Source organism: Suillus discolor (assembly GCF_016758755.1).
Source record: "Suillus discolor strain FC423 chromosome Unknown F5147scaffold_123, whole genome shotgun sequence".
Taxonomy (NCBI): domain Eukaryota; kingdom Fungi; phylum Basidiomycota; class Agaricomycetes; order Boletales; family Suillaceae; genus Suillus; species Suillus discolor.
In genome coordinates, this window is record NW_024541370.1 from 1 (window position 1) to 102330 (window position 102330).

At 44.7% G+C, this 102330-nt stretch overlaps 19 protein-coding genes and 2 pseudogenes across 21 annotated transcripts; 13 read left to right on the forward strand and 8 right to left on the reverse strand.

Moving 5' to 3' along the window:
• Positions 1–2372: 2372 nt before the first annotated feature.
• F5147DRAFT_559989 (uncharacterized protein) lies at positions 2373–2699 on the forward strand (the record flags this gene model as incomplete). Its single annotated transcript, XM_041430574.1, has 1 exon — positions 2373–2699. A coding segment is annotated over one exon (327 nt), but the record flags the coding sequence as incomplete, so codon positions are not given.
• A 291-nt stretch (positions 2700–2990) lies between these two features.
• On the forward strand, positions 2991–3809 carry F5147DRAFT_587724 (uncharacterized protein; the record flags this gene model as incomplete). The annotated part of the gene is made up of 1 exon (XM_041432030.1): positions 2991–3809. A coding segment is annotated over one exon (819 nt), but the record flags the coding sequence as incomplete, so codon positions are not given.
• Positions 3810–4914: 1105 nt separating this feature from the next.
• Positions 4915–5592, forward strand: F5147DRAFT_748446 (uncharacterized protein; the record flags this gene model as incomplete). The annotated part of the gene is made up of 1 exon (XM_041440066.1): positions 4915–5592. One exon carries the CDS (start codon positions 4915–4917, stop codon positions 5590–5592), a length of 678 nt encoding a protein of 225 aa, XP_041285483.1.
• A 1147-nt stretch (positions 5593–6739) lies between these two features.
• F5147DRAFT_781040 (uncharacterized protein) lies at positions 6740–8287 on the reverse strand (the record flags this gene model as incomplete). Its single annotated transcript, XM_041442560.1, has 9 exons — positions 6740–6980; positions 7036–7170; positions 7225–7313; positions 7370–7485; positions 7546–7565; positions 7608–7794; positions 7850–8044; positions 8100–8194; positions 8250–8287. The coding sequence occupies 9 exons, from the start codon at positions 8285–8287 to the stop codon at positions 6740–6742; spliced, it is 1116 nt and encodes a 371-aa protein (XP_041285484.1).
• A 24-nt stretch (positions 8288–8311) lies between these two features.
• F5147DRAFT_587736 (uncharacterized protein) lies at positions 8312–8635 on the reverse strand (the record flags this gene model as incomplete). Its single annotated transcript, XM_041432032.1, has 3 exons — positions 8312–8443; positions 8495–8548; positions 8600–8635. Coding segments are annotated over 3 exons (222 nt in total), but the record flags the coding sequence as incomplete, so codon positions are not given.
• Positions 8636–11656: 3021 nt separating this feature from the next.
• On the forward strand, positions 11657–12102 carry F5147DRAFT_587713 (uncharacterized protein; the record flags this gene model as incomplete). Its single annotated transcript, XM_041432029.1, has 3 exons — positions 11657–11794; positions 11845–11877; positions 11926–12102. Coding segments are annotated over 3 exons (348 nt in total), but the record flags the coding sequence as incomplete, so codon positions are not given.
• A 2671-nt stretch (positions 12103–14773) lies between these two features.
• Positions 14774–16031, reverse strand: F5147DRAFT_658738 (uncharacterized protein; the record flags this gene model as incomplete). The annotated part of the gene is made up of 5 exons (XM_041434488.1): positions 14774–14913; positions 14994–15118; positions 15289–15310; positions 15619–15874; positions 15924–16031. The coding sequence occupies 5 exons, from the start codon at positions 16029–16031 to the stop codon at positions 14774–14776; spliced, it is 651 nt and encodes a 216-aa protein (XP_041285487.1).
• Positions 16032–16188: 157 nt separating this feature from the next.
• Positions 16189–19341, forward strand: F5147DRAFT_781044 (uncharacterized protein; the record flags this gene model as incomplete). The annotated part of the gene is made up of 4 exons (XM_041442561.1): positions 16189–16671; positions 16727–17017; positions 17070–18924; positions 18977–19341. 4 exons carry the CDS (start codon positions 16189–16191, stop codon positions 19339–19341), a joined length of 2994 nt encoding a protein of 997 aa, XP_041285488.1.
• A 180-nt stretch (positions 19342–19521) lies between these two features.
• F5147DRAFT_781045 (uncharacterized protein) lies at positions 19522–25190 on the forward strand (the record flags this gene model as incomplete). The annotated part of the gene is made up of 12 exons (XM_041442562.1): positions 19522–19731; positions 19792–21115; positions 21400–21488; positions 21541–21718; positions 21899–22228; positions 23087–23481; positions 23527–24223; positions 24273–24397; positions 24451–24468; positions 24520–24573; positions 24619–25068; positions 25140–25190. The coding sequence occupies 12 exons, from the start codon at positions 19522–19524 to the stop codon at positions 25188–25190; spliced, it is 3921 nt and encodes a 1306-aa protein (XP_041285489.1).
• Positions 25191–33573: 8383 nt separating this feature from the next.
• On the forward strand, positions 33574–34650 carry F5147DRAFT_54056 (uncharacterized protein). Its single transcript, XM_041430224.1, has 2 exons — positions 33574–34040; positions 34099–34650. Exons 1-2 carry the CDS (start codon positions 33622–33624, stop codon positions 34442–34444), a joined length of 765 nt encoding a protein of 254 aa, XP_041285490.1. The 5' UTR covers positions 33574–33621; the 3' UTR covers positions 34445–34650.
• Positions 34651–35657: 1007 nt separating this feature from the next.
• On the forward strand, positions 35658–37383 carry F5147DRAFT_726979 (glyceraldehyde-3-phosphate dehydrogenase). The gene is made up of 8 exons (XM_041439221.1): positions 35658–35825; positions 35883–35912; positions 36036–36106; positions 36156–36180; positions 36238–36405; positions 36465–36487; positions 36538–36903; positions 36959–37383. Exons 1-8 carry the CDS (start codon positions 35823–35825, stop codon positions 37287–37289), a joined length of 1017 nt encoding a protein of 338 aa, XP_041285491.1. The 5' UTR covers positions 35658–35822; the 3' UTR covers positions 37290–37383.
• Positions 37384–38381: 998 nt separating this feature from the next.
• Positions 38382–39253, reverse strand: F5147DRAFT_726982 (uncharacterized protein; the record flags this gene model as incomplete). The annotated part of the gene is made up of 2 exons (XM_041439222.1): positions 38382–39047; positions 39097–39253. Coding segments are annotated over 2 exons (706 nt in total), but the record flags the coding sequence as incomplete, so codon positions are not given.
• Positions 39254–43459: 4206 nt separating this feature from the next.
• On the forward strand, positions 43460–46325 carry F5147DRAFT_54123 (amino acid transporter). Its single transcript, XM_041430237.1, has 18 exons — positions 43460–43719; positions 43779–43806; positions 43861–43869; positions 43930–43944; positions 43995–44061; positions 44112–44308; positions 44367–44438; positions 44499–44575; positions 44624–44660; positions 44719–44846; positions 44907–44910; positions 44966–44992; positions 45049–45195; positions 45247–45317; positions 45380–45389; positions 45450–45878; positions 45933–45992; positions 46044–46325. The coding sequence occupies exons 1-18, from the start codon at positions 43636–43638 to the stop codon at positions 46124–46126; spliced, it is 1545 nt and encodes a 514-aa protein (XP_041285493.1). The 5' UTR covers positions 43460–43635; the 3' UTR covers positions 46127–46325.
• A 2337-nt stretch (positions 46326–48662) lies between these two features.
• On the reverse strand, positions 48663–48815 carry F5147DRAFT_556761 (uncharacterized protein; the record flags this gene model as incomplete). The annotated part of the gene is made up of 1 exon (XM_041430518.1): positions 48663–48815. A coding segment is annotated over one exon (153 nt), but the record flags the coding sequence as incomplete, so codon positions are not given.
• A 4651-nt stretch (positions 48816–53466) lies between these two features.
• On the forward strand, positions 53467–55139 carry F5147DRAFT_748452 (uncharacterized protein; the record flags this gene model as incomplete). Its single annotated transcript, XM_041440067.1, has 6 exons — positions 53467–53482; positions 54191–54456; positions 54505–54632; positions 54660–54781; positions 54843–55050; positions 55088–55139. 6 exons carry the CDS (start codon positions 53467–53469, stop codon positions 55137–55139), a joined length of 792 nt encoding a protein of 263 aa, XP_041285495.1.
• Positions 55140–55893: 754 nt separating this feature from the next.
• On the forward strand, positions 55894–56265 carry F5147DRAFT_555390 (uncharacterized protein; the record flags this gene model as incomplete). Its single annotated transcript, XM_041430495.1, has 1 exon — positions 55894–56265. A coding segment is annotated over one exon (372 nt), but the record flags the coding sequence as incomplete, so codon positions are not given.
• Positions 56266–67158: 10893 nt separating this feature from the next.
• On the reverse strand, positions 67159–67227 carry F5147DRAFT_t129 (annotated as a pseudogene). Its single transcript has one exon. The product of its transcript is annotated as a tRNA-OTHER (tRNA).
• A 536-nt stretch (positions 67228–67763) lies between these two features.
• F5147DRAFT_587734 (uncharacterized protein) lies at positions 67764–69042 on the forward strand (the record flags this gene model as incomplete). Its single annotated transcript, XM_041432031.1, has 4 exons — positions 67764–68054; positions 68151–68244; positions 68313–68479; positions 68536–69042. The coding sequence occupies 4 exons, from the start codon at positions 67764–67766 to the stop codon at positions 69040–69042; spliced, it is 1059 nt and encodes a 352-aa protein (XP_041285497.1).
• Positions 69043–70979: 1937 nt separating this feature from the next.
• F5147DRAFT_658748 (uncharacterized protein) lies at positions 70980–72010 on the reverse strand (the record flags this gene model as incomplete). Its single annotated transcript, XM_041434489.1, has 6 exons — positions 70980–71092; positions 71225–71303; positions 71402–71496; positions 71608–71618; positions 71885–71918; positions 72004–72010. The coding sequence occupies 6 exons, from the start codon at positions 72008–72010 to the stop codon at positions 70980–70982; spliced, it is 339 nt and encodes a 112-aa protein (XP_041285498.1).
• Positions 72011–84167: 12157 nt separating this feature from the next.
• On the reverse strand, positions 84168–84388 carry F5147DRAFT_781057 (uncharacterized protein; the record flags this gene model as incomplete). Its single annotated transcript, XM_041442563.1, has 2 exons — positions 84168–84321; positions 84375–84388. 2 exons carry the CDS (start codon positions 84386–84388, stop codon positions 84168–84170), a joined length of 168 nt encoding a protein of 55 aa, XP_041285499.1.
• A 15477-nt stretch (positions 84389–99865) lies between these two features.
• On the forward strand, positions 99866–99934 carry F5147DRAFT_t128 (annotated as a pseudogene). The gene has a single exon. The product of its transcript is annotated as a tRNA-OTHER (tRNA).
• The last annotated feature ends 2396 nt before the right edge of the window (positions 99935–102330 follow it).

Genomic DNA, 102330 nt, shown 5'->3' on the forward strand with positions numbered 1-102330 from the left:
ACTTGAGCCTCTGATGCGGTAGAAGGCTCCTCTATAGGCGCGCTAAGGTGCAATAGATGTTTAGGGTCATCCCTGACCTCTGGCGATGTGAATGGCGATAGCGGTGACAGTGAAGGCGTGATTGGCAAGATTTCTTCCTTAAGCGATGCAATAGCGATAGGCGAGTGTGTTTCAAGCGATGGCGTAATAACTTCCACAATGGGCGCGTTATTGTGCAATAGATGTTTAGAGTCATCCCTGACTATAGGCGATGCGATAGCGATAGGCAAGCGTGATTTGAGTGGTGCATTGGTGTGCAATAGATGTTTAGAGTCATCCCTGACTACTGACAATGCGATTGATGCTGACATGGGCAGCAAATAAGAATTGTCAGCATGCAAAACAGGTGAAGAAAGAGATGATGATGGGGGCAAAGAGGCGCCTGCAGTGCGCTTCTGGTTGCGCTTCGCAGGCGCGCGCTCGAGTTCGTGATCTAAAGCGATGCAGTCTGGTATAGCTTTGTGTGCTGGCGCAGTTGATGGTTCAGGCGAGCGTGAATCGCGCGAAGGCGTGGGAAAATCGTGCGCAAGAGGCGCAAGGATAGGAACTGGTGGCCTTTTGTCAAGTACAACATCTGAGGATGCGCGATAGAAGAGTCCAGCTGTCACACTAGCGCTAGTGGACGTATCCTGCGTTGCGCGGCTCGTGTAGTATTGATCTTTGCGCTTAGTTACCATGGCTTGCACCGGTGCTTGCGCTGGCGCGGTCGCTGGGACTAAGTTCGCAAATGGCACTACTACAGGCGCATTAACTGGTGCGCTTGGCGCGGGAAAAGTGCGCGCAGGTAATAGGAACTGTGCAGCTGCAAAGATGTCCATGAACGGATATGGGTCGTGTGGATAGTGGTTAGGGAACTTGATCATAAGGCGCAAGCGAATTTGCGGCTGAACATCTCTAGGGATTCCTTCCATGAATAAGCGGTCGCGTTCGGCCTTTCCAATACAGTCTTCATCCATAAGTGGCTGCATAACCTTCCTGAATGCGCGCAAGTAATTGCTTAGTTTGGTGCAAGAAGGCATAGGTTTGTTAGCGTATTCTCGCGCGATGGCGCGTAAGTCCGCGAGTGCGTAGCATCTCTTGCCATCCCATCCTGGATACATTACCTTCACCTCATCTAAGAAGGCGTCGTAATCGCTTACTGCCGCTTCAGGCATGCCTCCCCATAGTTCTCGATCATCGTGTTCAAGGTAGCGAATAATACCTTTGATGCGGTCGAGCCCTTGGAGTCCTGCTTCATCAGCGAGCTGCTCATATGCGCCAATGAAATCGGTGAGGTTGTCTGTAGTGCCATCGAATTTGGGCGCGTTTGTTGTGCCACGGATGGGCATTCTATAAGGCATTGAAGCGCGAGAAAGGCGCGTGCGCGAGGCGCGAGAATGCGTGACTAAGGATGGTTAGCTTGTGAAAATGCAAAGAGATTGACCTATATGTGCTAAATGGCGCTAAGTGCAAAGGTGCACGGAACTAGATCTTGCTGACTGTTCCCCTCGCGGTGGGCTCCAGTTGAAGGTACAACAATTCAGATGGTGAGTCTGAACAATGTTGGGTCTTGCAGAACCTAGCTGCTATTCGACCCTAAAGGGTTTCTGGACCAGGCTCAAGGCTCAGAGAAGAGGAAATATGATAGAAACTTGCTGAATACTCAGACTCATAGTAGAACTGGTGAAAAGGTAACTTGATTATGTAAGCTACAAAAGTGCAAACATAACACTAAGGTAAAAACAGTCTCTGCAAGCCCAGCCAGAAATGAATCCCTACACTGCCTCACGCAAATGATCATAGAATACACAGAGGCAGAAGAAGAAAATGGCATCATAGTGGCGCTAGACCAAGAAAAGGCCTATGACAAGATTACCCATGAATACCTATGGAAAGTCCTAGACAAATTTAATGTACCCGGTAACTTCATAAACACCGTTAAATCCCTCTATGAGGACACAGAAACAGCTGTGATGATAAACAGAGACATCAGTTCAAAATTCCAAGTATCACAGGGAGTCTACCAGGGAGACCCACTATCATGTCTTCTGTTCGACATCGCAATCGAACCCCTAGCAGAAATGCTTTGTAAGTCAGAATTAACGGGCTTCAAAGACAAAAAGATAGCTCACCATATAGTGGTGACCATGTTCACAGACGATACCACGGTCTACTTAACAGAAAAAGATAACTTCAATGCCCTAAATAAAATCCTGTCATGCTGGTGTAAAGCATCAGGCGCCAGATTTAACACATCAAAGACTGAAATCATTCCAATAGGTACTAAAGAATACCGGAACAAAGTTTTAACCTTGAGAAAGATCAACAAATCACAGGACACTCTACCAGAAAACATTGAGATCGCCCCAGACGGAAAGGCGACGAGAATCTTGGGAGCATGGATAGGCAATGGTGTTGACGAGCAAGCAGTCTGGTCCCCGATCTTAGAAAAGATTGAAAAAGTGCTCCAATGCTGGGAGAAATGGCACCCTAGTATCGAAGGGAGGAAAATCATCATAGAGAGAACAATAGGCAGTATGACTCAATATCTTACTATCGCACAAGGTATGCCGAAAGATGTCGAAAACATCCTCACTACTAGAACTCGTAAGTTCATATGGGATGGCAAAGGAAACAACGCAATAAGTATGAACATTCTGTGCGCTCCCATAGAGAAAGGAGGTAAAAGTGTCCTGCATCTCAAAAGCAGGAATGAAGCAATTGAATTAAAATGGCTAAAAGGCATGCTCACCCTCCAAGCTGAACACCCACAATGGGCCTTTTTTGCCCTCGCCTTACTGGCAAAGGCAGCTCAAAGCTCCCCTGTAGTTAAACCTAAAGCAAGAATTAACCTGTTCCTACAAACATGGTCCCCATCACAAGAAACTCTCAACTTACCTGAATCGTATCGTTAAAATGGCAAAAAATACAATGTCCGTTGGGAGGTTATAAGCGTCAACCCAAACATTGCAAGACTATTGCCGATATGGTTTCATATAGGCGCCTCCAAAGAACTTAAAAAATTTAACAATCACTTACATGCATCGTGCCTAAGAGATAATCATAACATCACCTCTGTCAGTCAGCTAGAAACAACCATGAAGAGATATTCACCCCACCACAGGCAGAATAAAGATTGCCCATGCGAACACTGCCTAGTGGACAGAACCTCCTATAAGTGCAACAAACCATTCAAATGTGTGAAACTAGCAAAAGAGATAATGAACTGCTTACTCCTGAAGTGGCACCCAAACAACTGCTCCCCCTCCTATGCTCTAAACATCGCACCCGAACAGAGCACAGAGAATGACGACCAAGGAGAGGCAAACATCAAAATCTTCGATCCCATCTTCCCCTCCCCAGACACATTAGAGACTGGCTTCAGAGCCTTCGTCAAGACACAACCGCAAAGCACCTTGCCAGCCAGCCAAACCACCAAACCACCTGGGAACCCTCCACAGTTAATCAACATTGTCATTGCAGGCACTCACCAAGTCAATAAGGACAGAGAATACATGTCAGGAGGAGGAGCATGGATCAGCCATGATAACCCCCAAAACGTCTCCATCAAAATTCCAGAGCCTCTAGCAGGACCAGGAGCAGGCGAAATCGGAGCTCTCCTGACTGTTGTTACAAACCTTCCTAAAGACGCCCCTATACATTGCCTAATCAGATCCCAGAAACTACGGAAAGACCTAACAATCAACTTACCTAGACAAGAAGACGCCTACTGGCTCGAACACCCCCATAAGCTGCTTATGACAGCACTAGTCGTGAGTTTAAGAACTTGATGTGCCCTAACGACGCTGGCAAACTGGGAGAAGTCAACACCCAAACCAAACATGGACGGCGCGCTTACCCTTGCCAAAACTGGTGTAGCACTCGAGCTCATGCTAGGCTCATATCCAGCTATTTCCTGATACATGTCAAACATCTGAATCACTTCCCAATGTTATCTGACACTCATCCACTCAATCTGACGCTAACCTGCTCAATCCGATGTTTATCTGCTAAACCCGATGCTAATCCAATGGACCCGATGTTTTCCATGCATCAGACCTGATATTTTCCCGCACATTTGTTTTCCCTATGTCCTGTCCTGTCGTATCTATCCCCACTAGGTGCGCAGTTATTCATTTTCACGTCGCTAACATTGTAGAATGTGTTATTACATGTCCGCAGTACATCGTGTCTTATTACATAGGACATCGGATTCGAAAATCAGCGCTACTACTTTCGCCTATAGCACCCCGGAATTCTACATAGATACTATATATTTCGCATACCTCCTACCTATTTACTTTACCTTTCTACCTCCGAGTAGGAGGAGGTCATCCAATATTCATAGTTCTTAGTTGGATTCCGCAATATCATCCATTCTTTATCCGAAACATCTGACAGTAACCTGCCATTCACTATCCCCGACATTTGCTATATTTCCGACGTAAACCCGACGCTAACCCGATGCAACCCGAGGCAAACCCGCTAACCCGAAACCTGAAAACATCGGACCCGATGTTTTTGACATCGGACTCGTAATTATACCTTCGGACTTTGTTTCCCGCGCTTCGGACTATCTTCCTTTTGTTATAACTGATTATTCTAATACCATACAGCAAACCCCTCAGGTCGAACACACTTGTCTTGCAAGTATAAGCAGACTAGGCTGTGCACGACCACACATTTTTATATTGCTGGCTACTTACTTCGTGTAGTGACCAGCAATTGTTGTATCTCTACACCGGGATGAACAAGAATGAGCACGACAAGATCAAAACATCAATAATCCCTCAACTAGATCTGACCGGCGTTAAACTAAGTGCGGGCACACAGAGAACACTCTATAAGAATATAAGAAACTCCTAAGAGACTCCAAAACCAAGAAGATGAACCAATATGAACCTAGTGCTAACAATGTATGCAGTATACAATATTAACGGCGAGACACCAACAAATGACCAAGTCTGGCGGTCGCTCAGAAGCCTCGACACCCCGAAAAACATATGGGGATTCCTATGGAAGAGTTTGCACGGTGCCTACAAGATTGGAGAATTCTGGGACAAAATCCCCAACTGTGAAATGAGAGGAAGGTGCGGGCTATGTGACTTACCTGAGTCTATGGAACATATCCTCCTCGATTGTGACAAGTCCACAGCTTCCAAAACAATCTGGAAAGCCGCCAAAGAGTTATGGCAGAAACATGAATCAAATTGGCCAGGCGTATGCTTTGGCACAATCCTTGGATGTAACTTGATAACCTTTCGTGATCCGCAAAAGAAGTTGAAACTGGAAACGACCAGACTATTCAAAACCTTAATTTTAGAGTCAGCACACCTCATTTGGAAACTTAGGTGCAAAAGAACCATCAAATTTGGTGGGAACAGAGAAAAATACCATTCTGAGGCCGAAATCCTCAACAGATGGCTCCACACCATCAACATGAGACTAAAATTCAACAGGCTACTCACAGACTCTATGAGATATGGGAAAAAAGCCATTAAGGTAGACATGGTTCTAAAAACCTGGAGTGGCCTTTTAAAAGACAAAGATAACCTTCCAGATAACTGGATCTGACAATCAGGGGTTTTAGTGGGTACGACGCCTCGCCGTCCTCCAGGACGGAATAGGTGATTCTGAACAAGACGTTGAGTCCCACACTGCTTACATGTACATAAAGTATTTCCTCTGGGTGACCATTCTAACAAACACAGGTGAAACTCCTGCCCCCAAACGTATCCTCTAGGATTGACTTTGTCAGTTGCTAGTTGATAACATCGTTCCACCAAAAAAGAAAAAAATTTACATTAATAGAACATTGTATCATAGGCTACAGTATTGTGATCGGTCATAAATCCAGTTACATAGTACAAATAAGCACTGTCTGCAATTGCGTCAGTACTCAGACACCGCCCACGTGCAAAACTATCCAGGAAAGAAACAACTATGACTTCTCGATTTGCCATGGTTCATCCAACAACAAATCCACAGGAGGAACTTTTGCCTGAAGTTCAGATACTTGTGCTGCATTGATCTCGTAAAACTGCATCACATCAACAATTTTATCCAAGGTATCGTGATCCACACGCTCCAGGATGGTCAATTGTTACGCTGACCTTGGGGTCGGCATAGGAACTTGGATAGGTCTTCTTAGCGATGGCTCGAATGAGCCCACCGAGGCTAAGGGTGTTCGGCAACTTGACGGAACATCAAGGGTTCTTCCGGTTATCTCGGTAAGATGGTGCTCATCGAGATACAGGGCTAGCGGATACGGCTAAGGCGCGGGGAGCGACTTAGAAGTGCAGTCTAGACAACTAAGCTGGGAGGCTTAGTTGAACAGGTTTCAAGGGGAAACCAAGTAGATTAAAGTAAAGATCTCAGTACAATAATCTGTCTACTTATATGTCTACATATAAGTGTTCAAGCTCAGTCTGTATCTACTAGTATATCTATGGATCTATGTTATCAGAGATAACAAGGCATGAGGACGGTCATGAGGATGGATAAGATACATGAGGTATAACCTCTGATCAAGCATGAGGTGCCAAGGGCACTCCGGATCTTCATGAGGCTTCATGAGGCGGCAACAATCAACATGTGCCGATCTAGGGTGACCATGAGGCATACAGCCTCCATGGGTCAGGTACATGGCCTTCTAGGCCAGGGGCAGTGTCACAGCAGTCCAGACCGCTGTCTTTCTAAGTGCTGGCAGTGTGCCGCCATGTCAGGAGTCTAGCAGAGCGGGGGCTCTTGTAGGTGTTGCAGATGACTGTAACATCAATTGCCTATCATAATCTTGAATCCAAGTAAGAACTTCTTCACTTGTTGGAGATGCGAGGTAGGAAGCAACCACGAGCTTGATAGCCCTACAAGTGAGTTCCTGGCTTTCTGACACAATAAAAAGTGTCTGCAACACAAGCGTCAAGTGAATGATGTAGGCCATGAAGCGCTGAAGCACTGGGTGGCTGACAAGGAAGTGTTAGTATCCTTTCGTACACAAGAAAAAATAGTGATGCATACAATATCTGGTATACATCATAAGCCCATACGGCGAGTACGGCACCTGCTGCGATTGGTACTACGATAGGAGCCGCAGGTCCCGCCAGGGCCGACACGATGCCCGCAATAGCGGCCACCATGGATAACCCAAAAGCCCTGTAAACATTCAATGAGATAAAAATCCATTTGTCACGTAAAAGACCAGCTTACACGTTTTTGTTGGGATTAGCTGTCGGGCCAACTTCTATCTTATCGACTATGTTCATCATCATCGTCCTAAACTCTTGACTGTGCAAGTACTATGCGCAAATCGTGTTAGGGTGGATGCGACAACGGCAAATAACCTGCCCATTACATGATGAGGGTCATGGAAGTTCCACACATTGACGATGTCAGTGTGAAGCACATGTAGACAATCCCACATCTTGCGGTTCTTGAACGTTGGGCATGACGCAAGCGCTTTCCAGTATCCTGCAAGACATCAAGATTTAGACCGTGCTCAGTAATCATGAACGCGAAACTGGGACAGACTTTTCTTCCCAACTCTGATGCTGCATAAATCATGAGATAAGAATGAAGTAAGTAAGACTCACTCGATTGATGCCTTTATTTTGAGTCCAGGATGCACTCGCTGAGCGATAGAGGTCATCACCACGGCCTCAGATGCAAAGTGCTGAGCAATGGAGGCCGTCGCCGAGGCCTCAGATGCAGAGTGCTGACTGACACACTTTTCAGTTATTTGGATCAGGTGGGTGAGCATCTCTTCATAGTCTTCATCGGCTGTAATATTACGCGTCAGAGGTACGCATAAACTTGTCAAAGTATTGATACACACTAGAGACAGTAGCGTGGGGAATATTAGGCCCTGAAAATTGCTCTAGAGGTCCAATGCAAGTATCCTGCAGCTCGGCTTCTGCGTTTTTCTTGGTGAGTTCCTCGTAGGCTTCGTCACTCAAAGAGCTTCCACCCAGTGTTCGCTGTATGCGTTCGATTAGCATATTGTACTTAGTAAGAACGACGACAATGGGAACTTTGACAAAGTGTGAGCTCCAATGTAGCATAGAGATAGTTATTGATTCACTTACCATTTCCTAGCATTCCACTATTTTTCGATTTCAAGAATTCTTCCGTCCCCATCTCTAGTAAATGTCCGCCTGCACGGGTTATCTCAAAGCAAAGCCTTCCATGTGTTTGGTCAGTCCACCATAACGGAATGGTTGAGATAGAATCCCTACCAAATGGCATGCAACTCAGGCTGATGTTCCGGAGACATTTTTCTCCGATGGTCAATGAAATCTCAGACTATTTCGAGGTTGTCTTCATCTCCTGGTTCAAAGCCTTTGCTATCATGGAGAACAAACCTTTTGTTCTGAGATGAGATGAGCTCCTTGTCAATGTGGGCCTCGCCTGGCTTATTGTGCGCAACGATCTATTGACAGTATGAGTAGCTGTGCTCGTTGAAGGGTCATGTTTGGCCTACCTCTTTTTCCACTCCAAATGCATGGCTGATCAGCGATGACTTGCCGACACCAGACTATTAAAAGCACATCTTCAACACTGGCCTGGGATTGGAAAGAACCAGTACCTTTCCTACCACCAGAATTTGGAACCTTGGGAGTATCAACCTCAAGAACGGCACTTTATGATCATCATCACTTACTGAAGACAGCGCTGGAATATTCCGGAAGTAGTGGGCTCAGGGCTTTGACCAGAAGAGACAGGATGTTCAGCCTGCTAATCTACGATTTAAGACAGGCTCAATGTCAGATGTGGATCCTTACTTCAGTTGAAGTGTTCCCAACAAGGTCAACAACAATACTGAACTTTTCATGTAGCTTGACGTATTCTACACATGTGAAGTTGAGCTCATGAGTGATTAAGATAAGAATGCAACAATTCATGTTTCACCCTGTCTGGCATTATACGCGTGGGACATGTCATCTGGGTTGAAAGCAATGTCTTTGTGCTTGGTTCTGAAATGTTTCTTGTAATGCATACACAAGGTGAATGAATCTCTGTGAAAAAGCACCCTAAGGCAAAAAAAAACACAGAAGTGACTTAGGTGAGAACATGTGTTAGGGTTGAGTACTTACATGGGTGGAAAAAACGTACATCGCAAGCTCTTTCCTACTTCGCGTTCGAGTTCAATTGACAAATGCTTGTTGATCCGTACTTCAGCAGACTTCACATTCGTTTTTGACTTGCTGAAATCAACGGTGATACCTATTGGATATATTCAGCGGGGTTGATAATACCACTTGAGGGTAAAAAATGAGTACCATGGATGCGGAGAGCTGTTGAGGCGTGAAGAGCATTGGCCATGTTGAGGGAAAAGTTCTTCTCTGAGCTAGAACGCAAAAGAGGGGGCCAACACTTGCAGTCGTCATTATAACAAACACGTGGATCACAAGAATGGTATAGCTCGTGATCAGAGGGCTATACTACTTCCATACCACAGAAATTGTGAAGACATGGTGGTCTACTTAATTACATACAGCTGTCTACAAAACTTCATCCTACCAGCAGTACTTGCCCCTGCGCCGGTATACCGCACCAGTGCACCACTACCAGCCATCATCATATGTACACTCAATATTTGGTGACTCGGATATGTTATCCGTTCTGAACTTTAAGAGAGTAATGCACACACATTGTTTTCAGGAGGCGAAAGGGTAATACACAATTTCAACGTGTATTTAATACTAATTTCAAATATGGACTCATGCATTGCTAGATAGGCTGGCTCCGGGTTGGGTATTTGCTGGCTGCAATGATTATAAGGCCACACCAACACTAGTACTCCTCCATTACATTTACTAGTACCTCCCCCCATGGATCCTTCAGAGATAAGACAGAAAATCGGTCGCTTTCGAATCCTCATCAGTAAATTCACACATTGCTTGAACATCCTTTTTTGCAACTTGCCGCTGGGTAATTCCAAAAAAGGAGCAGAAAAGTCATTCATAAGAATGGTGACACCAACTTGCCATCAACTTGCCACAAGGCAATTTAAGTCGAAAAAGTAGATGCCTCCTCTTGACTTCGACTTTTTTCAAGCTTTTTGTTGGCTTTTTTGGCACTTATTTGTAAAATAGCCCACATTGCAAGTAGTGCAAGTTGGGGCTACTTATTTCACTTATTGTCTACCTATTTCACACTTGTTTCAACAAAAATGACAAAATATTGCATTCAAGGATAATTACATGATAGGACTACTAAGTACTAGTGGGGAAAACAATACAACTACTTGTGGCGGCGGCAACTAGATGCAGAAACAAACTCAAAGAATGGGGAGCCAGCAGCAGCAAATTTTGAAGAGGGTGAAAGGCGGGATGTGAGGAATGAAAGGCGGCATACAAGGCAGATGGCACACGAGGCAAGCAGCAGACTGCAATGAAGCAGACACTATTAGTAAAAGGAAGTAAAACAAATGAAAAAAACTTACTTGGAGGTATGTGAAAGGACAGGCGAAGTTTGGACACTGAGGCAAGCAGACATTATTAGTAAAGGGAAATTTAAAAAAATGAAAAAAAAACTTACTTGGAGGTACATGAAAGGATGGGCGAAGTTTCAGACACTGAGGCAAGCAGACATTATTAGTAAAAGAAAATACAACAAATACATAAAAACTTACTTGGAGGCTATGCGAAAGGACAGGCGAAGTTTCAGACACTGAGACAAACAGACATTTTTAGTAAAATGGAAAAAAAAACAAATAAAAAAACTTACTGGGAGGTGTGTGAAAGGGTGCGAGACCATGAGAGCAAAGTTTCAGACACTGAGGTATGGAGGTATGTGAGATGATGCATGGAAGTTAGATTGAGAGTCAGACAAGGTTGAACGTTAACGTTGAGAGTGAACTTCGTGTGAAAAACTGATGTGGTTCAAATATGACATGTGACACATGATGGTTCACAGCACTCGTTTTTGACAAGTCCTGAAACTGCCTGTGCCCGTCTTTGTCATACTGACTTTAGCTTCATGCAGATTGAAGGAATCTGTTTGTATAGTTTGGGTTTGGGTACTGTACGTGCATCTATCAATTGTTCTTTCAATTTTTGCTAACTGCAGCCCTCCGCACACCCCCCGGCACATCTCTCGCATCCTCCCAATCCAACCATGCCCAACTGCGCCCTCCAGCACCCTCCTTGTTCGAGTCCGAGCCATGCTGATCCAAGTCATTGCCACCATTCGCAGGAAGTGAGTGTGTCGATCCTCGTTCAAGCAAGACCCATGCTGATCCAAGTCGTTTCCTGCCGTTCGCAGTTCATGAGTCTGTTGACCCCCCTTTGAGCTCAAGCCATGCTGATCCAAGTCGTTTCCCGCCGTTCGCAGTTCATGAGTCTGTCGATCTCGTTATTGTGTTACTACTACTGATATGCATTGTACCTACACCCATATGTCTAGTACATGAATACATGGGTCACGAGTTACTACCTGCCGCGGGTTACATACCAAGTTGAACTACTTATTTACTTGCTGTACTTATTTCTGTTTTGAATACTTGAACTGACTTTTTTGATCTTATGCTACTTTTCGGCACTTGTGTGTCATACACTTCCTTTTTTGACTTGTGAAAACAAACAGCCAAGTGAATAAAGGTGAATAAGTGTCAATAAGTTAAAAATAAGTTTTAATTTTCGAAAAAAGGTCTGCCAAGAAATGTGTGAATTTACTGATGCTCGTGATAGGAAGAGCGAATGCAGGAAAAACTACCATCCTCCAAAGAGTGTGCAAGACACGGGACAACCCAGAAATATACAACAGCGCAGGGAAAAAGGTGGGCATCACAATGCTAGCAGGAGGATGGTAATGACCCATCATCATCAGATTGATCTGGCAGTTTTAGCAGCATCCAGAGAGGTATGAAGGTGTGCTCTTACTTGAGAACATGAACTGACGTACTCTCAGCGTGGAGAGCATGACATGGAGAATGAAATGATGTTTAAAAGCAACCTGGGATTTATCTTCCACGACTCATGTGGTTTCGAGGCAGGCGGCGAATCAGAATTCAACAAGATCAAGGCATTTATCACCTGCTGTTCCAAGGAAACCAAAATAAGAAACAAGCTCCATGTCATCTGGTAATTGCAGCTTGTCATTCATGACATGCGCTAACTCAAGGTGTCAACATAGGTACTGTATCCCAATGGATGAGGCCAGCAGGTCGTTCACCGCAGCTGAAAATAAATTTTTCTCTGAGTGCGACACAGGAACCAGTAAGCTTTCGCATCCGACTGGCACTGATGCTTGACTGATGCACAGAATCCCAATCATCAGTTCCAGTGATCATATTGTTCACAAAGTTTGATGCCCTCTATGACGTTGCATTCAAACAGCTCAAAAAGAATGGAACACCGCTGAAAGAGGCTACAACACTGGCCCCAAAAAGACGACAAGTGTGTTCGACCCTAAAGGGGAAGCAAGTGCAGCAAGGATCTAGAGGTATGCGCTGAAAGCGCTACTGGTTGGCCAATGCGAAGCGCGAGAAAGCGCAGGTGCGCGCAAGGCGCGGGAATGCGCGCGTGTATGGCGCGAAGCATGGGAAAGTGTGCGCGTGTATACAGATACGAGAGAGAGTAAGAGTGAGTTTGCTTAAGTGATGATATGATGTAAGACAAGAGAAGAGAGATGCGAGGTGTAAACAAATAGATTTCTACTATGTTCTGCTAGGTAAATAGTGGGTAGTAACCAGTAAGTCCTCTGTCGTTCTGGTGGGAGAGTAAGTGAGTAAGTCATAGTATGTACTGCTGGCGCTTAAGTATGGCGCCTAAGTGCTGTCATGCGGAGCCGAAGCGCTACCGAGTAAGGTATGTAAAGATATATGTAAGTAAGGGTCCATGATAAAAATAAAGATGGAACGATAAGCAAATGTGAGAAATGGAAATATACGCACTAGGGAACTTGGTGGACAGTGGATGGATGCTTCCGGATGGCTGGCGCTATAGGGCGCTCAAGCGCGGGAAAGCGCGCGCGCATATACATCGTGAAGCGCGGGAAAGGTACGCGCGCATGGCGCGCGTTGCGTGGGAAAGCTGCGCCTCATATAGAGATAGCTGCGGGTAGCACACAGAGTGATGCTACAAGTTCGTGCCATGTACTCCCCAGTGAAAACTGCCATATTGCACAATGAGAGGCATGAGTCTCTACACCGCCATTCACAGCGTGTGAGTGTCTCGATCCTGCTTCGAGCTCAACCCATGCTCATTCAAGTCATTTCCCACTGTTCGCAGGATGTGAGTGTCTTGATCTTGCTTGGAGCTCTACCCATACTGATCCAAGTCGTTTCCTGCCGTTTGCAGCTTGTGAGTGTCTCAATCCTGCTTGGAGCCCGAGCCATGCTGAGCCAAGTCGTTTCCCACCGTTCGCAGGGTGTGAGTGTCTCGATCCTGCTTCCAGCTCGACCAATGTTGATTCCAGTTGTTTCCCGCTGTTCACAGCTTGTGAGTGTCTTGATCCTGCTTCGAGCTCAAGCATGCTGATTCCAGTCGTTTCCTGCTGTTTGCAGGGTGTGAGTCTCGATCCTGCTTTGAACTCGACCCATGCTGACCCAAGTCATTTCCTGCCGTTCACAGCTTGTGAGTGTCTCAATCCTGCTTCGACCTTGAGCCATGCTGATCCAAGTCGTTTCCCACCGTTCGCAGCTTGTGAGTGTCTCGATTCTGCTTTGTGCTCGACCAATGCTAATTACAGTCATTTCTCGCTGTTCATAGGGTGTGAATGTCTTGATTCTGCTTCGAGCTCGACCCATACTGATCCAAGTCGTTTCCTGCTGTTCGTAGCCCATGAGTGTCTCGATCCTGCTTTGAGCTCGAGCCATGCTGATCAAAGACATCATCCATCCCATTGATAGCTTGTGAGTGTGATCATGCTTTGTCCATATCATGCCTTGCTCACCGATGTAATCATGAATTTGTTGTTAGGATGTGGGTGTGTTTCTTCTACGTCGCCCTCACTGACTGAACACATTTCTCATCCATCAACAGATCGTGAGTTGGGCGATCCACCATTGAACTTGAGCCATACTGACTGACAACACCACTGATCTGTTGACAGTGGGTTAGTTTCTCCAACCTCATTTTCGTTCTTATTCGAGCTCTAGCTTTGCTCACCGATGGCACTGCTCATTCACTGACAGCAAGTCAGTATGCTCATCCCTGTCAAGTTCGAGATTTACTTACCACTAAAATCGCAAATCCCTCACAATAGAGTGTAAGTCTAGAGCCTTGCTCACGAGCGACATCATTGATACATCAATAGGATGTGCTTCGTGACAATCACTACAATCACTGTGTTGAGATACAGTCTAGGTTGCTCTCTGTGGTATGTCCAATTGGTCACAGATTGCAGACACATTTCTCATGTTGTGAATGTGCCAGGCCTCTGGTTCATTACCCTTGGAGAACATTGTTCAGCTTGGTTCTGGTTAATTTTGATGCTACGTTGCAATGAATCTGCTTATTATTGATCATTCAGCTGCTGTCATTATCTTCGAACACTCCTTCTACATTTTCAACAGGCGGCACCATCTTCAAGACAAGCAAATGTATGCTCCCTCTTTTTCTGTCATTCAGCGCCATCTTCAAGACAAGCAAACATATGCTCCCTCTTTTTCTGTCGTTCTCGAGCAATACATTGCGTCTCTGCATGCAGCTGCTGTGAAGGAAGCTGTGAGCGCTGCCATCCAGGCATATCAAGAAGCTGTAGCTACTGCTTCCCATGCATATGAAGAAGCTGTGAGGACTGCTGTCTATTCATATCAAGGAAATTCGCCTACTTGGATAGCGAAGTTACCGTTTGCACCCTTGAAGAGGAAGGCAAAAACAGCTTCTGAACGTTTTAAAGGGAAGAAGGAAAAAGAATCTTCATGCTCTCGGGCAAAGGCGGAGTTAATACAGGCTGTTGTTGAGATCACTTTAAATCATCACCTGCGTACTATGTTTCACTGTCATATTGTGGCAGCCATCCCACTGATGTACTTGTCTTCAGCGAGACCTTAATGTTGGGCGATGCGACGGTTCGGAGTGGTGCTGAGGTGTATTGTCTGGACTCTGTGAATGCAGGTTGCTCGCAAGGTTTCTTGAGGTAGTTGTAGGAGTTTGAACTGTACGAAATGGTTGTACATCGGTAAACTACAAATTTCTCCACAGACATCAACATTTTCGACAGTTCTCACAGTAACCCACAGAGGCACAGTGCTCACAGCAAATTTCTCCCAGGTATCAACACTTTTCTGCAGTTCCCCACAGTTCCCCACAGAGGCACAGCGCTCACAGGACGTACAGCCTCACAGCGTCTGTCAGTAAGATAGTACTATTATAGTTACTACGAGGCCTAAGTATTACTTCAACTCATAATCCTAAAAGTACTTAGAATTTAAATTTAAAGTCACACAATTTGAAGCATCCACCAAGTCAAGCGTATGAAGCAGAATTTTATATCCATATTTACTATACTACCAGTACTGCTAAATACAAGCTATTTGATACAACTTAAGATACTCAACATTAGTCCAACTGTATGGTTAGATGGCACTGGGATGCGGTGAATGAGTCTATGATACAGCGTTAGTCGGTAGTGCTGTGTACATGAAGGCGGACTTACCATGGAAATCGGGTGGCATTGAGCAGTGAGAAAGTCCATGTTTTTTGAATGTGATGTGCATATGACCTAGTCCTACATCTGCCTTGTCAAGCTTCCACTTAGAAATGGCAGACTTATATTTCGAAAGATTGGTCATGACCTCGTGTTCTCGGACAACACAATTAGCAAGTGTTTTCTCTGCATTAAATACATCGTGTCGGGCCCTTGTGAGGTCCATGATGAGGTTGGCTTCAAGGTTGTCAACATCATCAATGGTCTGTATGCACATTAACAAGCATTGTAAGACTCGCATATCAGTTACTTACCATTAACCCAATAGCGTCAACAACATCATACAACTCAGTGATACCACCACTGCCAGGATCACCCAGAGTTCGGCTTGATTGCCTCTCATTGGAGTATCGCAGGCACATACATGACGCTGATGGTACATCACTAGAGATATTTAGATGAATTGGTGTGTGGCTTGACTCGGACATGAGTGTTTTGGAGAAACTAATATGGCTTATTGATTCCGGATATCACAGCTTACTTCTGAACTCAGAATCTCACACGCACGTCAATACTACTATGTCATTACTTCAAGAATGTCCTTCGTGCAGCAAGGGTGGTTTCAAGGACCATGTCGCTGTTGCTCGACACATGAGCCAACCTCGCTCTGGCTGCAATACTTGGCTGCAGAATCTGATATGCTTGGATAAACCAAATAATCCCATGAATATGGACGACAGAGTAAATAATCCCGACATGGAGTCCGGTGGTTTTGAAGATTGGGATGAGGTGTTCCATGGGAGTAGTAGTGAGGACCAGGTTCATGATGAGCAAACACCAACTCGCGATTTGGAAGTTATGGACTCATATCCTGACTGTGCTCAATCATACGGCAGGGGCTACACGTTCCTGGACTTATTCAATGCGGACGAGAACAGCAAACACCGTGTTACGAATCCATATTATCCATTCAGTGGCCAGAGAGACTGGGAGGTTGGGTCATGGTTGCTTCGCTCAGGGTTAAGCATGGGGAAGATAGATAGTTTCCTTTCGCTTGAGATGGTGAGTAGTAATAAATTCTTCAATAATATATAGTTTTTGAAAGTGTCTCTTTCAGATAAAGACCCTTCCATTGTCGTTTAGTTCAGCCAAGGAACTATGCAGCAGAGCGGAAATGTTACCCAGCAGTCCATGCTGGATGTCTCAAACAATACCTACAATGCATCCCACGAAATTGCCTGTTGTCTTGTATTGGTGTGATCCCTTAGATTGTGTATCAAGTCTTCTCAACCACCCTGCCTTTCATGATCAGCTAGACTTTACACCTCGCAGGGTGTATACCACTGTGCAGCAGCTGTGCCATGTATATTCCGAATGGATGACCGGCGATGACGCATGGAATATGCAGGTACATATAGTTTCGTTTGTGCGAGTCATTATACTTATCTGTTTTTGGACAGTCAGCCCTACCAAGAGGTGCAACACTCCTCGGGACCATTTTATCTTCTGACAAGACAAATATATCGACCATGATGGGCGACAGAGTTGCACACCCCCTTCTAGTTAGTCTTGCTAACATATGCATGTCCACGCGACTCAAGTCGTCTTTGAATGCATTTGTACTTACCGCTCTACTTCCTGTCCCAAAATTCATCCATAAGAAAAAATGCATGCAAGGTGTACTTGAAGATCGCCTCATTCACAAATGCTTGGATATCGTTCTACGTCCACTCAAGTTAGCCGCTCGCGAAGGGATCATGCTTTCAGATCCTGTTGGGCACAGTCGCTATTGCTTTACACCGCTCGCGAGCTATATTGTTGACACCCCAGAGGCCATGATGCTGGCCGCTGTTGGAGGGAAAACCTCCCTAGTCACTACAGCCATGTACAAACAGTTTGGAGACCCCTTTTGTCATCAGCCTCGCACAGGAGCAACTACACTCTCCCAGCTGGACATTGCATGGAGTAAAGCTGATCCCAACGACATTGAGACATTTTTTCGCAAAGCACAGAAGTTTCGTTTGAATGGCATGAATGCACCATTCTGGCTGGACTGGCTCCTCAGTGATCCATCACATTTTCTCACTCCCAAATTTCTTCACCTCATTCATTGCGAGTTCTACGACCACGATGTGAAGTGGCTCATTTGCGCAGTCGGGCATACAGAGATTGATTTTCGGTTTTCTGTGCTGCAGGCGATCACTGGGTTCCATCATTTTCATGGCGGAATTTCAAAGCTTAAACAGGTTACAGGACGCACTCAACATGACATCCAGCACTCAATCATTGCAGTCAGCACAGACACAGTTCCTAACACCGTGATGACTGCCATACGAGCTCTGATAAATTTTTGGTACCTTGTACAATCACCCGTAATTGACAACACCCTACTCACCCATATTTCCATGGCCCTTGAAGAATTTCACAACAACAAAGATGCAATTATCGAGGGTGGATTTCGTCGTGGTCAGTGTGGCAGAGTCATTGAGAACTGGTATATACCGAAGCTAGAGCTCATGCAGTTAATAGTTCCGAGCATAAGGAACACTGGAGTTCCTCTGCAATGGACTGCCGACACCACGGAGCATGCGCACATAACGGAAATCAAAGATCCTGCTCGCTCAAGCAACAACAACAACTATGATCCCCAAATATGTCCCCATCTTGATCGTGCTGATAAATGCCGCCACTTTGACCTTGCTATGAGTCTGCTCAACAATATGCCAGACTCAAAGCAGCAGGGTTCAGATGTTGATGTCGATGAAAATGTCAATTTCGATGCGGACGATGATCATGATATCCCAACAGACCTTCTGGCAATGATTAAATACCCTGGACATTCACATCCAATCACCAATTACTTCGGAATGGCTAAGGTCCTCCAGCACAGGGAAATCGGGACGGTCCCTATGCCATTGCATTTGTTTGTTGTCGAACGCACAGGATTTCACTTCGCTTATGACCCCTCCATTAGAAAGATATCTGTTGATGATGCTGCCATCAAGTTTGACCTTGCTGACTTACGACCAGCCATTGCCGATTTTCTTCATTGTGAGGATACTCACAGGAGAGATCATGTCCATACTATTGGGGGAGCTAGAAGAGCTGGACCCACTGCTTCACTTCCCTTTGACACACTACAGGTCTGGTTTAAACTTCGGCTGCAGGACACCGAATTCCACAATATTAGCATCATACGGCCTGTGCAAACCCTCAACTGTGCGCCCCCTTCTGATCCCTGGACCTCTGGCCGGTATGATACAGTTATCATTAACAACGATGCGGGATGCTTATGGCCCACAAGTGGTCTTCATGGTACATTATGCTCTCACGTCGCACTGAATATTTACTTATTGTCAAGTCACAGGTCATACTATCGGTCAAATCAGGCTTATCATGCGTCCTATTGGAAAGAGTGGCATGAATTGGTCATGGAAGGACTGTTTTCTGGTATATGTGCATCGCTTTGACATTGTTCCTCAAAGCTCTGGCACCAATGAGCGTGAGCCAAGTATGCAGCTCCACTTGCTCAAACGAGCGAAATGCTCAAATGGTACTCAGGTGGGTGACATCATACCCGTTACGCAGCTTAGAGCACCTGTGAACCTTATCCCTCGCTTCGGTGCAAGTGCGGACAACCATCTCACCCCATATAACAGCATGGAGCATGCTTCACAATTTTGGCTTAACAAGTATTGGGACAAGAACATGTATCTTCCTCTTTCTATGTAGTTTTTGACGTAGGGTTACCTTGTTTCTTACTATGCAACGAACGTGTTGGTTGAGCGGTCTAGCCTTTGGTTATTCTCATCTGTTTTACTATTCTTAGATACGCTGGCTGAGAATTCTGGCGCTATGTGGCGATAAGCTCAAGCGCTCATCGTTTGTCTCCATTGTTCAACGTACGAAAAAATGGCATTCTTTTTCAGGACCATTGACAACAGAATCAAATTATCATCATTGCTGTCTATCCCCAAAGTCACCGATGTTCACACTATGAACAAGATCACGTCTGATGAGCTTAATCGTCTAGTCACTCACGAGGGTCCACCAGAGGCCTCACGACCACTAGGACACCTACTTTCTGAAATATTCCAGCCTTTCACAGAACCTCTTCCCAATGTATGTGACCTTAAAATACCTTTTGGAAAAATCATTCATCACAACCATCGCATCAATCAGAAATTCAGCGAGACATCACCAGATACCCTAGTGCCACTGTACAACACTGAAGTGAAGACTTGGAATTGGGCTCTCCCAGTTGACTCACCTGGAAATGATGATAGTAGCCTTCCGAGTCAGGTCGAGTCAGAGAGCAATAGTACACAGGAAGCAACCCATGAAGAAATTGTTGCAGCATTTCTCAATGCTCTGGCTGGCTGCTTGGCGGCGTCACAGCCCAAACAAGTAGCCATGCGCTTTGCAACTAGTTCATGGAGTGCGGCCAATGCACATGAGGCATTGCCCGGCAGTGACATCAAGTGCAAGCCAGATATTGTTCTATCTGACGACATTTTAGCAAAGTGGGGAAATATCAGAGTCTCAGCTGAACTCACACACAGTCACTACCGGCCTGCGATGCGACTTGGGAAGGCTGCAGATACCCATGCCTATCTTATGATGAGTGAGCAGCCCTGGAGGCGCTTTGCTCTCATATTATCATTCACAGATGAATATCGCCACCTTAGAGTCTTGATGTATGATCACTCTGGTGGTGCTGTGTCCCCTCACTTCAATATCTACACACAACCTGACATATTCTCACATATCATCGCTGCTATTACTTTTGGGAGTCTGGAGTGTGTCGGCTATGATCCCACTGTTTCCTTCTCAAGGATTGTTTCACCACCTCGATCCAAAGATATCTGCATCTATCATCCCATCAAAAATGCTTCTGCCCGACGTAGTACGACAGATTATGCTATTGCTGCATCCACCTCCAATTCTCTTCCATTTCCCGAGGATCCCGATGGAGTGTTGTCTAGTGATGCTCTTAAATCGGCAGTCTCTGATAACTATGAGTCTTCTAATGACTCTACTCATGATGCAATGCCGAGCGGCTCTCCCACACATGACTCGATGGACGAGGAGTACTTCCCTCCCCCCTCGCCCCCAGTGCACCCCACTGCAACCCACAGTGCTCCCCTTCTTAGCCTTGCATCCCAAGCACCCCAGGCTGAGATGACCGAGAGCATCTATTCTGTTACCCCTCTCCCTTCCCAATTCCCCTATTCTACTCAATCACCTGAACCCTGCGGCAAGATCTGCGTAGGGCAGACAATCTACACCATAAAGAGAATTCTTTTTGGGAGCCGGGGCCTCGTTGGTCATGGCACCGTTTGCTACTTGGTCACCTTAGACGATGAAGACTATATCATCAAAGACCATTGGGTTGTGGGTAAGGACGATCAGGTAGTCCTGAACGAGATCAAGATGCTGGAGTTGATGGATGGTGTCCCTGGTGTTCCAAAGCTGGTGGATTATTGGGTCGTTGAACGGTCAGATGGTAAGCCTGACGTTACCAAAAAATATCGGCAAAAGGAACACCGGAGCACCCAGGGGACTAGTCGTACTCATGTGCGTCTTGTCTTGAAGCCATGTGGTCGCCCCCTTCACATGTTCCGAACACTTGAGTTTGTGCGAGCACTAAGAGATATTGTTAAGAGTAAGTATCTAGTAATTCGTGGGGCGTCTTGAACTGATGCTCTCTAATGTTAGTTTAACAAACTGCGGTGGAGGAATGTCAGATTTTGCATCGGGATTGTAGTCTTAACAATGCGATGATCCTAGATGACGTTAACGCTAGTGAAGGCTTTCTTATTGACTGGGAGTTTGCGGTTTGCATCGCTGCAGATCACAAATATCCCATTGGTGGTACAGTAAGTACACTTAGTATTGATTAGATATTCAGTTTATTGATTCATTTGCCAGGGCACTGTCCCTTTCATGTCACACACACTTCTTAACCAACTCTCAGTCATCCAGCAGGAAGCCAACTTGGAATCTCAGAAGAAAAAAGCGACTCGGGGACGCAAATCAGTCGAAAAACCGAAAACCCCGAAGTCGTCCTCCGATTCTAAGGTGCTACCTATAACATACGTCATTCAAGGTTTTTTGGATGACCTGGAGTCCCTTTTTTTTGTGTTCGCGTGGGTTTGCATCAAGTTCTGTGGTCCCAACGGCATGGTGCACAAGGAACGCTTGCCCAATTCGTTACTAGATTGATGGACCAACCTTGACCTGGCGTCATGCGCCGCCTTCAAGATCACTTTTTTTGTGAATCCAACAGATGGAAAGCGTCTTCTGGACGAATTTCACCCATACTTCAACACCCTGATCCCCCTCGCAATAGAGTGGCGTAGAGTTCTGGTGGACAACATGATCCACCCTGTCACCTTCGACACCATTCTTGGTGTACTCAACTCTCATCTCGACAAGCTTCCTGACGACGAGGAGCTCGTATCTACTGTAAACATGCTCAGGAATGATGCTGTCATTCTCACACATCGTGTCAAGGGCAAACAGATTGCTTCAGAGTCTTTATCTGTGGTAGCCACAACACCCAAGCGGCAAAAGTCTCATCATGGTGATACCGAGTCCGACTCCTCACCATCAGGCAGTGATGCATGACCAGACATGGAGCTTGTATGTATGAAAGATCATTTAATTTGGGCACCCACTCATTATGCATATTCAGCTGTTTTTATTCTCTATCAACTCGGTGTATGGATAGCATGCCACTTGACTTTAGTATTTTTAGAACCTCACTGATCGTGTACTACTGCCAGTGACTCGGAGATTGGGGCAAGATGTGCTTACAATACTTACTTACCAGCACCTCATTTATTCCTACTAGTATTTCAAGCTTTTATTTGAGTTTTCACAATGATCGATCCTACTCGCCTGGGATCATGTGATGCTGACTCCGGATATGATTATATAAGATTTTGACTTATATGTCAGCAATCTTCTGGTATACTTACTACAGTAACTGACGTGTGTTTCTAGTACATTTCCTAGTGGAGCTCAGGCCGGACTCGGAGATATTTACAGATTAAAAATGTGCAGTACTCACAGCGATGACGATAAACCCTGGGTCAGGGAATTTTTCTCCTTCTTCAAGTCCAATGCCTGACTAGTATCTTCTCTACCAAATTTCTAGCTCTCTCTAGCTCGCATCTTACTTTCTCCTCCCCCAATGATGACCCGACCCTTATAGAAAGACATACGGCTGCACATCGGCTCAGGTCATGGTGTGTTTCTTTAGTACTGTTACTGTTACTAATGATGAAGTTTTTCTCGCTAGTCATGCGAATATTGAGCACAAGACATGATATTAAATCCTCGTGATGACTTAGGCGTGTTTCCTTATTACTATTGGCCTTATGAATGATGAAGTTTTCGCTTGCTAGCCATGTGAATATTGAGCAGTACGTGCATGATATAAAACCCTCGTGAGTCTGATATAATTTGTTAGAGTCGCCTTCTCCTGCATTCTTTCTTGCAGTCATGCCTCCTCGTACCATCACCAGTCCCAAGAAGAAAAGGTCCAAGTGCAAAGTATCTGATGCTTCAAAGGCTGGCTTGCCCAAGAAGACACGGGCTGCAGACGTTGCTGAAGTACCCGGTGCGGTACCTCTTGTATCCCTTGGCCTCACTGCAGCAGAAGTGACAGACAATGCACCCCAGCGTTCTGGCCGCCCTAACACGGGAACTGGAGGTAGGAACGCACAGCTGGAGAAGATTGGATCAGTACTACAATCTAAGCCTCAAACCTATGGACGTAAGGGCATGACGTCTCTTGGCCCTGACATTCCAGTCAATCCTCAAGCCCCAGAACCGCATCGTAAAGGTCGAAATAAGTCTTCAAAGGTAAGCATCTAATTAATGTTGTTACTTACGTTGATTGTCCCACAGGCGGTTCCTCCACCATATAGCTCACATGATCTAGATACCTGTCCAGATGTCCCAGCCATGGATATCGTTCACACAGGGCCCAGCTTTACATCGCAGCAACCTGGTGGAAGGTTCAGATTTGCTCCAAGCACTATGGAGATTGCTCATTCTGACACTACTGAGCTCAATCTTCATGCATCGAACGACCCATATGTCGCCATTAGGACAAAGGTCGTTGAGCAGCGCGCTCCTGACGCTATCGCTGAGCAGAGAGCTAGAGATTCAATTGCTGAGCAGCGAGCTAGGGACACAATCGCGGAGCAGCGAGCTAGGAACGCAATCGCAGAGCAGCGAGCTAGGGACACAATCGCAGAACAGCGAGCCAGGGATGCTATCACTAAATGGCACACCCAGAATGTTGTCCCTGAAAATCCAGTATTGCTAAGGTCCGTGTTTTTGGAGCAGAACTTGGATCCAGCCCTACATCAGGAGGATGACGTTGTTAGGGCTCAGTATCGTTTGAGGCTGCTAGGATCCGAGGAGCACAGTGACTCCAAAGGCAGTAGCAGCAGTGATGATAGTGACGACAGCGACGATGAAGATGCCAATGAAGAGGATGATGGAAAGGATGAAGAGGAGGGGGATAACAACGACACGGTCAAGAGCTCGCAGGATTTTGGTTGGGGGGAGGTTGGCCGACACCAGAAAGAACATCCAGGTAAATATTTCATAGCGATTTTTTTCCCTTCACTGATTCAATTTTGTAGGATTTTTAGAAGATGCACCACCTTCACAACCTGCAGTTGCTCGCGCTCTCACACCTGAATTTGAATTCCAGTACTTGCACGATGAAAATGATGTGATTGCCCAAACGAGCCTTGATAAAACTTCAGTAAGTTTTCTAGTCTGGCTGAGACCAATTCTCATTTTAAATTGCTTGTTCAGCAGAACAAAAGCTCTAAGGTATGATCCGATCATTCAATTGTATCATGCTTACATTGCTTTTCTTTCAAGGACCCTCCAGACAGCTCACCAGGACTGCAAAGGCAACAGTCCCAACATATTGAGGTAAGATCAGGGAGATCATCTTAATTGACACTCACAATTGAGCAGACCATTACCTCAAAGCCCGACGATGTATTGCAGTGCCATCATAAGAAAAATGGAAAGCCCCGCCTTCCTGACCCTGAATCCCTCAAACTATTGGATCAAGTGACCGAGTCTAGTGTCCAGCCGTCAAAAAACAAAAAGTCCAGGTCATCGCATGGTGGGCCAACGCCTGATCAATTATCTTGGTACGGGCCGCGCTGGAAAAGTTTTCTGGAGGATGCCAAAGCAGAATGTTGTGTGCAACACACCCTGGAGAACCCGTTTCCAACTTTGGTGAAGAATCTACCAGGAACAATCACTGAAGTTCTCATTGCAGTGTTGGTCGTGTGGGATACAAACGGCAAACAATTTGAAGCTGGCAAGTACTCATTCGTTCTTATTCGTTCTCAAACTCATCTGTCATATTGTGATGCAGGGGTTTGGCCAGAACAAAAATTCAATATGACTCAGTTGGTATGTGTATAATTCATTTTGTGCTGATACCTCACTGACTGTTACGACTGGGGTATGTCGAGCTGTCTTAGTCCGAGTGGACTGAGATTCGGCGAGACAGACGTGGTTCTTCTCTCGAGTGAGAGGTCAAAGGTTTCTGGCTAAGGCAAGTATCGGCGACTTCCTTAGAATGGTGGTTCTTAGATAGCAAGGTTGGAGACCTTGCTAAAGGACTTGTTCCAGGTAAAACCCAGTAGATTAAAGTGAGGAAATACATGTGGTACGCTATGTAACTATATAGCGTAAGTTCAAGCGGAGATTGTGAGTGCGTATCAAGATAGAAGGCGGACAGCCCGCTTGGTAAATGATAAGAGATAACAGATAAGAGATAGTGCGGACAGCCCGCTTGATAAGAGATAGCGATCTAGACCTGGCGATGGTTGCTAGCACGGAAAGCTAGCTTGATAATGATATGAGTAAGAGTCTGGAAAGTAATTGGCCTCTCGCTAAAGGCCGTGTCCATGTACCATTGACCGGTAGTAAAGGAGAAACGGAGAGAATGATTGTACCGTAACATTACCCCCGTGTTATGGTCGATGGCACCGGCATCGACGTCGCTAGTCGTCCTGGTTTGCGTAGTAGATGGGGTCGGCGTCGGCATTCTGGAATTCTAATTCCTCCGGCTGTCTCATATACTCTCTCTCGGCACGCGCGAGATCCTCTTCCTCTTTCTTATCCTTCTCTGCTTCCCACGCGGCTAATGCGTCGTAGAAGCCTTCGTCGGTATAAACCAACGGGAATGGTATTTTGGTGGTGGCGAAAGGGCAATAGATGGAGAAGTGCCCAGGTTTCGTGTCGCCGCAAACGCGGCAGTAATACAAGGGGCAGTTCTTGTGCTTGTGACCAAGCTTTTTGCAGAGTCGGCAGATGAAGTTGGCGTCGGCGATAGAGCCGACTATTTGTTTCAATGAGGGGCTTCTGATGACGATGCTAGAAGAAGGGATAGCGGGGGGATCTCCGGTAAGGTCGATGACCTCACGCTTCTTTCCTTTGGATGATTTCTTCTTGGTTACGCCGTGAATGGCGGCTCCGCCGCGGAGGTTCCTTCTTTGGACCTCACTGGGCGCTGGGACGGGTACAGGTACTGGCGCAAAGTTCCCTCCAATAGAAGTTGGATCAGGTAGAACAGCGGGGGGGTTATGAGTAATAGGAGGCAACGGGCGACCGACTTGGAAGGAGTTTCGATCTGCAACAATCTGTATAATTTCCCGGCAGATAGTGCTAAAACCAAGAGGGAATAACTGAAGCGTAAGCGAGCGTATGCGCCGCTGAACGTGGTTGCAGGAGAGTCGGAGGGCGTCGTTTTCAATCTGTTCAAACTCTTCTTCGAGGCGTTGGGTGGCTCTAATGATATGGATATATGTGGCAGCGACTCCTGCCGGCACTGCTGGCTGGTTATTGAGATAGGTTTCGATTTCGAGGGCGTGGGCGACGGAGAGGATAGTGGTTTCGACGATGACGTCGTCTTCGATACTGACAACGTTGTCAGCGAAGGGGGATTCGCAGAGGCTAATGGTGGAGGCATTGGATTCAGCGGGGGACGTGGTTTGGTAAGACATGTTTCTGTTGGTAGTGGGGACTGGTCGATTCAGTTCAACTTGTGCCTCTTCTTATAGGCGGAAAGTAGGTTCTCGGCGTTCTCCATGTTCTCCGCTGGAATCCATTCGTTGCTTCCAGAAGAGTATCCTTTCCAAGATACGAGATAGCGTCTTCGTTTACCCGTGCCCTTGTGACTTAGGACGGCTTCGACTTCGTATTCCTCTGATTGATTGACCATATCAGGAGGTGGTTCTTCGTAGTTCGGTCCGTGGATCTCCGTCTCCTGATAGGAGGATAGTTCGGAAGCATGGAACGTGGGATGAACCTTCCATTGTTCAGGAAGCTTCAGGGTAAACGTGATGGGCGATAGGACTGCGGTTATAGAGAATGGCCCGTGCCGTTTGGGCGCAAGTTTCCTGGATGGGAGAGTGGTCATGAGATTAGCTGCGGAGAGCCAGACCTTATCTCCTATCTTCCATGGTTGGTACTTCTTTCCGTGCGTTCTTTCTGCCATTCGTTGCATGGCGATATTGTGGCAAGAGATAGCTTCCTCCCTGATCTTTTGGAGTGTGCGAACCCTTTCTTCTACGGCAGGTGTATCAGACGATGGTAGTATGTGGGGAATACCGCGAGGTTCATATCCCATCATGAGGAAGAACGGCGATGCGTTCCTTGCTTCATGCCTTCGGTGGTTGTGCACAAATTCGGCGAGGGGTAAATGATCCGACCATTCATAGGGGTTACTTCTACAGTATATCCGGAGGTATGTTTCTATTTCTTGGTTGAGTCGTTCGGTTTGTCCATCGGTCTGGGGATGGTATGCTGTGGAGGCAGCGATCTGGTATCCTAAGAGGCGTGCTAATTCCCTAGAGAACCTAGAAACGAATTGGGGGCCCCGATCGGAGATCACTTTTTCATGGAGTCCGAAGCGTTTGAATACGTTTTTGAAGAATAATTTGGCCACTCCTTCAGAAGAGATGTTCTTGTTACAGGGAGAAATAATCACCCCCTTCGTAAGGCCATGGTCTACCACGACCATGAGAGAGTCAAAACCGTTGGAAACGGGGAGGTCGGTGACAAGGTCAACAGAGACCTGGGAGAAGGGGCGAGTCGCGGAGGAGGGAATGGGGACCAGTGGTGGCGAGACGGGGTGAGTGTCAGTTTTCATCTGCTGACAAAGAGCGCAACCGGCGACGTAGGAGCGAATAAAAGTGCCCATTGCGGGCCACCAATAATCACGCTTAACGAGTTCTTCAGTTTTGAAGCGTCCGGGATGCCCGGCAGTGGGATGGTCATGGTGGCGGAGTAAAATGGCAGTCCGGTGTGACGGTGGTACATAGGCGCGAGATTTATAATAAAGTACACCGTCCGACATCGCCCAGTCGGAGAGGGCTGATTTCATAGGGGGTAGGCAGAGCCCATCTAGAGCGTCGCTGGCCGTGGAGAAAATGGGGTCGTCTAAGGACTCTTGTGCAAGCGCAGCGGAAAGTTCGCTGTCAATCAGTCGTATAAACATGGAGTCAGGGAGAAGCACACGGTCCTCATTGTCGTGTTCTCCAAGGCCATGATCTGGGCGGCGAGAAAGTGCGTCGGGCGCTGCAAGTTTTGTTCCAGGGACGTGATGCAATTCAAGGTCATAGTTAGATAGAACAAGCTGCCAACGTGCTTGTCTCCGAGAGAGTTTCTGTGCTTTAGAAAAGTAGAGAAGGTTCAGATGATCGGTGAAAACGAGGATGGGATGGGGGTTTCCTTCTAGATAGTGACGCCATTCATTGAGGGCGCGAATAATAGCAAGGAGTTCACGATCGAAGATTTCGTAGTTTCGTTCGGCAGGGTTGAAAGATTGGGAAATGTATTCACAGGGGTGATAAACGCCATTTTCATCTGTTTGGAGGAGTACAGCCCCTGTTGCTACTAAGGAGGCATCTGTGGCAAGGGCGAATTGTCGGGTAGGATCAGGGTTCCGTAGGACCGGCTTCGTCGTAAAACACTGCTTGAGTTTGTCGAACGAGGCCTGCGCGTCAATCGTCCAGGCGAAGATTTGATCTTTTCGCGTGAGATTGATAAGCGGCCGAGCGATATCAGAGTAGTGAGATACAAATGCCCTGTAAAAGTTGCAGAATCCTAGAAAGGAGCGGACGTCTTTTACAGAAGTCGGGATAGGCCAGTCCTTTATCCCATTAACTTTAGCATGCTCCATTGCGACTTCCCCGGGGCGAATAACCATTCCAAGATACTCCACTTCTGCCGCGTCAAAAGTACATTTTTCTGGTTTAACAAACAGTTGTTCTCGGCGGAGTATCTCTAGTACTCTTTTCGTTCGTTCGTGGTGTTGCGTCAAATCAGAGGAGAATATGAGAAGGTCATCCATATATATGACGATCCATCCTTCATTGATTTCGTTTTGAAAGCGGTTGTTCATATAGGATTGGAACGTGGCGGGAGAGTTGGTTAGGCCAAAGAACATCACGGTAGGCTCAAACAGGCCTTCCTCGGTAGTAAAAGCGGCTTTCCATCTATCGTCGGGATGAATTCTGATGTTATTATAGCCGGATCGTATATCGATTTTCGTGAAGTACTTGGCTTTGTAGAGTCGTTCGATGAGAGTTTTGGGGAGCGGGAGTGGATATTGGTTGCGTACGGTCCAATCGTTAAGGTACCGATAATCCTGACAGGGACGTAATTCTCCGCTCTTCTTTCCTACAAAGAAGAATCCACTGGCTTGCGGGGATTTCGAAGGTACGATAAATCCTTTCTCGGTGTTTTCTGCGATAAAAGTTTTTACCGCTTCTCTTTCCTTTCCTGATAGCGGGTAGATTTTGGACGTTCGTGGCATGAATCCAGGTTTCAGATCGATCCGATGGTCGATCCCAGGACGTTCTGGTGGCAATTTATTAAGGCCGTCTTTTGCAAAAATGTCAGCGTAGGTATGCAGGTAGGGAGGAACGAGTTCTTCAAAACTCTTCTTCATTTTTTCTTTCTCCCCGGCGACAGCAAACTCCTGAGCTTTATTACTGGTTTTCGAATAGTTTTGCTCCTGCTTTGACGTGCCGTCTCTAGTGAGAGGAGTGTCAAAAGAGACGTCGGAGATTATTCTGACTTGGGAACCGTCAGAAGAGTATTCGATTAAGACGTCTTCATCGTTCAGCGGATAGAGGGAGGAGTCGACTACCGGAGGTGCATAGTTTTCCGACCATACATCTTCTTTGGTGTCATAATCCGGTTCGTCTTGATCCGGTGCGAGGCGGGGAAGTTCTTCGTCGGTGATTTCTTCCACAGAAACTCGTGGGTAGACGGGGTTTTTCTTGAGTCTGGAATTCTTCCATTCTCGGCGCGTTTCTTTCTCTCCGGGAGTAGCACTGCGAAATAGCAGTGGTAAATTGCGCTGCTTCCTAAGACGATCGATGTCTCTTTCGATCTCGAGCGATCGTTCGTTTGGTGCAAGAGTTAATTCCTTGTTTGTCCAATCGATTGACGGGTTTAGTGCTTTTAACCACGGGAATCCGAGCAGGATTTTATCCTTCTTCGATAGTTTGGTTATGTTGAACTTCCCTATCATGGTTCTTCCATCGATTTTGACAATAAGGACGCAGTAGCGAGAAATGAGTCCTCCTTTTGCATCAGATCCGTCTGCAGTTATAACGGGGAATGGTTTCGAGAGTTTGTGAGTCCTGATTCCGTGGAGTTTGCAGAATTCTTCGCTGATGAAAGTTCCGCTAGCTCCGGAGTCAATGACCATAGAGGTTTCGATGGTTTTGTTACGCTTGGTGGAAATAATAGTGGCCGGGACGCGAAGCTCCTTTTTATTTCCAAGTGATTGTACAAGTCGTATTGGGACAGGAGATACTGACATCGATGCAGTCTCCTTCTTTAAAAATCCATCTCCACGAACCGTCGGTTCACCTCTTCTTCGTCATCGCTACTCTCTTCTTTCTCAACCTTTCTGCGGATGGGCATCTTCTGTTTCTTATCTTCTCTGGGGTGGAAGGTAGTATCATTGGCACGATGGCCCGTCTGATGACACTTGAAGCAGCGTCCTTCTTTGAGGTGTCTTTTTACTTCAGATTCGGAGAGTTGGTCTATTTCCATGGCGTCGCTTCTGCGAGGAGTGAAGTGGCGGTCTCCGTATTTCTTCTTCCTAGGCTGGTAGTGCGTAGGGTTCTCTCGTTTCTGTATGGCTCTCAACCTCTGGAAGGCGTTATCTAGGTTGATGCATGTTGCAACGACGGTTTCGAAGTCGTCTAGACTTTCTCCAGTATGGTAGAGGTTGTTGCGAAGTCCTACGTCGAGACCTTCGCGGAAGAACTCCACTCTGGTGACGTTCTCGGTTATTCCTGCTTTATGGGCTAGGAGGCGGTAGTTGGAGATGTATGTGTGGAGGTCTCCTTTCATCTCAAGGGCTCGAACTTTAGCCATGGCTGTCCCCTTGGGATCAATAGCTCCGAAGGCTTCTTTGAACGAGACCTTGAACTCATCCCAGCTACCGTAACCGATGAGATTCCCTGCGGTATTCTTCAGCTTGGCGTTCTGAGCGGTCTCCATGAAGTCTTCTTTCCAAGCGGCAGCATTGCCCTTGGTCATAAACGAGAGCGCGAAGATTACTTTCTTCTTGTCGTTGTCATAGATTTTTTCGTTGATATCTAAATACGCATTACAGTTCAGCATGAACCTGTGCGATTCATCGCGGTCTCCGTCGAATTCGGGGGGAGTACCGATCTTGATTTCAAATTCTTTGGTAGTGGTCGCCATTGGATTTAATGGTGGTATTGGCGGTAGCGCGCCTAGATTCAAAGCTCCGATCAAAGGAGTTAACGAAGTCGTGGTGTCTTGCTGACGTCGCAGATGGCGGCGTCTAAAAAAAGGACTTTAATCTTTTGTTACGACTGGGGTATGTCGAGCTGTCTTAGTCCGAGTGGACTGAGATTCGGCGAGACAGACGTGGTTCTTCTCTCGAGTGAGAGGTCAAAGGTTTCTGGCTAAGGCAAGTATCGGCGACTTCCTTAGAATGGTGGTTCTTAGATAGCAAGGTTGGAGACCTTGCTAAAGGACTTGTTCCAGGTAAAACCCAGTAGATTAAAGTGAGGAAATACATGTGGTACGCTATGTAACTATATAGCGTAAGTTCAAGCGGAGATTGTGAGTGCGTATCAAGATAGAAGGCGGACAGCCCGCTTGGTAAATGATAAGAGATAACAGATAAGAGATAGTGCGGACAGCCCGCTTGATAAGAGATAGCGATCTAGACCTGGCGATGGTTGCTAGCACGGAAAGCTAGCTTGATAATGATATGAGTAAGAGTCTGGAAAGTAATTGGCCTCTCGCTAAAGGCCGTGTCCATGTACCATTGACCGGTAGTAAAGGAGAAACGGAGAGAATGATTGTACCGTAACACTGACGGTCTATACTGAAAGCTGTACGACGATCTTTCAACTTGGCGATCTGACTTGAAGAAGACCGCCATAAGCACTGTACCAGTATCATATTCGCTTGTTCCTCCGCTTTCGGTCCCCATTCAAGAACGTGCTGCTTGGATCGAACATGCTGCAGCTGAATTAATCAAAGGATCATTTTTCTTACGGTTTGGGGTGGATGAACAGGTAAGTGATTTTGTGCTGATTGCAATTGTACTAATGGAAGATTGCCAGGGGAGAACATGAAACTTCACTCATCCTGCCCTTCGTGAAGCCGTCATCGCATTCTTCTACACAGGACCATACCAAATCACGCAAAGGATGCCGGAGATCTTCCGCACGGAATTGCCGCTTTCATGTTTGGCTTTGGTTGCTGCAGCGGTAACTTTCTCTCCTTCACCAATATTGTATGTTAATTTTGCATCTTTATTATTAGTTCAATTGTGTCCTCGACAGCCTTGCGAAGAATGGACACGGAAAGTCATACCCAGATTTTTCCACGAAGGACTACGGACCTATCTATCGTCGGATGCTGGAATTGCTCAAACATATCCTTGAGGATGCGTATCATGGGCCTAGGCTGTTAGCTCAACTGCAAGAATGGGCTGCAGCAGGATGGCAAGGATCTTGACTCTGTGAAAAATTTTATACTGATTTTCATTTGTACAGGGCTGCAGCTATGAATCTCAAAGGGGTTGTTGAGGCGAGGCATGACCACCTGCAGATTCTTCTCGACTGATGTTTCGTCCCCTGTTTTATATCAACCGAGCATTTATCGTTTTAGCACACCATATCATTGTATTCCCGATTGTGATCTAGTACCATCTGTCATAGTCATGTGATTCAATATATTTTTTGTTTTATAATCTGTCCAGTGTGTTGTAAGCAGTACAGCGAGCAATGTCTGTACAGCTCCAATTCTCTGGATGCGCTGTGAGTGTCTGTACATAGATGGACAGCAAAAAAAATTGCAATTTAGGTAGAATTTCGTAATTACTGTGTGGTCTGTGAGTGTCTGTACAGAGATCCACAGCACAAAGTGTTACTGTGATGAACTGACTAATTGGGACCAAGCTGTAGAGCTTGCATGCTGTGCAGCACTGTACAGTGCCAAGTAGTTTACTGATGTATGATCACACAATATGGCGCTTTCCCCAGTATGATGTATGCTTGTTGACACATGAGTATGATACTGTAGTCTAGGTCATCTGATAAGCATCAGTGAATATCAGTCCTTGAAAAAGATCTCACTTTGATCTCACTCGTACACCGGGTTCGTCACGTGACCTGGTGGGACATGAAATTGCATATACTTAAGTCATTAAGTACACAATTGAACACGAGCAAAATCTGTTCCATGTGCAGATATAAAGGGGATGCACGAACTGGTGGTAACTAATAGTTTGTACTCAATTACAGCAGACCGCCTTGGCCTCTCCAGCTACGTATGGACATCCGGAGTGCTAAACTATTGGGCTCGAACGGTACGGAGTCCGGGTCCCAGATCGGTCCGGACGGCCACTTCCAATTTTCCGGTATATACAGTCTCTGACTACTCACAACGATGAACAACTGTGCGCTGGAACAGCCCGAGCCTCTATCATATGGCACCCCCTCGATAACAATCAGAAAGAATATCTCTAGGAATGGTGGACAACCATTCGAAGACTCTGATGTTCTCGTGCTTTCCTCCCGGTCCACAAGTGACACGCACTCCAAAGATTCCACGCAGCTGTACCTCGACTTACGTCTCTCGAAGCCTTTACTGCCAGAGAGCATCATTAAATGGGGCTTTGCTGGAATCCGTGTCACACTCTTTTCTACTCCTCTGCGTTTCCGATGGAATCATTATATTGATTCCCAGGGACAAGATGGCCCTCCTGATGAGGGCACCATGACTTCGTGTGATGGAGAAGAAGTAGAAACTGGAGTTGGGGTAAACCCCGAGACGGGAGAACAGGAGCAGTACGAAGAACGCTGGATGTGAGCTCATAACCATTACCCTGGATAATTGATCAGTTTCATGATCTCTGCGCGATAGTGACCAACCGGTTCCACTACGCACATCGTTCGCATTCCTCACTTCCTCACGCGAACCAAGTGAATCGACCGGGTTTATCGCTATCCTGGGAGATCATGCGCTTGCAATGCGCCAGAACCACCCTCCGAATGACACCGAATTTCAAGCGGTGCGCATGCGCATCTCGACTTCATCGTCGCCCGAAGTTCTATTCAAGCAAAACGCAGACGCTCTCCTCCCATTGTTAGAATCTGCGCTCTCAGGGGTTGATAATTGGAAAGGATCCCCTTGGCAGCGTGGTCAGGACATTACTTTACAGGAAAGCCGCTGGACGGTGTGGGATGCTGGTATGACAGGGGAAAACTGACTGCTTAATTTAAATTGCAGGTGAACGTATTCCATGATGGCACGATGTCCAGCTGCGATGCAATTATAACCTATATCCACCGCGCTGCGTGGGCCTTGATCTTCAATCGGCGAGTATGAGGAGCGGGGAACGTCAGATGCAGGACACACTGTTCATAATGACACTTGATTCGGTATGACCCTAGCTAACACGCAGCGAGTACGAGTCATCTATCCTTGAAGCTTCGAACATTTCACCCTATATTTGGTTAGCTGGTGTGTAAATACATCAGGAATGACTGCGCTTCCGTGCCGTCATGAAGTGGCACTGTCACGTCCGACTGTCTGGTCCCATACACTCCAGGCACACACACCCGGTATATTGATTCCACCTGTTGCAGTTTCCGCGCCTTATTCTAGTCTGTACAGCTGTAGACTTAGAGTGTTACTAAGTCCATTCGCGCGTGTATGATCCACCCGAGTTAATGGAAATGGGTTCTAATTCCAAACATACTAGTGTGAGGAGGAGCCTATACGACCCGAAGAATAGGAGTGATGGGAATGTTGTGAGAAACGTAGGTATATTACAGGCAGACTCCGCCAAACTGACACCACGAGTGACAGAGCGAGTCAGGTTCTCGTGCACGTTTGACACTGCCTGTGGACTGCATCAGTGATGATGACGGCAATACTTTGATGAGCCGAGTATGACGTAGACCAGGGAATATCAAGGGCGAGTATTACTCGATCGGTGAGTGACGCCTGATTGATCAGGCAGCTCGGAGGTGATCGTGATAGCGTTTGTCTGCGTCCAGAACCTCACCAGGGAGATCGGACGAACATACCGGATACTGCGCATGTGCCTTGAATCGAAAGTTGCCTAGAAGCATCGAGGAATTAGGAAAGCGAGGACGAGAGCGAGAACGAGAACGAACTAGACCTATTGAAGAAAAATGGCTGGACACATGGCTGATGGTGCGATGCTGATGGTACGATACTACTGGTTCAGAAATCCGAGCCGAACGATGTCCGATAAACAATTTGGGTGGTCACTGACCTATAATCGATTTGAGAGGCCACTTATTTTGTCGCTGCTTGGTCAAACCAGAGCACGTTGCTTAATTTTGCTGTCCTTAGCTGGCAACGGTGCTGAGAGAAGGACGGAGATAATTACTAACATACCTACACTAGTACTTGCTGTGCGAGTGTGATTAGCAATCGCAAGAAACGTTTATTTTGGAGTGGTCTTCGGGGGTTCGCCGCCAATTGACGTTATCGTATCAGTACTGATTAGATCGACCCACCCAAATATTGATTCCAGTATAAAAGGTTCCACTCACCTCCCGACATATCCGCATTTCTCCACTTCACCCCATCACTACAATATTCTCTCAACCAACATGGTGAGTACATCTTCGTCCAACAAGCACACGCTCGGTCGCTGATAACATCGAACGCAGGTCAGAGTCGGCATCAATGGGTATGTTTTCATTATCGGTCGAGGCGCTGATCGTTAATCGGATGCTTGTCTCTTTTGTTGCTGGATAGTTTCGGTGAGTATATGCGCTTGATCCTGTACAAGCGAATGCATCTGACACGATATCTCACGTTCAGGTCGTATTGGCCGCATCGTCATGCGTAATGCCCTCGAGAACCAGGACATCGAGGTCGTCGCCATCAATGAGTGGGTTCACCTCCTATTTTCCAAAATTACATCTGATTTACATTTATAGTCCTTTCATTGAATTGGACTACATGGTCAGTAGATGAGCTATCGACGTGTACCGAGTTCGATCTAATCGGTGGGAAATGTAGGTTTACATGTTCAAGTACGACACCGTCCACGGTCGCTTCAAGGGTGACGTCCGCACCGAGGACGGAAAGCTCTACATCAACAACAAGCCTATCCACGTTTTCGGAGAGCGGGATCCGAGCAACATCAAGTGGGGTTCGGTCGGCGCTGATTACATCGTCGAGTCCACTGTGAGTATCTCAATCAATGCTGCCCTCGAGTTGAAAGCTGATTGGAACATCGTGAACAGGGTGTCTTCACCACCATCGACAAGTAAGGATTCGTGATCATAGATCGAGTGCTTCTAATAAGATTACTCCCAGGGCCTCTTCTCACTTGAAGGGTGGCGCAAAGAAGGTCATCATCTCCGCCCCTTCGGCTGACGCACCTATGTTTGTCTGCGGTGTCAACCTCGACGCTTACGACTCCAAGTACACCGTGATCTCTAACGCCTCTTGCACAACCAACTGTCTCGCGCCCCTCGCCAAGGTGATCGACGACAACTTCGGCATTGAGGAGGGTCTCATGTCAACCATCCACGCGACGACAGCTACTCAGAAGACTGTCGACGGTCCTTCCAACAAGGACTGGCGTGGTGGTCGTGCTGTCAACAACAACATTATCCCGTCCTCCACGGGTGCTGCCAAGGCAGTCGGCAAGGTCATTCCTTCCCTGAACGGCAAGCTCACGTATGTGATATTAAAGTTTACGCATAACATCAAGATGCTAAGTACTTCGTTGTAGTGGTCTTGCATTCCGTGTGCCGACTTTGGATGTATCCGTCGTCGACCTCGTCGTGCGCCTCAAGAAGCCTGCCACCTATGATGACATCAAGAAGGCAGTGAAGACCGCCGCTGACGGCCCTCTGAATGGCGTGCTCGCCTACACCGACGAAAACGTCGTCTCGACGGACTTCCTCGGTCACCCTGCATCGAGCATCTTCGATGCCAGTGCTGGTATCATGCTCAACTCGCAGTTCGTGAAGTTGATCTCATGGTACGACAACGAGTGGGGCTACTCGAAGCGTGTGTGTGACTTGCTTGTATATGCTGCCAAGAAGGACGGGGTCAACTAAAGGGAATGTGAATACCGGTAGTTTGAGGTTTTACCATACAAAACAAATGTTGTATTTCTTTATGAACATAGTGACGCCGTCATAGATCCGCTTATCTCTCTGATGAGTCTTCATGTAACATGTTTGAGCGAGTTGATTATCTGAGGTGTAAATGATCATCACGATGAACCTAAATTTAGAAGCGGTGCTCAATAACAGCTCGTTTCGTGCTGTTTGAACGACAAGCGAAGAAATGGACCGTCTTCATAATGTCAAAAGAGAACTGAGTGTGATCATGTACCGAGTCGCCGAAGTGCAAGCAAAAACATACTGCTATCAAGTGCAACGAAGATGGACATCAGAAGCTCTCACTTGCTAAGGATCCGAAGTTCATCGTCTTGCCGCTCCGCCGGCGCTGATGTTGTCGATCGATGCACTGAGTGATCGCGCGTCATATGCATGAGACAATTTGCGGCAATCTATCATCAAACAACATTTGCCGAATCACATCACAATAAGTAGACCGATCAACGTCTCTAGTAGAACCCGATATGTTCCCCGCGCATCGATGACGACCTATCTAACACGCCGTCTTCCAACAGAAACAAGGGCAGTCGTTCTGGTTCTATCGAATAGCAAGCGTTGGCGCATGGCCATAACACCAACAACGCCATAGGTCGTTCAACCAAAGTTCACGTTTAACGCCGGCGACCCTGAGTAGGCCAGACCAGGAACTTAGTTACACATGTTCGAAAAAGGCAATCAAGATGCGATCGGCTGGTGCGTCATATATCGCAACCTAGCTTCTGAAACCACCGTATATGACCCTGGATGCGTGTGCATGACAAAGTTGCATTTTGGTTAGCAGGCGATTATAACATAAGAATGTACCAGACATACAGTTCAAAATGTTTGGTAATAGACCCCACGAGTCTGAAAAACAAGAGTGTGATCCGTAAGTATGTAGTCAGACCCGTGACACGTGCCTGAGCGCCAGGCAGGTGGCACCAGCTTGCTTTACATGGCGCTTGTTAGTAAAAGCCTATCAGTTTTCATCGTGTGATCCAGTTCCACATACCAGTCCTTTCCACACAATCGAGACTTATACAAGTATGGATGAAAGGTCATGAAATACACGTCATTATCGTACTGGCTGGAAAGCTGAAACATCAAAGAACTACAAATATGGCATCGCGTTAGCGTTAGAGTCTGAATCATAACAAAGATACACTAAAATACACCCGGAATGAGTCTGTAGCGCACCCTCTTAGACCACCGGACCCATTCCTCCCCAAAACGCTGGCGAAGCATCGCATCTTCGCTGATAGCCCGTGCGAAGCTCAGCACGCCGGTTAGTATGAGTTGGAGTGTCCATATTCCAAATACGGTACGCCCGATGTAAGTTGAGAGCCAGCCTGATGATCGCATGAACGATCCGGGGCTCGCATAGATGAGCGAGATCCCGAACGAGGCGATCCAGCTGGCTACATAGCCAGGGTGGCGCACGATGTTGTATGGACCGGCGGTGACGAGGGAGTGGTCCTTGCGCAAGCTCAGCTCGTGAGTGAAATGGCGTCCCATGACATGAAAACACCATAGGCGTCCAAGGCAACCCAAGAGGACGAAAATTGTTCCGAGTATGAAGTATGTGTTTGGTACCATATCCGGAAGCTCTCCGCTGTGAACTAGAATAGAGAGGATTCCAGTTGAGACAGGCGACGGAAAATAAGCCGCGAGTATGACGGCTATCTCTGCGACACAGGGTATCAAACCCGACAACTGTTATATGATATTCGTTAATGTGTCTAGACATTGAAAATTGACATACCCGTTGTAATATTGGGAAAATGACAGGGCAGATACGCTCGTAGAGCGGACCGCCGCTGATTGTTTCATCGTCGTTGGGTGCTGGGTTCGGGGAAATATATGCATTATTGAATACAAAGACAGATGGCACAAGGAAAAGAAGTTTCATGAGAGTCATCGTGGAAATGAGTTTGGTCAACTACTCACATGTGCACACCCCTCTTATATGCGTGTGCTCGCACAAACGCGCACCTACGGTGACATAGCTAGGGTTACCATACTTGTGTTTGAAATTCAAGAAATCCGCAAAGGGCAGCTACACGTAAGGTGCGAATAGGCTAGAGGCTTCCCGAGATTCGTCAAAGAAGAAGCCCATGGAACACGGGCCGGGTGTTCGACCGAATTCAACGCTGCGCCTCAAACTTGACAAAATGTTGTCTTCGGAAGGGGCAGTGGTAAACACGCTAGGGAAGTTGAGTCACATTACGTTGTGGCCACTGAATCTAGCTTCCGCGTGGTCGGTACTAGGCTACATCGTGATGGGCCGCTGGATTTACGTTCACGATTGCCGGGCTGTTGAAAGTTGGAACTAAAGGCTAGTCTAAGAAACAAGGAGATAGCATCAGTCCCGGAAATCACGTGATCATTGAATGTAGGTCATACCTCGCACAGTCCGACTCGATAGACTTTGGATAGTGTCAGGATAGTTGGATGGACGAACTATCATATGACCTGTGAATGCAGTCAGTAAGTTACATAAGCGAGGAATCGATCATTTTTCTTAACAGGCTACCCAAAATGGATGATATAACGTAAAACGCCACAGCACCTGATTACTTTCACAGTTTCATCAAGTGACAACTTGATGATAAGCTACATACAATGTTGTCATCGAACCCGACCTCGCCCTGCAGTGGCGACATGTGTATACCATGTGTATGGCCTTGGCAATTGAACTTAACTTACTCTGAAACAAAGGCGTTACCAGCTACCACACATGGACCTCCACACGCCCACTGAACGTTCTGAATGACAATCCCATTTTGTACACTGCAATGTACACATCTGCTTTCAGCATTATCTCTAGTTCTCTTCCACCCTTTCTCCGTTAACGTTCGAAACAGCCAACCACTGCTACTAGTACACAACATACTCCATACTGCACTGGCGCTCTTACTACCCGGCCAAAATCCGATACAGCCATGTACGTACAGTTCGCCCAGCTTCTCAATTTCACAGATCGACTCTTTCATGATCATGCGCGTGACAATTGGATCATGGCGTTCCATTTGCTCCTTAAATCCCATTCGCAAATGCCTTTCTGGATTCTGAATTCTGATGCGACAAACGAGCAAATGTACATGCGGTTGATGTTCGGATCGGTGGAGCCACGCAGGGATATAGAACATACTTAATGGAAGAAACAAACTTCGCACACCGACTTTTTATGCCCTGACATCTCGCTGATAGGTATATGTCGGTAAGCACTCCTTTGTTACTCCCAATTAATACATAAATGACATAGATAACGCTTCCCTGCAGGTATGTATGAGTCCCTTTCCACTTGCTTTCGGGGGATAATCTCCTTGGATGACAAGTTACTAATGAATCTGCAATGATCTGACGCCTCTGGTGTTTCCCTATCGCAGATCTCTCATCATCATGGAGCCACTGGAATCCAGAATTGTTGCTGAGTCCGCTCTGGAACATATTGAACTCAGCTTGCGAACCTTAACATGTTCATTCGATGTCGGCGCACTGCAGTCTCAAAGGCCAGTTTTCCACCAACCCTACAGGGTGCTATGACTAAATCAAGGGACAACTCAACTTACGCAGCAGTGGGGAAAGCCTTCCCTGGCGTTATCTTCAAGTTGTTTTGGTCGGGCATCAGCGATGGCTATGATACGGAGAGTACTGACGTTTCTTCCATAACAATTCAGATGATGACTATTTCCTGAGAGAGTTATCCAACATGAGACTATATCTAGTGGTCTGACACAATCCACGCGACGGTACGATCTCTCAGTTGAGACAAGTGGGCAAAATTCGTGCAAACATTCCACACCATAGCGCCATATAAACCGCAGCACTCGTCGTCGACATGCTCACGTGTACACTCGTGAAGAAGTTAACATCACTGTCGAGACTGCACAGGATCTTGAAGCATCTTGAAGCATAGGCACCTCCGCTCTCGACCGAGCCTCGTGATGAGATCACCTTCTTGCTGGTCTAGAGAGAATCTCGCCTGATGACATTGCTGCTGCATTTTGTAGCTCTCGAGAAGTCGAAGAAGACTGAAAAAGTTCAGGACATTAATGAAGTCAAATTGCTGGAAGAAAATGCTTTTGATTTTGCATAGTCCACATATAGCCTATAGTTTACCCCTTCCACTATATACATCCCTCAGCCTTGGGTGATGTATATGTCGTCCCGCTCGAATCCGTGTATATGGTTTCAGTAGCCCAATGAAGGTGACCATGCGGAAGATATCACCATCAATCACGCGAAGGTAGCTGAAATTAGGACGCCGGCGGTAAACGGGAGTCGTCAGTATCAGTCTCGCATGAAGCAATGGAATCAATTTTACGCCGAGGTCTCACGGTGGTGAGCGAAAGTCAACAATACGAATAAAGTAAGGTGAGAGTCGTTCAGAGAATGATGAGTCCTGTGAGCCGAGACTGAGTCAGTTATGATGTTATGTCCGTGTTTGAAGGCGCCCGAGCTGAGCCATGCAATAGAACGTTTAGTAAGAACGCATGTTGGTGCATGTACTTTGTGAATTTATCGAAAGACTACTGACCTGCTACCTGAATGAGATCTGGTGTCATGCTATTGCGCCTCCAGCTCTCATAGAATAACCTGACATTGCCGTTCCGCAATGTTCACGTAACCGTCAGAGGAACGTATGAATTTGGCACTCGTCAACCACAGAGCGGGACGGAAGACAAACGCGGCGTCTCGGTAGGTGAAATACCATCGCTGGCAGTAGTGGCAATGGATCAAGTGCAATCACAGAATTTGACACGATGATGATGGTCGTGTGAGTCCCAAAGCTGTCGTTCTTCTGATCAGGCAGGGTGTAGGAGATGGAGTTAGCAGTGATGGTGAGGGCATCTTTCGCAGCGCTGTGCAGACACGAAGTTCTGCACTTTGGTTGAGCTGGAGTACCTGTAATGAACGTTGAATATTTGAATCGCAGTGACTGTCTGAAGTGGCTAGTGCTCGTTTCCTTATCAAGCAAGTCTTATTATTAACACCATATGCATCATGCTGAAGTTGAATTTTGAATGGCCTCGAGCTCGCTTTGGAACTCACATACGTGGCACCTTATCAATTGAAGCAGATAGATCAGTGATGTAAGTTAGTCTTCTGCTATGTTTCCTGAGGCTGAGCTGTTTTCTAAAGACTCAGAACGTCATTTGCATGGTTGATTTGTTGAAGCTACGGTAAATATTGTCGACCAATAGATATTTGGACGCTAAGTGTGAGTACTATCACGATGCACCAAGTCCGAATTCGGCGAACTCGGCTTTGAATTAGACTACCAATCCACTTCAAATTTTCGACTGTATATATTACGATTAAGGCTATCTTCTTACTCTCTGTCACCGTCTTGCGGCTTTTTCGAATCCTGCCAAATGCTCTGGAGATACAATTAATGGGGTTAGAAACACTCGGCCGCATGTACGCCCATTACGGTACGCCATCGTGGTCTTGTGACGTTGCACTGATAACTCTAGCAGATTCTAAAGGCAATATTCTTCGTGGCGCATTTCGGCAATATGAGTCAGGCTCAAGAGAATAATAATGTAGTTCGGCTATAATCAGAGTTTGGTCTTCAAATGGGGGTGAGTTCAGTACGTTGGATTGTGGTGTTTAACGTTGGCTGACACACGTTGATCTATCCAACGACTATCCAATACTTTGAGCCCACTGTCATTTTACACCCTTGTGTTATATATCTGCAGTGGCCAAATAACGGGCAAGTCTGTGTCAATCATGGCAAAATTCTTTATCGTACTCCGTAGAACGAGACCCTCAGATCTCGGATCTAAGAGACACCGTCACATCTCTGGAGCACGGGCACGGGCAGCACCGCTCAGTTTCGAATGTCGGGAGCTGGCGCAGTTGAGTATACTACCTGTTTTTGATGACTACGAGCGAGGCTCGAGTTCCCTATGTGGCTATATGTTTGCAGATCCCCAATAGGCGTCCTACTATTTCCTCCTCACTATCATTCGTTTTCTCTGCGCACGTTTGCTTAGCTGCGGTATGATAAACCCAAAACACTCTGACACTTCCGCCATTCGCAAGTGGTGTGGGAACAAGAATCGTCTTCTGTTGCACCTTCTACGATATTGACATATTTCTATTGAATAGGTTGTACCACTTCTCAACGGGCGTCCCACGGCGGAGGCACCCGTGGACTGCATGAATATGATAAACAGTTCCCCGTCCAAAAGCCCAGGTGCCACGTTGCATTTTTGTTAGCACCTGGTACATAAATCTCTCCTTCGTATATGGGTCTGCTGCTGCCTCTTTCTCCCATTGTACCTTCAAGATGAACTTCAAAGATGAAGTCAATGTGGACGCTGTCGCTCGGGATAGTCTGGAGAAGCTAGGCTACAAGCAGGAGATGACACGGGTTTGTGCTTGTGCTTGTTCCTGTTCGATAAATATGTGATGTTCGTGGTCGTGTGCTAGTCTCGAGGACTATTACAAATATTATTCAGTGAGTAGAGCGTTCTCTTCACTGCGTCACAAAAATTGAATGCTTCCAAACAAGTGACGCTAGGTCAGTCTGTTGGCTCGAGCGAAACTGCCCATTGAACTGTTGACCCAATGATTTGGTTAGCAATCATGGCAGTCCGTATGTCTGAGCAGCGATCTTGCTCAACGCCACGACTTACCCTCTGGTAGCATTCGGTCTTACATCGCCTATAGCGACGTCGCTCATTGGAGGTGGTCCAGCAGTAATGATATGGGGGCAAATATACACTTTTCACCTTATCTAAAACACAATTTGACATATTGTAGTTGGATCTTGGTTTCAGTCCTGACCCAAACCCTCGCTCTTTCACTGGCGGAGATATGCTCCAAATATCCCACATCAGCAGGGACATACTACTGGTGTTATCGACTTGCGTCCCCCCGCACGCGACTCCTTGCCTCCTGGATCAATGGCTGGTTGACAGTCGTTGGTGGTTGGACGGTTGATTTGAGTGTCAAATTCGGTATTTGTCCCTATGCATGTCACTTCCGATTATCTATATCAGTAACACATTTTCCCAGCGACTGCTCAACTTGTTGTTGCCGGAGTCGGAATATATTATTCTGAATGGGACGCGACAGCATTGCAAACATGTAAGGATTCTTCTGTGTAGCAATATTTGCGCTTGCTGACCACTTAATTCCCCGATGTAGACATGATTTTCCTCGGCGTGACTGCTATTGTTGGCATATTCTGCATATTCATTAACAGGCTCCTACCAACCATCGATGTAGGTCCTCGCTTGTTTATTGTTGCCGAGATATCCATAACCTGCCAGATTATTTGTGCTTGCTGGACTGGTTTAGGCATCATCGGTACGTTTTACCGTGACTGTTCTTTGTCTGTTTTCCTCCTAAATTTGGATGTTTGAAGTTATTTCGATATGCTTGTTAGCCAAGGCCGCAGTAGGCCGTCGTCCCGCCTCTTTCGCGCTCGGGAACTTCGATCCCTCATTTTCAGGATGGACGCCTGGGTGGTCGTTCTTCATCGGTACATTGCCGGTACGATCGCCATTACTTATCACAACTCGTACTCAATATTACCACAATGTACCCAAACAGCCTGGTAAGATGTTAACGCTATCTATCACAGTGGGATCAGGAGCTGAATCATGTCTCAGCATATACATTCTCCAGTATAGGAATGAGTACGTCTCTAACAGCGATGTTGGCCATATTCACTCCGCTGATATTCAAAAATCAGTCACACATATGGCCGAAGAGGTTTATAACCCTTCTGAAATACTCCCGAAGGCCATCACCTGGTCTGTGCCCATTGGGTCATTGACTGGCGTATTATTCCTTCTGCCAATCCTTTTCACACTCCCAGATGTCAACACATTGCTTCAAGGTTAGTTTCATGCTGAGGTAACTCGTGCTTCTCATGTGATATGCCAACTAGTTTCCTCCGGTCAACCGATTGGTGTCATGTTTACTTTGATCATGGGCTCCAAGGCCGGTGGTTTCGGGCTGGTGAGTGTCCATCGTGGCCTTTTGTCTGGCGCGCTGCATCTCTGATTTGGCGGGGTATCCAGTGGTTCATTAGTACGTTACAACTGGTCTCCGCCACTGATTAGCCTAGCTTTCTCATACTACCTTCCAAAGTATTCGGTATCGGTATGTTTTGTTCAATGTCCACGTCGTGTGCCGGTTCTCGTGCAACTTGGGCGTTCGCACGTGACAAAGCTATTCCATTTCATCGGTGGTTCTCCAAAATCGACTCTTCCCTTGGAGATGTCCCTGTGAACGCGTATGCACTCTCCACTGTGATCCAAGTTCTCCTTGGACTCGTCTACCTCGGTTCCTCAGCTGCATTCAACGCTTTTGCAGGAGTCGCTGTCATGTGTCATGGAGCATCTTACGCGATGCCCATTGCCATCTCGCTGATGAACGCCCGGCGAGACATGCATGATGCCCCATTCAACCTTGGCAGGTTCGGTACCATCATCAATGCAGTCGCAGTGCTGTGGATCATGTTTGTCACCGTGCTATTCTCGATGCCTGCTGTCATCCCAGTAACGATGTGGTCGATGAGTGAGTGGCTTTTGGTCACGTGGGTGGGTTGAGGCACTGAATGTGTGCGGGTAGATTATGCTTCGGTAGTGTTTGGGGGGTTCGGGGTGATTAGTGCAGCGTGGTACATGATCAGTAGGTTGTTTGCTTGCTGTTTGGGAACTTCATGGGATTAATGTGGTTCAGACGGCCAGTTTTACTATAGAGGACCTCCAATCCAGGAAGATTCAACTAGCTCGTCCGGATCCTCGGACTCTGCTTTACATTGAAATAATTCTGACCGACAATCGTGGAGATACTATCATCAAACGGTGGTGGTCAAGATCAAGGTATCAGCGCCTGGTAGCTCTCGCCTTTCGGTCTCCCATGCATATGATTGTGATTATTATAGCAGTTAAACCATTGTGCAGAGTCTGTAGACATGATGTTGTACTAGACTAGATGTCGCATGGTGGTGAAAACCCCGTTTTTTCAAAGTAAAAGCCTAGTACCACTCCAAGGGTGATTTTGTGGTTGTAAGTGCATTTGATCTAATGTCAGCAATACCTTGAACTAAACCAGAGAATTTTGGCGAAGCTCCAGAAGGAAATAATCACATAGATAATTCTGTAGTGATAGAACAGATAAGATAGAAGGCAGGGAGCTAAACTGCTAAAAGACACATCCTGATCATGCATTGATGTCTGCTAGTCTCAGTAATAGATGGACCACTTGTTTCATTACAGGTGCCTGTCAGGACTTTGTGGGTATTCTTGTACAGTTGTGTAAGCATTGAGAATGGGAGAAAATGTATGTTTGATTGCAAGCAGGTAGTTTCTTTTGGGCAGAAGCCCCGCAGGGGCAACCCTGCCCTGGTAGTTACCTGACTTGTGCAAAAGTGAGCCAGGGTGAGCTGCTATTTCTACATCAGTAATATGAGTAAATGTGATGCAGCAAAGTGAACCTTAGATCCCCAAATCCTACTAGGAGCCACAAAGTGACACATCAAGGTGAGGCTAGATAAGGAAATGGTTAGTAACAAAGGTAGTAAGGAGGCATCCACATGAACATAATTGAGGATATCTGCATCAATGCAGGTATCTGGCATGTCCACAGAGGTATACAAATCTATATGTGCACAGCAGCAGGTGTTGGCAAGGAGGATATTTTGGAGCCCCTCATTTGGCACTGGCAGAAAGTGTCATGTTGACTGGGTGGATGATTCCTCCTGTCATATCCCGCGTTCCGGACCTGGACTGTTCATGCACTCATCTCTGGATGTCCAGATCCGACCAGCTTCTGTCTTCTGCTTTTTCCACATTTGTATGTCCCCTTTTAGTTAGCCCCTGTTTCCGGTCTTCCGGTTATGTCCATATCTGACTGTACTCATTTATCCGGACCCTAATCATTTCCGACTCCATTTTATTATGTTCCAATACAATATTGATAAGTGTTCCATATGCTTTGTACATAGCCTTGCACTGCACTGACTGATCTTCTGTTATGTCTCCTGTAGTATATAAACTCTGTAAAGTCTCTGTATATCCTCAGTTTGAATATCATCTTAGATTCTGCTCATTCCTGCCTCCGTCTGACTTGAGTTTCTCCTCTCGTCGTTCTCTGATAGTCTTAGGATTGATTCCTATTGACTTAACATCTCCGCCTCTACCTCTGGTAGTCCTCCGCTGTTTCTTTCTAGTTCAGACTTTGTCCGAATTAGCCTTCCCTCTTGTTTCCGGATGTCTGCTGGAATTCCTGCACATCGGACTCCGAACTTCTGGATTTTGTCCTATAGCCCTCGGAAGTTAGGGGCATGTACTCAGGTAAGGGGCGCAGCATATGGGCTGAAGCCAAGCTCTTTGGATCTGAACCCTTGAGCACATTCTTAACACCTCCCTTCATCAGGTTCTGTGGTAAGAGAGTTCACAACAGTGAACTTCCTACACGAGTAAGCTTGAGAGAGTAATGCTATAGCACCTTCAAGTGCTCTTTACTTATGATGGCTGGCTTCCCCACTGGACTTGCCTTTATTGTATGCAGATGGCACATAAGTTTGGACCTGAGCCATCAAAGCTCACTGAAGTTTATAGCAAAGAAAATATGAAAGGCAGCAGGCCACAGACAGGGCACTGGAGCTTCCTGGAGTGTACCCTGGGTGCTGTGTGGTTGAGGGAGACTCAAAAGCCACATGCTGCACAGCCACTATATGAACCCTAACCCTACACTTATACCTCACTTTGAGATAGAATTCCCAACTGTGTTGCAAGGAACCTGGAGAATCCTTTCCTACATATCGGTTCTGCCACCTCCATCCATCAGATGATCATTGTCTACTAGTACACTGTAAGGCTAAGTTTGAGTTTGAAGGGGAATACTATTGACAAAGGGAGCTGTGAAATGCTGTAGCAAAAATGAGTTTTTTTTTGAGTGAGTGCATTTGAGTCTTGCAAAGTCTGGCAGAAAACAGATGCTCATTTAATGAAGTCTTAGAAAAAGTACATGGCTATATATATATGTGAGTGGCAAAATATATGAGTGGCATCTAAGGGTGGCAAGGAAGTGGTGGGCAAGATGGGGGTGTTGTTGAAATAAGAGCATAAAGAGAGAAAGGTGAACTGGTAGCAAAATATGAACAAAGGCAGAAATATAATGGAAGGCAGTGCATACTATGTCACAAAGGTTGAAGTAAAGGTCTGAGCGAGCATCCAGGGCCAAAGCCATAGGCTTCCTTACACCTCCTCCCAACTTGAAATATCAACTGTTCCAGTTGATCATCTATCAACACTACTATTCTTTAGAAGTAACACCAGTAAGGTCTGCAGCATTCAGGAACTGAGTGACTTTGAGAGTGGAGAGGGAGTGGGCATGGTAAGGAATGAGATAGAATATGGCAAACTTCAGCTTTGAGATGGCTTTGTTGATTTTGGCAAGATGGTATGACCCATTCACAGTGTGAGAGATAACAATCATTGGCCCAAATACCTAGGCTTGCATGTTGCATTTGATGCTGGTTTGATCTTCTTATTCAGCACTAGTGTCATATTCTGTATTCTGGACCTACATCTGACAATGTTCCCATGCCTCATCTGGACCTCTGGACCCCCTGTCCATGTCATTTATCTGTCCAGATCCCTGTACCTTCGCATATCCACACATTCAGATCCGATATCCAGACACCCAATCTGATATCCGAAGCCCAAACCTTAAATCAGTGCTCATCCCCTTATGGTAATCACCTGTTTCCGGACATCCGGTTATCCCTATAACCGACTGTGCTTTATTTTCCATACCTGATTCATTTCTGTCTTCATTTTATTAAGTTCCGATGCACTAGTGTTAGGCATTCCACATGCTCCGTCCATAGCCTCACATAGCCTTGCACTGCACTGACTGATTCTCTGTTATGTCCTCTGTAGTATATAAACTCCTGTAGAAACTCCTGTATTTCCTCAGTCTGAATATTATACATATTAGTCCTCAAACTAGATCTCACACTAAGTCCTCATACTAGTTCTAGTCCTCCGACTTAGTCAATATCCATCTCAGGCCTAGGGAGGAATTCCCTAGGCTGGAGCTCCGCTCCTCCGCTCCTCCATTCCTCTGAGTTTCCAGAAGTTCCTCTGGAACTTTCCCACAGTCCTCTGGACCTATTCTGCTTCAGACTTTGTCCCTGCAGCCTTTCCTCTGTCTCCATTCTACTCTGGATACATCCTGAGTAGCCATTACACATATCTGTACCAGGACGAAACCTCATAGTAATTTCCGGAAGTTCCTCCGGAAGTTTCCCACACCCCTCCGGAAGTTTCTCACACTCATCCGTATCCAGACAGTCCATCTGGACTTTTTTAGACTTCCTCCAGATGTCATCTGAATCAAGGGCACATACTCGGGTAAGGGGCGCAGCGCACGAGCTGAAGCCAAGCCCTTCAGAATCAGTCCTACCCTTTGTGCATGGTCTTAACAACTAGGATGAGTGTGCCAGGCTTGAAGTTGTGATTGTGAATAGTGTTACGACTGGGATTAGTTGAGCTGTCTATATCTGAATGGATAAGTCTGCTAGTGATGGCTAGTGAGACAGATGGGGTTCTTCTCTCAAATGAGAGTTCAAGTGGTTCTGGCTAAGGCAAGTGGCAGTGGTGTAGAGACTGAAATCTCTATAGCCTCATAGAAGTCTAATTCTCCAATGCTCTAATCACCTTCCAAACACAGTGCAACTGTCATATCCCGTATTCCAGACCTACATCCGACAATGTTCCCACGCCTCATCCGAATGTCCAGACCCCCTATCCATATCCTTTATCTGTCCAGATCCCTGTATCTTTGCATATCCACACATCCAGATCCGAAATCCGGACACCCAATCTGATATCCACTTGTCAGGATCTCTGGATCCAACCTATGCTTCATATCTGAAGCCAAACCTTAAATCAGCGCCCATCCCCTTATGGTAATCACCTATCTCCGGTCTTCGGTTATCTCTGTTTCCAGTTTGCTTATTGATCCTTGTACAAGTTTCATCTCCAAGTTTATTTCCTTATGTTCTGTTTCACTTACTAATACATTTCCACATGCTTGTACATAGCCTTACCCCTCTACTTACTGATCTGCACAGACTTGCCTCCAGTATATAAGCTCCTGTAGAAACTCCTGTATTTTCTTAGTCTGAATATTACACATATTAGTCCTCGCACTAGATCTCACACTAAGTCCTCATACAAGTTCTAGTCCTCCAACTTAGTAAATACTCATCTTAGGCCTAGGGAGGAATTCCCTAGGCTGGAGCTCTGCTCCTCTGCTCCTCCGACCCTCCAATCCTTCATTCGTCTGAGTTTCCGGAAGTTCCTCTGGAACTTTCTCATGGTCCTCCAGACCTATTCTGCTTCGGACTTTGTCCCTGCAGCCTTTCCTCTGTTTGCTTTCTATTCAGGATTCATCCTGATTAGCCTTACACATATCCTTGTCAAGTGGACGAACCTCATACACTGCAGGCATTTTCCCATTTTCCTTCACCAAACATCCAAAAAACATGAATTGAGAAGATAGAATTTTCCTCTCATTTTGTCTGTCAAAACATTGAAAAAAAGTAATTCATGTTTCAATGATTTTCTGTGTGTGGGACATGATGCAAAAATTAATCATGTTCCTTCAAGGATAATGCTGTATTTTCCATCTATTGTTCTGTAAATAGCAGCTTACAATAATGTTAATTTTCTTCTCTGTGTTTTTCAAATATACACAGAACATTTGAAAAACACAGAGAAGAAAATTAACATTATTGTAAGCTGCTATTTACAGAACAATAGATGGAAAATACAGCATTATCCTTGAAGGAACATGATTAATTTTTGCATCATGTCCCACACACAGAAAATCATTGAAACATGAATTACTTTTTTTCAATGTTTTGACAGACAAAATGAGAGGAAAATTCTATCTTCTCAATCCATGTTTTTTGGATGTTTGGTGAAGGAAAATGGGAAAATGCCTGCAGTGATAGTAATTTCTGGAAGTTCCTCTGGAACTTTCCCACACTCCTCCAGAACTTTCTCACACTTAGCCGGATGGTCCTTCTGAAGTTTCCCATGCTCTTCTGGAAGTCCTTTGGACTTCATTGGACCTTCTCCGGACTTCAGTCTGAAATTAAGGGCACATACTCGGGTAAGGGGTGCAGTGCACAAGCTAAAGCCAAGTCCCTCAGAATCAGTCCTACCTTTTGTGCATGGTCTTAACAGCAACTCATATCTCATTCCTGTGCACTCGGCACTTCATTGGCTGCTTGCCTGCACAAGTGCTTTGGTTATGCATCAGTTCATACTTGGAATGTGCAGGTTTGAAACCTGCCAATGATAAACTTCATTTTTTATAAAACCGCACCTTGACACAAGCTCATCAGAGTTGTGTTTTAGGCAAGTCGTTGTTCTGACAGAATCAAAATCTGTTTCTATTGGAGTGCAACAGGTTTCAAACCTGTTGAGTGTCACATTTTTTCCATAAGAGCAGGCCTTGAATATTTGCTCATAGACAGTAGTCTCAGACATAGATCTTCATTAGCCTTAGTCAAGTCAAGTTATCATCAGAGTAAAAATCTGTTTCTCTTGTACTTTGCAGGTTTCAAACCTGCCAATGGTAATATTTTTATTCTATGCAATTACACCCTGACATTTCTTGATGTAAGTACAAGAATATGAAAGCTCAGCATCCAGTGAATTCACGCACTTAGGTTTGAAACCCATTGAATGTCACATTTTTCCTATCAGAACATGCCTTGAATATTTGCTCACAAAAGTATGTAAGTCGCTTCTGAATGAGTTCATTGGGAGCACATATAACTGGTCTTAGCCAAGCAGTTGATACAACAGAATCTAAATCTGTCTATGTGGGTTCAAAACCTGCTAAAAATGAAATTGCCAAGTGATTATCAGAGTCAAAATCTGTTTCTCTTGGACTGTGCAGGTTTGAAACCTGTCAATGATAAAATTTCATTTTTTTATGAAAACACACCTTGACATATGCTGATTGTCAGTTTGCTTGCAAGCTGATCAGAGTTGTATCTACCAAAGTGGTTGTCATAACAGAATCAGTTCTTGTACTCATCCTTCCAAGTTTGCATCAAGAATACTCGCATTTGCCTCTGGTAAGTTCTTCGCAAATTTTTTTTTCTGATCTGTGCATAAATCCAACAGCAATATTAATCAAGTTCAAAATCACCATCAATGGTGATCATGCTATTGAAAGAACTGACTTGAGGATTCACTTCTGAATGAATTTATTGAAAGTGCATCCAACTGGTCTCAGCCAAGCAGTTGTGCCAATGCACCTTTGTTTTATTGTGTAATATGAAGAGTGGAATATAAAGGTAGAGTGTCAGGTGATATGTGGGAAGTGGTTGCATGCTATACATCGGTACAAGGTTTGATGTTTGGGTTATACAATCAGGCAGTAGATAAATAGTGGCTCTCTACTTCATTCAGTACAATTGATCCAAACCTGTTGGGGTAGCACTTGCCATTTTTGCCTACTTGCAGCAGGATATACCTGATTGCAATGCATGATGTGTCTACCACTAGGATGAATTTATGGCCACTTTCATAGTCTATCCACTGAAGCATGGGTGAATATATGATGGAGTCCTTGAGCATTTGCATCGCTTGACACTGCTCCTTGCCAAACTCAGATGGTACATCTTTTTTGGTCAAATTAGTCAGCAGGTGCACAATGCACAAGAAGTTACAGATGAAAATGCGCAAGACACTGCATATGTGACTGATTTTTTGGCTCTGGCCAATCACAGATCTTTTGTACCTTATATTCATCAGGCATGCGCCCTTTGAAAGTGCACTTGTGGCTGACAATAGTTGCTGATGGTGCAGCTAGTACAAACTTGGTTGTAGATACTATTGCACCTATGTTTTCTAGGCACTGCAGGATGCGGTGGATGTCAATGCAGTGTTCCCATATAATGGCAGATGCCTGGATTGCCAGATATGGTCTTATAAGAGCCATCTACATTTTGGTATTGAATCTTTACCAACTTTATTGGCACATTGTCTATGAATGGCAATATGAACTTAGGTATTTTGTCTTGCAGTATAAACAAGATATTGCCTTGGTAAACCTGTATAGCGTTAGCATGTCCTCGCAGAAGTGTGGTCAAATGATGCAGCCCTAGGGGTGTCCTGAAGGTAGTCATGTCACACAAGTCTATGTGAAGCACATGCTGGTCATAACTGGCATACAAATCCAACATAGCATAAACTGGATATCCAGCAAACATTTCAGCTAGGAAGTCAGGGAAAGACAGAACTGATGTGTCACAAATTGTGACTTCATTGAGCAGCTGTAGGTCATGGACTAAGCACAATGAATGGCCATCCTTCTTGATGACACAAAACCAGCATGATGGGGGGCTTCTTGGACCTATACATTTTGGGTGGCACCAATATCTGGTGCTCCCCAGCGCTCTTTGTTGAACAAGACAAGACACTATCACTATATAAGTGATTCCAAGCATCGTCGATCTTGAGAGCCCCAGCACACTAACTCTTCTCTAGCAGAAGGCCCCCTGCCTCATGAGCCCAACACTTGCTATAACAATGTCCCTAACATTGAGGCAACCGCCACCAAAGTGCATATAGCACAAGTCCTTGAAGAAAAAGGCTCTGAGTGGCCATCACACTGCACCACAACAGTGGATGAAACAGATCAGGAACAACTCCACGTCCCTAACAACAATACTAATAAATGTCTAAAGAAAAAGAATAAGAAAAACACACAAGCCAATGTCAAAATAGCATCCCTCAATATCAGAGAAAGATGGCACCAAGGTGTTGACAAATGGTTGCATCTAAACCAAGTCGTCAGAGAACAAAAAATAGGTATAATCGCACTACAAAAAACGCACCTCTCCAAAATGGATGAGGACCCCATTAACCAACTACCTGGCTCAAGATTATTCGTTGTCTTGTCAATCGACCCTAATCAATCCAATGCCAAAGGCGCTGCTCTAGTCCTGAACAAAAACATAATGGACATGTCCCAAGTCAAATCTATAGGATTAGTACTGGGTAGAGCACTGCTGTGCACCATAGGATGGCACAAGGAACACAAACTAATGATACTAGTAATCTATGCGCCTAACAATCCATACGAGAATCAGTGATTCTGGGAGGAAATCACCCAATCCCTGAAGGACAAACCGAACCTAGATGTCATGCTCAGTGATTTTAACCTAGTTGAAGACCCTCTAGATCACCTCCCACCTAAACATGACATATTTAGTGCCACCAATGCCTTAATGTAATTAAAACTTAGCCTGGGCCTGAGAGATGGTTGGCGTCATGAGAACCCGGACTCCCTAAGGTACTCCTTTGCTCAGTCGGCCCAACAAGGAGGTCGTCAATCCCGCATAGACCACATCTATGTAAGAGAAAACTTCATCCCCTTCAGTAAAGAGTGGAAAATATCACCCTCTGACATCCCTACTGACCACCAGATGGTATCAACCAGACTATCTATCCAACATAAGATCACCATTTGTCGGCAAAGGCAGATGGGCGCTGCCACTACATGTCCTTAAGGACAAAAAGCTTGGGAGACAGCTACAGAAAGACATCATCAGTTCGAAAACTAATCGCTCTGATGAGTATAACCCACAGATAGTATTCAAAATTTTTAAAACAAAGGTGATCACACTATGCAGAGACACTGCGAAAAAGTCAGTCCTGTCGCAAATCAACAAGCTGAACACCCAGCTCAAAACATCCCTCAATGACACAACACTCCCAGAGGAAGAGCAGCAACTGATAGGCTCCTACATCCAAGAAAAAATAAACTCCCTGACAAGAATTCAGCATGAAAAAGCCAGTGATAACTTAGTGGCCAAAATAAGACTTGAGACACTGCAGGCATTTTCCCATTTTCCTCCACCAAACATCCAAAAAACATTGATTGAGAAGATAAAAAATTTCCCTCATTTTTCCTGTCAAAACATTGAAAAAAAGTAATTCATGTTTCAATGATGTTCTGTGTGTGGGACATGATGCAAAAATTGGTCATGTTCCTTCAAGAATAATGCTGTATTTTCCATGTATTGTCTTTGAAACAACAGCTTAAAATAATGTTAATTTTCTTCTCTATGTTTTTCAACATACACAGAACATTTGAAAAACATAGTATATATGAAAAACACAGAGAAGAAAATTAACATTATTTTAAGCTGTTATTTCAAAGATAATATATGGAAAATACAGCATTATTCTTGAAGGAACATGACCAATTTTTGCATCATGTCCCACACACAGAACATCATTGAAACATGAATTACTTTTTTTCAATGTTTTGACAGGAAAAATGAGGGGAAATTTCTATCTTCTCAATCAATGTTTTTTGGATGTTTGGTGGAGGAAAATGGGAAAATGCCTGCAGTGAGAGCAAGTCAGCAGCAAGCAAATTCTGGTCAAGACTGGGTAAGAACCAGAAACCTAGAGACACAATCATAGAACTGCATAAGCTTGACTCAATGAAAGAAGAGCCATTGTATGAAAAATGGTCTAACAAGATGGCCGAACTAGTGAGAGACTATTATGAATCCCTGCAACATGAAGGGCTGAATACCACCACAGGAAGACAACCAGCTATCGAAAAAATACTAGACACTATCCAGACTCAGTTATCACCAGATAACAAACAGGAACTAGAAACGAACCTCTCAAAGGATAACATCAATGAGGTGCTTAACCTCCTGTCCAATGGCAAAGCACCAGGGATGGATGGTCTCCCTTATGAATTCTGGAAGTGGGTGAACGAGAAATCTAAATCCCTGTCAGAAAAAGATCAAGAAGATGAACCGTTTAACTTAATTGAGTGCCTCACTGCAGTATTCAATGATGTGGAAGTCTATGAAATAGTTCCAAACATGTGCTTTGCGGATGGCCTGCTAAACCCTCTATATAAGAAGAACAATAAAAGGGAAATAATGAACTACCAGCCCATAACTCTCCTCAACGGAGACTATAAAATCTTGACAAAAGTGCTGGCCTTTAAACTGGCAAGAACTGTCCCCTTAATCATTCGCGAGAATCAAGCTGGCTTCATACCTGGCAGAAGCATCACAGACCAGATCTGTCTGACTCAGCTCATCATAAACCATGCTGAAGTTGAAGAGAAAAACAGTGTGATCATTGCACTCAATCAGGAAAAAGCCTATGATAAAATAGCGCATGATTACCTCTGGCAAGTTCTGGACCATTGCGGTCTACCAGAGAAATGCATAAACACAGTGTAGAGATACAACAATTGCTGGACACTACTCAAAGTAAGTGTTCAGCAATATAAAAATGTGTTGTGGTCGTGCACAGCCTAGTCTGCTATACTTGCAAGACAAGTGCGTTTGACCCAAGGGGTTAGCTATTTGGAATGGTCTGTAGTTAGTGAAACAATAAATGGTCAAAAGTCCGAGCGCGAGAAACAAAGTCCGAGGGTATATCTACAATGTCCGACGCCAAAGCATCGGGTCCAATGTTTTCAGGTTAATGGGTTTCAGGTTCAGGTTTAGTGGGTTAGCGGGAATGGCGATAGCAAACGTCAGGAAAGCGAGCGGTATGTGGATAATATGATAACAACGGGTATTTCGGATAGAAAGAGTGGTAATATTTACAATGTCAACTAAGAACTACGAAATATTGGGTTTGACCACTAAGTATCAGGAAACGGCTCCCTACTACTTGGATAATGAAAATACTCGTAGACAGTCCAATATATATATAAGTACGTAGAAATCCGGAACCCTATAGGCAAAAGTAGCAGCCGACGATTTTGGGTCCGAAGTACATGTAAACTAACACGAGGTGCTGCGGATGATGGGAAAACATGTAATAGTGCTTGCTACGACGTGAGTAATGTGTGAAATAATCAACTACGCACCTAGTGGGGCTAGCAAGACAGGATGGGACATGGATAGGACAAGTGCACGGGAAAATATCGGGTCCGATGTGGCCGAAACATCAGGTCTGCTGGTCAAAGTGTTGGGTTTGTGTAGGGTTGTGCGGGTTACATCGGAAAGTGACGGGCATTGAACGTGTATCGGGAAATCAGTAAATATGAGCCTAGCGTGAGCTCAAGTGCTACAATGGTTAAATCCCTATATAAAGACGCCGAAACAGTGGTAATGATCAACAGTGAAATTAGGACGAAGTTCAAAGTATCCAGAGGGGTCAGACAAGGTGACCCACTATCCTGTCTACTCTTTGACCTGGAAATAGAGCCCCTAGCTAAACAACTCAGACAATCTGACCTAACAGGATTTAAAACAAAAGAAATGGCTTACCGCATTGTAGTCACAATGTTCACAGACGACATGACGGTATACCTAACCAACAAAGACAACTTTGGCACCCTCATAGACATCCTAGCCAGATGGTGCAAAGTGTCCGGCGCCAAATTCAACACATCTAAAACAGAAATAATCCCTATAGGAACAAAAAACTTACTGAAAGTGAGTTCTAGAGACAAGATGTCTAAACGATTCCTCCCAACCACTGTCAGAAAGTATCAACATTGCAAAAGACAGGAAAGCAACCCGCATCCTTGGCGCATGGATAGGAAACAGTATAAATGAACAGGCCATTTGGTCCCCAATCATAGAAAAGATTGAAAACTCCCTAGAGCGATGGGAGAAATGGTGCCCTACAATAGAAGGAAGAAAAATTAACATACAGTGCAAAATAGGTAGCATAACACAATACCCAACAACAGCCCAAGGCATGCCTAAAGAAGTTGAACAATCCCTAACAAAATGAACTCATGAGTTCATATGGGACAGTAAAGGGAAAAACTCCATAAGTCTAGAAACCCTCTCAGCCCCAGTCAATGAAGGTAGCAAAAACCTCCTACACCTCCAACACAGAAATGAGGCCATTGAGTTGAAATGGTTAAAAAGGCTCCTGACCCCACTAGAGAAGTGCCCAACTTGAACCTTTTTTGCTCAAGCACTCCTCACAAGATATGCTCAACAATCTCCAGTAGTCAAAAAAGGCCAGGGTCAACCCCTTCCTACAGACGTGGTCTCCCACTATGAAAAAACTACTGCTGAACCTTAGTAGGATCCTCAAAACTGCAAGAAACATAACCTACATTGTGTTACACTGACCGTCGGTCAGCGTGTGCGAACTAGGATAGGTCTTCTCAGCAATGGCTCGAGTGAGCCTACTGAAGCTGAGGGTGGTTCTCGGCTTGACGGAACATCAAGGGTTCCTCCGGTGATCTCGGTAAGACGGCGCTCGTCGAGATACAGGGCTAGCGGATACGTGCTAAGTCATATGGGAGCGACTTAGAAGTGCGGTCTCACACAAGGAAGCTGGTAAGCTTAGTTGAGCAAGTTCTGGGGATGAACCTAGTAGATTAAAGTAAAGTCTAAGTACAATAATCTGTCTACTTATATGTGCTACATATATGTATTCTAGCTCAGTCTGTAATCTATAGTATATCTAGGATCTAAGATAACAAGACATGAGGTTCAGATAAGGTACATGAGGCTTAACCTCTGATCAAGCATGCTGCCCCAAGGGCAGCTGCGCATAGGTACAGGAAGTGCCAAGAGCGCTCCGGATCTTCATGAAGCGACATGCGGTATGCATGCGCTGATCTAGGGTGACCATGAGGCGCACAGCCTCCATGGATCAGGTACAAGGCCATCTAGGCCAGGGGCGGGTCATAGCGCCAGGGGCGGCATCACAGCGGTCCAGACCACTGTCTTTCTAGGCGCGGGGAGTCTAGCAGAGCGGGGGCAGGCGTAGGCAGAGCTGGGGCTCCTGTAGGTGTTATGGATGCCTGTAACACATTGGGAAATACTGGCAGGGTCTCCACAAGTAACAAATCAACTCCCCATGTGGTTCCATATAGGCGCCTTGGAAGAACTGAATAGACTGAATAACTGCTACTATGCAGTGTGCCTAAGAGAAAATCATAACATCACATCAATACAACACATATCAGAATTAGCTAACAGAAATGACCCTACACATAGGAAATGCAAAGAGTGCACATGCAACTCTTGTTCTAATAACAGAGATAATCTGGGCCACAAAGTCGTCCTCTTCAATCCGAAAATCTATACTCCATCATCAGTCGAGGATGGCTTCAGAGTGTTCACATCCCCTGAAACCCAGAGTAACACCCCTGCAAGACAAGACACCCCACTGATAATTGGGACATACCCCAGCATAGAATGTAACATAGCTGGTACTCACTGAGTCAATAAACATGGAGACATCGAAGCTGGAGGCAGCATCTGGCTCAGCCAGAACGATGATCAAAACACTGCAATCAAAATGCCGGAATCCCTAGCATCCCCTAGTGCTGGAGAAATAAGTGCCTTCCTGCAGATAGCGACCACGGTCCCAAGCCATGTTCCCCTAGACATAAAGCTAGAAACTAATGAAATCATTAAAGACTTAACCTCTAACCTGCGCAAAAACGAATCACTCAATTGGACGAATCACCCTCATGCACCAATGATGAAAGCCCTCATGGCTCGCCTGAGACTAAAAAGTGCTAAAACAACTATGCAAAATGAGAAACCACCACTATCGAAAGACGCGAAAAACTTAGCCAAGGAAGGAATGAACAAAAACAAGTCAGATGTTATTGACACATCAATAACAAGGCCAATGCACCTGAGCGGAATAAGCCTACAGGAAGGTACACAGAACGTATTTTATAAATGTATCAGAATATTGGCAGAACAGTGAATAAAAAGACATCTCACCAAGATGAACCTAGCACGAATGCAACACGCTATCTCCAAGATCAACTCAGAAACTCCAAGAGAGCAACAGGTGTGGAAATCCATCAGAGACAATGATATCCCAAAAAACATCCAAGGATCTCTATGGAAAACTTTACACAGCACCTATAAAATCGGAGAATATTGAGATAAGATACCGAACTTCGAACAGCAGGGAATATGCAGACTTTGTGGGGAAACCAAAACAATGGAACACATCGTGCTCAAATGCACTAAATCTACCACAATAAAATCAGTATGAAAAGCAACGAAATCCCTCTGGCTCAAGAGAGACACCGAAAAAACAGGCTACTCATGATTATGTTATCTGAATCAGCTCACCTGCTATGGAAAATCAGATGTGAATGAGTCATCAAATTTGATGGTGACAAAGACAAATTCCACTCGAACACAGAAATCTATAACAGATGGATTCACGCGATGAATTCGAGACTTAAATTTGATAGGCTCCTTACCGACTCCAAGAGGTACGGTAGAAAGGCAATTCAAACTGATAAGGTTCTCAAAACCTGGAGTGGTCTCCTTCTAAATGAAGACAACCTTCCAGACAACTGGGTCCAACAATCAGGGGTTTTAGTGAGTATGGTGCCTTGCTGCCCTCCAGGACAGAAGAAATAATTCCAAGGTACTGAGTCTCACACTGCTACAAAGTGTACATAAAGTATTTCCTCTGGGTGACTATTATAATCCATTCTCATGGGTGCAAACCCTGTGACCTAAACATATCCCTTTGGGCTGACCTTGTCAGTTGCTACTGTTACGCTGACCGTCGGTCGGCGTGTGCGAACTTGGATAGGTCTTCTTAGCGACGGCTCGAGTGAGCCTATGAAGCTAAGGGTGGTTCTCAGCTTGACGGAATGTCAAGGGTTCCTCCGGTTATCTCGGTAAGACGGCGCTTGTCGAGATACTGGGCTAGCAGATACGGCTAAGATGCGGGGAGCAACTTAGAAGTGCGGTCTAGACAACTAAGTTGGAGAACTTAGTTGAACAGGTTTCAGGGATGAACCAAGTAGATTAAAGTAAAGATCTCAGTACAATAATCCGTCTACTTATATGTGCTACATGTAAGTGTTCAAGCTCAGTCTGTAATCTATAGTATATCTAGGATCTATGATAACAAGACATGAGGTTCAGATAAGGTACATGAGGCTTAACCTCTGATCAAGCATGCAGCGCCAAGTGCGACTGCGCATAAGTACCTTGAGGCGCCAAGGGCGCTCCGGATCTTCATGAAGCGGCATGCGGTATACATGCACTGATCTAGGGTGACCATGAGGCGTACAGCCTCCATGGATCAGGTACAAGGCCATCTAGGCCAGGGGCGGTGTCACAGCGGTCCAGACCGCTGTCTCTCTAAGTGTGGGTGGCACACCGCCGTATTCAGAGTCTAGTAGGGCGGGGGCTGGTGTTGGCAGAGTGGGGGCTCCTGTAGGTGTTACGGATGCCTGTAACAGCTACTGGATAAAATTGTTCCACCAAAAAATAAAAAAAATAAAACAAAACCAGCATGAGCAATAGGTGGCTGTTAGCAGCTCATATATGCCTGACAAATTATTTTCCTTGATAATGCAAATGACTTGGCTGGTGATTGCAGGTGGTATTGGGATGTTGTGCTGTGACCATGGAGTGTGTGGCACTGTCAGGATCTCATAGGGTGGGAAATATGTTTCATTGAGGTGGCCCTGCTCCACATAATTCAGTAAATACTTTCTGTGTTACATGGACACCCGAAGTTAAGATTCCTCTGAGTGAGATGGGCCATCCGAATGGGCCCAGATCCAACTGTAGGCTGAAAAACATGGGTGGGCCCATGATGTTTGTGATGCCTCGGCATTGACAGCTGGGCCTATGGGTGACAACTGATAATGGAATGATCACATGGTTGGGCCAAAGGGGGGTGTTAGAAATTGATGTCTGGGCCCAGTGTAATGAGGTGAAATCTTTTGGATGGGCCCAGAGGTGATGGGCTTAAATATGACGTCTGGGCCCAGGGTCCTGGGGTAGGAATTTGATGTTTGGGCCCAGGTTCATGGTCTCACATTTCACAGCTGGGCCTGAGGGTCTGATGGTTGAAATCTACTACTGAAAATGATGAACCAAACCGGATATGGATGAAATAGTTCAGATGTCATCAATAAATCATCCTTAGTCTGATACAATGACCTCCAGAAAAAGTTTCCTTTGAATATGTGCTGATATTCATCTACCACCCTATTGTATGACCAAAACATCAAACCTTGTACCAAAAGTGATGATCCAAGCTGAAAGTGTGTTGAATAGTTCGGATAATATCAATGAATCATCCTGGGCCCAGTAGAATGACCTCCAGAAAAAGTTTCCTTTCAATATGTACTGGTATTTATCTACCGCCTGATTGTATGACCCAAACATCAAACCTTTTTTTTGCTAAAAACTTACCAGAGGCAAATGTGAGTATTCTTGATGCAAACTTGGAAGGATGAGTACAAGAACTGATTCTGTTATGACAACCACTTTGGTAGATACAACTCTGATCAGCTTGCAAGCAAACTGACAATCAGCATATGTCAAGGTGTGTTTTCATAAAAAAATGAAATTTTATCATTGACAGGTTTCAAACCTGCACAGTCCAAGAGAAACAGATTTTGACTCTGATAATCACTTGGCAATTTCATTTTTAGCAGGTTTTGAACCCACATAGACAGATTTAGATTCTGTTGTATCAACTGCTTGGCTAAGACCAGTTATATGTGCTCCCAATGAACTCATTCAGAAGCGACTTACATACTTTTGTGAGCAAATATTCAAGGCATGTTCTGATAGGAAAAATGTGACATTCAATGGGTTTCAAACCTAAGTGCGTGAATTCACTGGATGCTGAGCTTTCATATTCTTGTACTTACATCAAGAAATGTCAGGGTGTAATTGCATAGAATAAAAATATTACCATTGGCAGGTTTGAAACCTGCAAAGTACAAGAGAAACAGATTTTTACTCTGATGATAACTTGACTTGACTAAGGCTAATGAAGATCTATGTCTGAGACACTGTCTATGAGCAAATATTCAAGGCCTGCTCTTATGGAAAAAATGTGACACTCAACAGGTTTGAAACCTGTTGCACTCCAATAGAAACAGATTTTGATTCTGTCAGAACAACGACTTGCCTAAAACACAACTCTGATGAGCTTGTGTCAAGGTGCGGTTTTATAAAAAATGAAGTTTATCATTGGCAGGTTTCAAACCTGCACATTCTAAGAGAAACAAATTTTGACTCTGATAATCACTAGAAATTTCATCTTTAGCAGGTTTTGAACCCACACACACAGATTTGAAACAGATTTGGATTCTGTTGTAGCAACTGTTTGACTAGCACCAGTTAGATCCATCTTTAAAGAAAACATTCAGAAGTGAATCTGCAAGGCAAGTCTACCGTTCCCTGTCACTCGCAATGTTTTCCCTCAGCTGAACAGATGAATTAAATACAGACTGCAATACAGCACTTTCAAAAAGCAAGAGGAGAGTAACATGATGATGAAAGGTCTCAAATACAGTGCACTTCAACCTTATACATAAGTGAATAATGACTGGATGGCTCTTTTGAATCTCAGTCTTGACAGATGTGTATTCTTCCTCATTCCCCAGGTCATTAGGATCAAACTTGAAAGTTTGATGTGTAATCTACTCTTCTTCTTCTTCAACCAAGTCAAGACCTTTGGAGAGAATAAAATTGCTCTTGTACTTATCATCCCAAGTTTGCATCAAGACTTTGGTCATATATTGAACTTTGCGTCAAAGATACTTGCATTTGCCTCTGGTGATTTTTTAGAGGGAAAAAGCAGAATAAAAGAATCAACAGTGATCATGCTATTGAAAGAACTGACAAAATACAGATAAAATGTGCCTTGATAATTCACTTCTGAATGAGATTCATTGGAAGTGAATCTCACTGGTCTTAGCCAAGCAGTTGATACAACAGAATCTAAATCTGTATGTGTGGGTTCAAAACCTACTAAAGATCAAATTGCCAAGTGATTATCAGAGTCAAAATCTGTTTGTCCTGGACTGTGTGGGTTTAAAACCTGCCAATGATAAGATTCATTTTCTATGAAAATGCACCTTGACACATGCTCATGGTCGATTTGCTTAAACGCTCATCAAAGTTGTGTTTAGCCAAGCGGTTGTCATAACAGAATCAAAATCTGTTTTCATTGGAATGTAACAGGTTTGAAACCTGTTGAATGTTGCATTTTTTCTATTAGAACATTCCTTGAATACTTGCTGATAGATGGTATCTCAGATACTCAATCTTTATTGGTCTTGGTCTTGGTCAAGTTATCATCAGAGTCAAAATCTGTTTTTCTTGGACTTTGTGGGATTCAAATCTGTTTCTCTTGGAATGTGTGGGTTTGAAACCTGCCAATGATAAAATATATTTTCTATGAAAACACATCTTGACAATCATCTCATGAATGATTTTCTCAAAAACTTGTCTCAACTGATGTTAGCTGTGTCATTGCTGCAATAGATTCAAAATCTGTTGAGTAATGCATTTTTTGTATTAGAACATGAACATGTCTTGAATATCTGCTCATAGACAGCATCTCAAATATTGATCTTCATTGGTCTTAGTTGAGTTGTCACCAGAGTCGAAATCTGTTTCTCTTGAACTGTGCAGGTTTGAAACCTACCAATGACAGCATTTTTATTTTTATTCTATGAAATCACACCTTCACATTTCCCACATGAATCTTAAAATGAATCAGAAGGTGTCAATTTTCTGGGTGGCATTATGACTTTCTTGCAAGAAAAATCAAAAAATGCAGCATTCAATGGCTTTCAAACTGTCAAGGCGCATTTTCATAAAATAAAAATGTTATTGTTGGCAGGTTTCAAACCTGCGCAGTCCAAGTGAAACAGATTTTGACTCTGATGATCACTTGCAATATTATCTTTAGCAGGTTTTGAACCCACACAAATAGATTTAGATTCTGTTTTATTGACTGCTCAGCTAAGACCAGTTGGATGCACTGCCAATGAATTCATTCAGAAGCGAATCCTCAAGGTATATTTATCTGCATTTTGTCAGTTCTAACATTACATCATCAGCCCACCATGGTGGTCTGCCATCAGTACATTTTTGGAGCAATTGCTGGATAAATAGGCCTTGAAGTAGAGGCCCAGAAGAAGTCGGATGTCTTTTGTGATAAGAGTAGAATTAAAAAAATCAATTGCGGTGACCGTATTATTAAAAGAACTGACATAATGCAGATAAATATGCCTTGAGGATTCACTTATGAATGGGTCCATTGGGAGTGCATCTAACTGGTCTTAGCCGAGCAGTTAATACAACAGAATCTAAATATGTCTGCGTGGGTTCAAAACCTGCTAAAGATGTCATTGTCAAGTGATCACCAGAGTCAAAATCTGTTTCTCTTGGACCATGCAGGTTTCAAACCTGCCAGTTGTGACATTTTTTTATATGAAATCACACCTTGAAATATGCTGATGGTCAGTTTGCTTGCAAGCTGATCAAAGTTGTATTTGGCCGAGTGGTTGTCATAACAGAATCAAAATCTGTTTCTATTGGAATGCAACAGATTTGAAACCCATTGAATGTCACATTTTTTCTATGAGAACATGTCTTGAACATTTTCTCATAGACAGTATCTCAGACATCAATCTTCATTAGTCTTAGTCAAGTTGTCACCAGAGTTAAGATCTGTGTTTCTTGGACTTTGCAGATTTGAAACCTGCCAATGATTATATTTTTATTCTATGCAATTACACTCTGATATTTTCTCATGGATAGTTTTCTCCAAAACCCATCATAAATACTCTTTTCCATATCATTGCCACCATAGATTCAAAATATGTTTCAATCAAAGCCTACAGATTTGCAAACAGTCAAATGATGCATTTCTTTTTCATGCTGCAACATGCTCAATTGAATATTTGCTCATGGACAGTTTCTCAGACTTTGATTAAAAAACCTAACAACACTATTTTGATTCACAACCAAAGTCTTGATGCAAACTTGGAGGGATAAGGAAAAGAACAATCCAATTCTTTCTAAAGGTCTTGACTTGGTCGAAGAAAAAGAAGAGCAGGATACACATCAAACCTTCAAGTTTGATGCTAATGACCCGGGGAAGAAGAAAAAATACAAATTTATCAAGGCTGAGATTCTTTATTGTACTTATTCAAGTGGTTGTCAGAGTCAAAATATATTTCTCTTAAACTAAGCAGGTCTGTAATCTGTATAATGATGTGTATTGAAAGAACTGACAAAATGCAAATAAATATGCCATGAGAATTCACTTTTGAACGAGTTCATTGGAAGTACATTCAACTAGTCTTAGCCAAGCAGTTAATAGAACAGAATCTAAATCTGTCTGCATGGGTTCAAAACCTGCTAAAGATGAAATTGCAAGTGATCACCAGACTCAAAATCATGTTTCTCTTGAACCATAACAGGTTTGAAACCTGTCAATGATAAATTCTTTTTTTCTATAAAAATATGTCTTGACATTTTCTCATGGAGTTTGAAATCTGTTGAATGGTGCATTTTTGCTATTAGAACATGTCTTAAATATCTGCTCATGGACAGCATCTCAGACATTGATCTTGATAAGGAAATGACAATGTGTGATTTCATAGAACAAAAATGTTGTTAGTGGCAGGTTTCAAACCTGCACACTTCAAGAGAAACAGATTTTGAATCTGGCGACAACTTGACCAAGATCAATGAAGATCAATGTCTGAGATACCGTCTACGAGCAAACATTTAAGATATGTTCTTACAGGAAAAATGTGACATCCCACAAGTTTCAAACTTGTTGCACTCCAATGGAAACAGATTTTGATTCTGTGATCACAGCCACTTGGCTAAACACAACCATGATCAGCTTGCAAGCAAACTGACTATGAGCAAATTTTAAGATGTGCTTTCATAGAAAATGAATTGTATCACTGGCAGGTTTCAAACACCTGCATAGTCCAAGAGAAACAGATTTTGACTCTGGTGATCACTTGGCAAATTCATCTTCAGCAGGTTTTGAACCTGCACAGACAGATTTGGATTCTGTTGCATTAACTGCTTGGCTAAGACCAGGTAGATGCACTCCCAATAAATACATTCAGAAGTGAATCCTCGAGGCACATTTATCTGTATTTTGTCAGTTCTTTTACAGCTGTTTGCAAAAAGGTTGACAGTATCGACATTTTGAGAAAGAACAAAACAAATAAATAATAGCCACGTACATAGGGTCAAATAACACGCGCGTCGCGCATATACTTGCAAACGCTTGACGCACGCATATACTCACAACAATGGACTCGATATTCACGAACAGCTTCTCTAGTGATGGTGAACTATCAATGGCAGAAGATGACGACATGTTGCAGTCTTCCTCCATGGACTCTGGGAAGCAAACTGTTGTTGCAGACGAAAACCCTGACGGGTCAGAACCAGTGGACGTACTCGACAAACGTGGACCTGGCCGCCCACGAAAACAAAAAGAAGGTATGCCATGTTCACCACAGGCTTAGGGTGTCAGGACTGTCATGAATATCCTTCGCTTAGCTCCTCCTGCACCTCAAAATGTCATGATTTCATATTCCCTCGTCATGTACTCATTTGAACAGATGAAGAAACCAAAGACGAAGAGGAGCGAAGAGACTGCGATCATCAAGCTCTACCAGGACGAACCCTTCGATACCCTCAAGGCCCAGATACTCAAGTGTATATCCGAGAGCCTGAAACCAAAGAAGCTCGATTACGACGACTACAAGATAATGTTCACCATTCTTCGTCATCAAACAGCACCACTATCCCTCAAAAAAACTGCCGAGTATGAACATCTTGTCGAGTGTGCTGTCAGAATGAAGACCCCTGCCGTGAAGCTTTTGATCGAAGCATTGAAAGACCAGACAGCAGTTCGTGTAAATATGTGCATATATGCTACTGATCTTGTGATGGTTTTGTAGTCGAAGAAACGGAAGAATGGCGATCCAGAAGGGGATGGTGCGAAGGCCAGTGACACTGGTGACACCAGCCAATCAAGTGGCTCCGACAGCGATGGCCAGAAGCGAAAGAAAAAGAAAAAGAAGGTAGCTGAATCGTGTCGTGTTTCCCGCATCATGTTTTGAAGTTATCAATACTCAATTTTTTCGAACAGAAGAAGCTGGTCAAAGAACTTCCTCTCAACATCGAGCTCTCTGCCCAGATCAAACTTTTGCAAAATCGCTATACCTGCAACAAGCCTGGCTGTCTCACGTCTGGTTATTGTTATATCCTACCAGATAACAATGCTCATTTCACGCTAAGCCATCGGCACTTGAGCGTGTGGGCCGCTGCTTTGGTAACACGAGGTAATGATGTGGAGAGTACACTCGCTGAATAGTTTGTTGTTACTAGGCTGCAAAACCACCTATCACGACACTCGACAAGCCACCGAACCATAAGGAATTCGATACATTGTCCTCTAACCTCTTGTCGAACTCTGCACCCTTGATCCAGCGACGCCTTGCGGAACGGAACACTGCTCAATCTACTCCAGACCCATCCACATTGACTGTTCCGACAATCAATTTCAACCTTCCTAACGACATTTTTTCATTCTTACGGCCTGCATCAGCACCCTTGCCAACCACTCCTGGTCGAACCAATGCTCTCGTCAATAGTGCTGATATGCCTGTTCTTCCTGTCTCTGCTTGGCCTGGCCCTGACTTGTCTCTTGCGAACTTTTGTGCTGTGTATGACCTATCTCCGGACATCCATGCCAAGCTCACGGAAAACAGATATACAGGAACACGGACTATCAGATACATTGTCGTTTCGGAGCTGAAAGAAATGGGATTCAAGAATGGCGAGATTGCGGCAATGAAGGATGCAGTTGCACAGTGGGCTAATGGAGAGATGTGAAGCCCAGCGTGTCGAGAACCAGACCATGAATTGAGTACATAGATTTGTATTGCTGTCATACTTGTATCAAAAGTGTTCTGATTGGACTTGATGTAATTTTACTGCTCTGCTGTCACTAAAAGTATCCTGCATGAATGAAGTACCCTGCTGCATCAGACATCGTAACAATACTCATGGCTTCATACATGTCAAATATAATACTATTGGATGCAAGGAAGTAGTCCTGATAGCGACGGATGAAGGCCTTAATCTTTGAAAAAGCTTCTTCGATTGGGTTCAGATCTGGGGAGTAGGGTGGGAGATACTCAAGGCGAACACCTATCCCCAATGGTTCAAAAACTCATCTAGATCAGACACGGTGACTCACCATAAGCTTCAATCAATTCCGCAACACCCTCTCCATGATGTATTTTCGCATTGTCCATTACGAGGACGGACAAAGGTCCAGGATAAGGTGAACACATTGGCAACTAAGTTGTGTCAGCTTCGCAGTGCTTGCCAGAGTTAGAATCAGTGACATACCACCGTAGATTGAAGGAACTCGAGATATTTGACTGTGGTGAATGAGCCTTCGACAACACTCGAAGCGGCAATGCCATCTACAGTCAGAAGTCCTAGTCCAGAGACACGCTGCCCACGAACAAAGACCTGATGGCTACATGCACGCTGGCCTGTAGCTGCTCGTCCACGCAGCCGCCCTGCAGTACGCTCATCTTTGGATGTTTCGTCAAGGAAACCAAGCTGCTCTGGTGAATATTGGCTCATGCGAATGAGAAAGTTCATCCTCTTCTCCTCATTCCTCTCCTTCGCGATCCGCTTCAGTTTCTTGAGAGAAATGCCGACGCGTGTTAGTTCGCGGTGGATGGTAGTATAGTGTATAGAGATGAAGCGATTGGTATCAAGAAGTCGAAGGAGCTCATCTAAGAACCATTCGGGGCGATGGTGAACAAGACGGACGAGATATAGTACATCGTCGCAATGAAGGGTACGAGGACGACCACGAATACCAAATGTATGCCTAACAACGTCTCCAGTTTCACGCCAGAGCTTGAGGATCCGCCAGAACGTGCTTTCTGAAAATCCGACACAAGCAAGAATGTCTTCGAGTGCAAGATGTTGATGCTCGTGAAGATTGATTGCAGCTAGTTTGACGTCGCGACTGATTTTCCGATACATGATGGTCAATTTGTGATGTATGTATGTGGCTATTATTTATTTGTTTTGTTCTTTCTCAAAATGTCGCTACTGTCAACCTTTTTGCAAACAGCTGTAATATGTTTGAAACCACCAACAGTGATGTCATTTTGTTTTTATAAAAAAACACATCTTGTTATGACTCATGTCACACATGTGGCTTCCCTTTCTTGACTCATGCTTCCTGCACATTGTATTCTTACCATTGGTCCATTCCAAATTTTCTTGGTCTCATTCCCATTTCGACAATGCAACTGGTCTTAGCCAGGCAGTTGATACAACAGAATCTAAATCTGTCTGTGCAGGTTCAAAACCTGCTAAGGATGAATTTGCCAAGTGATCACCAGAGTTAAAATCTGTTTCTCTCCGACTGTGCAGGTTTGAAATCTGCCAGTGATAAAATTCATTTTCTATGAAAACACACCTTGAAATTTGCTCATGGTCAGTTTGCTTGCAAGCTGATCACAGTTGTATTTAGCTAAGTGGCTGTCATAACAGAATCAAAATCTGTTTCTATCAGAGTGCAACAGATTTAAAATCTATTTCTCTGCAGCTGTGCAGGTTTGAAACCTGCCAACAACAATATTTTTATTCTATGAAATCCAAAATGGTGGAATGTGATGAATCACGAGTCAATGCGAAAGACACATCATTATACAAATTACACACCTGCTTAGTTCAAGAGAAATATATTTTGACTCTGGCAACCACTTGTTGAATAAGCACAATAAAGAATTTCAGCCTTAATAGATAGATTTGTATTTTTCCTCATTCCCCGGGTTATTAGGATCAAACTTGAAAGTTTGATGTGTAATCTGCTCTTCTTCTTCTTCTTCTTCTTCAACCAAGTCAAGACCTTTGCAAAGAATTATATTGTTCTTATACTCATCCTTCCGAGTTTGCATCAAGACTCTGGTCATATATTGAACTCTGTGTCAAAAACACACTGTGTGATTCTTCCATTGTCAGTTTTCACTTATGGACCCACCGTGGTGGTCTGCTGTCAGCACTTTTTCAGGGCAATTGTTAGATAAACAGGTCTTGAAGTTAAAAGCCCCAGCAGGAGTCTGCATTTTTTGCAATAAGAGCAGTATAAAAGAATCAACAGTGATCATGCTATTGAAAAAACTGACAAAATGCAGATAAATGTACCTCGAGGACTCACTTCTGAATCATTGGGCTCATTGGAAGTAAATCTAACTGGTTTTAGCCAAGCAGTTGATACAACAGAATTTAAATCTGTCTGTGTGGGTTCAAAACCTACCAAAGATGAAATTGTCAAGTGATTACCAGAGTCAAAATCTGTTTCTCTTGAACAGTGTAGGTTTGAAACCTGTCTTTGATTTTTATTTTCATTCTATGAAAGCACACCTTGACATATGCTTATGGTCAGTCAGCTTGTCAGCTAATCAGAGGCAGGTTTGAGCAGGATAAAAAAGAATCATTTCTGAATGTATGTATTGGAAGTGCATCTAACTGGTCTTAGACAAGTGGTTAAATACAACAGAATCTAAATCTGTCTCTGTGGGTTCAAAACCTGCTGAAGATCAATTTACCAAGTGATCACCAGAATCAAAATCTGTTTCTCTTGGACCTGTGCAGGTTTGAAACCTGCTGGTGGTATGATTTATTTTTTATGAAAACACACCTTAAAATTTGCTCATGGTCGGTTTGCTTGCAAGCTGATCACAGTTGTGTTTGGTCAAGTGGCTGTGATCACAGAATTGAACTCTGTTTCCATTGGAGCCCAACAAGTTTGAAACTTACGCGACATCACATTTGTTCATATAAGAACATGTCTTGAATATTTGCTCATAGACAGTGTCTCAGACATTGATCTTCATTGATCTTGGTCAAGTTGTCGCCAGATTCAAAATCTGTTTCTCTTGAAGTGTGCAGGTTTGAAACCTGCCACTAACAACATTTTTGTTCTATGAAATCACACATTGACATTTCCTTATCAAGATCAATGTCTGAGATGCTGTCCATGAGCAGATATGCTTCTAATAGCAAAAATGCACCATTCAACAGATTTCAAACTCCATAAAGAAATATTATCAAGGCATATTTTTATAGAAAAAAAGAATTTATCATTGACAGGTTTCAAACCTGTCATGGTTCAGGAGAAACAGATTTTAAGTCTGGTGATCACTTGCAATTTCATCTTTAGCAGGTTTTTAACCCGCGCAGACAGATTTAGATTCTGTCATATCAACTGCTCAGCTAAGACCAGTTGGATGCACTTCCAATGAACTCATTCAAAAGTGAATCCTCAAGGCACATTTATTTGCATTTTGTCAGTTCTTTCAATACACATTATTATACAGATTACAGACCTGCTTAGTTTAAGAGAAATACATTTTAACTCTGGCAACCACTTGGGATTCACTTATGAATGAATTCATTGGCAGTGCATCCAACTGGTCTTAGCCGAGCAGTTGATACAACAGAATGTAAATCTGTTTCTGTGGGTTCAAAACCTGCTAAAAATAAAATTGAAAGTGATCATCAGAGTCAAAATCTGCTTCTCTTCAGACTGCGCAGGTTTGAAACCTGCCAATGATAACATTTATTTTATTTTATGAAAATGCACCTTGACGGTTTGGAACCCATTGAATGCTGCATTTTGTCTATTAGAAGATATCTTGAATATTGAATCATAGACAGTCTCTCAGACACTAATCTTCATTAGTCTTAGTCAAGTTGCCATCCAGCCATTATTCACTTATGTATGAGGTTGAAGTGCACTGTATTTGAGACCTTTCATCATCATGTTACTCTCCTCTTGCTTTTTGAAAGTGCTGTATTGCGGTCTGTATTCAATTTATCTGTTCAGCTGAGGAAAAACATTGCAAGTGACAGATATTAATCTTATTATTAGAATTAGAAACTCAGAGGTGTTTAGGATCAGAGGAGCAGAGGAGCAGAGCTCCGGCCTAGGGAATTCTTCCCTAGGCCTGAGATGAATATTGACTAAGTTAGAGAACTAGAACTAGTATGAGGACTTAGTGTGAGATCTAGTGCAAGGACTAATATGATATTCAGACTGAGGAAATACAGGAGTATCTACAGGGGTTTTGATACTGGAGATAAGTCTGAGTGGATAAGTAAGCAGAGGGGTAAGGCTATGTACGAGCATGTGGAGATGTATTAGTAAGTGAGACAGATCATAGAGAAATGAACTTGGAGATGAAACTCATACAAGGATCAATAAGCAAAACAGAAACACAGATAACCGAAGACTGGAGACAGGTGATTACCATAAGGGGATGGGTGCTGATTTAAGGTTTGGCTTCAGATATGAAGCATAGGTCGGATCTGGAGATCCTAAGAAGTGGATATCAGATCAGGTGTCCAGATATCGGATCCAGACGTCTGGATATGCAAAGGTACAGGCATCTGGACAGATAAAAGACATGGACAAGGGGTCCAGAGGTCCAGATGAGGCGTGGGAACATTGTCAGATGTAGGTCTGGAATACAGGATATGACAGGTACTTCCAGCAGGATCATATATATACCACTATTGGATCTGTGTCATATCCACCAAGGTACAGACATCTTCCAGATCTGATGTAGAGACTAACATCTCTGTGGCCTCATAGAGGTCTAATTCTCCAATGTCCCAATCACCTCCCAAACACAGCACGACCTGTATCTCATTTCTGCGCACTTGCGCTTCGTCGGCCGCTCACGCGCACAGGCGTCTTGGTCGCGCATCGGCGCACGCACCTTCGGTTCCGTCACTCGTCCTCTGTTTATCCATTCCATGTCCGTTTGGTTCGTCGGTGCGTGTTCCTAATTTATTCTCATGTATTCTGACATATCTCCGGCGCTTGCGCACATATTCCGTATGTTTCGTCATGGACCCTTATTTTACATATCATCACGTACTTGCTTCGCTTTCTGGCTTGCTTTAGCGCTTGACAGCACTTAACGCTACTTACAATATATATACTCATGCCTCGATGTATAATGATTATCTTCTTTTTCCCACACAAAACATTGGACTCTAAGTCTAAAATCTCCGTCGTATCTGCCGACTGACACTAAAGTGCCAGAGCCGACATGAGCGCCAGTTCTCATATTCTGTATATAAAACATTGTCTTACCTGTCTCCCGACTCACTTAAGAGTCACTGCACTCCACCACCCATGCACACGCTTCGCTCACACTCAGCGTGCGCCATCGTACTTGTTGCTCAGTAGTGCTTCATAGCGCTTTCGCTCATCGCGCTTCACTCATCGTCGTGCGCCTCACCAGGCTTATCCGACAGCCCGGTTCAGTGTTTCCCTCCACTATTATATATAGAGGAACCTTCTCAGTAGCAATCCCCTTGGGCTGACATTAGATTCGTGCACAGAGGACCATCTGAGTATATTCATACTACCCATTTCATAACATTCTACATTCCTCACCTACACTGACCTATGCTTCATATCTGAAGCCAAACCTTAAATCAGCACCCATCCCCTTATGGTAATCACCTGTCTCCAGTCTTCGGTTATCTGTGTTTCTGTTTTGCTTATTGATCCTTGTATGAGTTTCATCTCCAAGTTCATTTCTCTATGATCTGTCTCACTTACTAATACATCTCCACATGCTCGTACATAGCCTTACCCCTCTGCTTACTTATCCACTCAGACTTATCTCCAGTATCAAAACCCCTGTAGATACTCCTGTATTTCCTCAGTCTGAATATCATATTAGTCCTTGCACTAGATCTCACACTAAGTCCTCATACTAGTTCTAGTTCTCTAACTTAGTCAATATTCATCTCAGGCCTAGGGAAGAATTCCCTAGGCCGGAGCTCTGCTCCTCTGCTCCTCTGATCCTAAACACCTCTGAGTTTCTAATTCTAATAATAAGATTAATATCTGTCACTTGCAATGTTTTTCCTCAGCTGAACAGATAAATTGAATACAGACCACTGTGTGTGAGGAATGATAGCTAGATGAGAAGGGGTGAAAGGGGGAGAAAGGATGAAGTGGGGTAAAACTCAAATAGACCTCTGGACACGAGTATAGATTCAGCCCAAGGGGATTGCTACTGAGAATGATTCCTCTAAGTAAAATATGGAGGGGAAACTTAGAAACTGGTAAGAGTAACTGAGAATGGAAGAGCACGTGACGTTGTGCTTGATGCGATGCAAGCGCGAGCGAGCCGCCAAAGGTGCAAAATGATGTGCGACAGAGCGGCCGAAAGTTTGACAGAGCACGAAGATGCAGAGAAAAGCCGATGGATATATGAGCGCGCCCTTAGGCAGATATGCAAAGGAGATGTGACGCGACAATAAGGAGGGAGGAGAGTTTCGACGATAGATGCGATGAGCGATGCGTGAATGTTAGTGCGACCGTTAATACAGCGCGCGATGTAGTTGACCGAAAGTTTTAGACTTAGAGTCTGAGTGTTGCGTGTAAACGGATGATAATTTTGATAATGGGAAAAAGAAGATACATGAAAAATCATAAGTCTAAGGTATATGATAGCGCGCATAGCGCTGTTCGGAACCAAGAAGATAGCGGTAATACATATTAAGGGTCCATAACACAAGTAATGAAACATACGCGATATCACCTTTGGGAATATAATCAGTCTAATGCGAATGAGATAAAATACACACCAATGGACAAGCGGAGGACATGGATAGGACAGAGGAAGGATGCGCGACAGAACCGACGAAAAGCGGATGCGAACCGAAGCGCGCGTGTGAGGCGTGGCCATTGGCTGATGATAGGAAGGATGCGCGCCATGGTAGTGATAGCGCGCGCTGCGCTAGGACCTGAGGGATGCTGCAAAAATAGCCTCTACGAGGCTACAAGGACTACAAGTCCTACATCACATACACACTTTAAATCCTGACTGTCCCCAGTCAGCCTCTATAGAGCGGAGGGACTTAGCGAAATTTCAGTGAGATAAGTCATGTGACCGTGTGCGTTTCATGCTGTATGTGGAGCACAATAGTGGACCACGGATATGTGGAGTGCCAACTGTGGGAACTGTGGCCAATTTTGATGTATTAAAACACGTCACGTGCCGCACTTCTCTTCTTCCCAACTTCTCATCGCAAACTTCGCAATTATCTTTTCATATCACACCACCATGTCTTCCACCATCTTCAATCCATCTATGCTGACTGCGTCTCCTTCTCCCTCTCCCTCACCTGAACCTGAGGAGCACCCACTAGAGGGTGGCAATGTGTCCATCGACAACACCACTCTTGATGATGCGGCTCCGAAGGAGCCTGAGGAGTCTGAGTCCAACCGGGTGGAACATGCTTGGGCCGCTGTAGAGATACAACAATTGCTGGACACTACACAAAGTAAGCAGCCAGCAATATGAAAAATGTTGTGGTCGTGCACAGCCTAGTCTACTTATACTTGCAAGACAAGTGCGTTTGACCCAAGGGGCTTGCTGTTGGTATTAGAATAATCAGTTATATCAAAAGGAAGATAGTCCGAAGTGCGGGAAACAAAGTCCGAAGGTATAATTACGAGTCTGATGTCAAAAACGTCGGGTCCGATGTCAAAAACGTCGGGTCCGATGTTTTCGGGTTTCGGGTTAGCGGGTTTTGTCGGGTTTGCATCGGGTTTGCGTCAGGTTAGCGTCGGGAATATAGTGAATGTCGGGGATAGCGAATGGTGGGTTACTGTCAGATGTTTCGGATAAAGAAAGGATGATATTGCGGAATCCAACTAAGAACTACGAATATCGGATGACCTCCTACTCAGAGGTAGAAAGGTAAAGTAATAGGTAGGAGGTATGCGAAATATATAGTATCTATGTAGAATTTCGGAGTGCTATAGGCGAAAGTAGTAGCACTGATTTTCGGGTCCGATGTCCTATGTAATAAGACATGATGTACTGCGGACATGTAATAACACGTTCTACAATGTTAGCGATGTGAAAATGAATAACTGCGCACCTAGTGGGGATAGATACGACAGGACAAGACATAGGGAGGACAAGTGCGCGGGAAAACATTGGGTCCGATGCACAGGAAACATTGGGTCCGTCGGGTTAGCGTCAGGTTTAGTGGGTTAGTGTCGGGTTTAGCGGATAAACATCGGATTGTGTGGATGAGTGTCTGATAACATTGGAAGTGATTTGTGTGTCTGACATGCATGGGAAAATAGCTGAATACGAGCCTAGCGCGAGCTCGAGTGCTACACCGCCATGCTCAATACTATGCACATTTGTGTGGACACTGCTCCTCCCTTTTGCTTACACTTTTTACTGATGCGATTTTGAGTCACAGCTAAGAACAAAGGACGTGCACCGGCTGCGCCCAAGCGCAAGGTGCCGCCCTCCGTGCAAACGACTGCACCGGACACTGGTGAGTTGGAAGTGGAGATTGTGGGTGAGGCTATGGCCAATGAACCTGTTCCTGCCCCTTCCAAGGAGATCGTTGTGCAGCGCCCCAAGCGTGCGTCGACTCTGATGCTGCTCCTGCGGTGAAGCGCCCTCGCTTAGAGGCCGACCCCGAGTTGGAGGAGGTGTGTGTGGAAGCCGTTCGTCTTCGCATCGAGAACGCTAAGCTCCGCACACAGAATGACAAGTACCGCCTTGCGCTGATCTGTCATGAGTTCCAAATATGAACCATTATACTTTCCTAAATTCAAAGTCCTTTAAGCGCACAAGTATAGCGCCTGTACCTAAAGATAAACCTAAGAACATATTTATAGTTGAAGAAGCGCCTATGGCGTCTATTGTAGAATTACTGAATTTCCCTGTACCTGAATCACGTGACTTATCAGAAGATGACATCATGCCACACGACACTCCTGGAATGTTTCAGAGTCTTACTGCGGCTGTGGCACATGTTATGACATCATAAATATATATTCCGAAGGTGGTCCGACGTCTAGAAACAAAGGTCTGAGGTTGCGCAAAGCGTCCGAAGAGCTTCCAATGAACAGCGAGTGTTCTGAGAGAAGTACGGCGGGTATATCAAAGTATAAGACTTCGCAAAGTATAACTAAGCAAAGACTATCGGGAGAACTTAGAGGCAGTGAAGAGCGAAATGGCAGCGGTCAGGCCAAACAATCGTTCTGAATGAACAAAGATCGATTGCGCGAAGTATGACTATCTGAAAGTGACTCTACTAATTATGACTTGTAGCAGGGAAAGTGAAGTGAAGTGCGAGTAGTTAGCGAGGCAGATTATATCCTATAGCGTGAAAGTCCAGAAACTGCGTAGGCGAAACCAGTAGTGAGATAAGACATCCGAAATGTAATAAGACTCAAGGCAAGCCGCTACAGAGATATGCATGTAATAAGATGCAAGGCATGTATAACCGACGGGCCGACAACATATGTGCCCCTAGACATAATCAATAACAGAGAACCAAGTGAAAAATGCACCAGCGAAGTCAAACGGACACGGACGGGACATGGTACGGAGGATCGGAACTGTATACAGGCCTCGGAAATGGACAGACAACCTTCAGACGACTCGGACAAATGCACGGAACTCTCGGAAGGTAAATGGAGTGTCGAGGAATGTGTATGAGGGATACCTATGAGTTTGGCAGGATACGAGCCCAACACCGATCCGAGTGCTACAGCGCATTAGAAATGGAAAGGTCTAGGGGGTTAGTTATGCGCACGTCTACTGGAATGATATGTGTTATATATATGCTTGATTCTTTATTATTGTTTTGTGGTGCGATAACAATAGAGTCTGTTGAATATGTGCGGTCAATGCGCTTATGTGCGGTTATATGAGAGAATAAGAGAAAATGATCGCCAGCCGATGTAGAGACTCGCGCCTCTCAATGCGAATATACGGCCCTATTACCCACATAATTCCCTACACGTTCCAGCTCTTATCCGAAGGATCAGTCATACGCGCTCTCACGCGCGCGCCCTACGTACACGCCTCGTTCGCGTGCCTTACACGCACTCGCGCCTTTCGCGCACGCTCGTGCGCCTCCCCTTAGGCCTTGGTACCCTTGTCCGTCCGTCCGTCCTATGTCCTCGCTGATTTACTGGTGCGTTATTCTTATCCCTTTCACTGAATTGACGTACCTTCGGTCCGATCTCCGCGCTTACATACAGAAAGTCTATCATAGGCTTTAGAATATATTTAGAGTTGATATGGTTACTCGGTTCGGTACCACGCTCGGAAGCGCGCCGCATAGCGTAATCTCCCTTCTTAAATAGAGGGAAAGTTCCTTTTAACTTACTTCCTTCCCTTCTCCCTTATCTGAGTATACTGCAAATTGTATAAGTGCACCTTAGTACTTGAAATCCGATTATACTTCACTATTCTACCATCGCTCGCGCATCTGTTATACTTGAACACTCTCCCCCATCGCTCAAAAGCACGCTTCCGTATACGCGCGTGCCCTTCGCGCGCCTTCGCATTTGCTTACTCGCGCCTACGCGCGCGTTATCTTCTTGCGCCTTCGTGCGCCTGTTACCACCCGTCTAGTTGGCGAAGACTCCCTCCATTACATTAAAGAGGAACTTCTCTCAGTAGCTGTCCTTTGGGTCGAGTCGTATTCTCGTATCCTGGTCTTACTGTAGAACCCCCGTTAGCTTTAGCGTTTCACCTATAGTCAAGATTCCTCACCTTCACCGAAACCCGGGGTAAAATGGAGAGTATGTACTATAGTGGTATATTTTTGCGGTATTCTTGTTATCTGATGTTTTTGGTATTTTCGGTTTTATCGATGTGGGAGCGGTGATTTACATGTAGAGTGTCGGGTGGTATGTGGGAAGGGGTGTATGCGCTAATCATCTTGTACACGTTCTGGTTCATCTTCGTCTGGTTCCTCAATGTCCTCGTTGGCTAGCCGATCTAGCGCTTCGTCGCCTTTTCTGGTGACGCTTGTTACCATAACGCGCTCACCGTTGCACAGGTGATAGGGGATTACGCGAAACGCTGCATAGCATAAGAGCGATATAGTGCCGTCCAACTCAGCCAGGATATAGGAGCCTCCCTTCATGTGGCACACTACAATCATAGGTCCCAAGTACCGCAGCTTCGTCTTCTTGCTCAATTCATACTCGACCTTGGAATTGTGCACCAACACTAAAGTGCCAGGCACATGGTCATAATCGCGGATGGTATTGCAGAAGCGCTTTTCAAAGTCGCGAACTGACGCGAAACGCGCTTTTACTACCTTGTCTTGGATTTCGCTAAGATCTTCGATGCACTTTTGTAATTGGTGTGCGCGCCATGCTATGAGGTCAGCAGTGGTGAATATGCCGCATGCAGGCATCGGCGCTAGAAACGTAGCTTCAGCAAGATCAAAAGTAAATATCAGCTCCACGCCGTGCACCATAAAGTAGGGCGATAAACCTGTAGACTTATGAATGGTAACGCGCTCAGCCCAGAACATGGAATGAACGACCTGATGCCATTGTAGGTCATCGCCGTTGCATGTCTTCATGATAGCTTTGTGGACGTCGCGATGGTGCTGCTCGACTATGCCGTTTGCTTGTGAATTATATGGCGAAATATGTATCAGATGGACATCATATTTTTTGGCTAACATGTCAGCAGCGAGTCTGTAAGCGGGTGCGTTATCAGTAATCAGCTTGGTGACCAGACCCCATCGACAGAGGATCTATTCATAGATGAAAGCCGCTAGCGACCTGGTATTCTCCTTGCGCAGCATGTGCCATTCTGGATACAACGTTAGCACACAACGCGCTTGAACAAGATACTCAAAACTGCCCGCCCGGGGCATTTTCATGGTGTCAATATGCACCCTGTGGAACAAGCCGCCGGGTGTTGGTACCATCGGCAGGATATGAAGCTTGCACGTCTGCCTTATCTGGCATTCGTGACATGTGCGCACATACCATTTGATATCGTCCATCATGAATGGCCACCAAAACCGTAAGATTAGTTGTACGTGGATCGCGTATACTCCCTTGTGACCTAGATCATTGTGCGCTTGTTTGAGAATATTATAACGTTTCGGCAGCACCAAGATGAGTTGGTGTTTACTGTGGTGCTCGCAGCGCCATAGATTGCCATCAAGTATAAAGAATCGCGCTGCTTGGTTGACCATCGTAGTGTAATCTTCATCTGATAATCCTGTCGGGCGCTTGCACATTATCAGGAACTGCTTGAGAGTCAGGAGCTTCGCATCTAGCGCGACAGCGGCTTCCGAGCACGGAATGATCTGTTCGTCGGATGATGGAGCGACAACATCTAAGAAGACACGGAGGATAGGTAAGCGATTCGGCGGTGTCACCACATATTACAGTGACCTATCTCCGTATAATACGAGGGAACGGACATGCATAATATCCCGTATGATACGGGCCAGCGGACCATGGGCCCATGATAAAAATATCCTCGACTATGACGGATGGGCCGGGAGGCAAATTATTCCCGATGGAGGCGGGTGGGCCCATGCAGGGAATATATAGAGTAGATGAGTGGGCCGATGTACATGAATATTAGGTAGACGGGTGGGCCGAGGTAGTTGGATATTATGCAGATGGGTGTATTAAGGTAGATGTGTATGAGATAGATGGGTAGGTACTTGTTATCACATTCACGGGTGGGCCCAGACACATATTAAATTAGACGGGTGGGCCGAGGGTATTATAAAATATTGTATTAGACGGGTGGGCCCAGACACATATTAATTAGATGGGTGGGCTGAGGGTGTTGTATATAAAATATAGATGGGTGGGCCCATGTGTATCATAATTGTAGACATGATGGAGCTGAGGTAGTTGTACATCAACCAAATCAGAGGAGGTAATAAATCAAAGTTACCAAGTTCCCGGAGCAGCAGGTGATCTCCTGACATGGCCTTTGATGGTGCACAGGTTGTCTTGCAGAATTTGGAATCCGGGGTGCAAAGCTTGTCTTGCCCTATGAGATGCCAAGTTCCAACCACCCAAATTTGGGTCAACCATACCGACTTCTGAGTTCCAGGACCCGGGAGTTGACAAATGAATATCTGATAACCAGCACACTTCCAATCAGGTAGTATTTCATTGAGCAATGGATCATCCAAGGGGTCCCTTATCGGACTCGGTAGTCAATATAGGCAAATGATAATGAAAACATGAAAGTTGCTATTATGCTATTTTTCAAACCCGATGTAGAGACTCATGCCTCTCATTGTGCAATATGGCAGTTTTCACTGGGGAGTACATGGCACGAACTTGTAGCATCACTCTGTGTGCTACCTGCAGCTATCTCTATATGAGGCGCAGCTTTCCCGCGCAACGCGCGCCATGCGCGCGTACCTTTCCCGCACTTCACGATGTATATGCGCGCGCGCTTTCCCGCGCTTGAGCGCCCTATAGCGCCAGCCATCCGGAAGCATCCATCCACTGTCCACCAAGTTCCCTAGTGCGTATATTTCCATTTCTCACATTTGCATATTGTTCCATCTTTATTTTTATCATGGACCCTTACTTACATATATCTTTACATACCTTACTCGGTAGCGCTTCGGCTCCGCATGACAGCGCTTAGGCGCCATACTTAAGCGCCAGCAGTACATACTGACTTACTCACCCACCGGGACTGACTTACTCTCCCACCAGAACGACAGAGGACTTACTGGTTACTACCCACTATTCACCTAGCAGAACATAGTAGAAATCTATTTGTTTACACCTCGCATCTCCCTTCTCTTGTCTTACATCATATCATCACCTAAGCAAACTCACTCTTACTCTCTCTTGATTCCGCATACACGCGCGCGCATTCTCGCGCCATACACGCGCGCATTCCCGCGCCTTGCGCGCACCTGCGCTTTCTCGCGCTTCGCATTGGCCAACCAGTAGCGCTTTCAGAGCATACCTCTAGATCCTTGCTGCACTCGCTTCCCCTTTAGGGTCGAACGCACTTGTCGTCTCAAGTATAGCAGACTAGGCAACGCGCGACCTTACAACATTTATAGATACAGTCAGGAGCACTGTTCGTGCCTCGCTGTATCTTTGAACCTTCACCGAGACCCTGAAACCCATTGTTCAACATGTCCATTTTTCACTCACTGCACAAATCACCGAGTTTCAAGTGCCAAAACCCAAAACTCGAAACCCAGTGTGCAACACGTCAATTGTTCATTTACATTACACAGATCATTGAGTTCCGAGTGCTGAGTGCTGAAACCCGAAGCCCAAAACCCGAAAATATGTATGGAACATGTCCATTTCTTACTCATTGCACATATCACTGAGTTTCGAGTGCTGAAACCCGAAACTTGAAACCCAGTGTGCATCATGTCCATTGTTCAATTATATTACACAAGTCATCAAGTTCCGAGTTCCGAGAGCCAAAATACGAACCCTGAACCCCAAAAATATGTGCGCAACATGTCCATTTTTCACTCACTGCACAAATCACTGAGTTTCGAGTGCTGTTACGTCGACTGTAGGTCGGCGTAGTGGGAACTAGGATAGGTCTTCTCAGCGACGAGTCGAGTGACTCTACTGAAGCTGAGCGTGGTCTGACTTTGACGGAACGTCAAAGGTTCCTCCGGCGATCTCGGTAAGACGGCGCTCGTCGAGATGCAGGGCTAGCGGATACGTGCAAAGTCGTACGGGGACGACGATGAAGTGCGGTCTCACACAAGGAAGCAGTTAAGCTTAGATGAGCAAGTTCTTGGTAGAACCTAGTAGATTAAAGTGAAGTTCAATCTACAACAATGTGCCTACTTATACATAGGGTATGTAGGTGTTCAAGCTCAGTCTGTAATCTATAGTATATCGTACATCTAAGATAACCAGACATGAGGTGAGATAAAGTACATGAGGCTTAACCTCTGATCATACATGCGGCGTCAAGGGCAGCTGCGCATAGGTACAGGAAGCGCCAAGCGCTCCGGGTCTTCATACATGAGGCGCCAAGGCGCTCCGGATCTTCATGAAGCGACATGCTGTATACATGCGCTGATCTAGGGTGACCATGAGGCGTACAGCCTCCATGGAACAGGTACAAGGCCGTCTAGGCCAGGGGCGGGGTCATAGCATCAGGCGGGGTCATAGCGCCATGAGGCGGGGTCATAGCGGTCCAGACCGCTGTCGTTCTAGGTGCGTGCGGCGCACCGCCGCGCGGGGAGTCTAGCAGAGCGGGGGCAGGTGTAGGGAGAGCTGGGGCTCTAGCAGGTGTTACAGATCCCTGTAACAAGTGCCAAAGCATGAAACTTGAAACCCAGTGTGCAACATGTTGATTTTTCATTTATATCACACAAATAACCAAGTGCCAAGTGCCAAGTGCCGAAACCCGAAGCCTGAGACCCGAAAATATGTATGCAACATTTCCATTTTTCACTTGTTGCACAAATCACCGAGTTTCAAGTGTCGAAACCTGAAACTCAAAACCGGGTGTGCAACATGTCCATTGTTCAATTATATTACACAAGTCATCGAGTTCCGAGTTCCGAGGGCTGAACCCCGAAAATATGTGCACAACATGTCCATTTTTCACTCATTGCACAAATCACCGAGTTTTGAGTGCCGAAACCCGAAACTCAAAACCCGGCGTGCAACATGTCCATTTTTCATTTACATTACACAGATCATCGAGTTCCGAGTGCCGAGGGCCAAGACCCGAACCCCGAAACCCGAAAATATGTACACAACATGTCCATGTTTCACTCATTGCACAAATCACCGAGTTTTGAGTGCCAAAACCTGAAACTCAAAACCCGGCGTGCAACATGTTGATTTTTCATTTATATTACACAGATCATCGACTTCCGAGTGCCGAGGGCTGAAACCCGAACCCCAAGACCCGAAAATATGTACACAACATGTCCATTTTTCACCCATTGCACAAATCACCGAGTTTCAAGTGCCAAAACCCAAAACTCGAAACCCGGCATGCAACATGTCCATTTTTCATTTACATTATGCAGATCATCGACTTCCGAGTGCCGAGGGCTGAAACCCGAACCCCAAGACCCGAAAATATGTACACAACATGTCCATTTTTCACCCATTGCACAAATCACCGAGTTTCAAGTGCCAAAACCCAAAACTCGAAACCCGGCATGCAACATGTCCATTTTTCATTTACATTATGCAGATCATCGACTTCCGAGTGCCGAGGGCCGAGACCCGAACCCCGAACCCCGAAAATATGTGCGCAACATGTCCATTTTTCACCCATTGCACAAATCACCGAGTTTTGAGTGCCAAAACCTGAAACTCGAAACCCGGCATGCAACATGTCCATTTTTCATTTATATTACACAAATCATCGAGTTCCGAGTGCCAGGGGCCGAGTCCCGAAGCCCGAGACCCGAAAATATGTATGCAACATTTCCATTTTTCACTTGTTGCACAAATCACCGAGTTTCAAGTGCCGAAACCTGAAACTCAAAACTGGGTATGCAACATGTCCATTGTTCAATTATATTACACAAGTCATCAAGTTCCAAGTTCTGAGGGCTGAAACCCGAACCCCAAAAATATGTGCACAACATGTCCATTTTTCACTCACTGCACAAATCACCAAGTTTCGAGTGTCAAAACCAGAAACTCAATCCCCAGTGTGCAACATGTCCATTTTTCATTTACATTACACGGATCATCAAGTTCCGAGTGCCGAGGGCCGAGACCCGAAGCCTGAAACCCAAAATCATGTACACAACATGTCCATTTTTCACTTGTTGCACAAATCACCAAGTGTCGAGTGTCGAAACCTGAAACCCAGTACTTCACATGGACACGAATTGTATTTGTATGTATTATCCATTGGTGTAGGGTTCAAATAACTTGGTAATTGTATTTGTCAGTACTCGGTACTTGGTACTCGGTGATCGGTGGTCAGTGGTCGGTACTCAAGACTCAGTAGTCAATATAGGCAAATGATAATGAAAAATGACAGTTGTAGTCCACGTCAAGGTGAGTGTCTTGGTAGTCTTTCCTTGTCATTCGGCAAAACATCAGCAATAATGAAAAAATGAAAGTTGTTATTATGCTTAACTTCCTTACCGAAGGTTGTAGTCCAAGTCCAGGTGAGTGTAGTGGTAGTCTTTTCTTGTCAATTGGTTATCTTGTTACTCATTATGCAGTACTCGGTACATGGTAATTGGTACTCAGTATTTGGTTTTGATACTCGGTACCCGGGAATCAGTAGTCAGCTTAATGAAGGTTGTAGTCTGAGTCTAGGTGAGTTTATTTGTAGTCTTTTCTCATCCATTGGTTACCATGTGACTGAGATATAAGCTAAAGAAATCTGAAACATCAATAATGACAAATGAAATACATGTGTGCAGTAAGTGAGCGTAAAGATAAAAGAATGAATATTAATAGCGAGACTTGCACATTATGTCGAGATATCCAACATAACAAGCCTGTGATGTGATGAGAGACCTGGAATAACACCCATATACATCCATTATAATAGCTTAAAAGCCTAGAAAGATTCATGAAGGATTGATGTAATGATAGGCAAAATGACATATGTGTGGAGAGTGACAATAGACATCTTTTATACAAAGTCACATTTATATATGATTCAGGCCGAAAATATCATTACAAATATGTAGGATAGATCGTAAACTACCCAAGGAACCCATACTGCCTACTGCCCTGAGGGTAGGGGGTGGGTAGAAGGGATATAGTGAAAATATGAGTTGACCCAGCATTAAAGTCCTACCACTGCTCAACTAACCATTTTCGATGCTTTGGGTCTTTGAAGTTTCCCACACTCAATTTCTTACCCATTTCACTTCCTCAGTACTCAATTCTTGGTTGATTTGTCTGTAAATTTATGTCTATGATACTTAAGATATTTGAAATGTACCCCAGGTTTCTGATTACAAAGATTCAATGTTTTGAAGGCATGGGCCCCTTATCAGGCAAAATGGCAAGTATACACACTAGCTCACAAACTCCAGCCTATTGTGAGCTGATCTTGGTCATAAGAAGCAAGAATATAAGCTATGCTCATTATATATTAAAAGGTTGGATCATGGATGCAAGGGCAAGATACTGAAAATCATGAAAAAATGTCAAAAGTGCAATTGTCTATGCTTTGTTCCTGGAGAAGGATTCTGTGTGTCCTGGGCTGGTTATATGATATATCTACTCCGAATATGCTCAGGAATAGACTCCCTACAGTCCTTGAGGTCCAGTCCTACAGGGAAAAAACCCCAGCGGGTGAACCACCAGAAGAGGGGGAGGTACACTATACAATAAAGGATTACCCTATGGTCCTGAGCTCCTGATACATTGTTTCTATTGTTGAATAGATGATTGAGATATAATTTCAAAGTCTATTCACCTAGAAATGAACACATAGGAACATATTTTGTATTTTTATGTATATATGCAATATCCATTTAAGCACCAAGTCTCAACTACCGATTACCAAGTCCCGACACTTGATAGTTGATAGTCAGTATTCGAGCTCCGAGTGCCAATATTGCCTACCAATATCTCAGTCAAATGATAACCAAACCAAGACCCAAGTTCCAAACCTGACTACCGAATACCAAGTATCAGTACTCGGGACTCGGGACTATTGGCTGGAGTACCCAACTATTGATTCCCAGGTACCGAGAATTAGAACCAAGTACCGAGTACCTGACTACTGATTCTCGGGTACCAAGTATCAGAACCGAGTACCGAGTACCCGACTACTGATTCTCGGGTATCGAGTATCAGAACCAAATACCAAGTACTGATTCCCTTGTACCGAGTACCGAGTACCGAGATAACCAATTGACAAGAAAAAACTACCAATACACTCACCTTGGCTTGGCCTACAACTTTTGTTCAGGAACTTAAACATAATAATAACTTTCATTTTTCATTATTGCCGATGTTTCAGATTTCTTTAGCTTATATCTCGGTTAAATGATAACTGATGGACAAGAAAAGACTACCAATACACTCCCCTAGACTTGGACTACAACCTTCGGTAAGGAAGTTAAGCGTAATAACAACTTTCATTTTTCATTATCATTTGCCTATATTGACTACCAACCACCAACTACCAACTACCAACTACCAACTACCGAGTACTGACAAATACAATTCCCAAGTTATTTCAACCCTACACCAATGGATAATACATACAAAGACAGAATTCATGTCCATTTGAAGTACCGCGTTTCGGGTTTCGGCACTCGACACTTGGTGATTTGTGCAATGAGTAGATGGGCATGTGGCATACATGTTTTCAGGCTTCGGGTTTCAATATTCGGCCCTTGGCACTCAATGATCTGTGTAATGTAAATGAACAATGAACATGTTGCACACCGGGTTTCGAGTTTCGGGTTTCGGCACTTGAAACTCGGTGATTTGTGCAACAAGTGAAAAATGGAAATGTTGCATACATATTTTCGGGTCTCGGGCTTCGGGTCTCGGCCCTCGGCACTCGGAACTCAATGAATTGTGTAATGTACATAAAAAATGGACATGTTGCACACTGGGTTTCAAGTTCCATGCTTTGGCACTCGAAACTCGGTGATTTGTGCAGTAAGTGAAAAATGGACATGTTGTGTACATATTTTCGGGTCTCAGGCTTTGGGTTTTGGCCCTCGGCACTCGGAACTCGATGATCTGTGTAATGTAAATGAACAATGAACATGTTGCACACCAGGTTTTGAGTTTCAGGTTTCGGCACTTGAAACTCAGTGATTTGTGCAACAAGTGAAAAATGGAAATGTTATATACATATTTTCGGGTCTCGGGCTTCGGCACTTGGCACTTGGCACTTGGTTATTTGTGTGATATAAATGAAAAATCAACATGTTGCACACTGGGTTTCAAGTTTCACGCTTTGGCACTTGAAACTCGGTGATTTGTGCAGTGAGTGAAAAATGGAAATGTTATATACATATTTTCGGGTCTCGGGCTTCGGCACTTGGCACTTGGCACTTGGTTATTTGTGTGATATAAATGAAAAATCAACATGTTGCACACTGGGTTTCAAGTTTCACGCTTTGGCAGAACTCAAAGCTGTTGTGATTTAGATATCACCCGAAACCCGAACACCCGAATGTCAAATTTTCAGTGCCGAACCCCGAGTGCCGGGTGCTGAGTCCTGAAACCTGGAACTCAGGATTTGACATTTGAGATGAACGAAATTTTTCAGACATGTTTGAATTAACCTATGTATATCTATAAACATTTCACTAACCCCCGAACCCCGAAAGATATTTTTGTTGTCTTACATACTGAGTTCCGAGTTCCGAGACCCCCAAACCCGGCAGTCCACAATTTCAGGGTTTGGGGGTTGGTAAAATGTGTATGGATATATGAAAGGTTGATTTAAACATTTTTGAAAGATGTCTCATATCAAATGTCAAGTCCCGAGTTTTGTATATCCATAGACATTTTACCAACCCCCGAACCCCGAAATTGTGGACTGCCGGGTCTCAGGGGTCGGCACTCAGGCCTTGGGAAATTTGGGGAGATCAATAAAATTTGATCTACAATAAATTTGATTTACAAACAAATTGATTTACAAACTTTTGAAAGATCTGTGTCGTCTCACATATTGAGTCCCGAGTTCCGGGACCCCCGAACCCTGAAACCCGAGACCTGGCAGTCCACAATTTCGGGGTTCGGGGGTGATCTACAATAAAATTGATTTACAAACTTTTGAAAGATCTGTGTCGTCTCACATATTGAGTCCCGAGTTCCGGGACCCCCAAACCCCCAAACCTGAGACCCGGCAGTCCACAATTTCGGGGTTCGGGGGTTGGTAAAATGTCTATGGATATACAAAAGGTTGATTCAAACATGTTTGAAAGATGTCTTACCCGGAACACGGGACTCGATTTTTGAGATGAAAGACATCTTTCAAACATGTTTGAATCAACCTTTCATATATCCATAAACATTTTACCAACCCCCAAACCCTGAAATTGTGGACTGCCAGGTCTCAGGTCTCGGGGGTCCCAGAACTCGGGACTCAATATGTGAGATGACACAGATATCTTTCAAAAGTTTGTAAATCAAATTTATTGTAGATCAAATTTTATTGATCTCCCCAAATTTCCCAAGTCCCGAGTGCCGACCCCCGACCCCTGAGACCCGGCAGTCCACAATTTCGGGGTTCAGGAGTTGGTAAAATCTCAGGGTTCGGGGTTCGGCACTGTGAAAATTTGACATTTATATTTTTGCGAGTGTTGTGCTTCTGGTGTCTGTGTGTAGAAATAGGATATATTGCACACCAGGGTTCAGGTGTGGGGTTTTCCCACTTCAGTACTCAATTATTGGTCAATGCCACACATGGTCGATTCATGTTTTCGTGCTTATGGGTTTAGATTTCAGTGGTTGATGGTAGGTATATGCACTCATAGTGTGCATGTATCCTACGTGTTTGATTCGCTGGTGGCTACATCAGCTGTATGTCTTGATGAAATGTATCTAGGCTCACCCATATATGTACCCATCTATGTACAATTCCCCCACGTCAGCCCACCCATCTATGTAATATCCCCCACGTCGGCCCACCCGTCTATGTAATACATCCTATGTTGGCCCACCCGTCTATATAATTATACCCCACCTCGGCCCACCTGTCTATGTAATAAATATTTTATCACACCCTCGGCCCACCCATCTAATTAATATCCCTTATGTCGGCCCACCCGTATATGTGATATTCCACCACCTCGGCCCACCTGTCTATGTAATAAATATTTTATTGCACCCTCGGCCCACCCGTATATGTGATACTCCCCACGTCGGCCCATCCATATATGTAATATGCCCCACATCAGCCCACCCGTTTATGTAATATTCCCCTACCCTGGCCCACCCGTATATGTAATACACCCCTGTTGGCCCACCCATCTATATAACTGTTATGCTGACCGTCGGTCGGCGTGTGCGAACTAGGATAGGTCTTCTCAGCGACGACTCGAGTGAGTCTACTGAAGCTGAGCGTGGTCTAGCCTTGATGGAATGTCAAGGATTCCTCCGGCGATCTCGGTAAGACGGCGCTCGTTGAGATGCAGGGCTAGCGGATACGTGCTAAGTCGTATGGGGGCGACTTAGAAGTGCGGTCTCACACAAGGAAGCTGGTAGGCTTAGATGAGCAAGTTCTGGGGATGAACCTAGTAGATTAAAGTAAAGTCTAAGTACAATAATCTGTGTCTACTTATAGGGAAGTACTACAAGTATTCTAGCTCAGTCTGTAATCAATAGTATATCGTAAATCTATGATAGCCAGACATGAGGTTCAGATAAGATACATGAGGCTTAACCTCTGATCAAGCATGCTGCGCCAAGGGCAGCTGCGCATAGGTACAGGAAGCGCCAAGCGCGCTCCGGATCTTCATGAAGCAACATGCGGTATGCATGCGCTGATCTAGGGTGACCATGAGGCGCACAGCCTCCATGGATCAGGTACAAGGCCATCTAGGCCAGGGGCGGGGTCATAGCGCCAGGGGGCGGGGTCATAGCGGTCCAGACCGCTGTCTTTCTAGGCGCAGGCGGCGTACCGCCGCGCGGGGAGTCTAGCAGAGCGGGGGCAGGCGTAGGGAGAGCTGGGGCTCTAGTAGGTGTTACAGATCCCTGTAACAATAACAATATTTGCCTTACATCTCTCTTCAGCCCAGCTGTCTATAATATCCTACTCTACATATTACCCAGATGGGCCCACCCATCTCCATGAATGATCATATTCCCCTGGCCCATCCGTCAACATCAAGGATATATATATCATTGGCATACATGGGCCCACCCGTCTCCATTGGAAATAATATGTTACCTGGCCCATCCGTCGTCATCGAGGATATACACAACATGGGCCCATGGTCCGCTGGCCCGTCTGATACGGATATTATGTAGGTCGGGTGGCCCATATAATATGGAATTTGTCACTGAAGGGGCTCGCGTCACGATCGGCGCTAGGCGCACTGCTCATGTGATATGCGCCCTGGCGGATTCTATTGTGAATGCGCAGTCATTAAGCAGAGTCAAACTGAAAGAATAGGCTCGGTCTAGCCAATCCTCATGATCATCATCTTCTAGTACATCATCCTCGGCGGCCGGTCTCCTTGAGAGACTGTCAGTGCCTTTGTGCTTTGCAGTGGGTACATGAACAAGATTAATAGGGAACAAAAGGATACCCGTGATCCACTGATTTATGGTCGCATTGGGCTGCAAGTCTGGATTATTGATCATACCTTTGGTGTACTTTGCGTCGACCTCAACCATAAGGTTGGTGACGCCAAAGATAGAGATGCACACAGCGCGCAACGTGTGGAAGAGTCCGTATAACTCCAGCTTTGCTTGCGAGTAATGGCTTTCGACCTCACTGAGCATGATGGAACCAAAACGGTTTGGATAGCACTTGCCATCCTTGCCGACTTGGAGCAAAATATAGCCAACCGCGACAATGGACGTGTCAACTGATAGAATAAATTCTCGGCCGCTATCATAGTCAATCGGGCGCAATGCCGGCGAATTAACGACAGCGGCTTTGAGTAGGTCCATTGCTTCGCGATGTTCATCTTGTACATCTTTCCTGGTGAGGTTAGTGAGCGGCCGCGTGATGCGTGCAAAATCATGGATGAATATTTGGAGGACACCACATGTGCCCAAGAACCTGCGCACTTGTGACTGGGTCTTCAGCTCTGGCCATTTATGAATCTTTTCGACCTTTGAGTCTTCTGGGACTCGGCTGTCAAACATGCATTTATGCCCAATGATGACCGCCGATGGCGCGGCTAATACAAACTTTGTCGCGGATACTGTTGCGCCGACATTTTCTAGCCGTTGGAGGATGCGGTTGACTACAACAAGGTGCTCCCAGACGAAGCGACGGATCCCCGCGTTCTCAGGTATAGTTTCATAAGTACCATCGGCATTCTGGTAGCGCGTTTTGACAGATTTGATGGGCACGTCATCAATGAACGGCGACGTGAACTTGGGAATCTCGTGCTGCAAGATAAAGGCAGTGTCTCCCTAATATACCTGAACGGCGTTAGCATGTCCTTGCGGCAATGTGGTTAACCGATGGGGGCCTAGCAGCGTCCCAAAGCGATACCTAAAAACCCTTCTCGGCTTTCGCCTTTGCGGAGTGCTCGGCGCAATGTTTGCCCTTGAGACAATGGTCGCAGTGCTTGACCCATGGAATGGTCGGGAGGCGCAACTCCTTGCACGTGTTTGGGTCCGTGATAACAATATCTTGATTTCTGTTAGGGAGATCGTTAGTGCGGCAAGAGGATAATTTGGAAAATGGTCGACCAAGCAAAACTTTGAACATTGCGCGGTTGGTCACTTGTACTTGGAAGTACATTGGACCGCCGCTGAAGTCGAGCAGGACATTTTCGATGATGCCAAGCGTAGCATCGTGGGATGTATTTACTGATTCCATGTTGAGCTTGTGATCCGAGCATAAGCCGATGCCTAATAATTGCCATATCACATGTGGCATGACAACAACCTCTGCGCCTTGGTCAAGAACACAGGTTAATAATGTGCCGAGCCATTCTTCCATTGTGGGATGTCCTGATAATTCATTGACAGAGACAGCGCCGACAGTTACCCACTTGGTAGCCATCATATCGCGAAATTGCTTCCTGATCTCAGGCGATACGGCAAACAGTTCTTGGACCAGGATGTTGAGGCTCATGTCAAGCAGGCGCTCAATAACACGCTTGTTGGCTTCCTTGTCCTCCAATGCATGAAAGTATCAGTATTGGCTGGTTGTTGTTGTGGCGGCGGGCGGGTTGGCAGTGGTTTTCAATGGTTCTGGTGATGGCACGGCGGTCGTCGGTTTGGCGGATTCCTTACTGGATGATGCTGTTGGCAGCAATACTGTAGTGGTTTTTGAAGTCTCAGCCGCCTTTCCTTTGCCTTTGCCCGACATAGCTTGGACCTCTGGAGAGATAATCTCTTCGGCCATGGCTATTAGTCTGGATGCTGGACCCAGACACACACGAGTTTCTCCGCCAACTTTAACGCCGTCGAATCAAACAGTCTTGCCCTTGGCATTGTCTTTGGTGCTTTTGCGCTTTAGGTCCCACTGAGCCGTTGCTAGGGCAAGTGCTTGCGCTGCGCGTGCTACGTCTAAATTGTCCTCATCCTCATTGGATTCGGGGTCAGCAATGGTATGGATGAATGCAGATGAATCAACGTCTATGATGACTTCCACGCCCAGCTATGCGCGGTAAAACATACTAGCACTAACGCTAGCACCCGGCAATGCCTTGTTGGCTTGTTGATTTCCATGATACCGATCTAGACGATCTTTGAGCGTGCTGTCACTCTGACGGCCGGGGATCCAATTGCTGTTGGGCAGTACGAGTTTATTGATAGTGACATCAAACTTACACTTGCTGGCCATGATATACTGATCGTGTTCGCGACACCGACCCATAAAATGGTCAGAGCCGCCACAGAATATGCAGCTGCTGGGGCTGTAGTTGCCGCTGCGCTTCGTGAAATACTCCTGTTTTACCACAACATTGGGTGCGGCTTGTTGCTGTACCAGTGCTGGTGATGGAACTGTCGGTACATATGGTGATGCTATTACTGGTATACTTGCAGGCACCATACTGGTAACGCCAATGCCCAGCAACAAGAATGTTGCGGCCGTAATGACATTGTTAAATGGGTATGGGTCCTGCGGATGGTGATCTGGGAACTTAATCATCAGCTGGGTAAGCGTCTGCGCTTGGATATCGCTTGGAAAGCCATCTATGAAAATGTGGTTGCATTCCGCTTTACCTATACGATCTTTCTTGATGAGCGCCCGTGCGATTTTGAGAAATGTGCGCTGGTAGTCGCCCAGCTCTTTGACCAAGTGCATCGGGATGCTCTTTTGATTGCGCGCAATGGCAACTAGGTCATCAATGGCGTACCGCCGGTCGCCTTCGCAGCCGGGGTACACTGTCTTTACCTCTTTGATATAGACATTGTAGTCGCTGCCCTTCGCCTCAGGCATCTCTGCCCATAGCTCGCACTCATTTGTTGACAAGTAGTAAATGATTCCTTTGATGCAGTCCCCATGTACAAGGCGCGCCTCATTGGCGAGAACCTCATAGTCGTCGATGAACGCTAAAAGGTTTTTGGTTGCGCCATCAAACTTCAGTGCGCCTTCTGTGCCATGGATCGGCATTCTGAATGTTGGTACGGTTGACATGTTGATTGGTGTGGCAGGTGGGGGTTGGGATACTGATTGTTGGATGAGAGGCGATGGTCCGTGCAAGAAGATAGCGACTGTGGTGTGGATGGAATTGGGTGCGGCTTGTATGGCGGTTGGGTAGTGCGGAATGGTCGATGGAGAGGCGGTGGTTGCTTTGGTTGTTGGGATACTTGGGAATTCTCGATCTAGATCACTGATGGATGTTAGCGCACTTAGGTTATCAGTGTTTCTTGTGCTAATAAGCGCCGGTTGTTCGGGCATCACGCAGAATGCACCTGGTAGAAAATTCCTAGGACTATCTAGCACTTCAAAATCATTGGACGATTCATCTTGTACTGGATCCTTTAGTGAAGGCGTGACTGGCGAAGCAGGTGTGCGGTTGCGTGCTACGAATAAATCCGGGTCGGGGCGGGTCGGTTCTGAAATGTTGTGTGGGCAGCGCTTGTTTTGCGTCGTGAATAATTCTTTGATGGGCGTTAGCTGCATGTGTGGGAAGGCACGGTTGAAACTGTCAATCGCTTCTTGGCACGTGGTGCGGTCCTTCATGGGTCTCAGCTTCCTACTAGTCTTCTCAGATGATCCCCTTGCGGTGGGCTCCAGTTGTGTGTGAGGAATGATAGCTAGATGAGAGGGGGTGAACAGGGGAGAAAGGATGAAGTGGGGTAAAACTCAGATAGACCTCTGGATGCGAGTATAGATTCAGCCCAAGGGGATTGCTACTGAGAACAATGAAGGTACAACAATTCAGATGGTGAGTCTGAACAATGTTGGGTCTTGCAGAACCTAGCTGCTATTCGACCCTAAAGGGTTTCTGGACCAGGCTCAAGGCTCAGAGGAGAGGAAATGTCATAAAAACTGCTGAAGACTCAGACTCATACTGGCAACTGGTGAAAAGGTAACTTGATTATGTAAGCTACAAAGTGCCAACATAAGGTAAGGTAAAGACAGTCTCTACAAGCCTAGCCAGAAATGAATCCCTACAACGATTCCTCTAAGTAAAATATGGAGGGGAAACTCAGAAACTGGTAAGAGTAACTGAGAATGGAAGAGCACGCGACGTTGCGCTTGATGCGATGCAAGCGCGAGCGAGCCGCCAAAGGTGCAAAATGATGTGCGACAGAGCGGCCGAAAGTTTGACAGAGCACGAAGATGCAGAGAAAAGCCGATGGATATACGAGTGCGCCCTTAGGCAGATATGCAAAGGAGATGTGATGCGACAATAAGGAGGGAGGAGAGTTTCGACGATAGATGCGATGAGCGATGTGTGAACGTTAGTGCGACCGTTAATACAGCGTGCGATGTAGTTGACCGAAAGTTTTAGACTTAGAGTCTGAGTGTTGCGTGTAAACGGATGATAATTTTGATAATGGGAAAAAGAAGATACATGAAAAATCATAAGTCTAAGGTATATATGATAGCGCGCATAGCGCTGTTCGGAACCAAGAAGATAGCGGTAATACATATTAAGGGTCCATAACACAAGTAATGAAACATACGCAATATCACCTTTGGGAATATAATCAGTCTAATGCGAATGAGATAAAATACACACCAACGGACAAGCGGAGGACATGGATAGGACAGAGGAAGGATGCGTGACGGAACCGACGAAAAGCGGATGCAAACCGAAGCGCGCGTGTGAGGCGTGGCCATTGGCCGACAATAAGAAGGATGCGCGCCGTGGTAGTGATAGTGCGCGCTGCGCTAGGACCTGAGGGATGCTGCAAAAATAGCCTCTACAAGGCTACAAGGACTACAAGTCCTACACTGCAATACAGCACTTTCAAAAAGCAAGAGGAGAGTAACATGATGATGAAAGGTCTCAAATACAGTGCACTTCAACCTCATACATAAGTGAATAATGGCTGGATGGCAACTTGACTAAGACTAATGAAGATTAGTGTCTGAGAGACTGTCTATGATTCAATATTCAAGATATCTTCTAATAGACAAAATGCAGCATTCAATGGGTTCCAAACCGTCAAGGTGCATTTTCATAAAATAAAATAAATGTTATCATTGGCAGGTTTCAAACCTGCGCAGTCTGAAGAGAAGCAGATTTTGACTCTGATGATCACTTTCAATTTTATTTTTAGCAGGTTTTGAACCCACAGAAACAGATTTACATTCTGTTGTATCAACTGCTCGGCTAAGACCAGTTGGATGCACTGCCAATGAATTCATTCATAAGTGAATCCCAAGTGGTTGCCAGAGTTAAAATGTATTTCTCTTAAACTAAGCAGGTCTGTAATCTGTATAATAATGTGTATTGAAAGAACTGACAAAATGCAAATAAATGTGCCTTGAGGATTCACTTTTGAATGAGTTCATTGGAAGTGCATCCAACTGGTCTTAGCTGAGCAGTTGATATGACAGAATCTAAATCTGTCTGCGCGGGTTAAAAACCTGCTAAAGATGAAATTGCAAGTGATCACCAGACTTAAAATCTGTTTCTCCTGAACCATGACAGGTTTGAAACCTGTCAATGATAAATTCTTTTTTTCTATAAAAATATGCCTTGATAATATTTCTTTATGGAGTTTGAAATCTGTTGAATGGTGCATTTTTGCTATTAGAAGCATATCTGCTCATGGACAGCATCTCAGACATTGATCTTGATAAGGAAATGTCAATGTGTGATTTCATAGAACAAAAATGTTGTTAGTGGCAGGTTTCAAACCTGCACACTTCAAGAGAAACAGATTTTGAATCTGGCGACAACTTGACCAAGATCAATGAAGATCAATGTCTGAGACACTGTCTATGAGCAAATATTCAAGACATGTTCTTATATGAACAAATGTGATGTCGCGTAAGTTTCAAACTTGTTGGGCTCCAATGGAAACAGAGTTCAATTCTGTGATCACAGCCACTTGACCAAACACAACTGTGATCAGCTTGCAAGCAAACCGACCATGAGCAAATTTTAAGGTGTGTTTTCATAAAAAATAAATCATACCACCAGCAGGTTTCAAACCTGCACAGGTCCAAGAGAAACAGATTTTGATTCTGGTGATCACTTGGTAAATTGATCTTCAGCAGGTTTTGAACCCACAGAGACAGATTTAGATTCTGTTGTATTTAACCACTTGTCTAAGACCAGTTAGATGCACTTCCAATACATACATTCAGAAATGATTCTTTTTTATCCTGCTCAAACCTGCCTCTGATTAGCTGACAAGCTGACTGACCATAAGCATATGTCAAGGTGTGCTTTCATAGAATGAAAATAAAAATCAAAGACAGGTTTCAAACCTACACTGTTCAAGAGAAACAGATTTTGACTCTGGTAATCACTTGACAATTTCATCTTTGGTAGGTTTTGAACCCACACAGACAGATTTAAATTCTGTTGTATCAACTGCTTGGCTAAAACCAGTTAGATTTACTTCCAATGAGCCCAATGATTCAGAAGTGAGTCCTCGAGGTACATTTATCTGCATTTTGTCAGTTTTTTCAATAGCATGATCACTGTTGATTCTTTTATACTGCTCTTATTGCAAAAAATGCAGACTCCTGCTGGGGCTTTTAACTTCAAGACCTGTTTATCTAACAATTGCCCTGAAAAAGTGCTGACAGCAGACCACCACGGTGGGTCCATAAGTGAAAACTGACAATGGAAGAATCACACAGTGTGTTTTTGACACAGAGTTCAATATATGACCAGAGTCTTGATGCAAACTCGGAAGGATGAGTATAAGAACAATATAATTCTTTGCAAAGGTCTTGACTTGGTTGAAGAAGAAGAAGAAGAAGAAGAGCAGATTACACATCAAACTTTCAAGTTTGATCCTAATAACCCGGGGAATGAGGAAAAATACAAATCTATCTATTAAGGCTGAAATTCTTTATTGTGCTTATTCAACAAGTGGTTGCCAGAGTCAAAATATATTTCTCTTGAACTAAGCAGGTGTGTAATTTGTATAATGATGTGTCTTTCGCATTGACTCGTGATTCATCACATTCCACCATTTTGGATTTCATAGAATAAAAATATTGTTGTTGGCAGGTTTCAAACCTGCACAGCTGCAGAGAAATAGATTTTAAATCTGTTGCACTCTGATAGAAACAGATTTTGATTCTGTTATGACAGCCACTTAGCTAAATACAACTGTGATCAGCTTGCAAGCAAACTGACCATGAGCAAATTTCAAGGTGTGTTTTCATAGAAAATGAATTTTATCACTGGCAGATTTCAAACCTGCACAGTCGGAGAGAAACAGATTTTAACTCTGGTGATCACTTGGCAAATTCATCCTTAGCAGGTTTTGAACCTGCACAGACAGATTTAGATTCTGTTGTATCAACTGCCTGGCTAAGACCAGTTGCATTGTCGAAATGGGAATGAGACCAAGAAAATTTGGAATGGACCAATGGTAAGAATACAATGTGCAGGAAGCATGAGTCAAGAAAGGGAAGCCACATGTGTGACATGAGTCATAACAAGATGTGTTTTTTTATAAAAACAAAATGACATCACTGTTGGTGGTTTCAAACATATTAAAAGAACTGACAAAATACAGATAAATGTGCCTCGAGGATTCACTTCTGAATGTATTTATTGGGAGTGCATCTACCTGGTCTTAGCCAAGCAGTTAATGCAACAGAATCCAAATCTGTCTGTGCAGGTTCAAAACCTGCTGAAGATGAATTTGCCAAGTGATCACCAGAGTCAAAATCTGTTTCTCTTGGACTATGCAGGTGTTTGAAACCTGCCAGTGATACAATTCATTTTCTATGAAAGCACATCTTAAAATTTGCTCATAGTCAGTTTGCTTGCAAGCTGATCATGGTTGTGTTTAGCCAAGTGGCTGTGATCACAGAATCAAAATCTGTTTCCATTGGAGTGCAACAAGTTTGAAACTTGTGGGATGTCACATTTTTCCTGTAAGAACATATCTTAAATGTTTGCTCGTAGACGGTATCTCAGACATTGATCTTCATTGATCTTGGTCAAGTTGTCGCCAGATTCAAAATCTGTTTCTCTTGAAGTGTGCAGGTTTGAAACCTGCCACTAACAACATTTTTGTTCTATGAAATCACACATTGTCATTTCCTTATCAAGATCAATGTCTGAGATGCTGTCCATGAGCAGATATTTAAGACATGTTCTAATAGCAAAAATGCACCATTCAACAGATTTCAAACTCCATGAGAAAATGTCAAGACATATTTTTATAGAAAAAAAGAATTTATCATTGACAGGTTTCAAACCTGTTATGGTTCAAGAGAAACATGATTTTGAGTCTGGTGATCACTTGCAATTTCATCTTTAGCAGGTTTTGAACCCATGCAGACAGATTTAGATTCTGTTCTATTAACTGCTTGGCTAAGACTAGTTGAATGTACTTCCAATGAACTCGTTCAAAAGTGAATTCTCATGGCATATTTATTTGCATTTTGTCAGTTCTTTCAATACACATCATTATACAGATTACAGACCTGCTTAGTTTAAGAGAAATATATTTTGACTCTGACAACCACTTGAATAAGTACAATAAAGAATCTCAGCCTTGATAAATTTGTATTTTTTCTTCTTCCCCGGGTCATTAGCATCAAACTTGAAGGTTTGATGTGTATCCTGCTCTTCTTTTTCTTCGACCAAGTCAAGACCTTTAGAAAGAATTGGATTGTTCTTTTCCTTATCCCTCCAAGTTTGCATCAAGACTTTGGTTGTGAATCAAAATAGTGTTGTTAGGTTTTTTAATCAAAGTCTGAGAAACTGTCCATGAGCAAATATTCAATTGAGCATGTTGCAGCATGAAAAAGAAATGCATCATTTGACTGTTTGCAAATCTGTAGGCTTTGATTGAAACATATTTTGAATCTATGGTGGCAATGATATGGAAAAGAGTATTTATGATGGGTTTTGGAGAAAACTATCCATGAGAAAATATCAGAGTGTAATTGCATAGAATAAAAATATAATCATTGGCAGGTTTCAAATCTGCAAAGTCCGAGAAACACAGATCTTAACTCTGGTGACAACTTGACTAAGACCAATGAAGATTGATGTCTGAGATACTGTCTATGAGAAAATGTTCAAGACATGTTCTCATAGAAAAAATGTGACATTCAATGGGTTTCAAATCTGTTGCATTCCAATAGAAACAGATTTTGATTCTGTTATGACAACCACTCGGCCAAATACAACTTTGATTCAGCTTGCAAGCAAACTGACCATCAGCATATTTCAAGGTGTGATTTCATATAAAAAAATGTCACAACTGGCAGGTTTGAAACCTGCATGGTCCAAGAGAAACAGATTTTGACTCTGGTGATCACTTGACAATGACATCTTTAGCAGGTTTTGAACCCACGCAGACAGATTTAGATTCTGTTGTATTAACTGCTCGGCTAAGACCAGTTAGATGCACTCCTAATGGACCCATTCATAAGTGAATCCTCAAGGCATATTTATCTACATTATGTCAGTTCTTTTAATAATACGGTCACCGCGATTGATTTTTTTAATTCTACTCTTATCACAAAAGACATCCGACTTCTTCTGGGCCTCTACTTCAAGGCCTATTTATCCAGCAATTGCTCCAAAAATGTACTGATGGCAGACCACCATGGTGGGCTGATGATGTAATGTTAGAACTGACAAAATGCAGATAAATATACCTTGAGGATTCGCTTCTGATGAATTCATTGGCAGTGCATCCAACTGGTCTTAGCTGAGCAGTCACTAAACAGAATCTAAATCTATTTGTGTGGGTTTCAAAACCTGCTAAAGATAATATTGCAAGTGATCATCAGAGTCAAAATCTGTTTCACTTGGACTGCGCAGGTTTGAAACCTGCCAACAATAACATTTTATTTATGAAAATGCGCCTTGACAGTTTGAAGCCATTGAATGCTGCATTTTTGATTTTTCTTGCAAGAAAGTCATAATGCCACCCAGAAATTGACACCTTCTGATTCATTTAAGATTCATGTGGGAAATGTGAAGTGTGATTCATAGAATAAAAATAAAAATGCTGTCATTGGTAGGTTTCAAACCTGCAACAGTTCAAGAGAAACAGATTTCAACTCTGGTGAC

Coding starts and splice junctions, on each gene's coding strand:
- F5147DRAFT_54056 (XM_041430224.1), top strand. CDS start 33,622: ATGAACAACTGTGCGCTGGAACAGCCCGAGCCTCTATCATATGGCACC. Junction 34,041..34,098: donor CAGTACGAAGAACGCTGGAT/GTGAGCTCATAA, acceptor TCTGCGCGATAG/TGACCAACCGGTTCCACTAC.
- F5147DRAFT_54123 (XM_041430237.1), top strand. CDS start 43,636: ATGAACTTCAAAGATGAAGTCAATGTGGACGCTGTCGCTCGGGATAGT. Junction 44,993..45,048: donor ATTCTCCAGTATAGGAATGA/GTACGTCTCTAA, acceptor TTCAAAAATCAG/TCACACATATGGCCGAAGAG. Junction 45,993..46,043: donor TGCAGCGTGGTACATGATCA/GTAGGTTGTTTG, acceptor AATGTGGTTCAG/ACGGCCAGTTTTACTATAGA.
- F5147DRAFT_726979 (XM_041439221.1), top strand. Junction 36,406..36,464: donor ATTACATCGTCGAGTCCACT/GTGAGTATCTCA, acceptor CATCGTGAACAG/GGTGTCTTCACCACCATCGA. Junction 36,904..36,958: donor TCCCTGAACGGCAAGCTCAC/GTATGTGATATT, acceptor ACTTCGTTGTAG/TGGTCTTGCATTCCGTGTGC.